This window comes from Artemia sp. Qi Xiang Cuo, chromosome 8 (assembly GCF_049724085.1).
Source record: "Artemia sp. Qi Xiang Cuo chromosome 8, ASM4972408v1, whole genome shotgun sequence".
NCBI lineage: Eukaryota > Metazoa > Arthropoda > Branchiopoda > Anostraca > Artemiidae > Artemia > Artemia sp. Qi Xiang Cuo.
The window spans coordinates 23,106,435-23,228,330 of NC_142801.1; the positions used below are offsets into that span (position 1 = coordinate 23,106,435).

The 121,896-nt window shown below is 36.1% G+C and overlaps 2 protein-coding genes across 7 annotated transcripts in view; one reads left to right on the top strand and one right to left on the bottom strand.

Annotated features, from left to right (window-relative positions):
* LOC148949254 (uncharacterized) overlaps nt 1-30,499 on the top strand; it is a 90,079-nt gene extending 59,580 nt beyond the window's left edge. For all 3 annotated transcript variants that reach the window (XM_089093302.1, XM_089093304.1, XM_089093303.1), the window contains exons 2-4: nt 8,468-8,700; nt 14,263-14,365; nt 27,647-30,499. In XM_089093302.1, the coding sequence (XP_088949428.1) occupies nt 8,481-8,700; nt 14,263-14,365; nt 27,647-28,418 (1,095 nt within the window). In that variant the 5' untranslated portion in view covers nt 8,468-8,480 and the 3' untranslated portion in view covers nt 28,419-30,499. The remainder of the gene's footprint in view (nt 1-8,467; nt 8,701-14,262; nt 14,366-27,646) is intronic.
* Nucleotides 30,500-43,807: 13,308 nt separating this feature from the next.
* On the bottom strand, nt 43,808-121,687 carry LOC148949255 (mRNA-capping enzyme-like). Of its 4 annotated transcripts, none has more exons than XM_089093306.1 (11): nt 121,423-121,687; nt 85,953-86,151; nt 83,434-83,545; nt 80,169-80,275; nt 76,047-76,242; nt 67,690-67,791; nt 66,388-66,664; nt 56,609-56,797; nt 50,632-50,732; nt 48,041-48,261; nt 43,808-44,276 (listed from the first exon to the last, which is right to left on the bottom strand). In XM_089093306.1, the coding sequence occupies exons 1-11, from the start codon at nt 121,645-121,647 to the stop codon at nt 44,140-44,142; spliced, it is 1,866 nt and encodes a 621-aa protein (XP_088949432.1). In that variant the 5' UTR covers nt 121,648-121,687; the 3' UTR covers nt 43,808-44,139. The 4 variants fall into 4 exon arrangements, with proteins under 4 accessions (XP_088949432.1, XP_088949433.1, XP_088949431.1 ...); XM_089093305.1 differs by having other exon boundaries at nt 43,813-44,276; nt 76,047-76,245; XM_089093307.1 differs by lacking the exon at nt 67,690-67,791 and having other exon boundaries at nt 43,810-44,276; nt 76,047-76,245.
* Nucleotides 121,688-121,896: the final 209 nt, after the last annotated feature.

Consider the following 121,896-nt stretch of genomic DNA (forward strand, 5'->3'; position numbering starts at 1 on the left):
GCAGTCCTGACTTCTTTTCCTATTATCTGTATTTAGCTAGTAAAACAATCTACCATAAGGTTCATTAAGTCCTGCTGCTTTTACATATTCTGCTTATTAATCACATTGAAAACAAAAAGCACAATGTTTAAGCTGAATTTTTAAGTAACTTGGACAAGCAAAGAAGCAGAACAACCTACATATGCACCTGCTTTATGAAGTAATGCATTTGATGAAAGCTACTTTATCTACTTTAAATTTATATCTCCCTCAACGAAAAGTTATCTCTCACTCTCTTAAGAGGGGAGTTCTTTCTGATTTCTGGAGACACATTCATACAGAAAAGGCTTCATAAGTCGAAGACTCTAGTCAAACTGATGCAGTAACTACGACGGTATTTAATTCTACTAAAATCCTGCAAATTATATTGGGACTGAATACTTTGACTCCCCTTTTAAAATCAGAGATTCTACAGTTTTTTGAAGACAAGACGAAAAATGTCGGTTCAGTTCTTCTTTGAGCAAAAATTTCAAAAATGTTTCACAAATTAACACGCCAATCGTTCTGTCTGCTGCTGTTCAGCCTCTTTTCACAGTTGGCAGCTTCATTTTGACACTCAAGAGAAATAAACTTGAAGATGATAGAGTCCAAAAATAATTGATATGGAAAATGAAAAAAAAAACATATTGGAATATGAGTGAAACAGGTTCTCATGGTTTTTATATTCATAATTCTTGGTTTTGTTAATTTTTATGAGATAAAAGTAAAAAAAAAACTCATGATCTTACCCTACTAAAAATACTTTCTATAAAATCTTTTACAAATTTTAGTATACTTACTTGTACTTGTAGGCCTACTTGGATCAGGACACAAGCTATGTAGCTCTCCCTGGCGACAGGATCTGGCAGACTGTTGAATTCCACAGGTTACGGTCTTGGATTAATGGGGCGATAATTTTAAGCCATTAAGGGTCCCATGTGCGACCATGTCTCCGAAATCCGCAAATTGGCTCGAGATGAGATTTGACTGTATTGAGCCAGGTTTTGGCCTGTCCTCCATGTCATTTTCTCCATTTAGATGCTGGTTTGCAGCGTAAGCTTTGATTTGTTAAAGTCTTAGCTGGTCTTCGGCAAACATGGCGGCGTTGAATGATAGACCTGATGTCATACTTCTGGTTACATCGTTGGCGGATGATCGTATTTTGGATTCGGTCGCTGAGTCGTAACCCCAATATGCTCCTCAGGCATCTGTGTTCAAAAGTGTTGGAGGCATGTGCCTCGGTGACTTTTAAGGGCCACGTCTCACAGCTGTACAGTAAGACTGACCAGACTAGGGCATTGTAAATAAGAATTTTTGTTTTCCTGTGGATTTCCTTCCTTTTCTATAGCAGCTTCCACAGCTGTGCAAAGACAGCGGAAGCTGATGCAATGCGGCATTGAAATTCTTCGCTACATGCGCAGTTAATGTTAATGTATGATCCGAGATACTTGAATTTATTGACTATTTCAATCTGCCTATGGTTAAGGGCTATAGGGGTAGAGTTTATATCCGGGGCATTAGACCTAGCTTTAGTCTTGTCAATATTAATCTTGAGCCCCACTGGAACAGCAACTTCGGAGACTTTCAGAAGCATTTTCTGGGCTTCCTAAACGGATTTGCCAAGAAGAGTGACATCATCAATATAATCCAGGTCGGTGGTACGGAAGTCAGGGCTAACCTCAACTCCTCCGAAGTTTAGCATTGCTTTTTTCATTACCCAATCGACGATAAAATTGAATAGTTCGGGAGAGAGTACTCACCCTTGCCTCACACCGAAGTCGATATCGAATAACGGAGAAAGTTCTCCGTTCACCTTGATGCAAGCTCGTGTGTGTTGATATTAAGCCTGAATGAGTCGTATGATCTTAGGTTAGACACAGTCCTCTTCCATTGCCATCCAAATTCCTCCCCGGATGACTGAATCGAAGGCCGTAATGAAGTCAATGAAGTAAGCGACAGTGATTTGTTTATGCTTGGCTCTATGTTAAAAAATCCGTCTCAAGGTGAAGGGTAGGTCAATACAGCCCATGCCGGCTCAAAAACCAGATTGGTTGGGGTGGGTTCTTTCATTGTGGACTTTGCGGAATTGGTTAAGCAGAATCATTGCAAAGATCTTTGCCGCAATGCTCACAAGTGAGATCATTCTGTAATTTTTGCATTTAGTACGGTCGCCTTTCTTGAAGACAGGCAGTATAATTGAGTCTTGCCATTCCTGGGGAAACAGTTCCTGAGACCAGATTGAGCAAAAGAGCTTCTGTAGTTTCTCAGCGAGAATAGGAGCAGCTCTGTAGACTTCTCCCGGGATAGAATATGTGTCTGGTGCCTTGTGAGTCTTCAGCTTCTTAATTGCCTCTTTTATCGCGTGCATTGAGGGAGGGTGAACATTGACGTTACAGTATGGGGCTTGTTGACTCGGCGGTACTGAGTTAAGGATAGGGTTTTTTGACTGGAGTACAGTGGTGCTATTACTGGGGGGCGTTTGAGTGGAAGGGATGTTGTGACTGGGGTTCAGCAGCTTCTCGAAGTGGTATTCTTGCAATTATGTCATCTTTTCTTGACAGAAGAGTTCCATCCTCACCTCTCACTCCAGTAGAGATCTTTTTACTTTTCCCAGTTGCTTCTTTTAGTAGTTGGTGAAGCTTTCTGGTATCTGAATGACTAGCAGCCTTCTGCATATCTGCTGCCACGTCGTCCCAGTAGCGTTGTCTGTCACGGCGGGCGGATCTATGGCATTCTTTTGTCAGTGTTTTGAACACTGTGGACTTGGTATTTCCGGTTTGCTGTTTCTTGTAGAATGGCTTGATGGTGTCTTCTGAGATCCACTTCTTCCGCTTCCGATTCAGCCTGCCAAGGACTTTTTAGCGGCGTCTGTATGGTGTCTGGGATCTTCCTCCACTTGTCTTCTCTGTTTATGGTGGTTGGTTCTTTATCGTCATCCGCCGACAAGATGTCAAAAACGGTTAGATAATTCCAAGCGGAACCCTTTTGCGACTGCTTTATCATGAAGACGTGCTACATCGTATCTCGGAGGAGGTTGCGTTCGTTTCCTGGAGGCGAGCTTTATGGTTAGGGAAGCGTTTAGCAGCATATGATCGGAGCCATTCTTCGCTCCTGCGTTGGCTCCAGGGTCGGCTCTGCAGCTCCGTATAGAGCTTTGTCGTACAGAGTATCTTAGCAAATAATCCGCCTAGGATTAGCCTCTTCCATCTCTAGAGTACCAGGGAATCCTCTAGGATGGCTTGTGTTGGTACAACTCATGTGCCGATACAAGATTATTCTGATGGGCAAATTCTATGAATCTCATTCCAAGCTTACACCTGTCACCTCATCCAAATCTTCCAACAGCTCTTTCGCAGTCTATCTCGCGGCTTCCAACAGTATTTGGATATTTAAATACGTATTTTAGTATTTAAATACAACATATATGTTTAGTCACGTATTTGGAAATACTATTTAAATACATTTGTGACCATGTGCTTTGTATTTGCATTTAAATACTTTATAAAAGTATTTACCCATAGTGATATATATCCTTACGTTGTGATACTATCTAACTGTGAAAATACGAGTATCAACGCATAAAAAAATTAATTTATTTAATCCTGCATTTTCTAGATTTTAGGGATATTTCTCAGGGGGGGGGAAGCTTACAGCTTATACAGTTCCATTCCATTGTCTTTGCCTTAGGAAATAAGAAGCCGTAAAAGAAGCGAAGTTCTAAAAATAAATCAATTTTTTTTGCTTAGCTTCGCGGAACACTCATCTTAAAATCTTACTAAATTCTTATTAATTCTTCTTTCTAATAATAAACATGTGTTTTGTTTTACCAGGTATGAAACTGGACAGACAAAAATTCAAAATTAACTGTCAAAAAGCTAGCCTAACCTCACTGTAGTGATTTTTATCAAGATACAAAAATCCGAACATGAATACAGATCTAACCATGTATAACGTCCAAGCTCACTGCAAATACAGACTGCCTTGCAAGGGAGCCGGCAAAAAATTTTCCAGGGGGGGCCAGACGCCAAAATAGCAGAGGTTGTTGGGTGACAGTTTGGTTGGTTTAGGGCACTAAACTGTGTCTTTACCCCGAAGAGGACGGATTTGCAATCAATTTAAAATCCTGAGAAGCTAATTGATTTAAAAGTGTCAATAACTATATTTCAGGCTTCCCAGTTGCAAAAGAAGTAAGCCACACGGTGGTAATACTGGATTCAACCAAGTTGATTCGCTTTATTTGTAACAAAATTATGCTACGTTAGGTAATCTGTAATTGCATATCAGCTATAATGAGGGGGGTGTGAGTAATTGTTTAGGTGGGGGCAGGGTAGATTCCTACAAAAGTGCATTTTAATGGACAAACTGCTTACTCTTCATGAGGCTTTAGATAAATGAGGAAAAGAGGAAGGGGGGAGGGGAGGAATTAATTAAAATATTTCCCTATACAGCTAATATGTTACATTCCCATATCTACCAGCACAGAGGTGGAAAGGGCAAGGCACGTCATCATCAGCCTAATATCTTTGGGTGGCCAATACTGCTAGGAACTTAGTTTTCAGCAATTTTCAATGGTACAACAGATTTGCAACTTTCTTCTTATTTTAGTTCATGAAACTATTAAGTTTTATGAATGCAATACTTTTGGTAAAACTGTCTGGATTTTGATGGGTAATCGAACAGTTTGTGGTAATGAACTGTAACTTACTTACAGCGACCTAGCTGAATAGTAACCAAAACTCTAAAAAACGAAATTTTGATACCAATAGATATATCAAAAGAATTGGCTGATTATGCTGATTCCCATATATTAGTTTCAATCCCCCGCCATTTTTGATGAATTCTAAGCTCTTTTTTTCAAAATTTCCGGAAGTTTTTTTTTTTTAATAAGCTTTTACTGTTAAATTAAACCTACATAACAGTTATCATTCAGAAATCATCTGTAAATAAGAAAACCTTCTCAATAGACGGTTTTTTTAAACGTCTTTTTATACTTTCTGTCACTATGGGCTGTGGTTTGCTCTTTACTAGGCTGCAGCTACTGCTTTAACTATAATCATATAAGCTAACTATTATATAAACTGACTGCCAGTAATCCAAAAGTTAATATAGCCATTGTAAGCCACAAGTCAGTAAACTGACCTGTTTTCCTATGTTTGTTGACGGGATCTTTAGCTACAATCAGAAATAGAATCAGATGAGAAACTACAAACCAGTTGAAAACAGCCCAACTGAAACTTGCTGTTTCAGCCCAACTAACTGAAACAGCAATGAAACTTGAATATCACTTTGGTACTTGCTGGTTATGGGAACACATTCAAGAATTACTCTTAAGGGCTGGGCACACGTAGCTGATTTCGGGAACCCATTTCAGCATCAGTGGACAAACGATAGCGGTAAGAAAAATTTGTTGGAAAGAAAAATTTATTGCGCGAGATTTTCAAAACAAAAAATCATGGACACAAATAGTCAACTGGAGCTTATTATTGGTTACATGATTGATCTCAGCTTAGTTCTCAGTTTAGTTCTCAGTAGCGGGGTCTTTCACCATAGACATCTCTGGCTGACTATTTATTTGTATCCCTATTTTTTTGTGATGATCATGATGAAAATCGCGCTGATTTTGTAAATCGACGCCGAAAACTAGAAAATTTTTCAAGCTCAAATCGACGCCGATTTCTTTTAAAATCGGCGCTGATTTGGAAATCAGTTTCCGAAATCAGCTACGTGTGCCCAGCCCTTTAGTAGCCGTTTTCTTTTTAAAACCGTTTTCATAGCTACAAGACAAGTGACGGATGATACAATGCATTGGACTTAGACAGAATGTATTGAACTTACAACTTGGGCTACGTAATTCCAAATTAGGGGTGGGAGTTGGGGTTAGGTTAGGTTACGTTGGGTTAGGCTAGGTTTCCATAATTTTGTTTCTAAAGTATTATTTCATCATCATGTTTTTATATTTTTTATTAGGATTAACCTAACTTCATTTTCTTTGGATGTGTTTCCAATAAATGACAAGTACCATCACTTTTATTTTCTATAGAACTTCGATAATAAACTTGGATTGTTGTGTTTGTTTTTGGATTGTTGTGTTTGTTTTTTAGTTTGTGTTGGTTTTGTGTTGTGAAGTTTTGTGTTCGTTTAGATATATTGTCTAGTCTATGGCTTAAATACATTGCAGTAGTTACTAAGTGAGACAAGGAGGAGGTATTATGTTGTTCATTGAGGAAAGGAGTAAACCAAATTAGGGTTGCTAGCCGTTCTGATGCTTGGTTCTCATGGATACAGCAAAATAAATTATTTCGGAAGCGATAAGTTCATTCTCATGAAAAATTCAACACAAGAAGTTCTGTGCCACATGCTGGGACCGAAATTTCCAAGTAAATTGGAATGCCATTGAAAGTGCTCATAACCATTTACGAGGAAGAGTTGTGCTCTTTTTATGGTCACTTTTCACCTTAAGTAATTGCTTCTATAGCATGTTTATAAAAGGAGTGTGCTTGCAATATGCCATTGTGTCCATATTTCTTGGCCGTTTCTTTTCAGATAATTTTAATTTACATTTGGATGAAATTTATGAACAAATATAAATCTGAAGTGTGTACATTAATGAAACAATGTTTTGGAGATAACAATATGTGCTTTGTCACGAATCAAATCAAAATTATTTTACTGCTACTGAACATAAATTTTTATGGGAGACATTAAAATTCCATTCTTCTTCGGTCGGTCCTAAAGCAAATTATTATTTGTGGTTTTGATCGCTTGTGCCTAGCAGGGGCGGATTAAGATCTTTTGTGGCCCCTTTGCTAATCAACCTTCATGGCATTGTTAGATGAAACATATTTTAACGGAGTAACAAGTAGGGGGCCAGATATTGCAATGTTTGAATTTTGAGTAGCCAAATGATGGGTATTAAAAAGATTTTAGTAGTTTAGTTGTGTGTTATTAAAGAAGGATTAGAATGACGTGCCTAAAGATATTGTAAGGGCACAGCGTTCTACTCCTCCTAGGTTTGTTTTGGGTTGAGGGAAGGTTTGAGTATGATATGTTCTAGCTCTTTCCCTGCGCATGGATCTGCTTTTTGTGTTTAATGAAAGTCGTTTAGATAGTGTCGTTTTTGGGCGTAAATGATTAAAATTGTTTAACCCCTTGTTTACTAAAAAAAAATGTATTTAAAAGAGAATTAGTAGACGACTCAAGGTTGGGGGCCCCATGTTTTAATTTTTGTATTTTGTGTGGCTTGTCGCTTAAAATGCCCCCCCACCCCCTCCAACACTCCAGGAAAAAATCCCATGCACATGTCTGCTCCTGTGAATATTGAATAGTGCAGTGGTTCTAAAAATTATTTAGACAATGTGTCCCATTTTACCCACAAAATATTTTAGGTACCCCTTCTCAGTTAAGGTACTAAGTAAACTATAGCTAAAACATAAATACAATTGCCAGTCCTGGAGTTAAAGGGTTGTTTTATTTGTTTTATTTTGAGTACCTCCAAGGGGTACGCGTACCACAGTTAGAGAGCCAATAGTGGTTAGACTGTTTGCTACGATTTTTTTTTTCTACTGGCTTTTAGCTAGAAAATCATTATTTTCGCATTTTACGATTTCCCCGTTCAGTTCTTGTTCAGCGTAGGCCTATAGTTTTCTTTGTGACGGAATATGTCATGACTTCAAAATTTGCTAGTGAGAAGAAAAGGATGATCGACCTCGGCCTGATTGATTGCTGTGGTTTTAATTGCTGACTGCAAGTTGGTGACTAAATAATCAAAATGAAATGAAAATCAATAATAATAAGTAAAACTGTTTATTAAGATGTTTATCACGGTACTTTCCCATTATTCGGGACTCTCTAAAGAAGTCCAACAAGAGATGCTACAGTCAAACGTGAGAGACGCAATAAAAAACCCGTTTTTACGAGACGATTCAATACACCACTGTAGAGCAATACATTGTATAGCGTAATTTTAAGATATTTAACGTGTTGTTTTTTGGGTTTTTTTGGGGCGAAAAGGTACCTAGGTTAGGTTAGGTTACGTATTTAATATATGCTATGCTTTGCCCCACTCCCCCTAATGTGCAAATATATAGCCCAAATTTGTTTCTAAACTATTATATATTCATCCTATTTTATTTTATTTCATTAGCATTAACCAAACTCGACTTTTTAGAGAGGCCCGGATAATGTGAATGTACCTTTATCACTCTGTTAATTAAAAGTTTTTCATTTTATTAAATGTTTCGTTTTATTTTAGCTATAAATAGCAATATTGTAGTCTAAGGGCTAAGAAACTATTTGACAGCTGAAAAAATGAACAAATTTTTTTGTCTCCCCCTCTCCCCCTTTCTGGGAGTAACTCCTTGTCCATTAAGATCAGAGTGTTGATGGAGCCTATTGCAGGTGACAAAATTGAATTGAATTAGTCTGAATTAACTTAGTCCATTGTTTTTAGGAGTTCTCAGAAAATGGAATTTAGCCTCGAAGAAAATCTGTGCGATGATGGTTGTTCCTGGGCGAACGATCTTGGCCCACCTCCAGACCTTATATGGACAATACCTCCGCCCCCATTGCCCCATTTCTTAGAAGAAGCATTAAAAGACATTGACCAGGACAATCAGTCATGTAATTTATGTGAATGGTCTAAAGGAGCTGATTCTGTCAATTTTATTGAGATTTCTGCTCAAGGTCAGTTTCTTTCAACGTTCCTAAGGATAGTTTCAAGGTTATTAGTGGCACCTGTCGACAAAAAAAAAAAGAAGAAAAACAATATTCATGAATGGCATCTGTTTACCCTTGATTTTGGCTTATGTTAAGGTTCATGTTAAGACTAACTTATTCCCAACTATTTCGTCTACTAATGGTATGTTTTTGAATCTTTTGCGAAATTCATTTTACAGGTAGGAAAACTGCTGTGCTTAGATTCCATCTTCTCTCATTTCAAAAACGCATGCCTTAGATCTCAACTCTGATTTGTCAACCACGAATTTTGTGTTTGGAAGCTCAGTGTTGTTCAGCTCCACAAATCATAATCGGGATTCATAATTGACACTGAAGCCGTGCTTAATTTTTTTTTTTTTTTTTTTTTTTTTTTTTTTTTTTTTTTTTTTTTGGTAAGCGTGACTGTAATGTGGCCAAAGCATAACTTGGTCAGTTATTGGCATTATATTAACTGGAAGCATTAATGCTAAATTCTGACCAAAGTCAAATTCGGCTTTGGCAGCTAGATTTCACATCCCTGTAAAAAAAAAAAATGCCTGGGTCTTGGCGATTATTCGCCTCGCTTTTGTTTCATAATGAGAGTTGAAACCAGAGGTGGGTCAAAATAATAGAAACGATTTTATTCTGACCTATATGTTCAAAAGCAATTTTATTTAAATGCAATATCAGAATTTTTTTTGCCAACAAACGAAGTCTGAACTGATTTCAGAGAGATCCTAAGTTATATCAAGTCAGAAAGGGGGCGGGGATACTGTCCAAAACCGTACGCAGAAATCGATTTCGAATGATGTTGGACATTTTGGAAAAGCTATAAATTTGGAAAACTGCATAAAGGCTGAATTATTTGGCAGTATGCAAGAAAGGTTGGGAGGAGTTATAAAAATTTCATGATTCTGGGAAGAGGAAACGCATCTGAAGGTCTTTGCCTTGCGTACATGTCTGCAACTGCACCCCCCAAAGCAGATATAATTTAAAAGTATATTAGGTAGTCTCAGAAGGGGTGGAAAGAGATCTTAGGAAGGATTCAAAGGAAATTAGAACTTCATGGGATGGGGTTAATTATATATATAAAAAAAGTCAACTTCGTTCGCATGAAAGCAAGCATCTACTTTAAAAATCAAAACGAACAGAAATTATCGTAAATATAAGTGGGCTGCCACCCCTAATGACCCTCCACTCAATATGCTAAAACTTGGTTTGTGCTTTGACGAAAATAGTACATATTTTCCGAAGCCAAGGTTTTATCAAAATAATTTGAAAATGAATGTTGTTGTTTTGGTGTATTTGCTTCAGTATTTAAGGTTTATAGTACTTAATTACCAATCAGCTATATTTATTGGATTCTATTAATGAGAATTCGGTATTTTGTCTATTATAGTGACCCCTCTCAAGAAGCGAAGTTAGGCTAATCATAATGAAATATACCAAAATATGATCAAAATATAATGCTTTAGTAACAAATTAATAGGGACTACAACAGAGAATTATAGAAAACAGGCCGGTCAGAACGCATTATATTAAATACCTAACCAATTCTATCTATCAAATATTTGATTAAAATATACCTGTACAGTAGTATATCTCACTAAGACTAAGTTAATTAACTCCGAATGCAAATAGAGAAGCCGGTTTTACTCAGATCAAGAAATTTAGTTTGGTCGCTATAATAGACAATTAACTTTAGTGCAAAGTGTTGGGGGTTAAGGTCTGACCCATCATATTTAAGGCGCTTCTTTAATTTTTTCCTGGTAGCTTTTTAATACGATTCATGGCAGTATAGTTACACCCCAGCCCTGGATCCTTTTTATATTTATTATATTCACCTAAAGGCTGAAGAATTAATTTGTGAGCATCTCTTCAACTTCTAGCAAATGCGAACTGCTCAAGTGATATATTACTCTAAGAAAGTATGTGTCAAAACGATTGAATACTTTGCGAGAGAGTAAATTGGCCAACATAATTAACTCGTGTAAAAAGTAATTAGGTTTTGACCTATTTTGATACAACCTATGTTTATTACAAACAAAATTTATGCCTTACCAAGAAGTACAAAATAAAATGGTAATAAAAAAAAAGACCTAATTAGTTTAAGGCAACGTTGCCACCTAGAGTGTCAACATAGTTCTGAACTCTTTAAAGCAAAAATTTGATTCAGCCAAAATCTAAATTAGTTCGGGGGGGGGGGGGTATTGAGGCTCGTCTCCGGATGAATCATAATTTTCACGATTTTTTGGTTACTCCATACCACAGTTTATATAATTAGCAGTATGATCATTCTCTATCTCACCCATTATAAAAGGGGGTGCGAGTGCTCCGGAGAACGTTTTGGCAGATATAAACATAGGCGGTATCAGATCTTTTCACGGGTAGACAAGTCAGATTTCTCTTGGACACGAAACTTGGCTTCAACGTTGGAACACTAATTTTGAAGAAACTAATTTTAAATTAATTTATTCCAATACATACATGAAAACCGGTAGTTAGTAGTGTAATGTTATTATTAGATGTTTTTAGGCATTAAAAATAGGTTTCGAAGTCTCAAGTTGGTTTCAAAGGCATTTTGAGAAAGTTTCTGCCAAAATACGTGTTCCAGGGTAATTGGACCGCTGATGGCAGATCAAATGAGAGGAGCTGTTTGTACGCGCCAATATAAATATAAATATAATATATATATATATATATATATATATATATATATATATATATATATATATATATATATATATATATATATATATATATATATATATATATATATATATACTACGAAAACTTTACGAAAAAGAAAGTTTTTTTTAAAGAAAAGTAAAGGCCATATTAAACTTAAGATCAGTAGAAATAGAAGCCTACAATAACTCAAACTCAAAATGACCAGAAATTATTATTAAAGAATAAAAAAGGAAAGGAGAATAATTGGTATGGCGGTAACACTGCATATAAATTTATATAAATGTATATATAGTGGGATGTAATAATGCAAAAGGTAAATATAACGTTGGTTTAAGAATGGAAAGAAAGACAAAGAATAAATTTACGACGATAATCAAGTAAAAAATAAGTTTTATTTGAACAATGCCATAAAGCGATGAAATTTGATTATTATCTGATATTATAATCTAATAAAATAAATATCACAACGTGAAAAAAAAATTATACCCTCACCAGTTGCGGATCCAGAGGGGGGGGCGTAGTGTACCCCCGGAAAAACTTATCAAGCATCTTTCTACACACAACTATCTACTTTTCGTATCAACTGAACTTGCCGCCCACGCCCTTTGTTCATACCACCCTCCTTTGCGCCCCCCCCCTAAAAAAATTCTTGCTCCAGCCCTGAAACCAACACACCGACTCCATCACTTATTAGAAGAAGAAAAAATTCCTTATTTTAATAAATTTCATCAACCCCCCGCCCCCGGTTTTATAAAATACTAAATAGGCCGAACAGTTGAGTACACGTAAATAATAGATTAAGTAATAATTTTTATATAAATTAATTCATACCTGTGAGATGGGACACTTGCAAACCACTTGGCTGGCTCACCAAGTTTTTTTCTGCTTTCGCAATTACGAATAACGCACTTGGTAACCATTTGTCAGTGATTGACGATAACAGACTAATCCGCTAAGGCAGAAATAAGTGGGAGGAGCTTTTTGTTCGCACCGAGACCGAAGGAGTGTGCCAAGTGTTATGGGGAATGTGCCAAGCACTAATATAACATGGGGGCCGCTTCGCTTTTTACTTAGGACTAATAGTAATCTGATACATGTTCTTATTAGTTTTTGGAAAAAAAAATATTTCGCAAAAATTAAATAGTTTCAAAGATCTTGGTGAGCGCAATTCGCAACTCGTTTGCTAAGAAATCTAAAAAGGGAATGCCAAGAAAAATCCTATCAAACAAGCTTTAAAAGCATAAATCTTCAAAATGGCTAGCGTAAATTGTTCGTGAATACCCCATCCATGTCATTAATAGCCGACCCCATGCATGGGTAGACCTTTTATGCTTGTCATTGTAAATTGTCGGGTCAGCAAAATTCGTGTATTGTGGTTTGATTATGAGCGCCGCCCATATTGAAATGGTTCTATTGAAGAGTCATCAAAAGATTGGAACTGGAATTTCGCCGACAAAACATAGTTTAACAAAGAAAACATGTATATGCTTCGCCGGCTATTCCTTTTATTCTGGTATTTTATACCTCCCCTTGAAACTCTTGTTAAAACCTTTAAAAAATAGCTAATTCCAAGACCGTACCCAGGATTTTTTTCGGAGGGGTTTTACTCAAAAAAAAAACTCAAAAAACGCATACAAAATTTGTTTACATCCATTTTGTTACATTTTTACGAGTCAGACAAACATTTCGGGAGGGGTTCAAACCCTCCTAACACTCCCCCCCCACGGCCTTGGCTAATTCCTTGTATCTATTCTATTTAGCTCTCTCCGAAGAGTTAGGATTAACCAAAGAGAAAAACAGATGTTACCGCTGGTGAAAAGTTTCCTTCACTTTATTGATTAATTTCTGTCATATTTTTGTTAGCCAATAGAATTATTCCTTGTTTCCGAAGAAACAAATAACCCTGCCTTTTTAAAACCTCGCCTACATGCATGAAATAACCTGATGCTTGGCACTATTTTAAGTCGCAAAAATAAGGCAAAACTAGATTGGTTCTTTTGTGTGAAATTTTAAACCATTAGGAAAAAGCAAAAAGTATTTGAGCCAATAACTTTTTTGCAAGTAAACTCTTTGTTGAATTAAAAAAGAAAGATCTGAATAAAAAATAACGACTTTTCAAATAAAGATCAACAGGGTATGGCAAATAATAGCAAAGAACTGGCAGATATTTCAAATCGAAGTCGACGGTCTAGGCTCAGTGCCAATGTGAAGAAATACTTAATTAAAAGCAAGGAATAAAAATTCCAACTACCTAAAAATGGAGACTAAAAATTCATGTGATTAAACATGGAGACTGAAAACCAGAAAAGCATGAAGTTACTCAACTTTACAACTGACTTTATCTGCAATGAACCCCCCCCCCCTCCCTCTTACATTGTCCTTTTGAAGATAAGAGTTGCAGGACATACCTCACTTGTATATAGCCTCATTGTTTTATTAAGGTGATTTCAGGTTATTATCAAATTTCGGGGGGTGGGGTTATCCCGGTAACCCCTCCCTCTGGATACGGTTTTGCTAACCTCAATCTTATTTGATAATTAATCTAGTGCTAGCCATATTTTTTACCCTGGGTGGATCTTGAAGGATTATAGTTTATGATGCAATCGGTACTCAAGTAACCTAAAACATGAAGTTTACGACCGAAAAGAAAAATTGCGGTTTAACCAACATCCATCCCAATTGTTGATAAGAATCTATTTCAAGATCTAAGTTTTCTCAAGGTCCGACAGCCCCTTCTGGCAAATATCTAGAAAGTAGGAACCTTTCCCTTTTTATTGTTTAGATCAGGTATTATCTTCCAAAAACTCAACTAGGATATGGATTCAATTCACGTGGAATGAACTTTGTTTTCCCTTCCAGGCGCACTAGCTGAAGATGCTTGGTTCTTCATAATTCTTGTACTATCCGTCCTATTGGCCCTGTCCTTAGCCCTCTTTGCATTGGTTTGCTTGAGGCTAAGATGGTAAGTACTTTATCTTAGACTAATCTAAAAATTAAACAATTCCTTTTTCAATAATGCAATATCATCTACATGAGTTTGTCTCCTGTGCCCCCTAAATTCCCCCCCCCCCTAGATTTTAAAAATACCTATTTTGGGCGCATTTTCATCGAAAAATACCTTGTTTCGTATTTTTATTAAAGAAGTTAAAAAACCACAAACTTTCCCTCCCCCCGATGGTAGCCGGTGTTTACCCCCCCCCCCCGCCCCCTGGAAAATACCTCCCCGTGGAAAATACCCTACCCCGGAAAATAACCCCCCCCGGAAATCCCCACTGCGGAAAATACCCCCCACACTGGAAAATACCCACCCGGAAAATACCCCCTGAAAATACCCCCGGAAAATACCCCCCGCGTAAAATACCCCCGCCCCCCCCCCCAAAAAAAAAACGTGGAAAATAGGCTTTCCAAATTTGAGAATTTTATTTTAGTTTTATTTTTTTTTAATTTCCGTAGGGGGATCCCCCGATATATTAAAAAACGTATTTCCCTCCTCCCTAAATTGTCATGGATTGATGCCACGGTTTTCAGTCCAGACGCAACCCTGGTCACCTTTCATTTCTCTCACCGAATCTATACCCTATTCATTTTGTACTGTAGAACACTTAATAAAGTAGTAGTTATCATTATTTTTGGATATGTAAATGAATTTCTATGAATGGCTAATTACAAAAAAAAAGAAAAAAAAATCAAATTCACTATCACTTTCTATAGGTTACCATAATTTTTTTCTGTCATAATCGCATATGAAACAGAAAGTGTTAAGATTTTCTTCACTTCATTAGACTAGTGTAGATCTTTAACGACTAAAGGTAAAAGTAAATCACCGGATTTTTGCAAAGAAGAAAAGGCTTCTAACAGTTGAAAATCTAACTTAGAGCACTGTACAAAAAGCTATGAAAATTTTTACATAAATGACTTATCTAAATTGTTATTGGTGGACGAATAAAGAAGAATATTCATAATTTTGGTAAAGTATTACTAATTAAAATTTCAGCTTAATTCTCAATTTTTTTTTTTGTCTTGCGATATGAATAAAATAGGCTTCAGTGTTTAAAATAAGAACAGTGTCCCTTCCACTGCGACAATCTTTATCCGTGTAGCATAAAATATAACGGATACCTACCTGCCTATCGGTACAGAGATAGAAAAGACGAGATGAGACAGCCTCGGCAGGATTTTTCCTGGGGAAGGGTGCAAGTGAAATCTAAGACATTAAAATGTATTTATTTTTACCGTAAAATAGCGTGCCACAGAAGAGGTTTCAGAAGTTTAGAAGGTACTATCTCATTATGCGGGCCTCTCGGGTTAATCACTATAGAGCAGGCAATGATAGCAAGGTTTTCATTGCGTATACGATATTAAACTGTGTTTTTTTTTGGGTTTAGGGGGGGAGGTACCTAGGTTAGGTTACGTATTTAATATATGCAATGCTTTACACCTCCCTCCCCCTAATATGCAAAAATATAGCCCAATTTTGTTTCTAAACCATTATATATTCATCCTATTTTATTTCATTAGCATTAACCAAACTTGACTTTTTAGAGAGGCCCACATAATGGGATAGTACCGTGTAGAACTTATTAAAGTATGTAGAAAGCGTAGAAGTGTATAATTTATTTCATAGGCTGAAAAAAGTAAAGAAAAGAAATTTACAACAGAAAGTTTTTCAATTTAAGAGAAGTAGATTATGTTCTGTTCAACACCATAGCCAATATACTGTCCTGGTCTCCTACTGCAAGATTAAAATGCAGCAACCACGATAGCTTGAACATGTGAAGAGAACCTTGATCAACTTTTGAATGACTTTTTAGACGGAAAAATGTATGAACGCGTCGGGGATCAAGCAGAAGATGGTGGAGAAATATAGTCCCCAAAGTATGTAACTTCTATCATGGACTGTAACTAATAGACGAATTTATCAAGCCATAATAGAAGAAAGTGTGAGAAAAGAGGCTCCAATTCTTCAGACAGGGAGGAATATTGTTGTTAATGGTTGTTAACAACTTATCACAACACAAAACCGCAGAAAGCTCTCAGTATCTTGTCTGTCTTTTCCTGACTGATGGTTCGGTCCATGATAGGAGGGAGCAGCAGTTCTTCATTTGATTCCCGGTCAACGTGTGTAATCTCCATTATGTGGTGGAATTATTCAATGTCAAGTTCGGAGGTTCTTCTCTCATCATCAGCCTTTATTGACCAAGTTTCGCTTCTGTACAGATCTATAGGGATTATTAGAGTTGGAGTCGAACATTTAAAGATGACAACACTGCCTTCCTTTTCCAGGTTAATAGGAAACCTGAGCTAGCCAAGCTAAGTCTTTGCCCGATCAATTTGATTGATCATTGTTAGGACTTGGAGACTAGCTCGGTCTGAAATTGTTTATCTGAAAGTATTGACTTTTTCAACCGGCTCTTCTAATTGTTATCAGCACAGTTCTTGACGCAGGATCTCCAGACACCCGCATAGCCTTTTATCCCCATAACCGCGATTATCCCAAAGGCTTTAGTTGATGACACTAGTTTAGTAATATCTAGTCAGATAAATTGTTTTAGGCCATTAAGTTTCATAGTATCGTCTGCGTATGCCAGTTTTTTGATTAGTCTCCAGGACAGAAGGGCAGAGAAATGATTTCCGGAAGGAATAAGATCCCTGTGTATTTTTGTTGGGAATAGTTAAGGGAAATCTTATTTCTGCCCTTTTTCAGGACGTTTCTTCCCTTTCTGGTCATATTACTGAACTTAGACAATTCGACGAAAAAAGAGAGTCTCACAATCTTGAAAAAAAGTGGAGGTGACTTATATGGAAAATGCGAGGTTTCTAATATTAATCGTTAAAAACAAATCCTAAGTTCTCAAGATTATGGGATGGAGGGTAGAAGTCCCGAGCTCGTGAATTATTTGTTATTATAGTTAATAACTAATGATTTAAGGGTAAATAATTAAAGTGAAATTGTGAAAATTCTAACACGCTTAAAAACCCTCGAAATCAGGGGCATACTGTAGCCCTCTCCCTAGCCTATATAACACTCCTGGTTTGGAGATTTTAACGATACCATATAAAACAGTGGCGTAGATAGATTGTTCTTAGCTGAAACCCTCCCTATCAATGGATCAAATTCCCTTTGAAGTGGGATTTTGGGCTAGCACTTATTCCTTGTGAAGAAAGTTCAAGTCCCTGAATACACTCCCCTTGTCCCTTTTATATTTTCTTTGCCAGTGTGCAATAACAACCTTGTTCCACATACTTTACAACGCTGTTACACGAGGAAGTAACAAGAATTGAAATATTACAAGTGAAGCGAACGAACGACCACACAAATAACTGTTAGTTCTTAGCTTATAAATAATGGCTACGAGTTTAAAAATGAGAAAATGATTTAGAATCGTGTACTAAGTTCTAGTCAAGTCAAGGCGGACGGTGCATAAATTGTATTGCCTACCACGAAACAAATAAAAAATGATTGACAGATTGATCAAGTCATAGATGGTAAATTTGCATTAATAGGCGCAGCAAGTTTCCTGTAGCAGAAGAAATAAAGCTTTTTCTGAGCTTGAAACGTCTCTCGCTCAAGAATTTACATATTCCAGATGTTAGTTTTGGCTAAACGCATTAAACAATGTTTGACTAGAATTTTAATTATGCATGGAAATACTTGTCCACAAATTCACTTTTAACCTGAAAATTGACTAGAATTTTAATTATGCATGGAAATACTTGTCCACAAATTCACTTTTAACCTGAAAATTAGTGACAATGGAAAAGAATCGAGACGGTATCCAGGGAGGGGGATAGGGAGTCTTAAACTTTCCCCCTGCGAAATGCTTGTCCCATTTGCAAAAAACGTCTCCCTTTTCTTTTGTATTCTAATTCAAAAAGTACTGTTACTTATATCTTTTTTTTTGCCCCCGTCCTCTCTGAATTTTGAAAAATATCTCTTGTGGGGGCATTCTCACTGAAAAAAGTTTTTTTTGTATTTTTATTAAAAAGTAGAAAAAAAAACAAATCCCGGAGATTTTGAAAATAAATTTTACCCCCTCCAAATGTTTGTGAACCAACTATTCAAGTTTTCAAGGTTTGGCTGTTTTCAAGTAGTTTTTATTTCATACAGTTGTTGAATTTTTAGCAGATTTTCCAAAAAATTCCCAAAAATTTCCTAAAAACTCAGACCAAATAGACTTTCCTTTGTTAACTTTAAAACTTAGTCAGAAAAATACAAGAAGAAAAACTGTCAAATGAACTTAATACATGTTGATACAAGTAAACAAACACCATATTTTCTCTGTCTGACTTCCAGTTGTTACAGACAGGTAATAGGGATACCGTTTCTAAGAATACCGAAGATCCACGGGCTATCCAAATAAGGTTCAAAACTATTAAATGATGCTGTAAATAGGAACTTACCCAGCCTTTCCCCCCAGGAAAATTAACCTCTCTTAGCCCCTAGACAAAATTGAAGGAGTCCCATAAGTTTCTGTGTTCTTCTTCCGGTACAAAAAGACAATTAATGGTCTTAATAAATAAGTTTTAATTAAGATATTGTCATTCTAAAACCACAGATGTTCCAACCGACTAAAGTGAAAAACCACAATAGGAACATTTTTAAGAAATTGACAATTTCTCTTGAAAATTGTGAAAGTGAAAATCTGGTCGATTTTCCTACAATTTGGTTGTATGAATTTCAAAGATTGAACATGTGGAACATAAATTCAATATAGTTTAAACTTCGTTATGTTTTATTATATCTTGTATTCTACCTTGTATTCATCTTCTCTTAATTAATTCTGTTGCGAAGCAACAGCTATTGTTGCATTTTTTTTCCTTCTGAGCAAAGGTATGTAACTGAGTCAAACAGTTCGTGGTAACGAACTCTAAGGATGGAGCGACCCGGCTCAATAGTAACCGAAAGTCTAAAAAACGAATACCAATTTTGATACCAATAGATACATCAAAAGAATCACATTCTTATGCTGATTTCAAATATATAAGTTTCACCAAGTTTAGTTTTACCCATCAAATTGATTTGCCTTATTTTCGAAAAAGGAGGAAACAACCCCTAAAAGTCATAGAACTTTAATGAAAATCACACCATCAGATTCAGCGTATCAGAGAACCCTACTATAGAAGCTTCAAGATCCTATGTGCAAAAATGTGGAATTTTGTATTTTTTGCCAGAAGAAAGATCATGGATGCGTGTTTATTTGTTTTTTTTTTCCCAGGGGGATTGTATCGATCCAGTAGTCCTAGAATATTGTGATAGGGCTCATTTGAACTGAAATTAAAAGTTCTAGTCCCCTTTTTAAGTGAGCAAAAAATTGGAGGGCAACTTGGCCCCCTTCCACGCTAATTTTTTTCCCCGAAGTTACCCGAAAAACATTTTGAGATATCCATTTTGTTCAGCATAGTCGAATATCTAGTAAATATGTCTTTGAGGATGACTTAATCCCCCACAGTTCCCGGGGGAAGGGCTGCAAGTTATAAACTTTGCCCATTGTTTACATATAATATTGGTTATTGGGAATGATACAGGCATTTTCAGGAGGAAATATTCTCCGGTGGAGGGGGGGGGGGCGTAGTAGAGGTTACGGGGGAGAACCTTTCCATGGAGGATGTTTCCTTGAGGGAAGGGACATTTCTATGAAGGAGGTGCCTGATTTCCCAGCATTATTTAAAAAACGATCCGAAATTAAATAAAAAAAAAACAAGTTTTTTTTCAACTGAAAATAAAGACCAACATTAAAACTTAAAACGAACAGGAATGACTACGTATAGGAGGGGGTTCGCCCTCTAGTCTATACCTCGTTCTTTACGCTGAAGTTTTGGTAGTACTTTCAAAAGAGCTTTCAATTCTAATTAACCGGCCTTTGTGATTCAGGGGTTTTTGATTCGAACAAAATTCGAAGTTTAGCGTAAAGAGCAAGGTATATAACTCCCTTATATACGTAATAAAAACATATGAATATGGAAATTCGTTACGTAAGTTAATTCGTTAGTTACGTCAGAACAAGATTTCGAGAAAGCCATTTAGCCAAAAAAAGGAAAATTAATATACGAATTTCGTTTTAATTATTTATGTACGGTGAGCCAAAATCAAAGCTGCATTAATTTAAAAATGTTCAGAAATTAAATAAAAGAACAAGTTTTTTTTTAACTGAAAGTAAGTAGCGACATTAAAACTTAAAATGAACAGAAATTATTCTGTATATGAAAGGCGCTGCCCCCTCCTCAACGTCTCGCTCTTTACACTAAAGTTTTTTCATTAAAAAAAAATAGAGTTGTGAGAAAGTCAAACTTTAGCGTAAAGAGCGAGGCGTTGAGGAGGGGACAGCCCCTTTCATATACGGAATAATTTCTGTTCGTTTTAAGTTTTAATGTCGCTACTTACTTTCAGTTAAAAAAAACTTGTTTTTTTAATTTAATAACGGTAGAAGACGACCTTTTCTCTAGTATCAAGATCATGAAACGGAGAAGAAAGCTTGCTAAGGAGTTTTAACATTTCTAGTGATTTTCCAAACAAATTAAAAATATTTATATTCCTACTGTATTTTTAGTGGGAAAAAGAATATCCTAGCTCTGGAAGTAAACTTCTGAGGTATAACGAGGGATTCTGAGGGATAGAACTATCCTAGCTATGGAAGTAAACTTCTGAGGGATAACATAATTTAGGACTCTTGTATTGCGCTTCAACTATCCCCAAATTTTCCGGGATTTGCCGAATTTCGCGAAAGTAAATTCGATTCTTCAAAATATTTCTTAAAACCAAGTGTAACAAAATTAAACATTTGTATTTCGTATTAATGATTGAGTATTTACGGATGTTAATTTTCGAGGAGATTTCAGAGAAACTTATTTTCACTCGGAGAAATTCAGGAATAGTGGAAGGACCGTTCGTGTAGTCACTCTTGAAATCCCAAATTTTAATTTGCTTTTATTTTTTATATCTCGTAGGTAGGGGGAGAGGAGGATACTTTATTATCAAGATGCCCATCAGAAGGGGTTGTTAGATCTCAACTAAATCTGATAGAAAGTAATTGGTAGTGTCGTACTTCTGCCTTTTAAATATCTGAACATGAAGCGACCTCTGGTGGAAGAGGAGGAGGGTTCCCTAAAAGATTAACATCGGAACATCTGCCAGAAGGGACTGTCAGATCTGAACCAGACTTGGAAGTAAGGGATATTCCTTTGAGGAATGAACCAAAATTAAGGGGGGAAATTCCTTATAATCGAAACCAGGGAACAGAAGGGGTCATTTGATTTCAACCAAACTTGACGGGGAATTAGAGCTATTTATTTAATTGTGTTTTTGAGTATTTTAGCAAGATCCAACCTCTTTAGGGAATGAGGCACTTAAATTCTTGTCATCTTGTCATCGTGACATCTACTAGAAGGGGTTGTCGGATCTCAACAAAATTCGCCAGAAATATTATTTGATGTTTTAGTTTTGCGCTTTCGGAGTCATGGACCGATTCCATTTATGATGGAGAAAGTAAGTAAGGACAGTAGCGACATCAAAATTGAGAGTCAATACTGGTGGTGCTAATCTCTGTTTCACTGCCCTTCAACCAGGAAATGCGATGAGCTGCTGGAGGCCAGCCATCCTGTCCTCCCGCACACCTATCCTCTTTGCCTTACCCGTATTCCTCTAGGTACCCGTTTTGGAGCTTGGTCGACTCTGGATGAGCTTACAAAGTCACGCCACTGACCCCCGTCTCAAACCAAATGACTGGTGCCATAAGGATTTGAAACCATCCCGAAGGAAATAGAATTGCAAGTTAGTCAATGATTAAGGGGAACCCTAAATGCTTGTTGTGAAGACTTCCAGAAAGGGATAATGGGTTCCAACCATACCTGATAGGAAGCAAGAGCTAGTGTCTTAGCAATACGTTTTGGGCCCCCAGACGTACTCTGACAAATGTGAAAGGGTCCCTAAATTCTTTTCAAGGTGACGTCCACCGAAAGAGGCCGTCGGATCTCAACAAAGCTTGGTGGAAAGTAAAGCGGCGTTCACATTTAAGTCCAGCTAGACTTCCATATCTAGACATGTATGTTTAGCCAATCACCTTAGATTTTGACTTTAGAGTCTAGTGCCTCATCCTATGTTCCTCCCAAGCCTTTGTGGGACTCAGTCGGAAGTAAGTGTGGAGTTCTACTCGTGTTTTTTCTGGTCGCAACTTAATTTTTACTCTATGGGAAATACGAAATGGGGCCTAAATTCCTGTAGTTAACACATTTACAAGACTAAATTGCTGAAGTTCAGCAGAATTTGGTGAAAAATAAGGTTTGATAACCATATTAAGCCTTTTTGTGGTTCAGACTTCTTTAGGGGGAAGAGGTCCCTAAAGTCATGTCATCAGGACATCTGCCAATTGAATTTTTGTTTGACTTTTACTAACATTGATGAAACGCAATTGATAGTGAGTAGTACTTTTTTGGGGAAGAGGTATAGGGAAATCAAGATCCCTCATTACTAGCTAAACCTCGTTGACATCTACACGTATGGCTGAATTTGTCGGTGCTCGCTCGGACCTCTGTGAGAGGATGGCTACATTTTCGCCACCCAAATTCATCAGAAAGGGCTAGTTACTGAATTTCAATGAAATTTGGTCGGTATTAGCAGCTAGGGTAGTTTTTGCGTCTTCAAGGGATTTAGTTCTGATAGCTTATTGAGTATACGCTGCTATGTTTGAGTACCACAGACACGATTTGGGCTGTTTCATCTTAGTTCAAAGTGCTTCTTCAAATCCGTAAGCTGATCATTTTAAGGTCGATACTTAATGATAGGAAACCGTCCAGGGTCTTCACATAATTGACAAAAAAAGGTGAATGCTCTATATATATCAATGTTTCCTTCTCGCTCTCTTTGAGGCAGCCATTTTATCATTACTTCATGCACTTAACACTTTTCTGTAGTCGTCTCATTGCATCGCAAACGTGAAATGGAATATCCAAGCTCTTTCACAGATTATTTGAAAAAAACTACGTTTTCTAAAGAGTTAAAGAGGCTGAGTTACAAGGTCAAACCTTAAAACGTACAGGGATTAGGAGGCACAGTTGGGGGGCTACCGACCCCCAAACCCCCCGCTTTCGCAGCCTTTAAATATAAAAAAATTTCTTTAAACTGAAAGTAAGGAGCGACATTAAAACTTAAAACGAACAGAAATTATTCCGTATATGAAAGAGGCTGTGCCCTCCTCAACGCCTCGCTCTTTACGCTAAAGTTTCTATTGTTTAAAAAAAGTGTTGTGAGAAAGTCAAACTTTAGCGTAAAGAGCGAGGCGTTGAGGAGGGCACAGCCTCTTTCATATACGGAATAATTTCTGTTCGTTTTAAGTTTTAATGTCGCTCCTTACTTTCAGTTTAAAGAATTTTTTTTTATATTTAAAGGCTGCGAAAGCGGGGTTTGGGGGCGGTAGCCCCCCAACTGTGCCTCCTAATCCCTGTACGTTTTAAGGTTCGACCTTGTAACTCAGCCTCTTTAACTCTTTAGAAAACGTAGTTTTTTTCAAATAATTTCTGCACGTTTTTGTACAGTTTATTACTTATTATTGCTTGACTAACTGTTAGCTGATCGTGTCAGGAGTTAAAGTTGGGGGCTGCCGCCCCCAAACCCCCCGCTCTTGAACATTCTTGTGTTAAGGCTTTTAATTCCTGAATACTCAAATCACGTCGTACAGGGTGCCTCCTAATCCCTGTACGTTTTAAGGTTCAAACTTGTGACTCAGCCTCTTTAACAGCCCCCCAACTGTGCCTCCTAATCCCAGTACGTTTTAAGGGTCGACCTTGTAACTCAGCCTCTTTAACTCTTTAGAAAACGTAATTTTTTTTCAAATAATTTAAAAAAGAAACTGAGTTTCTTTTTAAAGTTTAAATTCAGTATATAAAAAAATTGCTCTGATGGTGAATCGAACCCGGGTTTTCCGCCTGACAGTCTGGAGTATCAACCGCTGGACTATACAAACACAATAGTAATTGTTGTTTAGCAAATGGAAGCTATTTTCGACGCAAGCAAATTCCCAAAAATCTTGATATGTGGTTTTTGGAAAACAGGGAAGGAGTGATCAGATTGAGCTGAAATTTCGAGGATAAGCTCCCAGGCCCCAGGAAAGCTTATCCTCTAAATTTCAGCCCGATCAGACAACATTAAAGGGGGGTTGTGGTGGGAAAAATTAACATGGGCTAATATAGGAAAACGAGGTTTTTCGTAAATGTAACTTCGGGGGATAATTTTTTCGGTCTGAAAATATCAAAAGGCCCTAACAGGTCGAATTCTGCTTCGAATGAGTCCTCATTCAACCGGATCCGTTGCCAACTGTGGCCTGTAGGCGTGGCCACATTTTTCAAATAATACACATAAACAGGTTAGACATGCTTTGTTATGAAAATTGACGCGCAGATATTTTCATAACAAAGCATGTCTAACCTGTTTATGTGTATTATTTGAAAAAAATTAAGGTTTTTCGTAAATGTAAATTCGGGGGATAATTTTTTCGGTCTGAAAATATCAAAAGGCCCTAACAGGTCGAATTCTGCTTCGAATGAGTCCTCATTCAACCGGATCCGTTGCCAACTGTGGCCTGTAGGCGTGGCTAAGAAAAAAAAGGAAATGATGATGATGAATTTTAAGTGGCTATATTTGGTTTTTTGAAAACAGGAAGGAGTGATCGGATTGAGCTGAAATTTCGAGGATAAGCTCCCGGGCCCTAGGAAAGCTTAACCTCTAAATTTCAGCCCAATCGGACAACGTTAAAGGGGGCTGTGGTGGGAGGGTCCAAACTTCCGGCCCAGTTTACCCCATGAAGATAAAGTCGGAGGAGGATGAAATTTTGCAAGTTTCTTAGTTTGAGCTTGGGCTACAAAATGCAATTACCGCCGTCTCTCTGCGACCTCTAGGACCTGAAATCGCTTAACATTGTGGTGGGTCGCCTCTTTATAGAGGCACAAGTGTGCCTCCTTGATAGACATAGTCACATGCTGCTGACAACTGTAACCCCATGGCTAATAGCTGGTGCAATACATCACGGGGGTTTAGTGCTGGAAGTCTAGTTCATTATGTTGACTAGAGTTAAGAGCATTAGAAGATTTAAAAAAAAATCTTGGAGCTGAACCTTTTTCTTGTGCAGCAAAAAATAGACGTATCGTTTGAAATTTATAATCATACAGATAATACAAACTGTAGGGTATTAGGGACAGCCTATGACTGGAGGCTGCTTCACCACGGACGCGTCAATTCACAGAGATGTAGATGGAGGGGTGGGGGGTATTTTTCAAAATCTAGAGGAAGGGCAATTATGTTGTTTTTTCAATTTATTTAATACCAAATAGCTATTTTTCAATTGAAATGCAAAATAAGGGTTTTTTTAAATCAAGGGGGGAACCAAAAAAAATTGGGGATAAATGTCACTGCTTCCTCCTTTAATTGAACCCACTGATTGGCTGATATTGTCAGAATGTGATTTTCCTGAAAACACAATATTCGGAATAATTTTCTTTTATTAAAGAAAAATAAATAAACAAACAAACAAACAGAGAAGTACGAATGTGCAAAGGACCTAAAGTCAAAGAAAACTTTAGATTGCCATTGTCTACAAGAAGCCTCTAATTACAGTAGTTCTATTCATCTAATATATTTCTTCTGCAAGTTTAAACTCTAGACCCAGGTGGCCCATAGTAGTCTTCATCGTGTAACGAGCTATTAAAGTAAATTACATTCTCAATTTCAACAAAAATATTTTAGAAGTCGATTGTATCAAGTCCATTCTAAAATGCACTTAAAAGCATTCTCTATGCTGAAGTACGTAAGAAACAAGTTAAAACCCGCAATCGTAATTCAAAGCTAAAGCAAACCCATCAGTGTTGCCAGATGCGGCGCACTTATGGCATTTTAGCCCTTTTTTGGGTTATTTATAAAAAAAAATTATCCATTCATCTAGCGCATTTATCAAAGTGAACTTATCAAAGTTTATTGCGTATCTAGAGCAATTTTCGCTGCAAAAATTGTGCTTTCTTACACTGACTTTTATGGCTGCGCTGTCTTATACCATGCATCTATAACTCCGAGTTAATCTTCCTTTTGAATTTTCTTTGCAGTTTTTATTTATGAACTTGGTCAAAATGGCCTCTGAACCTCGCTTTGAACCACTTAAATTTAAGGGTAAAGGTTAATTAGGGGCAGCAAGATGGGAGAAACAAGTTTTAATAAAGACCTTTAAGACACCAGAACTAACTAGAATAAAACAGATTGAACACTATGCCCACATATCCGTATTGCTATATAGAAAAAGACTTTTCCAAATGAACCTTAAACTGAGATGACTAGGTTTAGATGTTAAATTTAATAACGAAAATCAAAAACAAACAGTTATTATTTAGTCTGGTTCAAGGGTTACAAACTATATTCCTATGATAAAATTCATCATTTGAATAATTTAAGATAATTATTTTAGAGAATAATTTTTTTTTTTTGAATAATTTAAGTTCAATTGAATTTGATTATCAATATACAATTAAAGCGGAGCTTCATTAATCATATACAGACTGAGTATTTTCTATATAAATAAAAGGGGCTCCTGAGGGCCAAATTATAGGCTTTTCCCGACGTCCAAAGTATTTTCTGACATTTTAGCTTGTCGAAGTGTTAGGTACCAAAAATTGTTAGCTAACAATTCTCAAAGACGTATTTGTTGGACGGAAAATTCAAAAATATACGAGCTTGGAAAAAAACATTTCTGCGCACCTTGTTAGGCTATCCAGTCTCTGAAGTAACTTGTTTTCTGATGGCAGGATTTCCTGACCAAGAAATATTAGAAGTAGTGGACTCTCAGTCAATGTTTATAGCGTAGAAAAAGCTCCTTTCGCATTGCTGCGCTATCCAGCGCTGTAAAAATCGCTGGAAATAATGTGTCGAGTGGACTACACTGCTATGACTATTGAACCTATTGGATGAGCTAATAGTATCTCAAAAAGTCTAAGGTGCTTCCTTTGACTTATCATTTTTCAAAAAAAAATTCGATTTTCCTTTTCTAACCTAGGTTCTATGGCTTTCCATTGATTAATCTTGACTTTTCGAGGCAGAAGGGTAGACCAGGAAATTAGTGACTGAGTTATCCAGCGGTGTAAAAATTTGGTGTGCCGAATTTGTTTTCTGTTTGTTATGAGTGATATTCTTCGGGTGAAGTGTTTAAAAAAGGTAAGGTATTTTATGGACTTGTATTTTTTTCTTTAATTTAAACAATATTTTTTTTTGCAGGAGACGAGTAAAATCTGATGACAATGAAAAATCAAAGCAAAAGGTTACCGATTTCTATAACCCCGGCGTGGCAGGACCCATACCCGTATTACCAGTGGGTTCTACACGAGCGCTATGGGCCGGCCTGAAACCTACGGAAGAAAACCATTATACAATCGCTCATGTGCAACCAATTGAACAAAAAAAGACAGAACCCCCTGGTTATGATTATGGCTCTGTCGGCTACACCTCACTAACACCTGATAAAGGAATTACCTTTGTAAATACCGCGGCGGACACGAATGATATACATTACATGAGTACTGATGTCGTCCGTAAACCGGGTATTGTCAATTGTGCATTTGCTGAGGACACAGCTGTTTCTAAATTACCATCATACCCAACGGGTTGGCGGTTAATTCCAGAAACCAACCCCCCAAGGCAGCCAATAATGTATGAAACAGTTGTCAAACCTCATCAGTGCGTATTGGTAAAGAGAAAAGAGTCAATAAAACATGGAACAGCGGAGAAAGTTACAAAAAAGAATTCAATAACTCCTCCGATAATGCTGATCCACAATAATTTCCCACCTTTAAACACCAGAATCTCCCATAAGGGAGATGAGTATACCGCACCATCAAGCCCCGTATATGCTGAACCTGATGCCCCATCAATAAAAGCACTAGGCCAAATAATCAGTAGAACATTGAAAACATCGGAGAAACCTACCCCAGTATTAATACAAAGCCTCAAAGGAACGATGAAAAATATTCCAAAGTCCCCAATTGTGTAAACTGGAGTTTGTTTATATTTGTATAGGAGTGCAAAACCTTAAAGGAAAAGGAAATAGAGTTCTGGTCTGGCAAGATAGGAGCCAAAACTTTGTCTTGGGTTTTTAAACTTAAGAAATGCGAAAAGTTAATGTGATGATAGATTCCAAGTAAATCAGTTTTGCCATGGAAGTATGTACGATTTCTTCTGGAGTGGACGGCCAAAGTCCTCAAAACAGACGATTTATATGGGCATCATAGGACAGATTTTGAGATTATAAGGGGACTAGGCCGTATCCAGGGGGGAGGGGTACCTGGTTTGAACCTCCTCCACCGAAGTTTTTTCAAACTCGTAAAAAAGTAGCAAAAAAGTATATAAACAAATTTTTGGTGCTTTTTTAAAAGTTTGTCTGTACCCCTCCCCCCCCCCCCCCCACCGAACAAAATCCTGGATACGGTCTTGGGACTGGTGTTTGAGCCCCAATTCCTGTGTGTGTGCTTGTGAGTTTGTAAACTAAAAATTCAATGTGAGGGGCTAGAACAGATTTATTCAAAAGAAAAATTTGGTATTTTTGATGGATTTTCTAGTAAATTTATTTTATTTTTTCCCCTGATCCAGTCACATTCATAAGCAAGCTTTTCCCTTGTCTGACTACCACATGGGAAGTTTGAATATCTAATGAAATTGGGATCGGCTGGTTCTTAGGGGAACTAACACGATCTTCGGACAAATAAACACATCCTTTCTTCAGTAGAATATTATTAAAAAAAAACTAACTTAATTTTCAGATTAGCTGCATTAATTCAAAAGGTGTTAATTTAACATTTTTTGTCAAACTGAAATTAATTTCCCAACAGATTAATTTTCCAACCAATCTCTTTCCGTAGTATGTTTGATGGATTGAATCACTTTTTGCAGTGACTATATCTGAGTATTTCACTCTCTAATACAGCGTGTCTCAGAATCTAATCTACAAAATAGAGCTAAAAAAAGAAACAAAAAATCAGAAAACTGAAGAAAACACCAAACAGCGCAAAGAAATGAAATAGACAACATCAGGCATTATTCACTAAAAGGGGGTTAATAGAGGAGAAAAGAAAATGCTGAAAGAGAAGGAAAATAAATAAACAAAACTTTCTCTCTTATCTTCTTTGGCCCTCAAGTTGGCCCACAAACAGATGCAATTTTTATCTTTTCGAACAAAAAAGTTTTTTTGATCAATCTTGGAAACCTTAGGAAAATTTTGGTGGCTCTAAAAAACATCAATACTTTGCAACGTTGCATTTCAACAGTCAACGTAGAAATGCAGCCAGGTTTTGAATTCCAGCATTCGGGATATTGAGTACATCCTCAGAAATATTAACAATGTTTTAGGTATCAAAACACGTCCCAATCGAATTTATAAACAGACTATAGAGGATACGTGAGGGTTGAGTTATGTGCGTGAATTTCCCCCAATGATTGTCTAAAAATTCGTCTTCAAAGAATGTTTTAACAACACCAACATTTTTATTTTTGAGCAAAAAAACAAAAAAAAGAAACGGTTTTCTTAATCATCATATCTCCTTTGGAAAAATTGGGTCCCTTCCTCCAAAAGTTCGGATCATACATCCATGACCCTTGAGGAAATGGCCCTATTTTAACCTGAAATTAAGCAAAACTGAAGAAGGAAGTTACGACTATTCATTTGCGCAATGAAAATTTCAAAAAGGAAGCTCTCGATCCGGAACTGTGCGGTGATAAATTATTAAGGGTATAATTTTACAAAATTATTTTATTCTTGCCATCTTCCGCTTACACATATGAATTATGTATTCATTTTTAACTTTATGTTGGAAGTGTTTTGAAATTTATGATAAAATGATACCTGGTTCGATAAAAGATAAAAATTTTTGACGAATTCTCGGAATTTTTCCGAGTTCTTTATATTTTCGACTATTTTTGAAAATACCACCCCCCACCCAAAAAAAATCGGTACTGGTGCACTTAATGGTACACACGAAAGAAGTCAAGTTTGGTTAATGCTAAAAAAAAAAAATGGTTGAATATATAATAGTTTAGAAACAAATTTGGGCTATATATTTGCACATTAGGGGAAGTGGGGGGGGGGGTAAAGCGTTGCATATATTAAATACATAACCTAACCTAGGTACCTCCCCCCCCCTAAACCCCCAAAAAACGACGGGTTAAATATTTTAAATTCAATGAGAAACTACTCTCTTCGATCAATTTAGATAGCAATTACCCGCTTTACGGGTCTCCATCACTGCATTCCTTCGACAGTCTATAGCGCTGTATACCAATTAGTGCAACAGCACCAAAAAATCATACATGCGTACATGCTTGCCTAACTATGAGAAGAATAAAGTTGGCAAACAAAGATTATTTTTGCTTATTTGTGTTTTAGCATCTTTCATTCTCCCTCCTCATTTTTTCACTCCACTCGTATGAGAAGTAACCTATAAATAATGTATTTACACTAGTCTATATGTCACTGTTATATATTTTAATTTGCTTCTTTTGGTGTCTTTAACTCATATTTTGATGATCTCATTTCCGCGTTTTAGCATATTGATGTTTATAAATTGCTTAAAAATAAATTTTGTTTTATAAATAAAGTGTGTCATAGATTTAGAATGGTATATGTTAGCAGCGTAGTTTACGACGGAAGCCCAGAGATGGTAACAGTTCCAAAAAGTGTTTGCAAAACGTAATTGCTCGTATTCCAGGCTTTGGTCAAGCCATCAGTAACAGTCTAGTAAATATTAGACTTCAGACGGCTAAACTAGGGTCTACCTGTCTTAGACTCTTAGGATATATGATAAAAATTGAAAAACAAGCAACATTTTCCAACAAAAAAAAAGAGCTATACTGGAATAGAATTCAATAGAAAAGTGAAAAATAAGACAGACGCTAAAAAGGAGCACAAATTACAATGTTTAAGAAATCACACTTTAAATGAACAAAAATTACTTTGAATAGAAAATCAAAGGAACAGAAATTACAATGGATAATGAATTCGAATTTAAACCGGACAGAAATTACTATGATTAGAGTTGGTATGCCCCGTCCCCCCAAAGACTAGCGTGTTATTTTTCTCTAGAGGTCATTTCAACTGAAATGGCAATTAAAACATTAACAATAAGAAAGAGTAAGAATCTACCACACAATTAATATATTGTGACCAAAATCAGACAATTTATCTTCCTTTTCAATTATGTCCATCTTTTGCTTTATGGAGTTATGAATCTTTAAGAAAAAACTTTCCCATGCAAATAAAAGGTATAAGTTGAAACTTAAAACAAACAAAATTATTACTTCGTAGCATATAATATATATCCAAGGCTGTATCTAGGATTTTTGTTCAGAGGGGGAGAGGTTATTTTTGTTCCGGGGGGGGGGGGGTAAAAAAAAAATTTACAAAACCAAAAAAATTATTTGATATGCAGTTTTTTACGAGTCGAACAAAAATTTCAAGCAGGGTTCAGACCTGGACCCCCCCCCCCACTGGATACGGCCATGCATATCTCTAATTGTTGGGGATTGTGCAAAACTAGCAATTTATCGAAAACAAAAAACTCGTGCATGAGAATTAAGAACGCTTTTTGTTGATACCTAAAAGAATTGCCTAAAGCGCTTTAAGTTTCTTCTTTACAAACAATCTTTTATTGTTTTGTGTTATATTGTTTATGTTGTGTTTGTGTTATATAGTAGCTTCATGTAGATATGGGCATTATCTGTCTGATGACGCAGGTGAAAATAAAAAGAAAAAAAGGATATATCACTGCTGCTGATGCGAAAAAAATCGATTTCCCTTGTTTTTAAGATGGGTGAATGTAAACCTCCAACTTAGGGTTTTCGACAATTGTGATTCGAATGGCGTTCTTTTTATTTCGGTTGGAGGTCACGTTAGAGGGATTGCAGGCTCTTTTTTGACACAGGCACAAATTTGTTTTCACATTTACAAATATTTGTTCAGTTGAACCTGAATAATAGTTATTATTTCTAAATCAACGCTTGTTGAAAAACATTTCTCACTGTTCAGTTTCTTTGATAAGATGTTTTTAAACAGTTGGATACTGCTTAAATAGTAGCCAGAAGCGACAGAGTTCCGCTCTTTACTAGGTTACAGTTATCGCTGCAATCAGGAAACGATGTGCCATCTATACTAAGCTTAAAAGAGATGGCTATGTGTTTTCGCGGCGTAAATATGTGTGCCTTGTTTGCCTCTTTTTGAAATTCTTGATCAGCATGCCTAAGACTCTAGGCAGGCATGCCTTTCCAAAAACTAACCTGACAAGTATGTGTCCAATAAGAGAGTCATTCATACTCCTGCCATTTACCCGTGCCCCAGCCATGTAAACATTTGCCTCTCAATTACTTGGACTATCTGTCTTGGCTTTTCTCTGTCTACAATTACTCAGCCCAGTCTTGATGCAACCTATGCAACCTATTGCCCAAAATACTTGATAACTTCTTGATAACTTGGATCAAGTTTTAAACTGTAAATTTTAGAAGAAAAAGCTAAAAATCGACTTTTTTTTCTAATATGGGGATGCTTACATCCGCCCCCATCCTCAGTAATGATTTGGAACCTCCCGAAAACAGTCCTTAAAACACACCGAAAAAAATCATTATTTTATGTGAAGGATTTTTTTTTTTTTTTTTTTTTTTTTTTTTTACGAATGAGCTTCAAATTTTTTAGATTAGACCTAAAGGATCTGGCAAAAAGGTTCCAGATAAGCTCAATTTCCGAATATTCCACATCAGCAAACATGAAAAGGAGACATGAAGAATTTTGGAAAAAACTAAAAACACATCCGAATCTTAAAACTAAATGAGGTACTAAAAAAGTTTACTAAGAGAGGCACTAAATGAGGCACTAAATTACTAAATGAGGCACTAAGATAAATTTATTATTTACATTCAATTTAAAGATAAGGAGGTATATACAGGACCAGATCTAGACCCAGAAGGTCTAAAGTCTTGCCCCATGCAGCAAGGTTCTCTTTCTAGTGAATTCGGTAAAGATTGAGATCGGTAGGTTTTCGATAGACTAGAAACAAATCAGAAAACGACTCTCTACCGGTAGTCTGTGAAACGTTTTGAGGACCGAATGAAGCTTCGTTCTCATCACACTAGCAAAACTTTAGCGCAAAGACCGGGAGGCTAGGGGGTTGGCGACTCAACGTCGTATAAAGCATAATTTTTCTTCGTTTTAAGCTTTAATAACGCTGGATATTTCTGTTCATTTTAAGTTTTAATATTGCTCCCTGCTTTGGTTTGAAAAACTCATTTGATTTTCCCCCAAAATCATTATAGATTTTTTCTTAAATCTAAAATAAAAGAACGCAAAGTTTTCTAGGCATCAATAACACAAATTTATTTGCAGGTCGGCAGCCAGTGACATTAAAAAAGTGGAAAATTTGAAAGAAAATCGAATTCTAACTAATACAAAATGCAATGGGATTAAAGTTCAAATTTCTTTATAAGTGAGAATCAATCTCTATTGATTGTGGCCCCTGATAAGGAGACATGTTAAGAAATAATTCTTACTTTAAAATATGTATAATGATCCTAGTTAACATATTATCCAAGGGGAGAACATTTATCATCAAGCCTTTCCTCTAAAAATCCTCCTTTTTCCAGCTTAAAAGAAAAAGTTTCCTAAAACCACAATGCTGAGATTCAATGCTTAAGTCTTTTAAAATTGCCGCCAAATAAGTTGTTTTATAGATAGCGTTCATGCCGGTCTTTTTAATACCTTTTTTTTAATGAGTAGTGGCGCAAATACAAAATATTAATAGCAGTGGCGAAAATCAAAATATGAACGCTAAAGACCGGCATGAACGCTATCTATAAAACAACTTATTTGGCAGCTCATAGCGGCAATTTCAAAAGAGTTAAGCATTGAATCTCAGCATGGTGATTTTTGGAAACTTTTTCTTTTAAGCTGGAAAAAGAAGAATTTTTAGAGGAAAGACTTGATGATAAAGGTTCTCCCTTTGGATAATATATTAACTAGGATCATTATACATATTTTAAAGTAAGAATTGTTTTCTTAACATGTCTCCTTATCAGGGGCCACAATTCTAAATTTTTACCGTTCCAATAAAAAAATTGCAACAGAAATATCCCCTTAAATTTTGAAAAATACCTATTTTCGTATCTTCATTAAAAAAAAAAAAAAATAGAAAAAACATATTCTTCTTTATTTTCGCGAATTTGTGCCCCTGCGTAAGGCATACTTTTATAAAGAATATATTTTTCCTAAAAATGAATTACTGATCTTCTAGAAAACCTGTAGTAGGCACTTAGCCACTGGGTGCAATTCTTATTAAGAAAGGGGTGACCCATACTGGTTGAGATAAATAAATTCCAGGGTCTCGAGTTCGAAAACACTTTCATCGTAAATATATTTAAGCATTGAGTAAATTTTAACGAGAATGGGAGTTGAATACATGTTCACCTCCCATTCTCGTTAAAACAACCATTTGTTCAACAATGAAAAAAAAAAATCAACGAGGAGTTGAACCAGAGCTCTTCGCGAAGTTCAACAAAAGGTGGATGAGAGGAAAATGGAAGCAAAACATTCTTTCGTTGAACAAATTCCGCGCGAATAAACAGGCTCACGTGGATGGATGGCTTCTATTCAGCTTGCGTTTTCGTGGAAATTGGCCAGGTTAGGTCGTTTTTATTTCAATAGAAATATGTATACAATCTTGAAAACACCGCAGATGCCTAATGGCATACTTAAGCGCTGCAAATCCAACACAAGCGAAAACGAAAGCCATCTTAAATAACTTATCAAAAAAAAGAAAAAGAATTGGATCCAATCCTCTACAGAACTTTCAGATAGTTTTTCAGCAACCTCTGAAACAACCGTTTATCAGAATGCTCTCAGATTTTAGTTGGGATTAAGTTCCAGATTTTTGGTTTAGTATGACGAACGCCGAAAACACAATGCATGTTTGATCAATTTCACATGAAAGTTCTGATCTACGAGTTGTCGGGAAATTATGTTAACGGAAATTAGTTGGGAATATTCCAGAAAATTCAAAGGTAACGTATCGCACAAATAGCAGCGCAAATATAAGCTTTCAATGAACTAGACTAATTAAAATTCTAAGTTAATTAATTAAATTAATAATTATTAAATTAATTTATATTGTGTAATAACTGATCTTAACTACCACCTTGACGGATTGATTAAACTGAACTTCTATTTTGCTGACACACTTCCCTCTCACCTGCATTGAGCAGTTTTATTGTGTGTTTTCAATGAAAAACTAAAAATAAGCGAAATTAATTCAAAAACGAAGTTTTTCTCATGAACATAAAGAGCAAGCGAATAAAATTATTGCTTCGGAGCCTCTGCAGCATAATCATCCTTAATAAATTATGAACTATAAAGAAAAGAATAAAGTTAATAATAAAATAAAGAATAAACTGACTCATGATATTTCCCTTATACAAAGCATGGACGTTACTAAAAATAAAACCTTGCTTGGAGAGTTTCCAACCATGCAATGCATTATAATTTTTATCGGATTATTTTTCTTTCTAGTGATTTCACTGTTCTTCCACGCACCCTTTTTTGCTGCGTGATCGAAGTTTTTATTTTGAATTTCTAATCTTAAAAAAAAACATTCAAAAAGCTGGAAATCCATTTGAAGATTTTTAGGGGAAAGGCCAAATTAAGAAACAGCTTTAGTCGCATTGCGAATGCGGTCAGTTTTGGATTGTTTGTAACATGAATTTTTTTTAGGACAGTTACATCCCTTCTTATTTGATCATGCATCAAACGCCACTTTTCAATAACATTAAAAACAATATAATGATCCACCGCTTTAATTCAAACAAGCTTTAAATTCCAAAAACCTTAAGTGATACTAAAAACAGAAGAATATACAAACAAAAGATTGCAACCTCAGTGCTTTCAAATATAATACTAAAAAATAAAACGGACAATAATCGCAACATCAACTTATAAAAAAAAGTAAAGAGAAGAAACTCTGTCAAGAATTAAGAATAAAACTGAAGAAAAAAAACACACAAACAAAAAACAAAGCACAATGACTATCTTAAGAAAAAAGGCTGAGCTCTTTTTCTGTGAAATTCATATTTTAAGATTTATCTATATATGCCATCTATACATTTATACATATTTTAAACTAAAAAGTATAGATAGTAAAATAATTCTAAGAGAAATGCGAAAAGGGGCACATATTTGCATAAAAATCACTCATTTGGGTTGAGGTAATTTTTAAACTGTCACCCTTTACCCCGACAAAAGAAAAACCCAAATCACATAGGAAGAATTGGCCCTTCTTTGTTCCTACTTAACAGCCCTTGTTTTAATTTCACGTTATATTCTAATATATTCTAGTATGATCCACATGTAAAAAATATAGAAAGAGAATTTACTACAGCAAGGGGGACAGTCTTTAAGAAATGTAGAACTGAATTTTTCTAGAGATAGCAAGGCCAATCCTAAATAGACTTCGGTCCCCAGCGTAGTTGTGGGTTTTTTCATGGAGAATTTGCCATGAAAGCTTGTCAGCGGTAGGTGTAGAGCCTACAGCTTCTTACGCGTAGGGTAAACAACTTTGAACACTGAGCTACGGCCGACAATTTCTCCAAATCAAATTCTAGGAGGGCTTCGCTCCAAGGGTGTAGTCGTAGATATTTTTGTAGAAGAATAATGACTACTTCCCAAAAAAATTGCCACCAGGTAGGTTCGACTCTCACAGATGGCATTTTCTTTTTTAATAGCAAACTTCTAATTGTTTACGATGGACGCTACTCTGTTTATGTATCACTAGGCTAAGTTATGCTTTCTAAGTGAGCAGCTATAAGTTTCAGAAAATATTTGTATGTGGTGAGGTGGGCATCCGTCAGCTAGGGAGGGGGAGAGGGAAACAAAATCTACCATCTTCTACGAGAGATTGAATCTATACTCTCTTTAGAGAACATTTTTAAGGGAGGCAATGTGTTTTCTATGGGTTACTGAGCCTCCAAACTCCCCTTGTTACGCCCGTTTTTCGCAAATATCAATTAAAGAATTACAAGCATCATCATAACTAGTACTGATTTGTTGCTAAATATATTTATAAAAGAACAAAGTAAAAATGAACGAAAAATGTTGCAATTGTTCCAGAATTATCATCTTCCACAAAAACAAACTAAAAATACAAAGCTATACAAATCTTACAAGACCAATTTCATAGTAATCCTATTTATATAAAATAAGAAAAAAAGGTAGCATTTGAAAATCCAGGCAATCCAACTTATTGATAAGAGTTTTGTGCAATTTTAAACAGCTTTTTTAGAAGCCTAATAGCCCCATTATTAATATTAATTCAGCTGGTTGGGCACGTCAAGTTTGGATGGTGTTGCTAAACAAATAGAAGGCTCAATTTTTGGACACTGCTGACATTGCTTTCTTAAGAAGCATCAAGCGATTAGAGCTTAACTTTTAATCTCTAAAATTGAAAGTTTATTTTGAAATAAACGTTAAAAAAAGGTTGTATATGTTTCTCTCTGCGTTCTTTTTTAGAGAAGATTTTCGAAAAAAAAAACAATTCGTTTTTCCGACGTTGTTATCTTAGGCAGTGTTAGGTGCTTAAGGATGATTTTTGGACTCAGAAGTATAAACGTTTCTTTGAAATAAACGTTAGTGTATCTAGGCTATATAAAAAAAGGCCATATGCATTTTTTTCTTTGCTCTATTTTAGAGAGAAGGTTTTCGAAATAACACTTTGCTTTATATTTACGGCGTTACTTTCTTATGTAGCGTTAAGTGTTATCGATTTATTTTTAGCAGACTACAGGAAAGCATTCGACCTTATAAAGCACCTCATTGCACTGACAAATCTAAAAGAGATGGGAGCTGGAAAAAACTTGTTGCTATTAGTGAGAGATTTTCAGCGAGGACGACGGCAATCGGTATATCCGTTATTTGCCGATGATATCCGATCTGAGTGGACCGAACTTGTTTGTGGCTGTCCCCAAGGAACGAAACTAGCTGCCCTTTTATTCCTCGCAATCATCAATAAAATCCTTGCAGAATTTGAGGAGCGTTTCAAGTTCGTTGACGACTTGTCTTCGCTTCTCAAATAGATAGTAGAAAAAGCAGTAGCAAAACAGCAGTTCAAACCAACACTGTTTTCGGACTTCGTTAACCAGTAAAAATTTAATAGCCTGTAACTGAACGAGCAGAAATAGAAAGTTCTACGCTTCAACCCGCTCAAACGAGATATTACAATACGAGATGTTCCGTTTCCAACTGTTTCGTCCGCGACAATACTAGGCGTGACTTTTACAAGCGATTGCTCTGCACGTAGACAATATCACGCGCAAAGGACACTACTCAGTCCAAAGTCTAACGAGTATGCGAAGGCTGGGTTTCTCAGATCGTCAGCTCTTACTGGCTTACACGACACACATCAGGCCAATCCTTGAATACTGTTGTCCTGTCTGGGGTCCCCAAGCACAAAACACTGCCTATATGTCAGAGGAACTAGAAGACGTTCAAAAACGTGCTACTAAAATAATTCTTGGACCCAGGTATGAGAGTTACGAGCATACCCTTGTGATTATGAGCTAGCCCACTTTGTTCGCACGAAGACACACCTTGATAATGAGATTCGGGAAATCACTCATGTCAAGCGAAAAACATCGTTCAATTCTTCCTCCAACCGCACCGACCCCCCAAACTCACCAGGCATCAGAACAGACTACAACCCCGTCAAGTGCCGAACAAACAGATTTGCAAATTCTTCGTACCATATTTTGTTAGTGTATTAAATAAGTGATATTTTTTTTTCTTAAATGACTGTAAAAATAGCATAATTTAGCGTTCAGTTTTGTTTGCTATGAAAGCTATTTGATTAAACGAATACGAATTAAGTGAATAAGGCTGAATTTTCGGACTCCCAAGCGTAAACATTACTTTTAAATAGAGGTTAATGTATCATAAATATATTAAAAAAAAGGCTACACACCTTTCTTTCTGCGTTCTGTTTGAGAGAAAAGATTTTCGAAATAACGCTTTATTTTGTGTCTCTCTGGCGTAACTTTCTTAAGAAGCGTTAAGAGAACAGGGCTAAATTTTTGGACTTCGAAACGTAAATATTACCTAGAAGTAACATTAGTGTATTTGGACTATATTAAAAAAAATAGGCTTTCTGTACAACTTTCTTTCTGTGTTCTATTTTAGAGAAAATATTTTGGAAATAACACTCCTCATTTTTCTGATGTTACTTTCTTAGGCGGCGTTAAATGTTTAAGGATGGGTTTTTGGACTCTGAAATATTAAAGTTTCTTTGAAATAACGTTAGTGTATCTAGACTATACAAAAAAATAAGTTATACGCCTTTCTTTCTGCGTTCAATTTTAGACAAAAGATTTTTGAAATAACGCTTTGTTCTATTTTTATGACGTTACTTTATTAAGCAGACTTAAGTGAATAAGGCTGAACTTATGGACTCCGAAGCGTAAACATTGGTTTGAAATAAACGTCAACATATCTTAAATTTATTAAATAGGAACAAGTTAAACACCTTTGTTTCTGCGTTCTGTTTCAAAGACAAGATTTTCGAAATAACGGTTTTTTTACGTTGCTTTCTTAAGCATCGTCAAATGAAAAAGGCTGAATTTTTGGACTCCAAAGCGTAAACATTACTTTTAAATAAACTTAGGTGTATATATAATATCTTAGAAAAATAAAGGTTACACTTTCTGCGTTCTTTTTAAGAGAAAATTTTATCGAAATAACGCTTTGTTTTATTTTTCTGACGATACTTTCTTAAGGAGCCGTAAGAGATTAAGGCTGCAGTTTTGCAGTTTGGAGTTTAGTGTGTCTAGGCTACATTAAAGTAATACGGTATACACCTTTTTCTCAACGTACTTTTGTAAAGAAAATATTTCGAAATAACACTCTTTAATTTTTTTTAATCAGCTTGAAGTGTTTAAGGCTGAATTTCGGGACTCTGAAGGATAAACGTTACTTTGAAATAAACGTTAGTCTGCCTAGCGTATATTAAAAAATAAGGTACACCCCTTACTCTCTGTGTATCTTAAAAAAAAAAAAAAAATTCCGAAATAACGCTCTTTTTTTGTGACTACTTTTTTAAGCAACTTTAAGTGCAAAACGTTAAATTTTTGCACTCCAAAGTGTAAACATTACTTTGAAATAAACGTTAGTATATCAAGGTTATATTAAAAAAGAAGGTATACACCTTTCACTCTGCGTTCTTTTCTCGAGAAAAGATTTTTGAAATAACGCTCTATCATTTCTTACGAAACTGCTTTCTTAAGCAGCTTTAAAGTGTTTATGGCTGAATTTCGGGACTCTGAAGTATAAATTTTACTTTGAAATAAACGTTAGTCTGCCTAGCCTATATTAAAAAATAAGGCTTTCCCCTTACTCTCTGCGTTTTTTTAGAGAAAAGATTTTCGAAATAACGCTCTTTTACTTTCTTAAGCGGCATTAAGTGTTCAAGGATAATTTTTGGGACAACAAAGTTTAAACATTGCTTTGAAATAAACGTTAGTATATCAATGGTTATATTAAAAAAAGAGGATATAAACCTTTTTCTTTGCGTTCGTTTCTGGAGAAAATTATTCGAAATAAAACTTTGTTATATTTTCCTTACGTTACTTTCTTAATCTCAGCGATTAAGGCAACCTTTTTGAAATCTGAAGTTTAAAGGTTACTTTGAAATAAGGGTAAGCTGAAAGACGCTTAAAAAACCGTTTAACGTTCACACTACAATTATGGGACGAAAAATAAAAACCAACTTTAAGGTCAAGAGTTCAAACATCAGAATGGTATATTCAAAAGAGTCCATTCTGCAGTACAAAGGTTAAGAAAATATTTTCAGGATGGGGTAAAGGATTGAAGAGGAAGAAAGGAAGAAAGGATTGTATTTTTTCCGAGATTCTACAACATTCTACAGTGGTCACAGATGTTTCAGTCTGTCTTGGAATATGAATGGTTTTTGATGAAATTGATGTGTAATTCAATGCAGCCTGTAAGAAATTGTGCCACAATGAATGCTTATAGTTGATATAACTTTGACAAAGAGATAAATCATACAAAAAAGAAATAATATTAAAGAAATTAACTATGAAATGACCCAATTAGTTTCTTGTCCAGTTATACTGCTTGTACAGGCCAGGAAACTCGTTATCTTATATATCTGAACTCATAATAAGGACACGCCCATAAGGGCTACTACAAGCATACGTTATTCCTGGAATCACTCAAAAGTGAAGAGACGGTTGGTACAAATCCCTGAGATTTCAAAGCGATAGTCCATGGGACTTTAAAAATCGAGGTTGCAGACAGGCAAAATCTATTGTAAGGCAAAGAATACTTGTCCAATCCAATTGGTGAATTATCTTTTATTTATTTCTGGCTAGGTTTTTGATTCAGTATCTTGACAAGTTCACTTCGAAAGGTTTTTGTTTTTATGAGCACTGAGGACAACTTGGCGGAGGTCCTTGTCGAAATATTTGCTTGTTTTTTTGTCTTCATATTTTGCTACTGGCTGACAAATTCCTCGTTTTCTCACCTATTTGATTTTATTTTTCGTCTATCATATCCTTTCCTATCTTGGTTTCATACGTCATGTATAGCCAGTGTGGTCTTAGAATGTATTAAGTAAAAAATAAAACTAACATACCTTAAATAAAAAATAAAACTAAAAACGTATCTCAATGTACCTGAATTTGGGGTAATGAAACGTATCCCAAATGAAAAACCATAAGGCCAAAGACATACTTCGGCTGAAAAAGATATTCAAGCAAAAACGTAACAGTAAGAGTAATAAACGAATCTCAAGGCAACAGAATTTTGGGTAATGAGCATTAAGGTAAGCTATCTCCCATACCTACAATATGTCTCTAATTTTATAGGTGCTCTGTGATCATTTCAAAGCGAAGAAGGAACCTCAATTAATGAGCGACATGAAATTTATGTCTTAGCACCCCTTCTAAAAATAAAACGCTTGAATAAAAAATAGACAAAACTTTGGCAATAAACAATTTAATGAAGTAATGTAACATTCCAAGTTGAGATACATTCAATTTCGTTGATAATTCTGGAGCTTTCTTAACTGCAAGGGCGGATCCGGGATTTCTTTTCGGGGGGGGGGGGGTTTTACTAATTTTTGACTTTTTCGGGGGGGGGGGGGGTTACTAATTTTTGAAACAGTTTTCGACTAATTTTACTGATTTTTACCTAGGTTTTACTAATTTTCGACTTGTTTTCGACTCGGTCAACAATTTCAGGGGGGGGGGGGTTCAAACCGGGTAACCCCCCCCCCCCCTGGATACGGCCTTGCTTAACTGTACTTGAATATTTTTAAAGAGTAAGATTGATTGATTCATAGATAGATAATGCTAAAAATGAAAACTACTTCCGAAGAGGGAAAAAGAAAACTGAAAACCAAAAACTGTCGATACATCTTTTACCCTAAATCTTTATTTTTTGCGCTTAATTTAATTTTTACTAACTAAAAAGTTTCCTTGAATTGCAAGTAGCAAAATTTGGTTACTATATATGATATATAGCCCAAATTTATTTCTAAACTATTGTATAGTCATCCTATTTTATTTTATTTCATTAGCATTAACCAAACTAGCAGTATATAAAAGAGTAGGTATACTAAAGGAGTACCTATTTTTTTCAATATCGAAGGGGGCAATTTTGCTGTGGTATTCGATTTTTCCAACAAAAACAAAAAAACAAAACAAAAAAAATGAGTTGCAAAATGTACTCTTGAAGGATTTACCCCTCAAGCAACGTAAATAGAAAAACTGATTCACGCAGAAGTTCCATCAAAACAAAGAGTATCCATTGTTCTTTGAACTTGATCAATGCCAGAAGTCAAGTATTTATGAAGGTCAGTGACCTTCAAATAAAAATCATACCTATTTTCAGGTTGTCTTTAGAGAAAGTAAACGTTTTTGACCATTTTTTTAATTGCTTGTCATTTTTTGTCTCAATCCTTATTTCTAGGAGCCACGATTAGAATATTAGAAGCAACAGTGATGGGAGTGGTCAAGTAAGGTTCTGAAACATAGACATTTTCGAAGACAGAGCAGTATTTGCTAAAAAATTTCCAGAGGAATTGTCTACGGATTGTTTTGGGTTCCCGTCTGACCTATTTCAAACAGTAAGCTGTACGAAAAATGTGATTCTATCCCGCTTTCTAGGTCTGTAATGTGAAAAAGATTGAGATGGCTAGGACGCGTTTTGCAGATTAAGGATGACAGATTGCTAAAAATCGTCCTTTTCGATAATCCATCTAATATCAAACGAAAAGCAGGTCGTCCGAAAGGGGTGAGAAGAACTAAAGATTAATTTTTTTTTCAACTCCTTTGGGGGGCGGGGTGTAAAGAGCGGTTTTCAATAGATTGGGATGGATGAAGAGCGTGCGCAGCTGTGTTGCCCTCAGAAGACTTGGTGCTGGAGCGAACTGTTAGTAGTAGTAGCGTATTCAACTATAAATATCAGAGAGACAACCAAAGACTTTGACGCTTAAATATATCAAACATACTAGCCGGACTTGGTCAGATTAATTTCTTGAAGGTTAAATATATTCAGGCTTCACAAAATAATGCAATCTTGTATATAAAAAATGTTTCTTCTAATTATACATCGGCAAGATAAAATCAACCATAAATACTATATCTCAATTTCTGGACTGGTCCAGAGTTTAGAAAAAAAGTTCCTATTTTAATTGCTGCTGAGGCCGGTGTTGACTATGATCCTCAGGCTTACCACTCATCTTCAATTCTTCAGGAAGTCCGTCAATAAACCTTCTTAAATCTCCCTCTGTCACTGGATAAAGAATACTGTTAAGTACAGCTGAAAAAAAATAAAAATCAGTGGATTTATAAAATAAAATCGACAAAAAGCGACTAAAGGCTGGGGTGATTTAAAAGGCGATATTTCGCCTAGCTTAACTTTTATATTAGAACGCAAAACATTACTTCGGACTTATTTAGCTTTTTTTAATCTATTTTAGCTTTATTGAAGGCAGTTGCTTTGTAAAAAGGAAAGTTCTTTAGACATCCAAGTTGCAACGGAACATTTTTACACCAAAAGCTTTAATTTATGATAATTTCCGTAAGCCAGAAAAGGGGCAAAAGGGCTTAAAAAAGAATCTTCTCCATCTAATAAACCAAATGAGATAGAAAGCGAATTCATCCCGGACAGAACTTGCTTGTTTCAAATGGTTGGGAAAACTTTATAATTTCCGAAAATACTACACCACGGTTTTTCAACTATTGCAACCAAGCTGATTCTTTTTATGATACTTCAAATATTTTTTTGTAAGATTAATGACTGAAATGAGCTCGGCCAATGGACCATTACGTCTATAAATACCTTTATGGAATTCATATAATCTCAAAATAAAACCATGTTCTTTGCGAGTTGATTGAACATCCGAAAAGGCTCGAGATATAGTTACCTTTTCAAGGTCTTGATTAAGTAGTTGCAGAAAAGCTGAGCAGCATCAGAGAGCTCTTCAAAGTAAAGAAGTGTAAGCGCATCATGCTTCTTGGCGGAGTAAGCGTAGCCATTAGCACTTTATACCAATCAACTATTCACAGTAAATGGGCTGTTATTTCAAATGGATGCTTTACCTAGAGGTAAGGTCACGATTGCTGCGTCTTCTGGAAACTCTTTCCACCGAAAAAATCCTACCCCTATATTAAATTTCAATAAAGAATCAGGTCCACTACATTTCGTTGGAGAATTCAATGCTGGAGAGGAACTCCCATACTGGTGATAACATACTCTAGGTTTACAAGCCTTAGTCAAACGAGACTCGTCCTCACGACACAATTGCAATAAATATTGACATGTGCTTAAAACCTCCCTGAAAATCACACCCTCCCCCCCGAGAATCTTCTTTCAGTAAAGCGCGGAGTAGCTAGTGATTGATTTATTCTTGCTGCCAGTCAGATTGATTTGCAGCCAGAGTGAATGATTTGTTCTTGCTGCCAGTCAAATCTGTAACAGTCCATGAAAGGGCTTTTGCAGTACGTACACGACAGGCTTGAGTCAAATTGTGGTCTTTTATGACAGGGTGAATGTATAGGATGTTTCAACAGCGGCTGAGCCTGTTATAGCCTTGAAGGCCTTCCATTGGAAACCTACGGTCCCAAGAAAACCAGATCCACCTTATTGATGGAAAACCCATTCCCCCATCCCAAAGGCGTTATTTACGACATGATTTTGTCAAGGACTGATCTACTTATCAATGAAATGTAGATCAGCGTATCAAGAAAAAGCATTGAATTTCCTCTATTCTTCCAAAAATAGCAGATTTAACCTTTTTTAAGGCCTAGTCATAGGCCTTAAAACAGATTTTAATATGTTATTTATTATAATATATTATTATTTTAATATATTATTTTAATAGATTTTAATAATACTCAGATTTAGCTAATACTAATTTGAGCCAATCATATTTTTCATGGAATCTTCTGAAGGGCAAAAAAATCATATGAAACGTTCTGATTTTCCCAAATTGGCACTGGCTAAATCTTTCTTTTAATGAAATCTCATTGTCTGCAAACCAAGATTAGAATATTGGCAGCTACAGTGATGACAGTGTTCAAATATGGCTCGGAAGCATGGGCGCTCCGGAAAGCGGATTAAGATTTTCTAGATGTTTCCTAGAGAAATTACCTACAGATTGTTCTGGGTACCCGGCTGACTGACCGTATTTCAATCAGTAGGCTGTACGAAAAATGTGGTTCAATCCCACTTCCTATAGCTATAATGAAAGAAAGGTTGAGATGGCTAGGGCACGTTCTGCGGATGAAGGATGACAGATTGCCGAAGATTCTCCTTTTCAGCCAATCGTCTAGGGCTAAACGGAAAGCAAGTCGTCCTCGTCTGGGGTAGGATGATGGCGTAAAGTAAGATTTAAGGGAAATGGGAACTTCCTGAGAGGATGTAAAGAGGGAGGCTTTGAATAGATTGGGATAGAGGAGGAGCGTGCGTAGCTGTGTTGGCCTCAGGTGGCTTGGTGCTGCAATCAGTTGTTACCAGTAGTAGTATGGGCCATTAGTCAATGTAGTTTTGACTCTGCGATTCTGCTATTTCTTTTTTTTCTTGTTTATACTCAAAATTGATTTTCAGTCATTTTAATTTGAAGCTTAAGTTTTTTTTTAGCAAAAAGCTATACAAAATAATTGTTCATTAGTGTTTTCATTTTTCTGCGCGATTACATGATCTCACTCAGTATTCACGGCCAATCACCGAAGAAAACATGTCCATGCAAATTCACTTCCGCTAGATGATGCTTAGTGGCATAATAGCTAATGTTTGCAAAAAGCGTCATACGCATGTGTCCACTGGTTTTTAAATGAAAGCCTAGGGCTACTTAAGATACGCCTTTTTTGTTTGATAAAGTGTTAAACTGAGAAATTTACTATAGGAAAGACAAATATACAATACGAAGGGTTAGTAGTTTTTGGAGAGACTTTAAAATTTCGGAAGATCTTGGATTTTCGGGGCTCTAACCGTCCGATCTTCAGATCTTCCTAAAACGTCAAATCTTCTAAAAGCAGTAGTGTCATTTACGATTTACTGAAAACGATTCTTATTTCGAATGGTGTGTTTCTTATTTGTCACAACATCAACAAAAACACAACGAAAAGACGATGTCACAAGACTATTGAAGGTAAACAAATAAGAGTGGTGCTGCTACAGCTCCCAATGTCTTATCCAGGGGAGGGTTACCTCCTCAATAAAATTGTGACAAAGGTGTGCAAATTTGGACAAAGAAAGATTGTACAACTTTAAAAACGTAAGAAAATGCATATTAACAAATTTTTGATGCGTTTTTTAAATTTCTTATTTTGTTAGTACCTCCCCCTAAAAAATTAGGGAAAAACCAGTGAAATAAAAGTAGCAAAGCTTCTTACTTAGAATTGCTTTAGGTCAAGGCTTTATCCCGGGGGGTGGGGAGGTGGTTTACTAGTTTACCCCCCCCCCCCAAAAAAAAAAATCCTTCTCAGACTCGTAAAAAATAACTGAAGTGCATATAAACGAATTTTTGATGCGTTTTGTAAACTTTATTTTTGGTAATCCCCCTCCCCCGAACAAAAATCATGGATACGGCCTTGCTTAAAGTGGCATGTAGAACCAAAAATAGGAATTTTTGTATCATTTGCAGATTGGACAGGTTTGGAAGCATAAACACTGTAGTAGCGAGATCGTCATGCCAAAAATCCTTAACATGATATTTAAAATCCTTTTGTTGAATTCTTCCCCGCCCAGTCCCCTTAGTAAGTGACAAAAAAGCCTTTGTTTTTGGGTTTTTAAAGAAAAAACCGCCTATTCCGGCCATTCAAAGGTTCGACCATTCATGTTTTTTTCCAGACTCTATCATCCAAGCAATTGTTAGACCATTAACTATATAAGCTCATGACGGAATCCCCCCCCCCCAAAAGAAAAAAACTGATGCCAGATTGATGCGCCAAAAAAACAAACAAAAAAACTAACCATCGCCAAACATACATATTTTTTTTTAAGTTTTTCTTTATGCAGTTATCAAATTCACCTTTGCAAAAGCTATTTAGAACTAAATAGGCAAAGAGAACATATCGTACATTGAGCCGTGCTGCTGGCGTTCGGAAATGACTTATCCGTTCTTGGTCTCATAAACTGCCAAACAGGTCCATTAGGTCCACCAACAACACGACATTCAATTATTTTGCCATTCAATTCCTTCAACTCTTTTTGTCCTTTCAAATCAATATGATGAAGTCCAAATCGAACTTCTTTCCCACTTTCCATCACCATTAAATATCCTTTTTTCTGAGGCAGCATCCTAGAATTAAGGGCAATTTACAAGAAAAAGAATAACAACTATCAACAGGAACAGTTGGACTATAAAAAAAAAATATTATGGCCCACATTAGAAAATAGTAACTTAATTTTTTGTATTATTTATGGTCATTTTAGAGTGCCTCCAGTGATATTTTGAAATATGGATGTTTTAATGATTTCTGATCATTCTTTCAATACCGGTACACTTCTTGGAAAGCCCCTAGCTGACATACTTGCTCGCTAGCGTTTTAGAGAAAGGAATTGAAAACCATGCTGAATATAACATTTTCTCTCTCATTGAAAGTATCTGCGCTTCTGAAACAAAGTAAGAAGGCTTAGTAAAAAAAAGACAACAAAATCCAAGCCGGGCTATCAATGAAAACCTAATTCTCCTATCACATCCTTGCGTAATTATTAAGCTACCACAGATTATCTGGTCGTTCATTCGCATATCCCGTTAAATTGACATTTGTGTTTTTATCTTTCTGTAAGATTGAAGTTTTATACTTTTCTTCATCGTCTTCTGTTGTTCTTCTTTCTAAATCCTCCGGGTTTTTTACTGTGTTTGAATGACCAAAAAATTGACCAAAAATGACCAAAAAATTATAATTTTTTGTATCTTAATTATTTCTGGACAAAGTGATAGGACGCAATTCAGTAATGTCAAAGTTAGCAACACAGCATCGACTAAGTGGAGAGTAATTCGCCTCCTGCTTTAACACTAGCCACTTCCTATACAGCTTTTTCGTAGAGCCTCTGCAGGAAGCTTAATTGATTGGGAATCCAAAATTACCAGTGCCATTTTTAGATTAAAAAACGATCAGGGCAAAGCCCTCCTCTAGCATATGTACTCCCAGCCTCCCCAAAGCCTTGGATCAAACTTCGAAACAGCTACCCCTCAAATTGGTCATTCAATTACAGAGGCCTCTTTGAATTCAGATATCCTGTCATTATACATTGTTTTCAGAGGCTGAAAGTCCATTTTAACAGTTGGTCTGAACTTGGCATACATGGCACAGTTGATGACAAGACTCTCTCAGGAATGATTTAAAAACAAAAGAAACAAAAAGTATGCTGATTAGATCAGATAAAAATTTAGAAAAAAAACTAGTTTGTTGGAATAGGATAATAGGGTATTCATACCATAATAGGCAAGTTCAGTCGCAGAAATTCAAAAGATTGGCATTCTTTTGACATACTTAGATCTTTTGAAGAACCTAAATCTCAATGTTCACGCTATAATGAGGGAATAACTAAAATTAAAGGCCTCTGTAATCGAAGTAGCCGATAAAGCACGAGCAAATTACAAATTTATGATCATCATACATGTTTTTACAATCTCTTACTGAAATGTTCCTATTCCAGCAGCGCCTTTATTTAAACTTCATCTTCTTCTTTTGGCTGGCACTAAGTCTCTCCAAGAAGAAGTACCAATGCGATAATATAAATACACTCCAAATGTTGGTGAAATCGCAATGATAAGCCACCAGTTGATTTTTGAATTAAAATAAAGTTAGAGCCACGGCTAATTAGAGTAAAGCCAAAACAGATAGTCTCTGTGAGAGGCAAAACTGACACAACTTTTTTCAGAATTGTATAAAAATGATTCATTTCACTTGTTGATAGATAGATAGTGGACATGATTTGGCATATGGGATCATTGTATAATCTAGTAATAAAAAGTATTTCTGTAAAATAAACTACTTTTAATTTTAATCCTAATGATTCGCTATGCATGGATATATAGCATGTATTGTGAATTCTGCCAAGATATAAAGATTGTTTTGGCCACTATAAGATGTAGTCTGTCCAAGCAGAAAAGACGCTTGGCAATCACTCAAAATGAGCAATCAATCATTTAAAAATTCCAGCATATCATCAAATGTACCCAACCCGACCAGAACATACACGAAGCAAGAACTAGTTGAGCTAGGTGAATAAACTTCCCAAGATTGTAAGGATTTTATATTTGGGCTGAATTACATTATATACATATATAATTCAGGAATCACCCGCAGAGATACCTGAAGTAAAACCAGGTAATTAACTTGAATCTATTACTTGCTTCAAAATATTGAAGGAACACGTCTGTTTACCCTAGCCTTACTTGGTATATATAGCGTTTCAAATTCAGGGCCTTTGAGAGCCCGTCTCCGTGAAAAACTGGCTTACATGAATATACAAATAGGAAGAAAAAACAATCGCTAGATTTTTCTCTACTTGCAAAAAATGGCAAACTGCAAGACTTTTACAGACTAAAACACTGTTTCTGTTTCTATATATGCATAACAACAATATCCTGAATAGCAACAAATGTTTAATACAGCAATGAAAAATAATATAATAAAATAAGAAGACGTTGAATCCTTACCCTAATCCTCTCTCTTCAGCAATTTTCAACCTAAAATCAACAGAGTTGTGTTCTGGCTCTTTCCATTTCAATAAAGTATTCCATTGCCCAAATGTATATGGCTAAAAATATAGATAATACTAGTATAATTTAGGCTCGATAGTTTTCGTCGACTCGTTTATTAACAAATATACTGATCAGATAGTTTAAAAAAAGTTTTGTTTCAATTATTCTTTGACAGTAATTTCTTGTCGTTTTAGGTTTGAATTATTATACGACTTCATTTCTGCTCGTCTTAAGTCTTAATATGGCTCTTTACTTTTAAATTTTTCTGAGCTTGGTATGTTTTGGTGGGCGTTTTCGGGCTGAAAAATCTCTTCCTATCTAATTTATCTACTATGGTTTGCCTTCTCGTAGCAGCATAATATTTGTAGGCATGAATATATAATGAATCGGAAGTAATGTACTTGAGATTGTCTGTGCAGGATTTCGACTCTTGTTGATATAAGAGCATCGCCAAGTGCTGAAAACCATGTTGTGACAAAAGAATGGGCCCAGGATTGCGCAAAGTCTCCATTCATACTGGAGGCCCACGGACTTCTTGCTCTGTAGTTCTAAGCCGGCTTAAGCGCTTCGGTGTAGACCTAAGAAGATGTGTTGGTCTCCGTCCTGCACTGGTTCTGGGATTATTGCTTTTCCTGAGGCCAAAATAAACTCAATGATTTAAAGAATATGAAAACGGCAACTTGGAATGTTACCACGTTAAAAAATAAATATCGCATCGACATTTTGACTGACAAAGTCAGATGCTTCCAACTTGACTTATTAGGAGTTTCAGAAACTCATATCCCAGGGGGAAAAAACCAGAAAATGGTGACATGCAATTTATTTACTCAGGCAGGAAAGATGGGGTATATAGAGAGGGAATAGGGCTAATGACGAATAAGGAAGCTGCTAAGTCCTGTTTATGTTGGGAAGGTATTAATAATAGAATGTTAATCGTTCATTTCATGACTAAAAAGTGCAGGGTCTCAGTCATTGGAGTATATGCATTTATAGAACCGACTGACGGAGACAGTAGTGACTCAGATAAATTTTACTTACAGTTACAGAAACAAATAGACAGAGTCCTAGGTGAAATATGCTGTTTTTACTTGGAGATTTTAACGCCAGGGTCGGTAGAAATAGGGATAGATGGCATCCTAGCCTTGGCAAATTTTGTGTAGGAAAAGAAAACTGTAATGGCTACAGACTGCTGCAATTTTGTAAGCATAGCAATCTAGTTGTAACCAATACAGTGCTTGTCGATGAAATGGCCCATAAGTTAACATGGTATTCACATGAGGGTAAGACTGCCAACCTTAGTCATTATGTTATTGTGAACCAAAGACTAGCAGGATCAGTACAAGATACTAGGGTATATAGGAGTGCTGTTATAGATGTTGAAAGTAAACATCGCCATCTAATAGCGTCTAGGGTTAACTTAAAGCTGAAATAGCTACCTCTCAGGAAGCTATGCCGTTAGTAGACTACAGGATGAGAAATTGAGAGAAATATTCCAGGAACAGTCGAATACTAAACTGCAAGTTTACAATTTGACATCTTAGAAGATGGATGGAATAATTTTAGAAAAACAGTTTGTGAAGTCGCTGATGGTGTCTTAAGGAAGAAAGTTAGAACACAGCTAGGAATATTTGCAAAAATGCTTCATATTTAATGAAGAAGAGAAGGGGTTTTTAGAAGAATTATCTGAGTGATAGATCATATGAAAATAAGAGGAATACAAAGAAAGTAGAGAAAACATTAAAATATGAACTAAGGAGGTGTGAAGTGGAAGCCATGGATAAAATTGCCGAGAACCAGGAAGATGCAGCTAGACGGCATAATAAAAAAATATTGTACTGACATGTTAATAAATTCAGAGGGAGTAGTCAATCTGGACATTGTCCCAGTTAGGAGGGTCAAGATAAGAACAGGGCCACAATTAGTGATAAGGAAAGGGTTACAGAGAGATGGGCAGAACATTTTGAGAATGTGCTAATCGTGATAGAGTTATAGTAAAGTATATAGAGAAAAGTGAAAGTTTGTGACACCTTGGATGTGAAGGAAGATTTATTCTGTGAGGAAGAACTAGTGGCAGCACTAAAAGGATTAAAACATAATAAGACCCCAGGTGTTGATAATGTAGTAAATGAGTTTCTTAAGTATGGTAGTTATGAGGTTCAAAATACGTTACTGAAGATACGAATAAGAAAAAGGGAAAGGGAAATTTTGAAAAAGGGAAAGTACCTAGTGGTTTCAGGAAAACGCTAATTAAACCCCTGCATAAGAAAGGTGATAAGAGTAAGTGTGGTAATTATAGAGGCATTAGCCTGGTTTCTGTAGGTAGCAAATTACTTAGTAATATGATACTTTTTAGACTTAGAGATGCTGTAAACAAAGTTTTAAGAGAAGTCAGTGCGGTTTTAAGAAGGGTATAGGATGCGTCGACTAAATTTTCGCTCTTAGGTTTATAATTGAGAAGTGCTTGAGTTATTAAACACCTTTAGTCATCAGTTTTACAGATTATGAGCAAGAAATGTCTTATCCTTGTATGGTATACCGGACAAATACATTAAAGTGATCTGTATAGAATAACAGATCAGATCGAGAATAAAACTGCTGCGGTTAAGGTAGGAAGTGAGGTTAGCAGCTGGTTTTGTATTAAATCAGAAATTAAGCAGTGTTGTATTCTATCCCCCTGTATATGGATTATTTTGACGGACTTTGTCTTAAGAAGCACAGGGAAGGCAATGGGAGACCCCCGAACCAAATGGAGAGGGAAAACTCTCCTGGATTTAGATTATGCTGATCATTTAAGCATCCTAGATGAAAGTGTAAGCAAAATGAAATAGCTTTTAGAGGTTTTGTGAGTTCAGGTCACAGTATATAAATTATAGGCAGAATGATCTTTCTCTATCTCAACCATTATAAAAACCCGGACCGAGGTGCGAGTGCTCCAGAGAACGTAGAAACATAAGCAACATTAGATCTTTTCAAGGGTAGACAAGTCAGATTTCTCAGATAGCTCCCTGTTGGCTTTATTTAATTATTTGTGTTGTTTATATTTGTGTGAAATACAATTTATCTATCTATCTTGAACGCGAAACTTGGCTTCAACGTTGGAACACTAAATTTTGAAGAAACTAATCTTAAATTAATTTATGCCAATACATATATAAAAATCGGTAATTAGTAGTGCAATGTTATTATTAGATGTTTTTAGGAATTACAAGTAGGTTTCCATGTCTCGAGTTGATTTCAAGGGTATTTTGAGAAATTCTCTGCCGAAATACCCTTTCCAGTGTAATTGGACCGCTGATGGCGGATAAAATGAAAGCAACTGTTTGTACGCGCTAATGAAAGAAGATGTGGTATGATCTATTTATCTGAACCAAGAATGTATGGCTAGAAATTATTTGCTGTAAACTTACTGCTATATCTTCATACTGTGGTTTAGGGTGCTAGAATAGGATTGAAAATTAATGTTAAGAAGACTAAGTTGCAAAGGCTATCAATAAGTGCAGATGAAAAGATGACGTTGGACAACGAAAAGATCGATCAAGTGGACAGCTTCACGTATCTTTGTAGTATTATTAGTAATGACGGTGGGTGCCGTGAAGATGTTAGAAGTAGAATAGCCAAGGTTCAAGGTGTTTTTTTCACAGTTGAAATTTTTTTGGAAGAACAGGAAGATAAGTTTGCGAATCAAGAGAAGAATATTAGAAGCTACAGTGATGACAGTGGTCAAATATGGTTCTGAAGCATGGGCGCTCCGAAAAATGGAGGAAGATTTGCTAGATGTTTTCCAGAGACATTGCCTACAGATTGTTTTTGGGTACCAGATTGACTTCACTATATTTCTAACTGTAAAAAAGTGTTCAAAACGTACAAAACGCTATACAAAAAGTGTGGTGCGACCCCGCTCGCAAACGTCATATTTAATTTCTGGTATAAAGAAAAAAAGTCCGAAAAAGTTCAATAAAAGGTTTCCTAAGGTCTAGAGTAATTACCCCAGTTTTCGTTTTTGCCGGTACTACCGATACAGCAAATACAAATTCTAAAGGGACGACATTGTTTTTGGAATTAATGCCGCTTTCTTGAAAACGATGAATTTTAAAGGAGACAGATTAATAAATCACTCAAAAACTTGCAAATTTAATTTTTGTGTTTAAAAACTAGTTTGACTTCACTCCAGAGATCATTTATTCTACACATTTGAATAAATCTAGAAAAATTTACCATCATATTCCACTTGTAAGGATCTACGTCAGAGGAAGAGGAGAAGATCTACGTCTCCTCTTTCTCTTTAAGTATGCAGGGAGAGATAGAGGAGAATAAAGACATCATATTACCATCATATTCCACTTGTAAGGATCTACGTCAGAGGAAGAGGAGAAGATCTACGTCTCCTCTTTCTCTTTAAGTATGCAGGGAGAGATAGAGGAGAATAAAGACATCATATTACCATCCTATTCCACTTGTAAGGATCTACGTCAGAGGAAGAGGAGAAGATCTACGTCTCCTCTTTCTCTTTAAGTATGCAGGGAGAGATAGAGGAGAATAAAGACATCATATTACCATCATATTCCACTTGTAAGGATCTACGTCAGAGGAAGAGGAGAAGATCTACGTCTCCTCTTTCTCTTTAAGTATGCAGGGAGAGATAGAGGAGAATAAAGACATCATATTACCATCATATTCCACTTGTAAGGATCTACGTCAGAGGAAGAGGAGAAGATCTACGTCTCCTCTTTCTCTTTAAGTATGCAGGGAGAGATAGAGGAGAATAAAGACATCATATTACCATCCTATTCCACTTGTAAGGATCTACGTCAGAGGAAGAGGAGAAGATCTACGTCTCCTCTTTCTCTTTAAGTATGCAGGGAGAGATAGAGGAGAATAAAGACATCATATTACCATCCTATTCCACTTGTAAGGATCTACGTCAGAGGAAGAGGAGAAGATCTACGTCTCCTCTTTCTCTTTAAGTATGCAGGGAGAGATAGAGGAGAATAAAGACAATAAAACGGAAAACACACTAACAAAAACAAATGGCATAGTATCCTCCATCACTCATCACCCTCGTAAACCAAACTAGAGTAAGGTACTATGCACAATAAACATTACCACCATATGTTAACAATATTTCCAGACATCCACACCGCAGGGGAGGGGAAGAAAAAAGGAAATCACTTAGAAATCGGATAATTTTTTAGAAATTTCTGGAAACACCAAAAAAGCAATACTCTACGGCTGTCTCACACAGAGTATTTTATGCTGTCAGGGGATTAAAGTCCGATCGTGTTGCAGGTGAAGCTGACGGGGTGAAGAAGATCGAAATGTTGTCTGAATTACAAAGATGATATAGACTGATCAGAGACAATAGATGGATAAGTTCAAAGAGCCACAGGAACACCGCCGTATAGTTGAAAGAAAGTGCAAGACACATAAAAGGAAATAGTCTCGACTTCAAATCAAGCAATGGCTTAGCAGCACAAAAATTGTTTCAAAGATAAGGTTCTTGCTAATTATTATAAGAACAATCCTAAATACTCTCTTGGAGGATAAAAATTCAAGAAAATTTTATAGCTCCCTGAAAACACAAGTTCACATACTTTAACAAATATTATTAACTTACACCAGCTGCCAATATTCAAATATCTCTCATTGTCTCTACTATCGCTCTAATCATATAGCTTTTTAGATGCTTATCTGAACTTTTTTTTCTTCCAGAAACACGATGTATCATATTATGTATATATGTATAACATATCATGTATATATGTGTATATATCATGTATTCATGCGGTGGATTTCATTTAATATTTTCAGTTGTACAATGCTACTTTTTCATATTTTTTATTTTTCATATAGACTAAAAGTCATACCAGCATAGACACTGAGAAAAAAACTTGCAACTGAAAACCAGTTGCTTTTATAGTCATGAAAAACATACCTCGTCAACTGGTTGAAATATGAGTCCATCTGTGTCATGTGCCACTTGTCTAATGAAAGATCCACCTTTAAAAACCTTCTCCTTCTTCTTCAACTGGAAGTATTCCTTCTTCATGATCCTAAAAGACTCTTGCCCTTTGATTATTAATTTATTTCTCTTGGCTTCATCTCTGGGCTCCACGATCCGTGTCTAAAAAATAAAAATTATTGAATAAGAAATGAACACGAACAAAACTGGATCCATTGTGTTTAGGGGGTAGAGTTACAACTTAATTGGTTGGAATCAGAAGTCATAATTTCCATTTCTGGGTTTAGACTAACTGCAAAAACGAGCAGGGTCGCTCAAACGAGTACTTCAAACTCTATTTTTCCTCAAATCATGTAACCTATCCAGGAAACTTTTAGTATAAATATTACTTGCAAAATCTAATACTTGTATTTGGTTTACTAAATCTGAAATAAAAATCCTTGTGAGCTTCTTTTCGCTGTGTCATTTTAATCTAGATCCAAACTTGAAAAACAGAGGCAAAATACTTGCTTAAGCCCTTATTTCCTAGTTTCTCATTCATTGTTGCAACAGCTAATCAAATGTTTGCAGTCATGAACAATTAAGCTTTGACCGCACGGTTCCCGAGACATCGACAATACCTGGGGTTTAGCTTTGTAGAGAGCATTTACTTCATTCAATGTCATCTTAGTGGCTGTAGAAGAGTCAATCTAAGGTGATGAATTCAATCACCAAGGTCGTATTCAGGGGGGAAGAGTACTGGGTTTGAGCCCCCCCCCCCCACCCCCGAAATGTTTGTCCTACTCGTAAAACGTAACAAAAATGTAAGTATACACGAATGTCGATGCGTAAAAAAAAAAAAAAAAAAAATTGTACCAAGCCCCCCATCCCCCGAACAAAATCCTGTATACGCCCATGCCCGCCAAAAACACTTAATCCATCAATTTTATGAAATTTTAGTTCCACGCATTGCATATGTACCTAATTCTACTTCAGTAAGGGCTAGTCGGGATTAGAATATTAGAAGATTAGAAGCTAAAGTGATGACAGAGGTCAAATATGGTTTTGAAGTATGGGCGCTCCGAAAAACGGAGGGAGCTTTGCTAGATGTTTTCCAGAGAAATTGCCTATGGATTGTTTGACTGATTGACCATATTTCAGAAAGTAGGCTGTACGAAAAGTGTGATTCAATCGCGCTTTCTAGTATCGCAGAATGGTGGGGAAGTTTATCTCTGATGGTTGACTTTGGTTCTATTTACCTTGTTTGTATTTGGGCAGTTGTCCAAGAGGCTTGTTTTTTTTTTTTCATTTAATTTACTAACGGCGTTTAATAATTTGTTGTAATTTTTTAATGCGCTCAATTATGCCACCAGGCATTTGCGCAAGTGTATTTTGTAGCATTATGTATATTTCATAAATAAAATATCTGTATCTGTATATATATATTTAATCTAACTCAAGACTGAAAAAAAAAAAAAAACGTTTATCGACTCATATACATTCTATACCGACCTCACGTACTTTCAATTTTAATATTGATTCATGCATTCGATCAGAGTTAATAAACCCATGCAGGCTGTGTTCAGGGCGTTTTAGCGCATCAGTCTAAAATCCACAGGACTTAGGCTAATTTGCATATAAACAAAATAAAATAAAACAGTGGCTAACTAATTGAAATGAAACATTTATAAAATGAAAAATACATAAATGCATGTTTGTTTTCTTGCTTGAATTTGAAAACACTATGCTCCGATATTTTGTAGACAATGATACACCACGAGTTGGCTTGTGTCTATTTCATAACTTTAACAAGGAGTAAAGAAACCTCAACGCTTGAATCAAGCTTTGTTTCCCCTTTTCTACTAAAATCGACATAACTATTAAGTTTTTTTTTTTAATTTAGGATATACTTTCTGTTACTTGTTCAAAAGGAGATAACTGCTATTCAAAAATTTCAAATGCAGATTTATTCAAACTTTAATCTGCAAATTTTAAATCAAATTTCAAATTAATTCAAATTGAGGCTAACACTTTTTTTTAACAACAAAAGGAGTTATGAGCCAAATATACTTGCTAACTGCAGTTAAATCCAGATTTAACTATGTTTAATTCAAATTTAACCCTGCCTAATAGAAGTTTTCACCCCCCTGGAAAGTTTCCAAACGCCCTGGAAAGAACTATTAGTCCATTAAATCTACGAAATTCTGGGACAAAATTGCAATATAAAAGATTTTTACACCGTCTTATCGAGAAAAAAAAAAAAAAATTCTTTACAACATATCAAAAGTCCCCAAAAATCCCTTTGGAAAGGGGCAAAATTGAAAAAAAAATCAGGGGCATATTTATTATGCGCTCGAATTTCACGTCTGCTCTTTTTCTGCGCGGAGAACTCGAAAAAAGAAAGTTATATTGTTTTATCGCTGGACTTGGTTCGATTTCCCCCTTTAGTGGGGAAAAGGGAGGGGGAAAACAGTATCCTCGAGAGTTGTGCGATATGGCTGGTCAAAATGTTGCCCCCCCAAGGTTTTTTGACTTGATGATTTCAAAAAAGTTGCTATTAGATTCGTTTCTTGCTTTTCTGCAATGTTTTCTCCATAGGGGAGACAATGCATCGGGCCTTCAGAGTACGTGGGCAGATTTACTTGGACTATGTAATAGAAACATACGCCAAAATTAAATGTAAAAAATGAAACAAATCAGGGAACTTCGGTAATCACAGCAAAACATAATTACGGTTTTGATTGAACTAAAAAGGATAAAATCAAGGATTTGTAATAAATATCGTCTTCTTCATCGTTATCAACAAAAACATCTTTATTGGAACGTGCAATCCCTTGTCAGTCTTTGCAAGCAAGTGTGCAAGGCAATCCATTTCTTGGCAACTACAGCGTGAACTGTCGCAGTTGGAACGCGTGCAGCTGCAACGAATCACATTTAGCAGATGAGTTGGAGTAGGTCCGATGTCTGAAATGATCGGAGTGAGGCGTACGTCACGTAATCGCCAACCCCAGTCTTTCGGGTCAAGTTCTGACGCAGTATTACGCCATTCCATTACCTGATAGAAGAATGAAATAATAAATGAAATTTATATAAGAATGATATAAGAATGAAATTTTGCTGCCGATGGAGTTGGTGGAAGTCTCTCTGGGCTCACAAAAGTTGATGTCTTTGAGCTGTTCAGTTTCTTTATAAAAACCCTGTACCTAGTTTTGCTGAGACCCACCCCTTTCTTAGCCTTGTAGAAACACAGCAAAATATTTTCACCAGCTTGCTAGTCTTCTTCCTTCGAAGAGGGTGGATTAAGGAATACTTCACAATTATTCCTAAATTCTTCATGGCTTTTCAGGAATGGCAGGACAGCCTGCTTTCCTATCCCAAACAAACGGGACGTCGTATCGCAACCAAGAAAAACGTGGTCAACAAGAATAGAGTGACAAACCTGTTCCAGCGATCTTTTGATAAAGTTGATGTGCCAGTATTTAGTTGACAGCACTCTCGACTTCGTACGGGCTTCGATGTAGAGATCCCTGGCTTCCGGAGGCAGGTGATGGAGGGGAAGGATCAATAAATCTGTGTCTTTTCCGACTACTGCGGTTACCCTTTCCTTGGCCGCGTTAACACCTGTTAATGCAATTAGAACGTTCGCATCTCTCTCTGCATGAAAGACAGTGAGGCCGGCAAGGAAAAGCCTCTTACCAATAGATCGAATAATGTTCTGCTTATTGTTGGGATTCTGCAAGAAATCCTCCTTCTTTCTTTTCAGCTTCATAATCAGTGTGAAATCGACGGTCGGACACTGGATACATTTCTATCGTCTAAATTAGGTGACATCTTTGGTAGACCTACCTGAAGTGTAACCATATAAGACGATGGAAGCATTTGAATACTTCTGTCACGAATGGAACGTAACTATGGCAAATCTGCTCGAAAGTGTTTCCTGTTTTCGATGGAATATGATGGAGCGGCCATCCACCATCGATCACGTATTTTTCCGGCTCTTTTTATAGGACGTTCAAAGGTTCTGCCTTTGCTAATTTCCAAATAGCTTTCACTAGCTCCGATTTATATGGCTGTCACGGAAGGCTTGACAATTTGAAAAGGGCAGTAGGATAGCTGGAGAGTTCGAAGCTGAGAGTTTCTTCCATATCCCCTCCGGCTGTAGTTGCCGCTGCTGCAAGACGTTGGAACAGAAGTCTTGCGTAAATTTGTATGTCTTCACTGTCAGCTTCGGAAATGTTGCCTTGATAGGCCATCGTAATCACTTTGCTTTTGCGCTTGAAGATATAGCAATCGGCATCGTCGTCGTCCATTGCCTTCAGAATGTCTTTTCCTATCGTCTTTGCTGCATCCGCGTTGAAATCCCTTGCTGCTGTCTACCATTCGATATATTGTGCAATTGAGTGCAGTTGTCGCACTTACAGGACTGCGCAAAGAAGCTACTAAAGCCTTTATATCCTTTCTATCTCTTTCTATCCGAGCTGTTCTTCCGGAAACGTTCAGGTCAGATGACTCGTACTCAACGCCGGTGAGTGACTGCAAAAGCTTATTAATTTCAGCTCGCACTACTATTGGCATAGTCTAGATCAGCCTTTACGTCTCACTCATTCCATTTCCTCTCGTGAGTCCCATGCTTGTTTTCAGTGATCTCATCAGTACTTGCCCAATTACTAAGTCGGGAGAGAGCCCAGCCCAAAATCTATCGCTTCTTCGAATGACAAACATCCCATCCACGACGTCTTTATACAGCTTCTGGTTACTTTCTTTCAGCACTTCAATTTGCGGAAAAAATACTCTCACCGATTTCGTATACAGGTTGTGGCCTGCAGCTGCAAAGTAAGTGGGCATCTCAGAGAGTGATTGAAGATACTGCACCCAGTTTCCAGTCCGTTCTGCCCTGATGGCCTTCTTAATCACTCCGAACATTTCCGAATACTGAAGTCATATTTTTGCAGTCCTGTTGTTCTGCAGCGTGTCTTGAAACTCCATCATTCGCGTTTGGATTCGACGCACTACGTCTGCGTTGGATACGTATTCAAGGGTTACTTCCTTATTCAGTAGAGCTACTATAGGTTTCCCTACTATAGGTTTCAAGCTGTCATTTGTAATAATGTGGACTTTTATATTTTTGCCAGAAGACAGATTACGGATACGTATTTATTTGTATTTTTCCCAAAGGTGATCGTATTGAAAAAATGATCCTAGAATACCGGAAGAGGGCTCTTAAAATAAATTGAAAGTTCTATTGTCCTTTTTAAGTGACAAAGAAGGTTGAATGTCAACTTGCCGCGCTCCTATGCCCCCCCCCCAATTTGTTATATTAATTTGTGGGATAGCCACTTTGTTGAGCATAGTTTTTCTGCTCTATTTACGAGATTTCAGACATTTCAATTCTTCTTCCAGCCGCGCACTTTTCTTTTTCCAAGAATCTACCTCCGTTTCAAGATCTTGAGTCCGGATTTGCTTCTTTATTCTGTAATTTCGAGCAGCGTGCGTGTTTATTTATTTTAAATTTTTAAAAAATTATTTGGGACATCTATTAGTTTTATTTTCGCCATTTCTTCCCTTGTGATCTGCCTTCTTTCGTTTCTTGATTGGTTTTAAAGTGGCTCGAGGGCACTTGGCATTTTCCTCGTAAGTGTTTTTCTACTGAAAAATACTTAGTTATCTATTCAATATCCCTCCTCCGATGAAAAATTTCTTGTACTTTCATGTACATATTGCCGAAGCTTCTGCAAAGTCTTGATGACTCGCACGTATGTCATCTATGCAGTTGAAACCATACGATTTGCAAATCTGAGTGATCTGCAATGCTGAATCTATAAGCTCGTGCCCTCTCATGGCTCTTGCAACAGCCTTACCGCTAAGGATATGCTTAATGATGTTACCGGCATATAGGCATTCGAGCATTTCTTTTATTCCTATTTCCATTATCAAGTGACCGATCGCTCCAAGAAAGCTCTTACGGCAATGAAGACCACCGATCATTGGACCTGCTGCCTTGAGATGACAGCACGCTCAGCATTGATGATGTTCACCGCTTTCATGTACAAAGGTTGGTCAAAAGTCACAAGTGGTACCATTACGTGCTGGCGTGTTTTATCGGAGATAAACGTAAGATCGTGTATACACAAGAAAGATCGGAGGCATTATAGTCGATCATAGACAGAAAAACAATCGACGACGCGCTTTTGTATGACCCATGGTGAATTGCTTGCATAAATCCAGTCCATCCGACCCGTTTCGTGTCATGCATCCAGCTCGCATGTCATAGTAGGTCAATGCCATCGACCTTGTCGTCAAAGGTGATGGTCGGAATGGGTTTGTACACAGGAGTGTTCTCCTGTTGGCTTCTGTTGTAGAAGATGAAAGGCACTTGTCCAACATGCTGGACTACTTCAAGGTTTACAACTGCTCTTAGGATTATGATTGAAAATTTGGGTAGCCTTGGTGTGGCAGCAGCTAGCATGCCTATCCCTTGGAAAGTGCCTTTTCCATCGATAGTGCAAATGTCGTGGTCGACATTGTCGCCAATGAACTGGATGAAAGATTTAAAAGTCATCCCTGGAAATTCTATACCAAGAGTTACTGCGGCAGAACGCTCAAATCGAAGCACTTCAGAGTAAGAAGTAGAAAAACCTAGCCTATTCAGCTCGTCGATGGGAAAACGTGAACCAAATCGCTGGTGTTGCTGGACTCCAAGGTATACTTGTAAAAGAGGAAGCAAATATTGGGGACGGCAAGCCTGCATTATTGTCTGACCGAATGGACTTACCAATAGGTAGTGAATCTCCAGCAAACAGGAAAAGAGAAGCACCAGGGAATAGGATATTGAATTCTCGTCAAAACAATCTTAAAGGGTCTTAAAACCGAGTGAATAGACCTTTGTCTCCTCTTCAAATTCTGTACAGCCGTCTGACTATATTTTCCTTTAGAGGATATCTTGATTCTCTCATCTTTTCCCTAGTAACTGGAAAACGGGGATAAAGGCTGATGACAGAGCAATCAACGCAACATATTGATTCTTCTCGCACTGGGAAACCCCAGAGAACAAGCCTTGCAGACTACTGTACATGATCTTTATTTGCCCCCTCTTTTCCCCCTATAAGTGGGGAAACCGGGGACGGGAAAAAACGCATATTCAATATTTTTGGACCAAGAGCATCAGGAATGCCATTCTCAGCATAAAAAACTATCGGTCGTAGATTTTCGAGCTTTTCCCTGGATTTTCCCCTTTACCCTCGTTTTCTCCCCTGTTCCGCCATAAAAAATACAGAATTTTTTTTCTCTACAAAATGGTGTAAAAATCATTTATATTGCAATTTTGTCCCAGATCGTCGGTTTTTTCCGTAGATTAACAGGACTATATGGCCTTGCAATGCACTTCTTTTGTCTTTTAAACCCACACCCATCCTCTGACTCCCCTTCTCCTCTGACCCACCCTTCTTTTATCTTCTTTTTAACAACACAAGTAATCATAGACCATGCCTACTTGATACTTGCAGTTAAATTTCAATTTAACAATGTTAATTTGTAAAATTCACATTTAATGATGTTAACAATGTTCAAGTGAAAGCTTTAACCCAGCCCCCCGGCTGAATAACTATAGTCAAAAAAAGATTTTGTCTTTTGAACCCACCCCCAGGAAAATCTACGACTCCCCCTCGCCTCTATGTATTTGAACTTTGTATTTTTTTAAACTGATATCCGTAGCTTTTAAGATTTAACAGAGCTTATGGAAATTCAGACAAACACTTCTTTATATATTTTTAACAACACAAACGATCATAAATCATGCCTACCTGATAATAATTACAGCTGGTACCAAATGTCAACTATTTTAGTCAAATACCTACTTGATAACAATTACAGCAAATATCAAATATCCACTTCTTAAGTCAAATTATTCAAGTTAAACTATTTAAGCCATGTAATTGCTACCCTTCAAAGCCTAGTTTGAATTTCAGATTGTCCATCAAACTGGTGACCATTTCTTCTTTTCACTTATCCCCCTTCCAATGCGGAAAACGGGATAAGAAAATGCATTTTCAGCCGCAAGTAATCCCAGGGTGGGGACAGATTATCAATTTGAAACTATGAGTAAGAAGCCCTAATCAAAAATAAAATAACATAAAATCAATCTAAAATCTAAGATAACATAGCAATCAATGAATAATATTTTTCCATCATACAAAACAAGAGAACATAATTGGTTAGGACAGTGAATATAGGCTAAGCGGATATTTCGGCTATGAAGGCAACGGTGGCCGGCTTTTACCCCCCAGAAAATACCCTCCCGCGGAAAATACTGCTTTCCAAATTTGCGACTTTTATGTGAGTTTTGTTTTTTTAATTCCGCAGGAGAAAGGAGTTTTGGTACTTGTGTATTATGCGCCACTCACTCAAGTTTACGCTATGTAAAACTCGAGAACAAACCGATTTCTTCGTTAGTTTTTTTTTACCTTAGCGAGAGACAAGACAAAGACAAGTGACAAAATATATGGGAAATATTTAAGTTGGGCTATATATTTGCACATAAGGGGGGGGGGGGGGTAAAGTATTGGGAAAGCTTGAAGTCAGAAAACAATTCTTTCTAGGTATATGGCCACTAAAAAATTACAGAATAATAGCTAGGTATCTGGAAATATTGTTAACTAAAAAAAAAGTATAAAGTAAATGTAATGTTTGATTTAAGTGTTTTTTCCAAGTGTTAAGTCTTTTTTTTTTCAATGACCGTTTTTACAAGTATTAAGTACTATTATTAGGTTAATGTAGTGTTTCATTTAAGCGCTTTATGATGATCGCTGATCAAAGCTTTTGTTATTTGTGCCTTTCCTTTATGTTATTTTACTGTGTTCATGGTCGTATATTTGGCTTTAAAACACACTAATCTATTTATCTATATAATATCCAGAATAATTGTACCAAACACATTTTACATGCAGACTGTAGGCTGCACGAAAAATTCGGTTCTATCCCAGGGCTATAATGAGAGAAAGGTTGATATGGCTTGGGCACGTTCTGCGGATGAATGATGACAGATTGTCGAAGATTGTCCTTTTTGGCTAACCGTCAAGGGCTAAACGGAAAGCAGATCGTCCACGGTTGGGGTGGGAGGATGTCATAAAGAAAGATTTAAGAGAAATGGGAACCTCCTGGGAGGGTGTAGAGGGAGGCTTTGAATAGATTGGGATGGAAGAAGAGCGTGCGTAGCTGTGTTGGTCTCAGGCGGCTTGGTGCTGCAGACTATCTACCTTAGTTATGCCCTAAGATGGATGGATGGACGATGGAGGATGGATGGACCATCTATCAACAAGTGAAAATGATACCATTTTTATACATTCCTGGAAAAGGCTTATGCCAGCTGTGCCTGTCACTCAGACTATCTGTCTTGGCTTTTCCTCCACAATTAATCATGGATTGATGGCAACTTGATTTTAAATCAGTTAGTAGTAGTAGTAGTAACAATTAAATCATTTAAAAAAATTAATTTTGTGTATACAATGTTGAGTGTATACTCACTCAAATCTCTATTTAGGGATGTATAATAATTTAAATTTCGTAAGATATCAATTGCTTCACCGACAATTTGTTTGATTTCTAGGTCAGACTATATGTCACTTCTCTTGTTTTATAAAATCTATAAATGAATCAATGCAATCAACCCTGCCTTTCACAAGAAATAACCTGATCTAAAATCTAGTCAAAAAACTGCTCCAACGTTATTACCGTTGTAGGAGAAGCAAAGCAAAAAAAGAGAAGCAAAGACAAATAACCTGAATGAAATCCAGTCGCTCCCAAAAGAACTGCTCTCCAACGTTATCACCGTTATAGGATATTATATCGTAAATGAGAAAATTGTAAATTTCAACTTCAATAGTCCTCCCATCCTTTGGATCCTTTTCTTTGGATTTATCAGTCACAAATTCACCATCTAATAATGTATCTCGAAGTGGTTCCAAGCCCCTTGAGTAAAATTTTGCTACCACCTTAAAAATTGCAAAGTCTCTGTCGGCCAAATAAACCTTATCTTCTTGTATCAACATCATATACCTAAAAACATTAATTCATGTCAAATTCATTAAATTCAATTCCGATTCATTTATTGAAAAATGTAATTCAATACTAAGTTCAAATTCAATCCATCAAATCGGATAATTGTTAATTGGTACCTAAAGAAGTTATTATCAATATGATAAAAAATTCTTCAGATGCAAAAAAAATCGACACTTGGTATCAAGATATTATCTTACATTAGATGTGACGCACTTCCATTGACATGGATGGGAGACGAAGACCCTACCTCTCCCCCCTAAGAGCGTGCCATATAAAATTAATTATTTACATATCCCACATCTCCCCTAAGTAATATATATATATATATATATATATATATATATATATATATATATATATATATATATATATATATATATATATATATATATATATATATATATATATATATATATATATATATATATATATATATATATATATAAAATTATTATTATTAGCAGTTGCAGACAATACTTGGGAACAATGTAGGGATGTTGGCTTTTCAAATCTGTTTCTTGTCATGACACTTTTCCGCTTCTCTGTTAAAGTGCGGTGTTAAAATCAAGGAAACAACATACATAAATACACAAGGCCGTATCCAGGGGAAGGTATAAGCTGTTTGATGATGACTCATAAAAACGTAACAAAATGCATAACAAACTTGTGGCACGTTTTTGTAGCCCCCCCCGCACCAAAAACAATACCCCCCCCCGAACAAAAATCCTGGAAACGGCCTTGATAATACATACCTTATTTACCGATCGGTGTGAATACGGACGCCAATTAGGGGAGAGGAAGGGGAATTATCCCTTAATTTTTTTTATTATTTTCATTAAAAAAGAATGTCCCACCCCCTGTGTTTTTACAAATATTTTGTTTTGTATCACCATTAAAAGAATAAAAAAAAAATCCTTGCCCCCTTTCCATTCAGTTTCTCGAATTGGTACCCCCTGGGCGTGACTATGGTGCAGCTCGGGCTAACAATTCCCGAACACAACAAATAAGATGCCATAAATTACCTTGTTCCGTCAGCCTTCCAGGTAATGGCATAATTTGAATCCCTTAGTAGTTTTATATTCTCTCTAGTCATGGAAACAGGTTGAGCACCAGGAAATGTGTTCCTTAAAAGTAAAAAATAATCATTTTGAGGATATTTTTCCTTAGAATGAACAGCTATTCATTCAACCGAGTGAACTATTCTATTAAGCTGCTTACCAAATAAATGAATTAAGCATAATATTCTTTTTTTTTAATAATTTCTACGAAATTTAATCACAGTAAGACTATTAAACCACGTTGAAAGAATACTAATCATACTAAACTACAATACTTGACCACGCAACAATTGTATTTATAGTTTCCGAGGGACTTAACCACATTAAAACAAACTTGCTTCTTTCAATTGTAGAATCCAATAATTTGGGTTTGTATTGCTACAGCATTGGCTCCATCAACATATTTAGCTCAAACACAGAAAAAGTTTCAGTCGCAACTTATAAATCTATAAATAATTCCAGTGGCGATACCTGAGAATACTAAAAGTCACACCACAGCTACGCACGCTCCTCCTCCATCCTAGACTATTCAGAGCCTCACTCTTTACACCCTCCCAAGAATTTCAAATTCCCCTTAAATATTTCAACGCGACATCCTCCCACCCCAGTCGGGAATTACGTGTTGTTCGTTTAGCCCTAGACGGATGGTCGACAAGGACAATCTTTGGCAATCTGTCACCCTTTATCCACGGAACGTGTCCTAGCCATCTCAACCTTTCTTTCATTATAGCCTTAGAAAGCAGATTGACCCCCATTTTTCGCACAGCTTACTGTTTGAAATACGATCTGTCAGTCGGGTCCCCAAAACAATAAGTACCCGATATCTCTGGTAAACATCTAGCAAATCTTCCTCCGTTTTTCGGAGCGCTGATACTTCAGAACCATATTTGACCACTGTCAGCACTGTAGCTTCCAATATTCGCAGGCTTATCTTCCTATTCTTCCAAACTTGTTTTTTCAACTGTAGAAAAAACACCCAGCGCTTTGGTTATTCTACTTTTAACATCTTCACTACACCCCTCGTCTTTACTTTATAATACTTCCTAGGTATCTCAGAATGGATATAATGCAAATTACGTCGTTGGTAGTTGTTACGTTGTTGTACAAATTACAACAATTCAATTTGGGGCAATTCAATTTGTGGCAAAGAAAAGGCTTACAAGTTATTCTGACAAAACTTACTTATTTGTGATATTTCATTCTAGTAATTTATAATTGATTCCTAATAATAACAATAATAACATTTATTCACCCACCATCTACAAAAATAGAATATAGTGGAGCACTACAAAAAGAAAAAAGAAAAGAAAAAGAAAGCAGCTTCACAAAGGTAAAGATACATCACTCATTGTAATTCACGACACTCAAATAAATGCAGGTGAGAAACGTCGTCTATCCAATTTAGCTTTTAGTACTTAATTATTTCGAATTCTAGACCATTGTTTGGATGGCTCTTTAAGACCATATTTTTCAAGGCGGGAATCCCTATAACGCTTGGGTATGCACAGTAAAAATTTTGCAAATTTATAGTAGCAGTTTTTGACATTTTCAGTGTCTCTCAGTGACAGCATGTGGGATGCACTGGCAAGGTAGGTTATGTGTGGTAAGCACACTGAACAATAGATCGAGGCAAGAGATTTCCTGGAGTATCGTCCGCGATTCGGCACTACAGAGTATGATCACATTTAATGGGTTTAGTTGTTTAATTGCTTGTCTAATTTTAATGATTGTTTCTGCAATCATAATACCAAGATATCTCATCTCCGATACCGTAGGGACAATATGAATTCCGAGTGCATTAAAGGACAAAAATTCACACTTATCAATGTTGATAGAAAGCCCAATAGATTGAAAATCACTTAAGAGTCGATTCAGGTTCTCTTGTAAGTCTGCTTAGGATCTGCTCGAGCAGAAGGACGTCATCAGCGTATGCCAAGTAAGATAGGTCAGTACCATGCAATAGGAGAGAGGGCGAGATACTATCCAGAATCTTGGAGATAGCATGTTTGAAAATAAGAGGACTAAGAACGCTGTCTTGCCTCACACCTCTTCTGATTTTTACAGGATCTGAAATTGTACCTTTCCACTTGACCAACACAGTCGAATTTTAGTACCAAAATTTCAGAGTACTCACTATGCTCGAACTTACTCCATTGTGCAGTAGAGCATTCATTGCTTGCATTTGATTGACGCTATCGAACACTTTCTATAAATCAATAGTGCACATATACAGAGGCAACTTTGATCTTTCCGAGTCCATAAGTAAGTTAGCCAGAAGACGGTGAGCCTTCCACCCGAGACCTTTTTGGAATCCAAGCTGATTGTCCCCAAAGTGTCCAGTACCAAGGACACTTTGGGGACAATAATATATATTGTGGGTAGCAGGTTTTTTTGTTTTTAAATATTAAAACATTAAGTCTATTGTTATATTGCTTCAGGGATATTATCAATAGTGTATAGTCTTCGAATCAACACAACACCAAGATGAAAAATTAAACTACTTCTTTTTCAATTTTCCTTCCTTCCGGACGTATACCCAAAACATTTGCACTTTTCTATTTTTGATCTAAAAAACTTTCTCCACAAAACAAGCTTTACAAAGAAAAGTAAGAGCTCCATTAAGCTAAAAATAAGCGGAAATACAGTCAAATAATCCTCCAAGGGTTAAACTACCACTAATCATTATCAATAAATAAATGAAACTGAAAACGTTCAGAAATTAGAATAAATAGCCGAGTCAATTTAATATTAGTACGGCTGATAAGCCCCATGCCTTCTCAAGACCAGAACATAATTTGCGCTTTACTGAAAGAAAAAAAGGAATGACCGTGGATTGTCAGTTTAATCGACATATATGCCTACTGATGTTTATTCCTTAATTCTTAAGTTTTGATAATTTTTTATTTATGACAGTAAAAAAGTGAAAATATTTAAAACGTGTTTTGTTTTCACTAAACCACAAATTATGTTCTGGTTTTGGGAAGGCATTAGTTACAGCAACTGTAGTGGTAGTATTATAAGTATACACATAACACCTTATGGCTAGCTCAAAGTCTACCAAAACTACTCTTAAAGGTCTAACTTAACAATATAATTTGTTCTTCAGATATTGCTTTGTCACCTTTTTGAAAGTCTACATGCTTATAGTTTGTTTTGATTTTGTTCAACATCCACCTAATTATTCCTTGAAAGCTTCACCTTAAACCCTTAGATTGCACAGTAGCAATAGTTGTAGCAGTATGTACATAGCACCTTTGGTTTCTTCAACATCCCCTTCGACCCATGCTGAAGGTTTTAGCTCAATATCATGAACCGTTCCTTGAGCATTTCTGATGCGTCCGCTTGACAACCTGTGTGGGCATGGTGTGTTTCCAATTAGTTCCATTTAGTTTCTACATATCCCAAATTTTCCCCTTAATATCCTTAGCTTTAATAGGAGTAGAAGTAGTAGCCTATAAGCAGTAGAATTAATTGTAGTAGCCTAAGTTTTAGTGGTAGCAGTAGTAATAATAGTAACAGTAGTAGTAGTATGAGTAGAAGCGGTAGCATTAGGATGAAAAATATTCTCTTCGGGTTAGTTCAACATCCCTCATAACACGCCCTGTTAGTTTCAACTTCACACACCAAACTGTTCCTAAGATATTGCTATTAAATCCTTTTGACAACCTGCATACAGACGGCGTGTCGTGATTCAGTTAACCTCCTCCCCTCAAAATTTCTTGAAAATTCCACCTTCATACCCTTAGGCATAGTTGTAATAGTACCCACAGTAGTAGTATTTGTATTACTAGCAATAACATTAACATACTGCCTTTTGATGAGTAGAACATCCCTTTCATCACGTCTAAAAAGTTTGGACTTCATACGATTATACGTTGCTATTGTTGATGTAGCCTTTTCATTACATGTTTAGTATTACATATTCCTCTCAGTGCTCTTAGCCTTACAAGTAGTATCAATAGAAGTAGCAGTAGTAGTAGTAAATGCAGCAGTAACAGTACTATTAGCAGTCGTGTGTACATATTGCCTTTGGTGAGATGATCTTCCCCTTTAAGCATTCTCTGAAAGTTCCAACTTAATATCCAAATCAATTCTTGAGATACGTTGTTTTGACAATTTGCATGCACATAGTGTCTTTTGATTTAGCTCGAATTTCCCCCTCAATACTGTAAATAGATTAGTCCGGTAGTAGAAGTAGTGGCGGTATTTGTAGTAGTATTGGCAGCATGCAAATATTTCCTTTTTGATCATCTCCCTCATCATTTCCTGAATTGTCCCAATTAGTCATTCCTGTTTTACATCGTTTTGACAATCCTTATACACATAACATCTTTTGATTTATTTCAACACTCCCCTAAACATTCTCTGAGAAGCTCACCTAAATGCCTTTCCTCTTCTTGGAAAGTAAGTTCAAATATGCATATCTTTCTTAATAACATATACTGTGTGTAAACAATGAACGAATTGCCTAGCTTACAATCCTTGTCCTAAGGACTTCACATACCCAAGCACATAATTACTGAACCTTTCAACAAGGCTAAACAAAATAGATCTCCCAATCAAATGAGCTCCATCCGATCCAAGGCTTATACGACCACCCGTTCCATAAAAACCTATATGCCCCGGAGCATAACTTACAACCCTAGCCCATGGGCTCTGGGGGATTGTGTCACTCTAAAGACATTGTTATATGATTTTATGGACTATTGGTAACAAAATATCTATCTGACAATTTCAATTGAAAGCGTTTTGGGAAGAAAAAGAATGTCAGGGAGGGTGGCTAGTTGCTCTCCGTCATGTTAGACACTTAAAAGGGAACTAAAACTATACATTACAAATTAAATGAGCTTTTCTAAAGCTCACACGATCATCCCTTCCATAAATACCTTATATGCCCCAGGGGAATAACTTACAACTTACTTACATTCTTACAATAACTTACATTCTGTCAACCCCTAAGGCCCTATTATGCGACCTTTGGACGATTTTTGAACAAATGGCTATCTCAAAGTTTTTATCGGATGCATTTGCGAAGAATACGGGGTAGGGGGAGGGAGTTGGAACATCTAGAAGGAACTAGAACATCTGATGTCCAATGCCCCCCCCCCGCCGGAATTTATACGACCACCCTCTTCATAAGAACCTTATATGCCCTCAGGGCATAACTTACAACCCTTGCGCCGAGGGTTGTGAGGCGGGTGACATTCTCAAAGACATAATTTCCAGATCTTTCAACTACGCTGAACAAAATGGCTATCTCAAATGTTGATTGAATGTGTTTTGGGAATTGATGGGTGTGTGGGGGAGGGGACTTGTTGCCCTTCAATCACTTTTGACTATGTCCTTTCCATTTTTAATCGAATGAGCCTTTTTCGAAGTTTCTACAACAACAAATGACCATCTCAAAATTTCTATCAAATGCATTTTGGGAAAATACGAGATGTGAGGGGGGGGTATCCACCCTCCGATCACTCTGAATCTTAAAAGAGGCATTAGGACTTCTGACTACCAATCCAATGAGCCCCCTCCAAAGTTTATAAGATCACCCTTTTTATATAAAAATTATATGCCCCCAGGGCATAACTTACAACCCTTGTCCTAAGGGCTGTGGGAGGGGAGGGGGGTTGTCATTCTCAAATACATGATTTCCGGACCTTTCAACTACGTTGAACAAAATGTCTATCACAAAATTTTGATTGCATGTGTTTGGGGGAATGGTGGGCGTGGGGGGGGGTAGTTGCCCTCCAATCACTTTTGACTACGAAAAAGGGCACTAGCCGTTTCAATTTCCAATTGAATACGCCCTTTTCGAAGTTTCTACGACAAGTCCTTCGATACGCGGTACCCTGGTCTAACAAAAAAAAAAAAAAAATAATAAAAAAAAAAAAAAAAAAAAAAAATAAAGCCCACATCGCTTTTTACTTGAGCATATGATTAAGGGATTCCTTTTTGCTTTTCGACTGTCTTATTTGAAAAGTTATACCCGCTTTTATATTTTCATTTTGTTTTATTTGTTTGCCTATCCAGCCTATCATCCTTTGTAATGGCCCATTCAATTAAACTCATTATAAGTTTTGTGACTCTTAAGCTCCACTATAATCGGTATATTAAGATTCAGAAGTACTCCCCAACACAAGATATAAATCGTGGGGGACAGATTTCGCCTGGTTTTAATGTGAGTACAAACCTTCCTCTTATTTCTGAGCAGAAATAAACATTTAGGAGAAACAAACAGCTTCCTACCCTTCCACAACCAATAGCCCTTCCCTACCTGTAAATTGGTATTATTTTGGTGAGTCATTAGAAATCTACACCTTGAGCTACTTTTATTTGGGGATAGACTTAGTCTTACTTTAATACATCTATTAAATTACTACGTCTATGATGTGATTGGAGAGACTATACCTTCACTATGCCTGTACCTGTTCTAAACAATACCCGCTTTAATACTCAAATGAATAAGAAATAACAAATTTTAGTTTTTTAACGGTTATTAAGTCGATGTTTTAGTAGTTACACATTTGGGACAAAAGTAATATTTTCTTTCTGATCAGAGCAGCATACTATGGTTGCAACAGTAGCTAGAAACTAGTGAGGAACAAACCACGGCCCACAGTAATTAAAAATTAAAAACACGTTTCAAAAAAGAACACATTGCCATTGCCATGTATACCTGATTCAGGAATGGTAAATATTATCTCGATTAGTCTTAATAGTACAATTTATTTTGAAAACCAATTTACGGGGATTAAAAAAAAAAGAGATAAGAATGCCATGGCATATCCAGGAGCGTACCGGGTTTAAGCCCCCTCTCCCAAAATGTCTGTATGACTCGTAAAAACGTAATAAAATGCATATAAACAAATTTTTATATCTTGTTTTAAGTTTTTTTTTTTTTGTAACAACCTAATAAGTTTTTTTTTGTAACCCCCTTCCCCTGAATAAAAATCCTGGACACGCCCTTGTCTGAAACTCATCAAAAATGGCGTTGGGTCGAAACAAAAGTAAGCCACTGGAATTACCACTGATGAAATAACAAACAAGGCGAAATCACTTTTTTGCATGAATAGCACTGATGGGTCTAGGCCTCCCCTTCCCCCACGGAAAATCCCTCCCATGGCAAATTCCTTCCCATATTCCCCTGGATTAATTCAAGGACAATGCTATAGCGTTGCCTATAGTAAGGACCGCAAGGGTTCAATGTATTATATTTTTTTTCCCAGAAGCACTTCATATGGAAGGGGCGCTCATATAAATTTCAGAGGGGGCTTATTCGATTGCAAATTATAAATTTTAGTGCCCTTTTAAAGAGTCAAAAGTGATTGGAAGACAACAAGCCACTATTCACAACGTTTCCCCCTCAAACACATCCGATCACAATTTTGAGATACCCATTTTGTTCAAAATAGTCCAAAGGTCAAATAACCAAGCCTCCGGGTTTGAAAACCACACTTCCAGCTCCAGGGGCGAGAACTATTAGTTATGTAAGTTGCCCATTCTTAAGATAACGTTTTTTTGAGACAGATGGTCATTTAAACCTTGGAGGGGGTTCATTCAATTGTAAATCAAAAGTTCCAGTGCCCTTTTTAAGATCCAAAAGAGATTGGAGGGCATCCACCCCCTCCCGCGAGACTAGACGGCAGCTAGCCCCACTTCTCCCTCTCCTTAACAACGGTCAAAATTTTGTAATGATCATTTTGTTCAAACTAGTCAAAGCATATAATTTTCAGGGAGGGGGGGGGGCAGATGCCTCAAAGCGTGCATTTTAACACCAAAACAACTGAGCTCTCACTGAGCTTTCAGGTAAATACAGAATTAGTTCTAAAGGTGGAGCGGCGGGGGGGGGGGGGGGGGTATGGAGGTAAAAATTGATATTCAATCCCTCTTGATTTCTGGAAATATTTCTGGTCTACACTGTTATTATGAAAGTAAAGAGTAACATTAAACCCCCAAATTAGTAAAATTTATTTCGTCCAGAAGGGGGACTGCCCCTTCCTCACCCCAATCTCCCCCTCGTGGTCGTAGAAACTTTGGAGGATGCTCATTCGATCAGACATTGAGAGTTCTAGTCCTTTTTTATAAGTCGAAAGTGACTAGAGACCAATCAGCCCCTGATTTTTTCTTTATTAAATTGAAGTTTAAAAAATCAAATTTTAGTTTTATTAACGCGTAAGTCAGGGCTTAGGTTACCCATTTGGGATAAAAATGAAATAAGTGTAGCCTGTTTGAATTTAAAACGGTCCATTATTAATTTCCCCACTTCCGATTAAACTGTTTTCAAATACTTTTTTTTCCTTTTTGAAATTATAAACAATCCTAACCTCTTTTTCCAATTACACAATTCAAGAATTTTGTTTTGTACTTCTATAGCTTCAGCCCCATCAACTGCATCAACCCGTTTAACTCCAGGAGGTTCAAAATTCTTGACTTTCACAGGTCGATTACGCTTTGCATCAGGAACCTCTCTCAAAGGCTCAATATTTCTATCTACCACTGCAGGAGTGTCATCTTCCTCTTCTTCTAGAAATACATAAAACCAATTATTAGGATAATATCAGCGGGTGCTAAAAATTCGGCTGTAGTGCTTAAGCTATAATATACGCTTTTTCTTCTCATGGTCGGGGGGTTAAGGGTGATTTATAAGGAACAACAGCTAAGTTATGTTTCCCGGAAATTAGAAATATTCAAAACATTTTAAATCTAAAAAAATAAAGTCTGAGAATTGCAAAGGAACAACAAAACCCTTGAAACCAAGAAATTAAAACCACCCTTAAAAACCAAAGAAAACCCAAGGAATTCCTTTTTCATAAGATAATAAATCTTGGTAGCTAACGACATCGTCAAACAACCAACAAAAAATGAGCCACAACAAGTAGGTCACAATAAGCCACAACAACTGAAAACTTTACTCCCAGGACAAGTGTTTATATTCCTTCCGAGCTTCTGGACATCCCTGGAAACAAGAAAAAAAAAACTCAGAAAACCCTTAAATTTATTTCGTCTTTTCAAGCCCTCCCACCTGAGAACCTGATCAAAAGAGTACTTGCTGCTCCGCAGGGATTATCATTCTTGAATGACCGCTAAAAACAACAACAACAAAAAACTTAAACCAAGACAGCAGGGGCTGAAAGGGATAGTCGACTTCCTTACATTTCAGAAAGCTTGAGAAAAATGTCAATATGACTAAAAACTTTACAACTAGGAATTATGATGCCTGGGGGAAACAGTAACTATATAACTTTATATACTGAATCAAGTAAAATCCCAATTCTAGTTAAATTACTAACTGTGGCCTGGAGGGGGCAGTTCGCCCCTGCCCCCAAAAAATTACACCCCTGGCTCTTTAGAAAACCCAGAACTGGTTGCGAAACGACATTTCTAGGATTTATCTGTAGGAATTGGCAAAAAGAGCAATAAATCTAAGAACAATTATATTCAAGGGTGCTGCAAGGCCGTATCCAGGGGTGGGGGTTTGAACCCCCCCCCCCCGAAATGTTTGTCTGATTCGTAAAAACGAAACAAAAATGGACCTAAAAAAAAATTTGTATGCGTTTTTTGAGTTTTCTGTGAAAACACCCCCTCCTCCCAAACTTTTTTTTGTTGTTAAATTCCCCTCCGAAAAAAAAGTCCTGGGTACGGCCTTGGGGTGCAGCCTAAATAAACTTACAAGCAGTCACAGTTACAAGACGCCAAACAGTCAAACATCAAAACAAACAATTTTCTTCTATATGAGGGTGAGGGAATATTCTGCTTACGCTATAAATCCCATAATCACGGAAACCGCTGACGGATGAGCTACTTTAAATTATGATGAGCGCTAAAAAAATGAGTAGATTATTTACCAAAAAAAAAAAAAAATAATAATAAAAAAATTAAATCAAAATACAACCACTGATTGTTATTTAGCTTTGCAAATTAGGTATTTTGGTCATCAGGACACCAGGTTCTTACTCTCAATTTTATTAATTTTTTTAATATAAGTTGTTTTTTTTTACTTATCCTTAGCCATTTCGATGAATTCTCGAAAACGGCTGTTTGGCTGTCTATTATTTTGGGGAAAACGGCATCCTGAGATTTTGGAAAAAAAAAAAAAAAAAAAAAAAAAAAAAAAAAAAAAAAACTGATCTAGATAGGTCGGAAGCTTTAGAAAATTCGTTAGCCATAACTTTGAAAAAAAAATTCGAATGACGAACGTCATATTTATATACATCAATACTTTAATGACGTGATGTAAAGACTGCATTCGCGTTAGACCCGTAAATGACGTCACACAACCAATTTTCTCTAAGGAGAATTATGAGTCTAGCTTAAGAAGCTCTCTAAAGAGTTTTACAGCTATAAGAAAATATGACTAGTGGACGACTAAAAGACATAATTTTACAATAATTATAAATGGTGATTCATTGAAAAAAAAAAAACTGTCCAACCACATGAACTATCAAACGTGATAAGTCCAAGAGAACGACCCAAACAACTTAAATTCACAATGGGTGAAAATTAACAGCCTGGACCATCAAATGAAACCAGACCAATACGGGCGTCTAAAGCAAAGGGCACTGAAAAATTGTCTGAAAATAATGAAAATACAAAACAGAGAAGACAGAAAATGCGGCTCGAAGACTTGCAAAAACGGGGATTAGAACAAATTAAAGATGAAAGTGAAGAAAAAAGACACTTGCAGTTGAAAGGCAAGCGACAGCTAGAATCAGGAAGTGTCAACAACGAAAGCGAAGAGCAGAGACACTTTCGGTTAGAAGACAAGCGACAGCAAGAATCAAAACGTGTAAAAACTGAAAGTGAAGAACAGCGAGAATCAAAACGAATTAAAAATGAAAGTGAAGAACATAGAATTGTGGGGTTAAAAGAAATATGACAGCGAGTATCAGAGCCAGTCAAAAATAAAAATGTAGAAGACAGAATTGTGTGGTTAGAAGACAAGCGACAGCGATAATCAGAACACGTCCAAAATAGGAGTGAAAAAAAAAGAAAGAAATATTAGGTTAGAAGAAGAACGCCGTCGCAATGTTCGATGCAAACTAGCTGTGGCGCAAACCCCAATAAAAACCTACAAAGACACCCTGAACTACGAAAATGCGAAGTCATTGGGATCCTTAGTTATGTATTCACTGTGGAGTCCTCCATTTTCCCGAGGAAAGAGTAGCAAACAAAAGTAATCCATTTGGAGATTGCTGCCTGCATGGCTGAATTGCATTGCCACCTCTACAATTTCCAAATGAGTTGGTTTGCCTTTTCTAGGACGTCACATACTCTCTAAAGAGTTCCATAAACGAATTCGAAACTTGAACTCAATGTTTTGCTCTAGCTTAGTTCAACGTAAGCGATGATCGAACCATCAATAGTCGTAATGTTTTTAGCTTTAAAGTAGCTGGATAAATTTATCACAAAATCAATTTAAAGGCACATCTATCACAAATCACCGAGGGTGATTTCGAAACCACCCTCATATGGTTAAATGTACTTTTTAGACCCCGATGAAGCTGTTGAAGAATGTCTCGCACATCCTTTAAATTATGGGATCTCTCGTAACCTAATGGATTTCTTGGAAGAAATGTTGTGAGACAAAAATAACTAAGCTAATGGTTACATGAAAATGCGTGAAGCGGAGGATGATGTTAATCAACTTTCTGGTTCCCTGGGACAACAGCCTCCAAACGTGCAGTTTATTTTCACTGTACCAGATTGTATCGATTATAGACGGTTCAATATTCAGAGGTAATTTAATTGAAGAAGTATTTGGAGAATGAGCGTCAAATCAAAATTTAAATTTAATGATGGATCGCATTGTTTTAGCTTCATTCAACAAAGAAGTTAGTAAAATAAATGCGAAAATTGTCAACCACCTTCCAGGAGAATACAAATCTTAGAGAAGTTACGATTCTGTACAAAGACAAAGAGGAAGGAGGAATTGAATTCACCCCAGAGTTCCTCAATTCAATTTACATTACAGATTTGAAGGCTATATATGTGTTTATAGATATTTCCTCAAAATCGGTTACATACTTTTTTTCTCTTTTTTTTCTTAAAACTGGCTTATTAACATTTCTCGCCACAAAAACAATCTTAATTGGTGACAACTTAAAAGAAAAATTTGTTTTTTTCCCAGGGTGGTTGTATCGAATCTATGGTGACTGGTGACGCCGTGACATCAAGAAAAAGTTCACATTGTTTGCGATTAGAAGACAAGCGAAGATTAGAATCAATATACACAGGCCTGTCGCGTAGCCGTGCCGGAGGGGAAGCCGCCAGTCCGGTACTAATATATATATATATATATATATTTGGATTATATATATATGGTACGCCTTGAACCTGTAGAAAATAAAAAGAGACAACTAAAACAAAGTTAAAAAAATGAAATACACAAAATAAAAAGGAATTAAAAAAAAAAAGAAAAAGCCATAATGGGGTTTAGTTAGACTTACCATTGCACCAATCTGGTAAAGGCGGACAAGATAATATGTCATTGTCTTCATTTCCCCATCTTTTATAAAGTTCATCTAGATAATCTTGCTTATATATTCCAGGAGGCCTGGAAAACAAATTATTACATCTTTTTATGTGCATTATTTTTTTTTGCCCTTTTAAGCATTGCTTTCGTTTAATACTAGTAAACTAATCCAGATACTACCCGTGTAGGTAAGAATTTGCTACTTTCTAAGAGCGTCACTAGGATTTCCTCCTAGGAAGTACAGGTGCAAACAAGAGTTTCTTCCAGGATTCAAATAGGAGTACTTCACATTTTCCACTTTGTTACGTTTGGAATGTCTTGTAATTTACACCCTTCCCCCTGGTGTCACTCATACTACCTCCTATGCATGAAACACATTGCAAAAAGCGAAAAAAGGTAACTGTGGGAATTCGCTATTACAGAAGCAAAACTGTCTATTCTTACAACATCCTTCTCTGGAAACCCCCTATGGGGGGTTATCTCCGTATGCCTTTACGCACTTTCAATATATAATTGAAGAAAATCTGAATAAATTAAGCTCACTAAAGTTCTTTGTATTTTAATTGTATTATTTTTTGCCTTTTTTTGCTTTTAATGTATTTTGTTTTATCAATTATTTTATTAATTGTTTTATTTTATTTATTATTATTATTAATTATTTTTTTATTTATTATTATTAATTATTTTATTAACTGTTGAAATAATAATTGCTTTATAGCATTCATTTCATCATGACCTACAAAGTTTAACAAGGCGATCTTAGTCATAGATTAAAGGGAATACATCTTTTCTTCTTTAAAACAGCAGTCGTGCGCAGCTTTCTTTTGTATGTCGTGCGGCTGTCGACTAAACAAAAGTGGTTGTCTTCTCTGCCTCTTATGGTTACTAGGATTAATATGAGAAGGCAAATATAAGAGAAGGCTATCACAAGAGAATGTTGTCTTCTGTGCCTCTTATGGTTACTAGGATTAATATGAGAAGGCAAATAAATGGTATCAAGTTGTATTTCAAGAAACTATAACAGCCATTTGTTAAAAACTACTTGATTCTGTATGCATTTAGCCAGTTAACGCCTATTAAAACGGTATATTAGCGCCATAAACTTCAATGATATTTAGTGTTGAGGTTTTTACTGCGCTGTACCAATTATCAATCGGAATAAATTTATCAAATATTGATCTTCCGCGTGATAGTCTATAGTTGTCATCTTTCTCCCAATAAGACGAAAAACCACCTCGGAACCAAAATTCTAAAAAAATTAGAATTTGATTGAACAATTACGTGTTCATGCTTTTAGCAACGGCAAATTAAGGGTACGATCCAGGCGCCGACTTTCATTGATGAACATGAATTATTTTCGTTCCAGAAAATAAATAATTTGGTCCATCATCTCTATTATAAATACTAAACGGATGACAATGTCAGCTCTTTTACAAATCATAAAAATAATTACAAATTATATGCAAAAAACTGACTGTTTTTTTTTCTTATCCACTATTTTGAGATCAACACAGCAACAAACACTTAATAGTCATTAATCATAATTAAATTCTGGAGCAAAACCACAATGAATCCTCCAATCACAGAAAATATATCTTAAAAAAAAAAAAAATAAAATAAACAACACGAATTTGAATGGGGAATTACCAACATTGGCAATACCTCATGAATGGGACTTGAGTAGATATACGTAATAAAGCGCGCTAGTTTCCTTTACACCTTGTTTACGTTTTTGACACAAAAGTAGATGTCTCTGTATTTAACCTTCAGTCTTAGCATAGAAGACGATTAAATACGATACTTTCTCTTAACAATGAATAGCATCAAGCAAGGCACAAAAAATAGAGACAACTCAAGCAGTGAAACTGACCAGTAACTGAAAATATTGTAGCTAGAAAAAGTATCTAGGGACAAAAATAATAATACCTCGAGGCAAAAGAAGCAATTCTAAGTGATCAATCCCTAGGGTTAACTCAGTTTTATTTGAGAAACTTTCTTCTTTTCCTATATTTGATGTTGTCTCTGGTCAAAAAAGGAGTTATCTCGCACTTATGCTGGGATAAGGAGTTATCCATTGAACATAATCTTTCATACAGTAAAGTTTTACCGTGTGTAAAAAAAAAAGTTTTCAAATGAAAGTAAAGAGTGACAACCAAACTTGACACGTAGATGTTATCATATATGTAAGGGTGACTGCCTCCCCCACAGCCAGGGCAGGGGGGAGGCAGTTCACAAAACCTTACATTGCCAGGAAGTTCTATCATACCTATGAAATATTTATTAATAAGTAATCACCAAAGATCATCAATAAGCTTCAGCATTAATCTTCTTGGATTAGAGCAAAATCTTTCCAAGACATTATGGATAATTGCCTCTTGTTTGACTTTTATTCTGTCATTCCAGCTGTTTATTTCCATCTTTTTCAACCATCTACCTTTTATCAACTGCTTTTTTAGCCATCCACCTTTTTTCAACCTTATCTAGTGTAAATTTGAAGTTCTAGGGGGGCGGCAGCAGCCCCCCTCCCCACCCCTCCATACGCCCATGCATCCAGATGGGACCAAAAGAAAAGCAGGACATCCTCGAGTGGGACAGGATGGGTTCATAAGGAGGAATTTCAACAAGATGAGCACTTCATTGGAGGGAGTAGAGTGAAATTTTTAACACACTGAGGAGGAGGAGCATGCACAACTATATATATTTTCATTAGGTGGGTTGGTGGTCTGTTGAGATGGCAGCAACAGCTTCCTTTTATTAGTTTCTCATTCCCTTGGGACAAAGGTAGTTGAAATTCTTTACTTCCTCTAAAACCTTTTCTAAAAGTCCCTCTTTCGAATGTATTTTCATACTATTAGAGAGAAAATTATACAAGATCAATTAAGGAGATAATATTTTCTTTCTAATATTGCCAAAAAGTGTATCCCCTAAGAATACTAAAATACTCTGGCAAGATATTTACAAACTCAACATTCCTCCTTGAGCCCGCTCCCCCAGGACCCAGACTTGTGTATACTTATGACCATTCTGGATTTCAAAATTCTGCGCTGAGGAACTAAGACTCGGGAAAAATACCCTGAGTAAAGACTTGACTTCTCCACTAATCACTCTTTGCTTTCTACTTACTAACAACTATGTAGCCTTTCTTTTCCAACATAGCAATACCACTAATCTGGATGATCTGACTCCCCATTACAATATCTGGCTCAATTAAGAAAAATGAAAAGAAAAAAAAAACTTGCCGTTTTGCGCTGAATTCCTGGATAGCAGCTTCCAATTGAAACCCAAAAACGTCAACAAGATAAGAAATTATGAGAAATCCTGTCCTATTGAATCCATGAGTGCAGTGAATGGCTAAAACACAATGAAAGTATATAAGTTCCTTAAAGGCTTTAAAAAAAGAAAACACATTCTCAGATAGTCAACTATTTTTTAGAACTACACTTTGTAAACAACAATTTCAATAAAGATGGAGGGGGCAAGGGAACCAGACTCACCTTAAAAAGAGTGCTTGGAGGACTGAACCTCCCGACCCCTTCTAAGGAAATCTTGAGGATCCTATTTAATCCAAAAAAGCATAATTAAGGCATACTAGGGTTTTATTAAGCCTGAAAGGCCTACATCTCAAGCCAATTTTCCTGGAAAAGGGAAACAGATTCCAGACTAGAATTTCCTTATAAACACGTTTATAAATTCACAAGGTACAAACAAATAACACAGGTTTCCACTCCCAGGGAGGGGAGTATGGAGAAAAAAACATTTTATTTATGGCGAGATTTTTATGATGCTTTTTGAATAGCTTGCAATATTGAGGCTCAAGACACACAGGTTATACCAACAAAAATTCAAGGCCAAGTCTGTATGGTAAAAATAGACTTAATATTTTTTTTTATATTACCCCTATAGTAACTATTGCACTAGAGTCGAGATCTTGTTGTACAACATTTTTCCATATAAAACAAAAATGGTAGAAACGTACTTGAAGGAAATTATTACTTTTAACATAATAAGACATATATCAAACAACAAAGACTGGCAAACACCAACTTGTTCAAGTTATATCTTTGATTTCATAGGCCAACATTCTAAACTTGAAACTTTGGCATATAAAGTTTCTTCATTTGGCATTAAAGGCCAAGACTGGGCTCGCCAAAGTTCGACTTCAAGAACTTTGTAATTTCAGGTTCTAAAGTCATTTTAGAACTTAATACAAGTCCAGGGGGACTGGAAAAACTTAAACAAGGTTTGGCTGTAGTCTATATTATTGTCATTTTACTTTGGTTCCATTGTCCTAGAGCAACACACAACAATCAAACAATGGCATTTTAGTATAACATGAAAATCACAAATTGACTCAAACTACTACATAACCAGGGAAAAAGCGACAGGAGCACAGATGAAAAGAGAAAAAAAACCTGATATGTTAACTATGAGCATATTAGGTGCATCAAGCTACACATTCAACAGGCAGGAAACAAATTATTGGGATTGAAAGGTTTCTGTAAAGCCCGCATTTTCAAAACCTTTACGCAGGATTCCACTTTCAACAAGAAACCCTAACAATGCAAGCAATGATACTCTGTACAATTTACTCTGTACTCTGTACAGTGATACTCTGTACAAAACCCTAACAATGCAAGCAGTGATACTCTGTACAATTTACTCTGTACTCTGCACAGTGATACTCTGTACAAAACCCTAACAAGAAACCCTAACAATGCAAGTAGTGATACTCTGTACAATTTACTCTGTACTTTGTACAGGGATACTCTGTACAAAACCCTAACAATGCAAGCTGTGATACTCTGTACAATTTACTCTGTACTCTGTACAGTGATACTCTGTACAAAACCCTAACAATGCAAGCAGTGATACTCTGTACAATTTACTCTGTACTCTGTACAGTGATACTCTGTACAAAACCCTAACAAGAAACCCTAACAATGCAAGCTGTGATACTCTGTACAATTTACTCTGTACTCTGTACAGTGATACTCTGTACAAAACCCTAACAAGAAACCCTAACAATGCAAGCTGTGATACTCTGTACAATTTGCTCTGTACTCTGTACAGTGATACTCTGTACAAAACCCTAACAAGAAACCCTAACAATGCAAGTAGTGATACTCGGTACAATTTACAGTGGTGTCAATTAACGAGAACTAGGGATGTGTCCATTTTTTTTTTTAATTTAGCAGCCAGTTTTATTATAAAAAAAAATATATCCAAAATGTTTCCTATGACGGTACCAAAAGAAAGGTATTTTTGAAAATCTAGAACGCACATCCTCCGGCACCCCTCCAATCGAAGTTACTGACAATCTACATGTCCATGGGAATTATAACAAGGGGAGGATGTTTTGCCAATAAATTCTGGAATTTTAGCAGTTTCCCACAACTCATCCAAGACCAGAATTTAGGAGATTATACACAACCTTTATATTTTCGTTTACAGGCAAATTATCTAGTTACATATATATATATATATATATATATATATATATATATATATATATATATATATATATATATATATATATATATATATATATATATATATATATATATATATATACCCCAAAATATTTTAAATTAAAAAAAAGAGAGAAAAAAAAAGTTATGAGCTAAATTTGAACCCAGAATTTCCAAGGATAGAAAAAAACATTATTGAAGCATTTCAAATAATTGACGTTTTGAAATTTACTAGACAAGAAGGGTAACCCCCTGTCTCTTCCCCCCTGACAATCAAGTAGATGTCTTACCTATAGCACCAGATGGATTTCTGTCCAGAAACTCGTCACATACAGTTTTAAACTCTTGATACTGTTCTAGAGTTGGTGCACTTTGATGACCTTCACACTTGATTTTTCTATACTGAATTCCAGCCTTTCTTATCACAGCTGAGTCATATCGCCGACCATCTTCTACTTTTGTTAAATCAATCCAAAGACCTATTTTCGCCTTCAAAAAACACTGTGGTTAAAAATGACTTTATAACAGGAACAGTTAAAAAAAAAGGCTTTACCATTCTAAAGAAAGAAGATACTTGTTCTTTGCTTCACTTGTAAAATGATATTTATGATGCTAACACTACCAAATTATTCTGTATTATGTTGCAAGAGCAACACTTTGGTTTTATCCCCCTTGTGGAGCCAATTTCAGTTCATTGCTAGAAAGTAATAAAGGACTAGCCTATGTGTTTTTTACAGAGTTTGGACGTCTGGTTAATATTAACGAATATATTACATTTTGAAAATTTACATGTAATCATTGCATGGGCCAAAAGGGATGGTTTTGTTTTGTCACTGAGGCAGAACCTACTCTAGGAGAACTGAAATGGAGTTTTACAGTCTATGTCAGAGAGGATTATTTGACGTTGTTCCATCAAGTTTTTGTTTGCTTGTGCCATACTTACAGGGTAGTCGCCTGTAGCACGTGCTCAGGATAGCTAAAATAGAACAAAAGTGTTATTTTAGCACCTTATTACTGGCAAATATAAAATGGAGTAAAAGTAAGCCTATGACTCCTCCACCTCTCCCTTCTTCTATCCAAGTCTTTAGCAAAAGAACAGCTATTTTGAACCTTATTGAACCAGAATCATGCAAGGAGTATTGATTTCTATGGTTGAAGAGACAAAGTGAGCTGATGGTCCTAGATCGCTTCCACCCTGTAAACCCTACTGTCAACTTTTTAGCAAAAAGTAGGCATATTACACCTTTTGTAAAGTAAAATCATTCAATGATTTTCAATCTGTATGAAGGAGCATCAAAGAAGACATATAGAATTTCTATTCCTCCCCCTACCCGAAAAAAAACAGCCCCAACCACCTATCGACATAAAGATTGTCAGTTGCAACCAGGGGCGTCACAGAGGGGGGGGGGGGTAGGAGTCACTATTTTACTTATTCATTTATCATATTTTTATCACTAATTTTTATTATAGGCAGCGCAATCGCGCTGCCTAATTAAAAAACGATGTTGGCACAATGCATTATTTATCATTTTTTATCTATTTTTTTCCTTTAGACCAGGGCACTTTGTATCGAAGGAGTTGTCGTAGAAACTTGGAAAAGGGCTTATTTGATTGGAAATTGGAATGGCTAGTACCATTTTTAATAGTGGAAAGTGATTGAAAGGCAACCAACACCCCTTCCACGCCCACCATTTCCCCAAACACATCCAAACAAAATTTTGAGATAGCCATTTTGTTCAGCGTCGTTGATTTCCGAACATAAATTCGGTTTTTGAGGAGGACGCTCCCCCAAAGCCCTCAGGACAAGGGTTGTAAGATATGCCCTGGGGGCATATAAGGTTTTTATAGAAAGCTTTGTCGTAGAGACTTCAAAAAGAGCTCCTTCGATTGGAAATTTAAAGGGCTAGTGCCCTTTTTAATAGTAAAAAGTGATTGGAGGGCAACTAACCCCCCTCTCAAGCCAACTTTTCCCCAAACACATCCAATCAAAATTCTGAGATAGCAATTTTGTTCAACGTAGTTGAAAGTTCTGGAAATTAGGTCTTTGAGGATGACAACCCCTCAACAGCCCTCACGTCAAGGGTTGTAAGTTATGCCCTGGGGGCATATAAGTTTTTTTTTTATAAAAAGCTTTATTGCAGAAACTTGAAAAAGGGCTCGTTCGATTGGAAATTCAAAAGGCTAGTGCCCCTTTTAATAGTCGAAAGTAATTGGAGGGCAACGGACCCCCTGTCACGCCAACCTTTTCCCCAAACACATCCAATCAAAATGTTTAGATAGCTATTTTGTTCAACGTAGTTAAAAGTTTTAGAAGTTAGGTCTTTGAGGATGATAACCCCCTCAAAGCCCTCGGGACAAGGGCTGTAACTTATGCCCTGGGGGCATATAAGGTTTTTTATAGATAGTGATGTTGTAGAAATTTTAAAAAGGGCTCTCTCGATTGGAAATTAGAAGGGCTTGTGTCCTTTTTAATAGTTGAAAGTGATTGGAGAATAGCTAACACCCCTCTCACATCCACTATTTCCCCAAATGCATCCAATCAAAATTTTGATGTAGCTATTTTGTTCGACGTAGTTAAAAAGTTCTGAAATTATGTTCTTGAGGATGACACTCCCCCATAGCCCTCAGGGCAAGGGTTATAAGTTATGCCTTGGGGGCATATAAGGTTTTTTTTATAGAAAGCGTAGTCGTAGAAACTTCAAAAACGAATCTTTCGATTGGAAATTGAAACGGCAAGTGCCCTTTTTAATATTCGAAAGTGATTGGAGCGCAAGTAACCCCCCTTTCACAACCAACATTTCCCAAAAAAAATCCAATAAAAATTTTGAGATAGCCATTTCGTTCAACGTAGTTGAAAAGTCAGGAAACTATGTCTTTGAGGATGACAACCCCCTGACAGCCCTCAGGTCAAGGGTTGTAAGTTATGCCCTGGGGCATATAAGGTTTTTATAGAAAGTGGTGTCGCAGAAACATCAAAAAGAGCTCAGTCCATTGGAAATTGAAAGGGCTACTGCCCTTTTTAATAGTCGAAAGTGATTGGAGGGCAACTAACCTCCCTCTCACACACACCATTTCCCCAAACACATCCAATCAAAATTTTGAGATAGCAATTTTGTTCAACATAGTTGAAAGTTCTGGAAATTAGGTCTCTGAGAATGACAATCCCCTCACAGCACTCAAGGCAAGGGTTGTAATTTATGCCCTGGTGGCATATAAGGTGGTTATACAAAAGCGTTGTCGTAAGAAACTCAAAAAGGGCTCAATCGATTGGAAATTGAAAGGGCTAGTGCCCTTTTTAATAGTCGAAAGTGATTGGAAGGCTTGACATTTTTATAGCAAAGATCGATGTGGATACAACGTAGTATTTATTTTTTATTTTTTTTAGACCAGGGCACTTCGTGTCGAAGGAGTTGTCCTAGGAACTTCGAAAAGGGCTAATTTGATTGAAAATAGAAAGGGCTAATGCCCTTTTTAATAGTCGAAAATGATTGGAGGGCAACTAATCCCCCTCCTTCTCATTTGCCCATTATGTTTAAAAATTAAATGTTGCCTTAAGATTAAATCGCAATGCGCTGTGTTGATGCTAATTCCCAATAAGGCATCTCAGCAGTATCCCAAGAACGACTGAGGTTTATTATGTTCAAACTTTCGGGGCTATTTCTGCTCTTAAAATTTAACCAAATCAAAATAGCGTAAGTGTATCCAAGCTATCAAAGAAAGTAAACAGATTTTTTTTGCGAATGGTATCAAGTTTTCTATTTAAGGTCAACTAGAGGAGGTATGAAACTAAATTAAACACTACTATTTGTGTCAAGATTTTTAAAAGGGTGTATGTTGTTAAAAATTGCTGAAATTTTTTCTCCACTATACAAATAGCAGGCCAAACTACAAAGTCTTAAAAAAACGAAAAGATTTAAAGTATTATTTTCTTTTACCCTGAAAAGACTGTGAAATAAAACGAACAGAAATTAATTAAAAAATTACCAAAAAATAAGCATTTCAAAGAAAAGTAAAGAACCATTAAACCAAAAATGAGCAAAAATAAAATCAAATAATCTACCTAGCGTGAAACTACTACAAATCAGCATCAATAAATAAATGAAACCCAAAACGAGCAGAAATTAACATGAGTAGGGCTCAAAACCCCTATGCCTTCCTAAGACCAGAACATAATTTGCACTTTACTGAAAAAACAAAAACAAATGAATGTGCATTGTCAGTTTAATATACATATACTGACATTTAGTAATCAAAATGTTAATAATATTTGATTTATTAAAGTTATAAAAAAAAACATTTATATTTTTTCAGTAAAGTGCTATATTCAACTTATCAACTACATTCAAATAATGTTCTATATATTCAACAAGCTTATCGAGTGTGTTCTGGATTATACAAGAGTACCCAAAAGAATAAGGACAGTAAATCGCAGGAGGCTTCAATAAATTCAAGATTTTCTTGTACTTTGCCATACCTACACAAAGCTATGTGGGCTTTAAGGGACCGTTTCCCCCCCCCCCCCTTCACCTCTCTCTCCTTTAAGGTTTAGCCTAAACAGTATGAGGAACTGATAGAATAATAATAATAATAAAACAAAGGCTTTAATAAGAATTTTAGGCTCAAAACCCTCAAATTGCCAACAAAGGTACCAGAGGACACAGGGAAAGGAATAACTGCGAGTACCCTAATGAAGTTAAACAGAGGTGGAAGTAAAATTAATCTTAATTTGTAAAAATTTGAATTTAAATTAGTCATACATTTATTTGAACCCTACCAGATTATTTTGTTTTAGAATATTTTTTATTATTTTTTATATTTTTTATTTTTATGATAGGCAAGTAAGTAAAAAAAAAGTGCATGCAGGCAATTATTGTACACTTCTGACAAAAGTTGTTCTCCAATCTTTGACCTTATCAAAAACCGAAAACTGAAGAGATGTAAAAAATAGTGAAGGAAAGCTTTAGTTTGGCTTTTATAACAAAATATTTTATTTTACTGAGTAATACTAAATAACCACTTTTTCTCACAGATGAAATTAAGTTTATTCGATTAAAATTTTCGAATATGCTTTGGGCTTTCAGCCCTGTGTAAAATACCTAATTAGGTATTTGCCAAATATGTAAGGACCTAATTAGTTATTTGCCAAAAAAAGAAAAGAAAATCTTAAGAAAATGTATTTTGAGATACCCAAGATCAATGCATAACAGGTTAGACCCCATGTTTTTTTTAAACTTCCTACATCAGTCACTTTCTAATACATTATACTGATCAGAACTTTAACACCAAATTAAGAATTACCTTAATTTCCACTTACAAGCAAATTAAGATGAACTAAAGGCCAGTCTCAACTGAGTTGAAACAAAAATAAAGACAGCAGGTTTGCCTCAGTTTTTTTCTCAACAGTCCCCTTTTCATAGTTTTAGGCTTTATAATTTTAAAAACAAGACATTATAATAAATAAAACATAGCATGACAAATAAGAGCTGTCTGGCCAGTTTTTTTGCTTTCATTTGAACAAAGGCATCAGTTTCTACCTTAGAAACTTATTTCAAGCTAAAAAGAGATGTACTGCATTTAAAGGCATCTGATACATACTTTATTATAGTTGTATTCATTAGATAAATTCTATAGCTGTATTCTCTATCTAAGCATAAAATATGTTCCCAAGACATATTTCAAACTGTTCCATTTTCTTTCAAATTTTAGTAGCTAGGAAATTGAGAACAGAGAAACTGAGCACTCCAACTATAAACTTTACACTGGATTCTGCTGAGCAACAACACAGCATTTGCACTGGATTCTGATGCAGATAGTTCTTCTGGTTTTTAGTTAAGCAATTTCAACTGAATCTAATTAGGTGAATGGAAATTCCAGGAATGAAATTAGGCAAATTAGGGTAAAACAAGATATTCTAAGCTCCCACCTCAGTAAATTTGCAACTCAGTAGCTTTATCATAACTCTGCAAGTTGTTGAACTAAGACTAGGTGAATTAAACTTTTAGGAATGGGTCTTAGCATAAGTGAGGATCAAGGTATGTATTCATGAGGACAATTCTAGCAAAATTGGACCTAACTTTGAGTCTAAATTCACATTTAGCCTAGAAGCTGGCTCAACTTCTAGGGACTCTCCCTGTTCCAAGTTTCAGACCCTGCTAAACTGTAACTGAACACATGTCTGAACTTTTCAAATTAGAGAAAATCAAATGCACTGCAATTATATCCAAGTTAGGACCACAGTACTTGACACAATACCAAAAAAACATCAGCATTAAAGTAATGATATTGTTGATACACAAAAAACATATTTTGTCTAAATCTAGACACTTCTCTGGTTTACCAATAAATGCCTCTGGTCCTTCAAATAAAAACTTATTTTCTAGTACTTCTCTAGAAAATATACGAAGTAGCAAACATTTCTGATACGGACTTCTGGAACTTTCATCAAATACACATTTTTCCTAATTACCTCCTATTGGGGCTACAAAAAATAAATTAAATGTTGAAACACAAAGTTTCCAAGATTACAGCAAGCCATAGCTATCTAAATCTAAATACATCACATCAAAAGTTAGGCCATATATAGCTTTAGAATACGTCACCTTAAATAAACTTAAATTACAGTTTGGAATGATCTAAGGATTTCAATCCTTGATATGCTCTGTGATGAAATCTGGAGGAATAATTTTTCTTGCCTGCCTACTCAATACTTCCTGGTTGAGGATTCAGCTTTGGATTTTGCACTTTAATGTGTGTGTTGATTCAGCAGATACAATGTCTTCTGAAAGCTGGTTGTATAGGCAGGCAACTCTCTGGTTGAAGAATTCGCTTATTTTCTAGTGGAACAATGTTGCTCGGAAAGCTTCTTTGAATGTCTTCTAGTCATGTGATACAAAGGGCGGGCAAATAGATCAGGGAGGATGTTGTTAGATATAAATTAAATAAAAAAAACAAGCTTTTTCAACTGAAAGTAAAGAGCAACATCAAAACTTAAAACATACATAAATTACTATGTATATGAGGGAGGCTGCCCCTCCTCAATGCCTTGCTCTTTATGCTAAAGTTTTTCTTAGAACATTTAAAAACCTTATTATTCTAATTAAACAGCCCTTGTGTTTCAGGATTCATTCTTAAATAATTGGGACTAAAAGTCAAACTTTAGCACAAACAGCAAGGTATTCAAGAGGGGGCAGCTCCCCTCATGTATGTAATAGTTTCTGTTTGTTTTAAGTTTTGATTTTGCTCTTTACTTTCAGTTGAAAAAACTTGTTCTTTTATTTAATTTTTGGTCGTTTTTAAATAATGTTGGGAAATCAGGTTTTTCCTCCATGGATAATTCCTTCTCCCAAGGAAAGTCGCACCATGGAAAGTTATTCCCACGTAAAGTAGCCCCCCCCCTAACACACAAACACAACAGTAATATTCCTCCCAAACAATTCCATTCTAGCTGAAAATTCCACCTGAAAAATATCTTGCACAGTTCCAGGTGAAAAATTTTCCTTAGCACAATTTCATTTGAAAAAATTGTTTTCAAAATCATGCCAGAAATCTCCTCCTCAGTGGAAAATCTTTCCAGCAATACCCTACGCCCAAAATTCCCTCTGGAAAATTTATTCCATAGAAAACTCCCTCACATAGGATTTCGCAAATGAGAATCCCCCCCCCCTTATGGAAAGATACTCTAGACAGCTCCGACCCAGTAAAAATTTCCCCCTGGACAATTCTCCTTAACATCTTTACATGTAAAATCGAGTCAGCAAAGAGAAAGTAAGACTAACAAAAGAAATTTGCAGAGGAATTCTGGCAAATTCCCCCAGTGTAAAAATTTCCACTGGAAAGTTCACCACATGGAAGGTTCCCTCCCCATGGAAAATTTTCCTTGTTGAAAATACCCCCGGCAGAAAATTTACCCCCTCCCCACCCAAAAAAAGTATGCATACTTCCCAATAACAAAGAGTACATCAAGAACAAAGAAAAAAAAATTATGGTGCACAGTAAGACCTGCAGAAAACGACAGCTTTCCGGCAAACACAGTCACTTTTTCCCGTAAATCAGGGAGGCCGAATCGCGATATTAGATGCCATTTCCAGAACCACGGAGGGAGGCACAAAAGGTACCAAGAAAATTTAAAATAATAAGTCACGATAGATTTCAGATCTTTAGGCTTCAGAATTGGAAGAAAACCAGATAAAAAAAGAATAGAATGATCGCAAAACGAAGAATATAATTTCCCAAGCGCTTTTCTATTGTACCTCCCTCTATTTGCAACAATTTTTGAATATCCTATCTTATTTTTTTTTTGCATTAGAAGCTGTCAGAGCCCGAAGTGTTTTGAGATTATTAGTAATGTTAAGACCAAGCCCCCGAAAAGAAGAGACACAGGGAATAGAGAAAAAACCACAGTTAAGAGGGACACTCGCACTCGAATTAAATGAAGTATATTCGCACTTATCAACGTTCAACATAAGCCCAATCCGTCTGAACTGGTCTGAGATCCACCTGACAGAATGTGAGAGCCCAGCCCTAGAACGACTGACAAGGAGACCATCGGCCGTATAAGCGAGATTCGGGACATCAGTTCCATCAGAAATGAAAGTCGAAGGCAAGGATGAAAGGATAGAAGCAATACATAACTTAAAAATAGTTGGATAAAGCACACCACCTTGACGGACCACACGCCGAAGAAACACCTTTGAATCAGAAACTGCTCCATTACATTTTACCCGAATAAAAGAGTTAGAACAAAACAACAATAGAAAGGTTAATATTGTTGGAAAAAAGGGAATAGAGTGCATGAGAGTGGACAATACTATCGAAAGCTTTCGAAAGATCAAGATCTCAAATATGAAGAGGAGATTTATTATTAACAGATTGCAACAGGAGGGAAGCTAGAACACGATGGGCATGCTGACATCCCAGCCGTTTTTGAAAGCCAAATTGGTTTTCATCCAAATTAACACTTTCTGAAATGAAAGGGAGAAGAATATATTCAAAAATTTCGCTAAGACTGCACGGAACAGTAATTGGTCGATAAGAACTACACTCTAACGAAGTTTTTCCACACTTCAAAACCGAGGTGGCTGTGCCACAGAGAAAACTGTCGGGAACCATAGAAGTAGATAAACACATCAGAAACAGTAGCTGAAGGTGATCTATCAAAGTTGGGCAAACTACTTTTAGATGATAAGAAGAAATTCCGTCTTGATCAACAGAGCTAGATTGCATGTTTTCAATAGCTTAAACAAAATCAGCAGTAGAAACCGCTAATACGTTACTCCGAGAAATACGACTCGGAAAACACGACTCAAAAAGATTACTAAAAAGCTTTTCAAATTCCCGATTCACCTTGCCGAAAATATTACAATACGACAACCAAGCATGAACTGCTATAGGACATGCACACAACTCACTACTAAGCTTATCCGTATTCATAGCATGAGACCACTCCTTTTTCGACGTAGAAAATCAAAACCAGATACCCTAGACTGCCGTAAACGTTTTTTATAAGCATGCTTGGTACTTTGCTTCAGATCGAAGACAACTCCTCGATTTGGCCGACCGCAAGACACCCATATTCGTAGCCAAAACTTAGCTTTATTCTTTACAACTTTTATTTCTGGGTTCAAAACCCATTCTGGTTTTCTAGTTTTAACTTTAATCTTTTCTAGAGGAACAGCAGTCGCCTCTGCTTGTTTTAAGCACCAAATTATTTTATCATAATATTCATTTAGACTGCTTATCGTTTGAGAAACGGTCAGTAACTTGAAGCAAATGGCAAGGAACTTTTATAGAACCCAATAACGCGGACAACGTAGTGATATAAAGTCCAAAATTAGTTCTACTCCAGTTACTCCTGTAAAACCACTTAGAACTTTGTGCAAATGGTCTAGTAGAACGGAGAGCAACTAGAGAAGCAGAGAACGGAGTCGAGAGGTGGTCAATATCACAATCGTCTTCATGAACAAGAAAAGTTGATACATTAATATTTGGTGAGGAAGCTACATGGTCAATATTAGACAAACTTCCAGATTGGTGAATATGTGAATAATCAACACTTTTCTCGACTATTTTATAAGCAAAAAAATTATCAAGGACTATATCGGATCGAATTGACTGACTAGTAATATCTGTGTTGAAGTCACCAACCACTATGAAATCATAACCAGTCGATACAACAGACGCAAAAATAGCCTTAAGATTTGCCGAGGCTTTCATATATACGTTTAAAGCGGAAATAGTTTTTTTGTTACACGGGAGACACACATCTATCAGCACAGTATTATCAAACCGAACCGCAAGGATGAATTTATCACTGTGAAAACACACTGGAGAGAGCAAACTCAGGTTATTCTTAACAATGCACGTGAGGCCTACAGAAGGTCTACCAAAAGTGACCTCAGCATTAGTTGTAAAAACGGAATGATTACGACTTCTTTTTAACATGTTAATACTAGTAGAAGTCAGGATGTGTTCTTTAAGGCCTACTATGTCAAACCGGTCACACAATTCATCAATCATATGCTCCTTTAAACGAGTACCATTTATATTAAGCGAAACAATCGAAACGGGCACAATCATTTCTTCTTGGCAATGGTATCTCTCAGCACTTTGCATCCAAGACTAAAGGAAGCATGATTTTCACCACAATTGGCACACCTTGCATCAAGCTTGCAGGGAGAATCCTTGGTGGAAATATGAGGGCCCGCACAGCGTGCACACTTCGCAACCAAACTTGTACAATCAGCTACTCTATGGTCCGGCGAACGGCATTTGAGACAGCACCGAGGTGCCGACAGATATTCTTTCACAGATAAGTATTCATATCCAAGTTTAAGACCATTTTTAATAGCCTTGGCTTTTGACATGGAGTCACAAAACTCAAGCTTAACAGTGCCAGTGTCACCAAGCCGCATAGCTTCCACCACACCTGAATATCCTTGAAAGAATGAGAGGTCTAAGTCCTTCGATATTCCTCTGACTGTCCCAAAAAACCGCTTAGTGATCACCTTGGATGGAGATTCTGCTAAAAACACTGAAATTGAGTCTTTGAATTCTTCAGCAGCAGATTTTTCAACATTAATTGCCCATTTGTCACCTCGCAAACTCAGCTTGGTAACTGCATCATGACAGCTTACTTTATCGAGCCCTTTTTTGCGTTTTATTGGATCATTTAGTGTTTGTGGCACTTTAGAGACAACAACAGCGGTGTGAGAGTCAGTTGACGGCGTCACACGGGCAGGCAGTGGTGGAAAGTGATTATCATACGAATCGAACTTACTTGAAACAGTCTTTAGGTAGTGTTCTATTTTATTAAATTTTGCGTTCAAACTGGAATAAACCAAAGCAGGGATGACAGGTACATAATTTGGAGAACGAATTACAAACATCGGTAGGTCTATGTCTTCATCGTCACATTCCACGAATATGCTTAACATATCCTTCAGATGGCTTTTCAAAGCCTTCGGCCCCTGTCTTCTTGGAAGCTCAGTCCCAGGTACGGCCGCATCGTAGAGGAGTTTTTTAGCTTCGATTACACTCGGCAAGTCCAGAAAAAACTCCTTTCCAAACTTCAGTATTTCGTTTTCATTCACTCCATTATCACGGTTAAATTGCTAAAAATTTAAAACCGGCGAAAAAACAAGTCCATTATTCATTATTCACTGTACATGTCATAGAACCAGATACCAATAAGAGCCAGATACCAATAAGCGAAGGAAGCGTAGTTTCTTGCTACCAGATCCCCCAGTTTAAGGGAGTAACACTCCCGGCAGTAACACTTGCCCATATGTAAACAATGGGAAATTATTTTAACTTAAAGACCTTTCCCCAAGGGCTACGGGGGGTCGTGTTATCTCTTAAGACATAATTAGACGGCCTTTCAACAAAACTGAACAAAATGAATACCTCAAAATTTTGATCTGAAAACTTTCAGGAAAAAAAGGGGGAGGGAGACTAGCTGTACTCCAATCTTTTGGGCACTAGAACTTTTAATTTCCATTCAAAATAGCCCTTTCCAAGTATTCTAGGACTATTGGTTTGATGCAATCACCCCTGGAGAAAACCAACCAATATAAACACACATCCATGATCATTCTTCTAGCAGAAAAAATACATAATTCCACATTTTTGCCCATGAAAGCTTGAAATTTCTACAATAGGTTTCTTGGATACACTTTAGCTGATGATGTTATTTTCATTAAGATCCTTTGACTTTTAGGGAGTGTTTCTTCTCTTTTTCAAAAATCAGGCAAATTTTCTCAGGCTAGTAGCTTTTTATGGGTAAAATTAAACTTAATTAATTTTATATATTTGGAATCAATATAACAAGTCGATTCTTTTTATATATCTATTGATATCAAAATTCCGTTTTTTAGAAATTCAGTTACTATTGAGCCATGTCACTCCTTACTTTCAGTTAATTACCAGTAACTGTTTGATTTATGGGCAAGAATTGTATCTCCGCATTTTTTCTATATGTAAGTGTAGAGAGTTTAAGATCGTGTAGACATTCTTCATAAGGCATTTGGTGCAATCCATTGATTATCTTAGTTACCCTGAAATGTACGTTTTCCTTGACTTTTTTTTTAAGGGATGCCAAAGATATTCCAGTTTCAAATCACAATTGGACCAACACCTTATACAATTTCAACAACACTCTTAGGAAAGTGACTTGAGATTGTTCTTTTGATAATGGCAAGGGATTAAAAGGCAGATGATGACAGTTTTGGCACATGTGCAGAAATTCAATTGATCCCATCAACAGTTACTGTAAGATCTCCTTCAGAAACTGTTGAAAGAACATTATTCAGGAGGAAATACTGCTGATGTTGATTGTGTTTGCCAAAATGGAGCACAAACTGTACTTATATGTTATAGCGCCTATATTAAGTTCTTCATCCATTGATGCACCATAGAACTGGTTTCTTTGTTAGTTTCTTTCAGCTTAATGTGAGGCATACAAAGACAAGTGATAGAATAGATAGAAATTTACCAGTTTTGAACGCGTTGACATCAATCTGGATAGCTTGTAAATCAAAAGCTATGGCAGACTTAGTCACTAATTTAGAATCAAATGCATAATCAAATTAGAATCAATGCATATTTTTTTTTCAAAAAAAAAACGTGAATAATTCCTGTCTTGGATAAGACTTGTGGATACTTTGACTTAAGGTGACCCATTAATCTATTTAACTTTGTTAAAATAGTGAATATTTAAATTTTTGGCAACTGATTAGTAAACACTAAACCAGATTACTGGTACTTTTCTCGTTATTGTTGACTATTTTAAATTTATTGTGAAACAATTTCTAATTAGTGTTCGAATTTGTGAGTTTGAATAGCTCAAATGTTTGGAAAAAAGGAGCCTCCAAAACAACCTCCTCATAGGGTTATAAATAAGTCACCATTTCAACCATCTTCGAAAGCCCTTGCTAGAACCCCCCCTAAAGCTGCGAATGTACCAGCGACCTCTCTGAAGAGTATTCATACCCTAAACATGGATACCACCCAATGTCCATCCCCCTCAACAACTGATACTGAAAAAGATGAAGAAGGCTTTAAGATAGTAAACTCGGCTAAGCGTAGAAGACAGAGAACAAAAAGTCCACCAGATTCAGCAATAATACATCTAACCGATACCACGAACAACTCTTCAATAAATGCAGCCGATTCCCCGGTAATTATTCAACTAGTTCCCCAATCTGATAATTGCTTGTTTACCAACCGTGATCTACCAAAGTTGCGAGTTTCCCTCTTCAAGACCATTTGTTGCAACTTTAATATGAATATAAACAGATCAGGATCCCTAGATATCCTTTTGAACGATCCCACATCAGTGAAAAAGGTAATGGAGCTAAATAGTGTTGAAAATGTTGTTGTCACAGCCCATCTGTGGTCCCCAAGCCCAATAAAAACAAAGATAGTGCTCTACAATATCCCTAAATCATTTCTAAACTCGGACCTGATGGAAGCATTGATGAATGAAAAAGGTGAATGCATTCCGGTCTCTAGTGTTCATACACTTGGTCGCGAAACCACTGAAACCTCAAACTTTAAAACTGTGTTGTTTGAGCTTCAAGGACAATTTAATATTGACAAAGTGTTCCTCTTTGGCCAACAAAAATCTTTCAAGCCTTACAAAGAAAAGCCATTACAGTGTATTAAATGTCTAAAGCTTGGTCACTCAGATAAATACTGTAGAGAGGATTCCAACATTTGTAAGATTTGCCTTGGCAAGGACCATAATGAGTCAAACTGTCAATTTGACCCAATATGTACTAATTGTAAGGGCAAACACCAGTCCCTAGATAAAGGAAACTGTCCCAAATATAAACAAAGGGCAGGGATACTAAGAATTGCAAAAGAGCAACAACTTACGATCCCTTTTGTAGCAATGCAAGTCCCAAGGACACCAATAGTCCCCCGTCCTCCAACCGGCCTCAGGACACCAACCTCCCCTGAACCACCAACAGGTCCCAGGCAACCAGCAGCCCCCAGGACACCAAGAGTTCCCAATGCTTCCCCTAGTGTTGAAAGTTTTCAGAATAATCTCATCCGAGACAAAACTAATGCATGGTTCCCCTTGATAACAAGTGCCCCCCAAAAAACCTGAAGAACCCCCTTTCGGAAAATCCTGCGCAAGGAAAGACATCAAGACCGACAAAGCTACCTGGAATTACTCCCCACAGATTTCACACAGTTTCTCCAAATGCTTTGGAAGATGAATCAAGCGTGTACTTTAAATTAGCCAGCTTTACAGTTACCTCTATGCTCATCTCCCAATTAGAGTTACCCAATCAGTTGAAATGCATTATTCTGAAGAATTTGGCAAAAACCCACTTTGGCGAGACCATAGTTTCCGAAGCAGAAATTCAAATTGAGAGTGTTTTAAGCCAACATAGGCTGATTGAGTCACAATCAGAACGCCTGACGACTATTTAATGTGTGACTTTTTGTTTTTAACTAATTTATCCCTTCCTAATAATATTGCTTTTAATTATCCCGATATAGATGATAATCAGCATGCCAACCCTATAAGCAGCCCCCCTGGTACCTTAACAAATGCTAGTTGTAAATACCTTGATATTTTCGATTTTGCTACTAATGTGAAGCCAAAACTAGTAAATAATAATTCCCTTAATGTTCTTTGTTTCAACATCAGAAGCATCCGGGATAAGTGGCTCAAGTTTAAAGATTTAATTTCAATTAATGGTGTCTACCCTTTCGATGTAATAGGATTAACAGAGACATGGCTTTCCGATAATGATGACACTAGTGATTTTTTACTCACTGGTTACCAAATAATCCATATGCCCAGGAGATTGACTAAGTGTTCTGGTGGTATCTCACTTTACATCCGTTCGAATGTAAATTTTACCAGGCTATCAGAGTGCGAATCTATTTTCTCTACACAACTAAATCTCAGATGTATTTATTCAATAATTGTAAACATAGTTATCGGCAAAAATTCCTATATACTCTCCTTATTTTATAAACCTCCTCCATTTCCGACCTCATGTTTTTGTAATCTGTTTGATGATTTTTCTAATTTTATTAACCTACCCCATAAAAAGGCAATAGTTCTTGGGGACTTTAATTGCAACCTACTCAATGTTGGTAAAAATATTGAATCTGACACTTTTTTTGAATCGGTAACCGCGAGTGCTCTTCTACCCACAGTTTTTTTCCCCAGTAGAGTCGATCCTGTGAGATCAACTTCATCATTAATTGACAACATTTTTGTATCCACTTCCCTGGGAAATGACCTGTCCTCAAATATAGTATTTTCGGATCTGTCAAACCATTTTCCTATTTACTTGTCTCTACCTTCGCAACCACTACCTCTATGGTCTAGAATTAATATCCCAACACCTACTCAAAATTACAGTTCTGCAAATATAAACTATTTCATCGATTGCCTAAGAACCACTGACTGGTCCGATGTCTTAAATTGTCACGAGGTAAATTCTGCCACAAATGGTTTTGCGCAAAGGCTAAGTGAGATTATCTATTCAACTTTTCCTATTCGTAAACCTAACCGGAAAAATATCCCTATTTGCCCCTGGATGTCACATAGCCTCATTGTCTCCTCATATCGTAAAAACAAATTATATAAGTTAGCCTGTAAGACCCGTAGTGATATTGACCTATCTAATTATAAACATTATAAAAACTTATAAACTCATCCGTGAAGCGAAGAAAAATTATTATTATACAAAAATTCTCAATTGCAAATGAAATCTGAAAAAGATATGGTCCACCATTAATGATATACTTTCAAAAAATAGAAAATCAAAGTCTATACCTATTCGCCTTAAAGACACAAATGGTAGATTAATTGACCCTTTACATGCACCTGATGCATTTAATAATTATTTTTTGAATGTTCCTCATACTGACTCCCACTCCTCCTCACAGGCTGTATTCCCTTGCTTCAATTTTAGATCCATGTTTTTCTGCCCAACTGATAGCAATGAGGTACTTCAAATCATCGGTTCTCTCCCTAATAGTTTTATTCCTGACTGTCTTGGATTAAGTAATAAGCTCCTGAAGACCATATCTCCTTTTGTCTACGAGCCCATCAAGCATATTGTCAACCTATCTTTAACCCACGGAGTTTTCCCTGATTTGCTAAAGTCAGCCATTGTTATTCCAGTTCTTAAAAAGGGCGATCCAACTGAGATAGGTAATTATCGTCCAATCTCAATTCTTCCTGTTATATCCAAAGTGCTCGAGAGAATCATCTTCAGACGTCTGTCTCCCTTTCTGTTTGACAGTCAGCATTCCGTATCCTTGATTTCTCCTCACCAATATGGCTTTAGGCCGAAATTCTCAACTTATCATGCTCTAATTGACGCCACACAGTTCATACGCTCACAACTCGACCTTAAAAAAACTGTATTGGGCTTATTTTTGGATTTTTCTAAGGCCTTTGACATGGTCGATCATAGTATTTTAATAATTAAATAGTTACGGTATTCGTGGTGTTCCCCTCTCTTGGTTTGATTCTTATCTATCTGGAAGGGTACAGAGTGTGAGCCTGGGTGGAGTATCCTCTCAGCCCTTACCTGTTCGGAGGGGTGTCCCGCAAGGCTCCGTTCTAGGCCCTATTTTATTTCTCCTGTATATCAATGATCTTGTTATAGACCTGGGCCCTTCAGTGTATCCTGTATTATTTGCTGATGACAGCAACTTCTTCATCACTGGCACCAATCTACCATTGGCAGTAACCTCTGCCCAAGTCCTTCTGAACAGAGTCCAGGCGTGGTGCCTTACGAATAACATGACCATTAATAGCAAAAAAAGTCAAATAGTGTTATTCAGAACCCCCTACAACAAAGACGTTATTCAACCTGCTCTTGGTCTCAGGTACTCCTCCGACATCATCCCACAAGTGGAGGTTGCCAAGTTTCTTGGTGTATTTATTGACTCATGCTTGTCATTCTCTAATCATATTTCTTACATAACAGCAATAATTTTGAGACAAGTAGCTATGATTAACCGTGTGAATTATTTTCTTCCTCCTGACATCCTAGTTACCCTCTATTATTCCTTTATTTTTCCTTACCTTTCTTATTGCGGATCAGTTTGGGGAAATACAAAACGGTCCTTCATTAAAAAACTCAAATTTGCCCAAAACCGCGCCATTAAAGCAGTTTTTCGGCTTCCCCGTCTATATCCAACTCGTGATTTGTATTCAGATTTTGGCATAGCTCCACTTGATCAAATCATACAAAAACTAAATTTATCGCTTGCTTACTCTGCTTTCCACAATAATCTTCCACCTCAACTCCTAACCTATTATAATATTAATAATTCGGAAGCCCATTGTCTCCGTTCATCCAATAGAACTTTAAAATTCCTAAATGCGTTTCTAGTGCTGCCCAGCAATCTCCCATTTACAAATCTATTATTCAATGGAACAAAATTCCCTCCAGTGTTGAACTAGCCACAAGTTTCTGCAAGTTTTATAAAAATGTAACAAAACTTGATGGTATAATTTAATATTTCTATTTTTAACAAATTTGCTCTAATTAGCCATGTTTTATTCTTCTATTTTTTTTTTTTCTCTTTCAGTGTTACTTTAAATTTTTTTTATCTTGGTCATTAAAAATTTATCTTATAGGATATTTATTTTTATTAATTTTTTTGTTATTTTTTTATTCGAATAAATTGAATTGAATTAAGGAGTAGTGTTGTAACTGGTAAAATTGGTCACGGTAAAATTATTTTTTTTAATATTTTACCGTAATTTTGCGGACCCCTGTAAAATTGGTATTTTACCTATTTTACGTAATTTACAAATTTTATCAGTATCTTACATATTTTACTGACAAATTTTATGATGCTTTGAAATTTTCACAGCTTCAAAACATGCCATAATGTGCATAAATAATCTCTCTTTAACAGGTAGACAAAAACAGGTTTTGATATGATTTATTGATTTTCTTTGTATATAACTGTATTACCTTAAATTGCAGCTAGGAGCAATCTAAGGATTTCTCCCTGTAGAGCACCAAAATGATGACTTGAGTTGTATACAAAGTTCATTAGTCACCAGGTGCTGTTCCATGTTCAGTAACATCCCAATTGAGTTTACAATCTCTGGAGGACCACTCAGCATCTAGCCTGTGTTTGAAAACATCAACGGATTCAGCAGTAACTGTTTCATTCGATAGTTTGTTCTAACTGTTGACAATGCGTGATGAAAAGAATTGAGTGCGGACTCTAGATATTGTAGACTGATTGACAAGTTTCAGGTGATGACCTCTAGTTCTTGAGTTGGTACCAACAGTAGTGAATAATGCTGGGAGACTATTAGCCCTCAATAACTTGTAGGCTAAAATGGCATTTTATGCCCTCACAAAGACAAGTGATGGGTGACAGAATGCATTGGTAAGTAAGTAGGACAGCACTAGGACCTCAAAGCCCAAACTGGCAGTGCTGATCTCTCTTTTGTGGCCCTTCAGACAGAAAGTGCAGAAGAGGGTTGAGAGCCAGCCATCCTTTGCTTTTACACACACTTCCTGCTTACCTTTCCCAGATTTTTCCAGGTACCCATTTAGAGTTGGGTCAACTCTGGCTGAGCTTACAGAATCCCACCACTGATCCCCATTCCAAACAACTGGCCACGCCAGGGATTGAATCCCCATTTATTTTCCCCTTTGATAATTTTGGATCTTAATTAGAAGGGACATTGAAATTTCTACTCTCTTTTTTAAGTCAGAGGCAATCATGTAGCATTACCTATATTAAAGACCTCTAAGAATTCTATGTATTAACATTTGTTCATTTATTTTATCCCAGAGGCACTTTGTGTGTAAGGGGGGAGGGGGTCAAATAAACTCTGGAGGGGGCTCAGCCTCAGTCAATTGGGAATTGAAAGTTCCAGTGCCCTTTTCTAACATTTAGCCTGCTTTTCCACCAATTGCTACTAAATGAGTTGTTACCAGCTACAGTGTCTTTAAGAAATTCTTATTCTAGTTAAACAATCCTTGTGTTTCAGCAGTTGTTTTGATAGAATCTTCACACAAATACATAACTAGTTCTAGGGGAGAGAAGACTAGAGGATGGAGACAAAAATTAATATATAATCCTCAGGCCCATATTCAAAACTTTTGTTTTTAAGGGGAGTGATAATTAATATTATAGTGTTTTTGAGAAAAAGAAAAATGCACAATCTTGCTCAAACACCACACCAAATCACATTATTCGCAGCCTTTATTTTATAGTTATTTTCTAGTTGCAGCTTAGGCACCCTTGACACAAAAGTTAAGTCTGCCTAAATATATAGTTTTATTTTTGGAATTTTTGGAATTGTAACTGATGCTAGCAGTTTGAATCAGACATTGTTTATAATAACTTTAATCTATTTGTAGGAGTACATTGGCTCTAGAAAAACCCAAAAACTAATTATAAAATAAACGGGAAAAATAAAAACGGTAATCTGATGTCAACAAGAGTGCTCCCAAGACTCGATCAGAGATGGAAATTTATATTCTTAGATCAACAAAAATAATTGACGGTTATTTCCACTCAAACCACTACCATTTACTGGATAATCCATTAAAGGGTTAGTTAATATGTATTCTATCTTCAAGCAATAAATGGAGGGTAGAGGACAGCTTTATTGATTCCTGGGTTATCTCTATTCTGAAAAACATGACGCATGAAAGAAAAAGATCGATAAAGATCTATTCATTTTTATCAACTTATTGCATTATTTTTTTCTGATTTATAAATTCGATTCCCCATTAAAGGGGAACTTTCCAAAGAAGAGGTTAAACATTTTCTACTGGGAGGGGGGGGGGAGGAATTTTCAAATACTTTCAAATTTAAAAATGTGATCGTTAATATCACACTGGGGAATTTTCCATGGGAAATTTTTTGGGAGAGCAGAATTTTCTTTAATTTCCTTTCTTTTGAGATTGCAGCAACTCGCGACAGCTAAGAAACTATATATATACATATAATAGCTTATATCTTACTATTCTCCAATTCCAATATATATATATATATATATATATATATATATATATATATATATATATATATATATATATATATATATATATATATATATATATATATATATATATATATATATATATATATATATATTTATGAGCGTTTTTCTGAGGTTTGTTGGCTCCCCAAAAGATATATCTTACTATCTTCCTATGGCTGACAAACATTTACCTTTAAAAGACTTATTTGATATGCGTTTTTCTTGTTAGCAAGAAAGAATAAAATCAAATTGCTCTTTCCCCGTCGCCTGAAATATTTTGAGGAAAATGTATTAAATTGAAATCAGGTAATTTGTGGCTGGAAATACACTCTGATAAAGCTTTTGCGATTCAGGGGTAATTCTTAAAGAACTGGAACAAAATTCGAACTTTAGCGCAAAGAGCAAAATATTGACGAGGGACGAACCCCCTCATATACGTAATAATTTCTGTTGGTTTCAGTTTTAATGTTGGTCCTTACTTTCAGTTGAAAAAACTTGTTTTTTTTTATTATTTAATTAGGGTAAATGGGCTGATGGAAGTATATAATGAAAAATCCATGAAAGATGACCAGTCTCGGTCACTAAAAACAAAACAGAAATTAAGTAATTTTAATAGCACAAACAAATCAGTTGGTAAAAATGACCAGCACGCTGGCAAAAAAAAAAATTCTAGCGATACCTCTGATTTCAACTTGTTTGAACTAAAACTTAGCAAAGAACTTTCAATTAAATGATAAGAAAACCAAGGTAGGCAAGGTTACAAAGGCACAGAGGGGTTGGATTTTACAGATGTCCATGCCTTCTGGCCGATCTATATTCTGCATTAAAATTCACTACAAATTCAGTAGGAATCCAAGCTTGACATTTAATTTAATAATAGCCAGAGATACTTTAATCCAGAGGCTGTAGATAGTTGAACTTTACAGTACAAGGACTAGGAGGCTCCAATTTCTTTTTCTGTCTGAAGATTTCTGCTCTATCACAAGGAGTGAATCATAAGCAAAAACTGTTTTGTTTTTTCTTTGTGGTAAGTGGCAACATGCTTGTGCTATTTGGTGTACCTTTTATTTGTTTTTACAATAGCCTACCAAACAGTTATAAATGATATTGCAATGCAAGAAACAGTTTTGTTTTTATAAATAAAGTATATATGCGCTGAACAAATGCAAATATAGATAGAATCAAACCTTTTTTTAACATCAATAACTTGGAAAACAATTAATAGAAGTTTTTTTTAGCCAAAGCAACATAGCCCGCACTTTTGCGTGCTATATTTTTATGAATGACACCACAAGTTGTGTTTTGGTACAAATCAAACAGTTCATGGTAACGACTGTAAGTAAGAATCACAGTTTATATAATTAGGCAGTAAGTTTACCGCAGATGATTTCTGGCTCTTCATTCTCGGTGCGAACAAAAAGCTCCTCCAACTTATTTATACATTAGCGGGTTAGTGCGTATGAGTCAATCAATGAGAAATGGTTAGAAATTGCATTATTCGTAATTGCGAAAGCAGAAAAAAACTTGGTGAGCCGGCCAAGTGGTTTGCAACTGTCCCATCTCACAGGTATGACTTAATTTATATACAAATTATGACTTAATCTATTATTTATACACAATGGACTCAACTGACTGGCCTATGTAGGATTTTATAAAAAAGGGGGCGAGGGGTTGATGAAATTTGTAAAAATAAGGAATTTTTTTTTCTAATAACTGGTGGAATAGGTGTGATGGTTTCAGGGGCGGATCCAGGATTTTTTAGGAAGGGGGCACCAAATAGGTTGATCCGATAAACTTACGTTAGGAGCAAGTTTAATTAATGCAAACTTGCGTTAATCAGGTAAATTATACTATTTAGACTACTTTAGGGGGGACACCCCTAACCCCCCCCCCCCTCTGGATCCGCCACTGAATGGCTTATCATTTTTTTTTTCACGTCGTGATATTTATTATCTCAGATTGTAGTTCCTGTGAAACTTGAAAAGGCTAATTACCTGTTTTGGCGGAGAGCCGAGATAAGATTAGTTTCGTTTTCAATCTATATTTTCGTATGAAATGGGCAGACCTTTCCTGAACTTTAAACAATAAACACCTCTGTTTGAAAATCTTTGCAATTTGTGAATTTAGATAGCGATAAGGGTTCCTGATTGAGACCAATTTTCGGATTTGGGTTCCAATTATTGGTTGCTGTGGTAAAAGTTGCCACAATAGCCTATCCAAGAAAATACCAAACTTCTGTTAAGAAGTGTTTTTCGTAAAATTCTTAGGGAGTTTTCAGAAAATTGATAAAACTTTTAAAACTGAAATATCAATGCGAAGCACCAAATATCATAATCAAATGTCATCGCTTTATGGCATTGTTCAAATAAAACTTATTTTTAACTTGATTATCGTTGTAAATGCATTCTTTGTCTTTCTTTCCATTCTTAAACCAATGTTATATTTACCTTTTGCATTATTACAGCCCACTATATATAAATTGATATGCAGTGTTACAGCCATACCAATTATTCTCCTTTCCTTTTTTATTCTTTAATAATAATTTCTAGTCGTTTTGAGTTGGAGTTATTGTAGGCTTATATTTCTACTGATATTAAGTTTAATATGGCCTTTACTTTTCTTTAAAAAAAAAACTTTCTTTTTCGTAAAGTTTTCGTAGTATAGGCCTATACATGTCGGCGCGTACAAACAGCTCCTCTCATTTGATCTGCCATCAGCGGTCCAATTACCATGGAACACGTATTTTGGCAGACTTTCTCAAAATGCCTTAGAAACCAACTTGAGACTTTGAAACCTATTTTTAATTCCTAAAAACATCTAATAATAACAATGCACTACTAATTACCGATTTTCATGTATGTATTGGAATAAATTAATTTAAAATTAGTTTCTTCAAAATTAGTGTTCCAACGTTTAAGCCAAGTTTCGCGTTCAAGAGAGATCTGACTTGTCTACCCGTGAAAAGATCTAATGTCGCTTATGTTTATACGTTCTCTGGAGCACTCGCACCTCGGTCCGGGTTTTTATAATGGGTGAGACAAGGAACGATCATACTGCTATTATATATACTGTGGTAAGGAGCGAGCCGGCTCAATGGTAGCCGAAACTCTAAAAAATGGAATTTTGATACCAATAGATACATCAAAAGAATCAGATTTTAATGTTGATTTCAAATGTATAAGTTTCATCAAGTTTAAATTTATCCATCAAAAGTTACGCGCCTGAGAAAATTTGGCTGATTTTAGAAAAAAAGGGGAAAGACCCACTAAAAGTTATAGAACCTTAATGAAAATCACACCATCATATTCAGCGTATCAGAAAACTCTACTGTAGAGGTTTCAAGCACCTATCTACAAAAATGTGGAATTTTGCATTTGTTGCCAGAAGAAAGAGCACAGATGTGTGTTTATTTGTTTTGTCCCCCAGGGGTGATCGTATTGACACAATGGTCCTAGAAAATCGTGGGAGGGCTCGTTGGAACGGAAATTAAAAGTTCCAGTGCCCTTTTTAAGTGACCAAAAAAATGGAGGGCAACTAGGCCCCCTCCCATGCTCATTTTTTCCCAAAGTCACCCGATCAAAATTTTGAGATAGCCATTTTGTTCAGCATGGTCGAAAATATGATAACAATGTCTTTTAGGATGACTTAATCCCCCGAAGTCCCCGGGGGGAGGGCTGAAAGTTATGAGCTTTACCTAACGTTAACATACAGTATTGGTTATTGTGAAGTATACAAACGTTTTCAGGGGGGGATTTTTTCTGGTAGTTGGGGGGGGGGGGGTCGGTGGTTATATGGGAGGACCTTTCTACGGAGGAAGTTTTCATGGGGGAAAGGTTACTGCCATGAATGGGTCGCCGGATTTTTCATTATTATCAAAGAAAATGATCAGAATTTAAATAAAAAAAACAACAATTTTTTCAACTGATTTCAACTGATTGTGATTAAGGGTTCATTTTTAAAGAATTGGAAAAAAATTCGAACTTTAGCTTAAAGAGCAAGGTATTGACTAGGGGGCGAACCCCCTAATATACATATTAAAAGTCTATGAATATAGAAGTTCGTTACGTAAGTTGCGTATATTTATTACTAATAAAAACGTTCGTAAATAAAATTAAACAAGTTTCGAGAAAGCCATTTAACCAAATAAAAGTAAAATTAATATGCATTTTTTTATTATTATTCATGTACGGTGAGCCAAGATCAAACCCTGCATTATTTCAAAAACGTTCAAAAATTTAATAAAAAAAACAAGTTTTTTTTAACTGAAAGTAAGGAATGACGTTAAAACTTAAAACGAACAGAAATTATTCCGTATATGAAAGGGGCTGTCCCCTCCTCAACGCCTCGCTCTTTACGCTAAAGTTTGACTTTCTAAAAACTCGATTTTTTTTTAAAAAAAAAAAAAATTATCGCAAATATAGGGGCGTTGAGGAGGGGACAGCCCCCTTCATAAACGGAATAATTTATGTTCGTTTAAGTTTTAACGTCGTTCCTTACTTTCAGTTAAAAAAAACTTGTTTTTTTTATTTAATTAATAAAGGATTGGCTAGTATACACAGGAATATAGCATCTTTTGAGACAACTATTAAGGGAAATGTTATCGTTTTTTTTCATTCTTTTTAAGTTGAGGAATATCATGGTTAAAGTTTTAAGGGGCTGAAAGCACTATCATTTATTCAATAGCAAAGAAACAAAATCATAAGTATTTCTCTTACAACACTTCACTCAGCAAAGCAAACCAAATGTTGTTGTAACACTTTTTGTTGCCCTAGCAATCTAATTATTGTGTCTTATATACTAATGCCCATTCCAAAAGCTGCTGAAATTATACCAGCACAACGTAAGTTTTAACTAGTTTGCTTTGAGCCAAAAGTATTTTTACACGTTAAATTTGCAGAACAGTAACAAATTTAACTTAGTATAGCTTGCAGTTAGAAAAATCAATAGTTTCCTGAATTACTATTAAAAGTTTGAACTAATTCATTGGAAGTCATATGCTAGCCATAAATATCATACTCTAAAATTTTACATGTACCATTTTAGCAAAAGCACTATATCACATATCATGTTTATTCTATGGAGTGTAGAATTCAAAGTCTGAAGTATACTGTATATAGCTTACTGCTGTTACTTAATGCATGGGGTTGCAAAACAATATTATATATAATATGAAAATGATGCATACCCATTTGCATAATAGATACTCAATGATCACTATAACTATAAAAAGCACCACTTGATCTTCTGGGAGAACAGTATTGATTGGGAGAACAGCAGTCACATGCCCTCTGAAGCTGTGATATTAGTTCTGGCCTATTCTGATCCCCAAAAGAAGCAGAGAAGTGTTGTTGTACCAGCACTGTGGCTGTAGTACAGTGTGGCTGTTTTAGGCAACTAATCTTCCAAATTCCAGCTTTCCAATTATCTACTTTAACTGTATGTATATCTTGATAGCTTTTTAGATTCTTTCTATCTGACAAATAAACAGTTTTTAGAACATTTGGCTATTTGTCCAATAATTGGGCTAATATTCACTTACAGTCCCCTCCTCAAGGCCTCACTCTTTACGCTAAAGTTTGATTCTGTCTCACAACTATATTTTTAAAACAATAAAAAGCTTTAGCATAAAGAGCGAGGCGTTGAGGAGGGGACAGCCCCTTTCATATACGAAATAATTTCTGTTCGTTTTAAGTTTTAATGTTGCTCCTTACTTTCAGTTAAAGAAACTTATTTTTTTATTTATTTAATCTTACATAGGCTACTAATAATGAATTGCTGTCTACTCAGTTAGAGAATATAACCCTAGTATAATAGTGATCAGTGAAGTTTTTGCCCATTAAGTGGATGTAACTGGCCCAAAGCAAAGCTGGCAAAGGAATTACAATTTATGTTGATATCAAATGGGTGTTCCATTGGGTTATCTTCAAGATAGTTGCACAGTTGGGGAGAATTTGTGTGTAAGAATCTACATACTAAGATATAATTATCCTTTACAAGTGCTAGCTGCCTATTACAACCCAATATCAAACAGTTCGTGGTAACAAACTGTAAGGAGCAAGCCAGCTCAATAGTAACCAAAACTCTAAAAACGGGATTTTGATACCAATAGACACATCAAAAGAATCAGATTTTAATGCTGATTTCAAATATATAAGCTTCATCAAGTTTATTCCTACCCATCAAAATTTATGTGCCTGAGAAAATTTGGCTGATTTTCGAAAAAAGGGGGAAAGACCACCAAAAAGTCATAGAACTTTAATGAAAATCTCAACATCAGATTCAGCGTATCAGAAAACCCTACTGTAGAGGTTTCAAGATCCTATCTGCAAAAACGTGGAATTTTATTTTTTTGCCAGAAGAAAGATCATGGATGCGTGTTTATTTGTTGTTTTTTTTCCCTAGGGGTGATCGTATCGACCCAGTGGTCCCAGAATATCGTGGGAGGGCTCACTGGAACGGAAATTATAAATTCTAGTGCCGTTTTTGAGATGGCCATTTGCTGTCATAGAAAGTTCGAAAACAGCTCTTTCAATTGGAAATTGAAAGGGCCAGAGTCCTTTTTATTAATAGAAAGTGATTGGAGGGCAAAACAAAAAAATCTGCTCTGTTTGGCATTCTGGCTTCTGACAAAACAGATGCTGTCCAAAAAAACCATGGCTGAGAATTATCTTAATCAAGGTAGAGTTCCTCATAAATCTCTTCTTTGAAAAAAGTAAATCTAGTTACCCACGAGGAAAGAAGAAAACTAATTGCTTACGTTTTGCCAATAGGGCTAACCATGGCCCCAAAGAAATTAGTTTCCTCTAAGACATTTGCCCCCTCAGACCTTGCAACCAGCGAGGTCTAAGGGAGGAGCAGTTTTTTCACTCGTCTTAGTTTATTTTATATTGCCCAGTCTTCACAGTTGTTTTGTGATTGTGGCCTGGGTTAAACCAAAATTCAAAATGGGTGTCAAACCTATGGAATTTCTATTTGTCTTAAAACTTCTCCGCTTTTTGTATTTTTGTTTCTGAATTTTTAATTTGTACACCCATGGTTATTTTAACTTTCTATTACACAGCCCTATTCATGTTAATTTTTGATCGTTTCGAGTTTGACTTGGTTATTTATTGTAATTTCTGTTTCTTTTTGGTTTCATTTATTTGTTGATGGTGGTTTGTGAGAGTTTTACACTTGAAATATTTTTTGACCTTATTTTTGCCCATTTTTGGTTTAATGGAGCTCTTTACTTTTCTTTGAGAGTAAGGCTTCCTCCCTTACTCTCTAAAAATATGCCCGTCCAAAATTTTAAGGCAAATTTTGTTCATAGTTTTCAAGTTCAAATAACTATAATTCGTATGTTGAAAAACCTTTCCCATAGCTTCCAGGGCAAGGACTTAAAATTATTGAAGTTGCTTTTTATTAACATATACGTTTTTACTAAGAAAAGAGATGTTTGATCCTAGGTATTCAATAAAGCTTGGGGTATTAAGATGAAACTTTAAAGAAATGGAGGGCAACTAGGCCCCCTCCCACGCTCATTTTTTCCCAAAGTCATCCAATCAAAATGTTGAGATAGCCATTTTGTTCAGCATGGTAGAAAATATGATAACTATGTCTTTTAGGATGACTTAATCCCCCAAAATCCCCGGGGGGAGGGCTGAAAGTTATGAACTTCACCCAAGGTTAACATACAGTATTGGTTATTGGGAAATATACAGACGTTTTCAGGAGGGATTTTTCTGGTAGTGTGGGGGGGGGGGGTTAGGCGGGAGGATAGTTCCGTGGAGGAAGTTTTCATGGGGGAAGGGATATTGCTATGAAGGGGGCGCCAGATTTCCCAGCATTATGATCAGAAATTAAATTAAATTAAAAAAAAAAGTTTTCAACATAAGTAAGGAGCAACATAAAAACTTAAAAAGAACAGAAAATATTACGTATATGATTGGGTTCGCTCCCTAGTCAATACCTCGCTCCTTAAGCCAAAGATTTTTAGTACTTTCATAAGAGCTACTTATTCTAATTAATGGCCTTAGTGATTAAGCGGTAATTTTTAAAGAATTGGAACAAAATTCGAACTTTGAAGTAAAGAGCGAGGTATTGACTAGGGGGCGAGCACCCTAATGTACATATTAAAAATATATGAATATAGAAGTTCGTTACGTAAGTTAATTCGTAAGTTATGTATATTTATTACTATTAAAAACGTTCATAAATAAAATTAAACAACCTTCAAGAAAGCCATTTAACCAAATAAAAGTAAAATTTATATGCAAATTTTGTTTTAATTATTCATGTACAGTGAGCCAAAATCAAAACCTGCATTAATTCCAAAACGTTCAAAAATTAAATAAAAAAAAAAAGTTTTTTTTAACTGAAAGTAAGGAGCAATGTTAAAACTTAAAACGAACAGAAATTATTCCATATATGAAAGGGGCTGTCCCCTCCTCAATGCCTTGCTCTTTACACTAAAGTTTGACTTTCTCACAACTCTATTTTTTTTAGCAATAAAAAACTTTAGCATAAAGAGCAAGGCGTTGAGGAGGGGACATCCCCTTTCATATACAGAATGATTTCTGTTTGTTTTAAGTTTTAACATCACTCCTTACTTTCAGTTAAAAAAAACTTGTTTTTTTTAATTAATCAACCAACAAAATGATGCTAAGCTGTCATTGATGTTTAACAAATATCCAAAGCAAATTGCAAGAACATTATTGCAGGAGAATCCAACTTACCAGATAGTGATTCATGGTAATTCCTTTGATTCTCACTTCCTTGAGTCTTTAAAAGACACCTACTTTTGTTCAGTTGCATACATCAACTGAATTACCTTAAATTACCCTAAAGCTTGTTCTTGATATGTCCTCCTATGTTTGAACTGCTCGTATTGAAATTAAATTTAAACTATAACATGGATTGAGTTTGTCTCTCTACTAGGCAGTAATTACCATTCCACTTTTCCTTTACTAGTAATGCAATCACTAGTAGCATTTAACAAAATCTAACAAGGAAAGTTCTTAATGGTGATTTAGGTACAATATTTAATTGTATCAAAATCTATTATTTTTAGAACAATACCATTTTGTGATGTGGGCTGGGTTTAAAGCTACCGTTTCTAGCACTGGATCATTACCTGTTGTTAGAGGAGTGCCACAGGGAAACATCATGGGGCTGAAAGATTTAGGTCTAAATCTGATAGATTTAGACCAAGCAAAACCTAACAAGCTTGAGGGACAGGTCCTAAGCAACCAAAATCAGTCAAAATTCCAGAATACTTGAACAAACTATCTAGACAATTATTGGATTTGTAACTGTAGTTCAACACCTCAAAATGTAAACCCCTGTATTTTGGACACAATAATCTAAAATGCCTGTACCAAATAGGTGGCATTCAGTTTGGGGCAGTCCAGTTCACCACCAGGAAACCATGTGTGGTCAAAAAAGTATACAAAACCATGGTCTGTTGGTCCCTTGAGTTTGGCATAGCCCTAGTCTATTCCCAGTACAAGAAGGACATGAAGGCACTTGAGGTTACGTATCCCTCTGTTCTGTTACCTTAATTCACACTTCAGAGCAAAATTAAGGGTAACATTGGATCTACTGTGCTTTGTGCCCATGATGGTAGAATTTAGGTCAGGTTAACATCAGTGGATGATTGATTGGGATGGACAATCCTATTTATATTTATATGACTTGCTGTTCTATTCTTTGTAAAGTCTGGACTTAAAGGATGCAATTGTGGGTGAAATTGCCATTTCAGCTCTGAGGCTATTCTAGTTGTTGACAAAATGTTTAGTGAAGAAATGTTCCTGCATTCAATTCACAAAAACTGTAATTTTAGCAGCTTTTGTGAGTAGCCTCTTGTATGGTGTTGACTTGAATGTTTGGTAAAGAGGGGGTTATTTAGTTCTGCAGTATCCAAGTAGGTCAGCACCATATCCCCACAGCAGCATCTAAATATAAGTTGCAAGAAAAACATGAGGATGGTCTTGTTTCAGTTGGAGTCTCAACTTTAATGCACTGCCAGAAACATCAGATGTTATAAAAAATTGCAAGTTGCTAGAAAATGACTTTTTTAGTCAAGTTATTTTCCCATCTCTCTTAAACAGTATAAGAAGACACTCTAAGAAGCTTCTGGTCTCCCATTGCATTGGGCAAGAGCATTAATATTTCTTTATTTTTAGTTCTGTCTTATTCCAGAACAGGTTCTATCATGCCAGTGTCCAGTTTAAACCCTATAAACTTTCAAGAAAGCAGCCAATAAGACTGGGCTAATGCTAAATAGAGACAAAACTGGGAAGGCTGACCATATTCTTGAAACACCAGCATCAAGATTCCCTACAAGAGGCTTACCCTAACTTAATCTATTTTGGAGCTTTAAGGTCCTCTGAACCTGTGGTGTACTTTATCGTATGGGAATGTAATCTTCAGACACATTTTTCAAAATCAAAAGCTTATAAATTGGGATTTAGAAAAAAAAACATAAGGCTCAGAATACTTTTCTTGGGCCTTATGAGTGTTGTAGATTGATTTCTCAAAGTTTCCTTCCTACAGAATGCATTTTTTTTGTCAGATCATCAAAGGTAAGTGCCCTGTGGAGAGGGAAGAGATAGAAAGTAGATGTTTCAAAAAATTATCTAGGGCATAGCCTAGTTAAGACCAACTACTTTCTATGATAGCCAATAGCTGTTGATGAGGAATTTTGCCCTATATATCATTAAAATATCATCAGTACTATCAATAGGTAGTAAAATTTGAGTGTAGAGGCTTTTGGCTATCTTGGAAAGTAGTTTAGTTATGTGAATAAAACTCCCAGGAATGCATCTAGAGCCTGAAATGATCAGTAAAGGTTAAGAATAGTGGCTCTCCAGGGGGGACATGCTAAAAAAAAGAGAGTTATTTTTATATTGTTAATTTTATGCTCATTTTTATGGTTTTGTTTGCATTCTGACAACCCATCCCCAGCTCTCCCTGTCCCCCCAAAATTATTTCATATAGCCATAAGCTATGTAAAAAAACTAAGATAAAAAACAATGAAATTTTTACTTTATAATATAAAGTTAATTTACAGTGCTCAGTTTATCATGTTTCCTTTTGTTACTATTTAAATTTTTAACACATTTAACATAGTATTTTTTCTGTCCAATATTCAGCAAAATCACCTAGTTTAAATTGAATATCTCTGAGTCCACACAGAGCAACAGGTTTTATAACAGATCAGTCAATGGAAAGAACAACAAACAAACATATTATTGCAGCTATAAACATGTCCATCATGGATGGGGGGGGGGGGGGGGGGTACTTTGTCAGGGTAATAACTATTACAATTGCCAATAGTAAAGGTCATAAGGTTTCAATATCTTATTTTTTTTTTCCCAGAGGCACTTCATATGGGAGGGATGGTTGTATAAACTTTGGAGAAGTGCTCATCTGATTGGATAATTTCCGGTCCTTTTTCCTCCAAATGTATCCAATCAAAATTTTGAGATAGCCATTTTGTTCAAAATAGTTCAAATATCAGATAACAAAAACTCTGGGGTCAATAAAACCCACCAGAAACCAGTGGCACATGTTGAAAGTTATGCCCTGGGGCAAAATAGTGTTTTTATGGAAAAGGTGGTCATAAAAACTTTGAAGGGGGCTCATTTGATTGCAAATTGAAAGTTCTAGTTCTCTTTTTAAGAGTCGAAAGATATTGTAGGGCAACTAGCCCCCATTGCCTTATTTTCCCCAAATGCATCTGATTGAATTTTCAAGATGGCCATTTTGTTCAAAATAGACCAAAGATCATATAACAGGTACCATACTAATAGAAATTACAACAGATAGTAACTACAAACAAGAGCCTGGCTACTGCCCTCTTCCCTGATTTTATTTCACTGTAATTTTTATCTTTAATGTTGATGATGCAGTAGGCTTTATACTTTTACAGCTAGGGAAGGAGACAGTAGCCAAGATTCTTGTCTGTTTTAAGCTTGATTTGCATATTCAATTTAAGTGTTTCTCATTTTAGGATTTATTTATTCATTTATATTAGTACCTGTTGTATGTTTGTTTGCTATGATTGTTTATTTAATTTCTCTTTCTTTTGGGTTTCATTTATTCTTTTATAGTAACTTTGGGTTGTTTTGAGTTTGAATTATTATAGATTTTTATTTCTGTTGATCTTAAGTTTAATATGGTCTTTACTTTTCTTTGAAAAACTTCTTTTTTTAATTAATGTTGAAAAGGAGCATAAAATAAGAAATCCAATTGTACACTTTCTATTTTAAGTTTGTTTTGTATATAGCCTAGGGCAATACAGAGGGGGGGGGGCTGGGAATGAGTTGTCAAAAATGGAAACAAACCACAAACAAGTGCATACATCTAGCAACCTAAACATGTTTCTTTTTTTGTCATAGCATGTTTCTTTCTGGATACCCACTATTATTAACCATTAACTTAGTGATCTTTGTAGGAAAGTATTTTGAAGCACTCCCTTCCCTCTCCTTAGAGTAATGACCTTAAATAATCTTTATGTTATAAAAGTGTGCTTAAAGGCACAGGAAGTGTTTTGAGCCTCATGCCTTTGCTCAATCCTGATTTATAAGGCTTTAAAGGCAGGTATATCTATTTCTTAAATTTAGGAAAAATCATTGGTAAGACTTAAGATTCTACTGAAATAGCAAGAGTTGTATTTTCAAAAACTAATGCAAAAAAAAAAATGAAAACCCAAAATTAGGTTGGAGTTTTTTGTCAGAATTCAGATAGGCATATGCCTGCCATTTATGAAATTCTTTAAGCCCTAAAAATAAAAAAAGGGCAGTCACAGTACCTTAAACCTTAAATCACAGCTTGGAGCAAAGTAAATTGGCAATTTCTTCCCAGGATACATTTTTGGCCCTGGATTCATTCCTAAAAGTTTTATCCACCCAACTTGACTATTTTCCAAGGTAGTAAGAAATTCCTAAACTAGAATTTTACCAAATAGGCTAATAAATCAATTTGGGTAAGATATTCAGTAATTAGACAGCTTATCATTACTTCAACAACTAAATCCTATCAAAATCTCCATTATACTACCTAGAAAGTGGATTATTTCACCATTTGATTTGTCAAGATCTGCTCACTAAGTATGTGATTAGCTTGAATATAAAACACTCACAATTTAAAATATACTGAAAGACATCCTAGAACAAAAAGAAAGATACTTTTATATAGCTAATTTTGTGTTTATGGTTTTATTTGTATTTTTGACAAGTTCATCCCTGCCCCCCCCCCTCATGTATGAGACCATTAGAGTGGGGCTGGGGATAAATTGTAACAATGTAAATAAAACTATAAAAATGAGCATATATTTGCAATCTGAAAATGTTGGCAAATGAATATATTTTAGTTTTAGAGCCACTATTCTAGACCATTATGTTTTAGTATTTTTTTTAGGACAGGGCTAGCCTGTCCTAAAAAAATACACCTGGAAATAAGCAATGAGTTTTTTATTGGATAGCACTAGTGAAATGGTAGCTTGTTGACAGGCCTTACAGATTTAGTTTAGGTATCAGTGTAAAATTGGCCAGTTGAGAAGGAAACATGTTAAGAAAAATTCTTAATTTTTAATATGCAGAAAAAATGTAGCCTGGCTAATTATTCCTAAAAGTGTTTCACTTTACCATATCACCCACCCCCTCCGTAATGCACAAAAAAACAATCACAATTATATTTCCTGTGCATATTTCTATTTCTTGTTCCGTCAATGATGCTTTAATTTATGGGTAGCCTATCAATTACCTTAATTCATGCTTTGGAGTGAAATAAGGTCCATGGTGGATCTGTTCTGCTCTGCCTCAATGATGTCAATTTGGAATGTCCCTGTGAAATGGGCCCAGTGATGTTGCATTAGTTGACAGCTGAGAGGGATGGACTGTCCTACTTATATCAATCAATTTGAAACATAGGAGTGACATATGGCAGGGTTTAGGGTAATGTTTAAGTAAAGTGTTTTTAGGAATGATTATCTAGGCCTTCAATTTTTCTGTATATGATGAAGTAGAAAATGGTTTCTTTCACATATTTTTTTTCTGGAAAGACCTAGTCATACACTGATACATAAATGTACTACCTCAGGGGAGAGATGGGATAAACTCCATATCAAAATGGAACTTCCACAGGTAAAATTCTACTTTAGCTATTTTTGGCTATCTTGGAAAGGGGTTAGGTTAGGAGAATGAAACTTTCAGGAATGGGTCTACAAGCTAAAGTATGGGTACTATTTTACAAAGTGGTAAGCATGCAAAAAGTGAAGTTTCATTAATGCTTATGAAATAAAACAAAATAGGATGAAAATATAATAGTTCAGAAAAAAATTTGGGCTATATATATTTGCACATTAGGGGGGTGGGGTGGTTAAAGCATAGCATATATTAAATATGTAACCTCACCTAACTTAATCAACCCAACTTAGGTACCTTTTAGCCACCCTAAACCCCCAAAAACTAAAGTTTAAATATTGTTCCTGGAGTGAGAAACCCTTTGTAATGTCTATCTTTATACAGTATCTCCTGTAAGTACCAGGTTTTATCCTCTCTAATTTTCAATACATTTGTCACATGCTTACTGCTTTATAAAACAGTACCAAAGTAGGCCCTATGTCCTGGGAAAGTATTTTGAAATACCTACCTCTACTCCTTCTCTCTCTAGAGAGTTCTGACCTTTAAAAATATGTGTGTTATAAGAGTGAAACCTTGCAAAATAGATCTTCTGATTAAACAAAGTATCCTACAACCTGCTTAAATGAAGTACAACTAAATTGTTTTTAACTTCACAACTTTGTTCAATCCCAAATGATAAGGTTTTAAAGATATGCAAATACATTTCCAAAATTTTGAAAAAAAAAAATTGATATGGCTTATAATTCTAGGTACTCAAATAACAGGAATTGCATTTTCCAAACATGGCTTCAAAATAGCCTACCTTCATGGGACATACTTTAGCCTGTAGAGCCATCCTGGAAAGTGTCATTTTCCTGGCCTAACCCCTTTCCAAGATAGCCAAAAGTAGCTAAAGTAGAATTTTACTGTAGGTACTTGAAAGTACCTTCCTGGGACATACCTTAGCATGTAAATCCATCCCTGAAAGTTTCATTTTCCTAACCCAACCCCTTTCCAAGATAGCCAAAAGTAACTAAGCAGAATTTTACCAAAATGATTATTATATTTGTAAATAACATAGGCCTAGGGATATAGGCCCAGTTAGCCTAGGTTTAACTGAAGTTCAGAAGAAAAAGTCAAGCCTTGACCTACCTCTTGTGCATTAGCTGTAAGAGGATCTCTAATTTTAAAACTCCTAGCTCTATCCAAGAGCATTTTAGGTGTAAATTTAGATTCTGGTGGTACACATTCATCATATCTTTCATCTAATGGATTTTTAAAAGCAATAAAATTGGATATAGTCTCTACACAACATCTGGGGCATTTCAGCCACCTTGGAGGCGGTCTTAGTTCATATCGTGCCCTTTTTCTGTTCATACTGATGCAGATTTTTACTAAGACAAATCGAAAATTCCAAATTCGCTAATATTCTTCATTTCATCCTTAAGATGATTTTTACTACGATAAGGATATAGCGCCATCGACCTACAAATTCATGGACGATAAAGTTTCAAAGTGCCATCTATGATTCAATGTCTTTGAGATGTTAAATGGTTAAAATAAGAGTGATTTTTTAAGATCTTTTTAAAACTTTGTATATTCTGGTAGCAAGTAGGGGGAGGGGAT

Coding starts and splice junctions, on each gene's coding strand:
- LOC148949255 (XM_089093305.1), bottom strand. CDS start 121,647: ATGAACAGAAAAAGGGCACGATATGAACTAAGACCGCCTCCAAGGTGG. Junction 80,276..83,433: donor CAGGAATTCAGCGCAAAACG/GCAAGTTTTTTT, acceptor TTTGTTTTCCAG/GCCTCCTGGAATATATAAGC. Junction 56,798..66,387: donor AGCGACTGGATTTCATTCAG/GTTATTTGTCTT, acceptor TTTATTTTTTAG/ACACGGATCGTGGAGCCCAG.